The sequence below is a fragment of the Brienomyrus brachyistius genome, unplaced genomic scaffold, assembly GCF_023856365.1.
Source record: "Brienomyrus brachyistius isolate T26 unplaced genomic scaffold, BBRACH_0.4 scaffold85, whole genome shotgun sequence".
Classification (NCBI taxonomy): domain Eukaryota; kingdom Metazoa; phylum Chordata; class Actinopteri; order Osteoglossiformes; family Mormyridae; genus Brienomyrus; species Brienomyrus brachyistius.
Window position 1 is genome coordinate 525,902 of NW_026042360.1, and position 138,607 is coordinate 664,508.

At 48.4% G+C, this 138,607-nt stretch overlaps 9 protein-coding genes across 14 annotated transcripts; 4 read left to right on the plus strand and 5 right to left on the minus strand.

The window, feature by feature from the left end:
- Window positions 1–6,873: 6,873 nt before the first annotated feature.
- On the minus strand, window positions 6,874–13,487 carry abhd15a (abhydrolase domain containing 15a). The gene is made up of 3 exons (XM_049003705.1): window positions 12,220–13,487; window positions 8,880–9,232; window positions 6,874–8,084 (listed from the first exon to the last, which is right to left on the minus strand). Exons 1-3 carry the CDS (start codon window positions 12,757–12,759, stop codon window positions 7,520–7,522), a joined length of 1,458 nt encoding a protein of 485 aa, XP_048859662.1. The 5' UTR covers window positions 12,760–13,487; the 3' UTR covers window positions 6,874–7,519.
- An 11,887-nt stretch (window positions 13,488–25,374) lies between these two features.
- On the minus strand, window positions 25,375–30,087 carry exo5 (exonuclease 5). Its single transcript, XM_049003620.1, has 6 exons — window positions 29,850–30,087; window positions 29,448–29,523; window positions 29,019–29,269; window positions 27,211–27,315; window positions 26,924–27,096; window positions 25,375–26,846 (listed from the first exon to the last, which is right to left on the minus strand). Exons 1-6 carry the CDS (start codon window positions 29,944–29,946, stop codon window positions 26,379–26,381), a joined length of 1,170 nt encoding a protein of 389 aa, XP_048859577.1. The 5' UTR covers window positions 29,947–30,087; the 3' UTR covers window positions 25,375–26,378.
- A 1,998-nt stretch (window positions 30,088–32,085) lies between these two features.
- On the minus strand, window positions 32,086–34,897 carry rflnb (refilin B). 2 transcript variants are annotated; one of them, XM_049003623.1, is made up of 4 exons: window positions 34,765–34,897; window positions 33,684–33,892; window positions 33,489–33,580; window positions 32,086–33,304 (listed from the first exon to the last, which is right to left on the minus strand). In XM_049003623.1, exons 2-4 carry the CDS (start codon window positions 33,873–33,875, stop codon window positions 32,965–32,967), a joined length of 624 nt encoding a protein of 207 aa, XP_048859580.1. In that variant the 5' UTR covers window positions 33,876–33,892; window positions 34,765–34,897; the 3' UTR covers window positions 32,086–32,964. The 2 variants fall into 2 exon arrangements, with proteins under 2 accessions (XP_048859580.1, XP_048859579.1); XM_049003622.1 differs by lacking the exon at window positions 34,765–34,897 and adding an exon at window positions 34,236–34,425.
- vps53 (VPS53 subunit of GARP complex) lies at window positions 34,447–49,939 on the minus strand. Its single transcript, XM_049003618.1, has 22 exons — window positions 48,369–49,939; window positions 47,704–47,784; window positions 47,284–47,333; window positions 47,133–47,199; window positions 44,002–44,088; window positions 43,597–43,712; window positions 43,384–43,503; window positions 42,338–42,416; window positions 42,079–42,222; window positions 41,849–41,991; window positions 41,619–41,760; window positions 41,324–41,419; window positions 40,945–41,039; window positions 40,140–40,382; window positions 39,881–40,031; window positions 39,512–39,594; window positions 39,324–39,402; window positions 39,014–39,162; window positions 38,713–38,782; window positions 38,478–38,615; window positions 36,088–36,192; window positions 34,447–35,938 (listed from the first exon to the last, which is right to left on the minus strand). Exons 1-22 carry the CDS (start codon window positions 48,459–48,461, stop codon window positions 35,768–35,770), a joined length of 2,502 nt encoding a protein of 833 aa, XP_048859575.1. The 5' UTR covers window positions 48,462–49,939; the 3' UTR covers window positions 34,447–35,767.
- Window positions 49,940–50,197: 258 nt separating this feature from the next.
- On the minus strand, window positions 50,198–57,550 carry aifm4 (apoptosis inducing factor mitochondria associated 4). The gene is made up of 19 exons (XM_049003619.1): window positions 57,390–57,550; window positions 55,442–55,529; window positions 54,986–55,095; window positions 54,674–54,783; window positions 54,508–54,552; window positions 54,297–54,378; window positions 54,070–54,182; window positions 53,715–53,801; window positions 53,413–53,504; window positions 53,031–53,161; window positions 52,797–52,912; window positions 52,541–52,612; window positions 52,254–52,317; window positions 51,742–51,818; window positions 51,413–51,530; window positions 51,235–51,333; window positions 51,025–51,100; window positions 50,812–50,916; window positions 50,198–50,518 (listed from the first exon to the last, which is right to left on the minus strand). The coding sequence occupies exons 1-19, from the start codon at window positions 57,406–57,408 to the stop codon at window positions 50,485–50,487; spliced, it is 1,638 nt and encodes a 545-aa protein (XP_048859576.1). The 5' UTR covers window positions 57,409–57,550; the 3' UTR covers window positions 50,198–50,484.
- A 1,977-nt stretch (window positions 57,551–59,527) lies between these two features.
- tlcd2 (TLC domain containing 2) lies at window positions 59,528–69,960 on the plus strand. Its single transcript, XM_049003611.1, has 4 exons — window positions 59,528–60,175; window positions 60,526–60,608; window positions 63,824–63,906; window positions 68,091–69,960. Exons 1-4 carry the CDS (start codon window positions 59,994–59,996, stop codon window positions 68,466–68,468), a joined length of 726 nt encoding a protein of 241 aa, XP_048859568.1. The 5' UTR covers window positions 59,528–59,993; the 3' UTR covers window positions 68,469–69,960.
- Window positions 69,961–70,463: 503 nt separating this feature from the next.
- On the plus strand, window positions 70,464–83,004 carry ccdc92ba (coiled-coil domain containing 92Ba). Of its 3 annotated transcripts, none has more exons than XM_049003608.1 (4): window positions 70,464–71,307; window positions 73,044–73,207; window positions 75,392–75,439; window positions 77,349–83,004. In XM_049003608.1, the coding sequence occupies exons 2-4, from the start codon at window positions 73,078–73,080 to the stop codon at window positions 77,975–77,977; spliced, it is 807 nt and encodes a 268-aa protein (XP_048859565.1). In that variant the 5' UTR covers window positions 70,464–71,307; window positions 73,044–73,077; the 3' UTR covers window positions 77,978–83,004. The 3 variants fall into 3 exon arrangements, with proteins under 3 accessions (XP_048859565.1, XP_048859567.1, XP_048859566.1); XM_049003610.1 differs by having other exon boundaries at window positions 70,464–70,967; XM_049003609.1 differs by having other exon boundaries at window positions 70,464–70,880.
- Window positions 83,005–83,461: 457 nt separating this feature from the next.
- On the plus strand, window positions 83,462–98,987 carry cluha (clustered mitochondria (cluA/CLU1) homolog a). Of its 2 annotated transcripts, none has more exons than XM_049003606.1 (26): window positions 83,462–83,818; window positions 88,831–89,024; window positions 89,130–89,301; window positions 89,380–89,523; window positions 89,665–89,792; window positions 89,929–90,083; window positions 91,862–91,987; window positions 92,281–92,428; window positions 92,503–92,595; window positions 93,105–93,799; window positions 94,255–94,463; window positions 95,202–95,303; window positions 95,535–95,635; window positions 95,715–95,867; window positions 95,944–96,006; window positions 96,121–96,365; window positions 96,548–96,632; window positions 96,802–96,955; window positions 97,141–97,280; window positions 97,379–97,459; window positions 97,558–97,683; window positions 97,875–97,996; window positions 98,092–98,185; window positions 98,356–98,490; window positions 98,573–98,646; window positions 98,782–98,987. In XM_049003606.1, exons 1-26 carry the CDS (start codon window positions 83,695–83,697, stop codon window positions 98,903–98,905), a joined length of 3,987 nt encoding a protein of 1,328 aa, XP_048859563.1. In that variant the 5' UTR covers window positions 83,462–83,694; the 3' UTR covers window positions 98,906–98,987. The 2 variants fall into 2 exon arrangements, with proteins under 2 accessions (XP_048859563.1, XP_048859564.1); XM_049003607.1 differs by lacking the exon at window positions 83,462–83,818 and adding an exon at window positions 84,113–84,766.
- A 4,126-nt stretch (window positions 98,988–103,113) lies between these two features.
- On the plus strand, window positions 103,114–127,668 carry pafah1b1a (platelet-activating factor acetylhydrolase 1b, regulatory subunit 1a). Of its 2 annotated transcripts, none has more exons than XM_049003624.1 (11): window positions 103,114–103,327; window positions 108,647–108,879; window positions 116,143–116,227; window positions 118,054–118,128; window positions 118,492–118,698; window positions 119,999–120,167; window positions 121,576–121,678; window positions 122,058–122,286; window positions 124,941–125,042; window positions 125,134–125,290; window positions 125,851–127,668. In XM_049003624.1, exons 2-11 carry the CDS (start codon window positions 108,848–108,850, stop codon window positions 125,922–125,924), a joined length of 1,233 nt encoding a protein of 410 aa, XP_048859581.1. In that variant the 5' UTR covers window positions 103,114–103,327; window positions 108,647–108,847; the 3' UTR covers window positions 125,925–127,668. The 2 variants fall into 2 exon arrangements, with proteins under 2 accessions (XP_048859581.1, XP_048859582.1); XM_049003625.1 differs by lacking the exon at window positions 103,114–103,327 and adding an exon at window positions 103,424–103,523.
- Window positions 127,669–138,607: the final 10,939 nt, after the last annotated feature.

Here is a 138,607-nt window from a genome sequence, read left to right on the forward strand (position 1 = left end):
TTAATTGAGCCTGTGACTACGGAAAGTTCCAGAAGCATTGTTCCACGCAGAGCTGCAGGCATCAGCATAGTAAGCTGGGCCCCAGCTATATATACATCACGTCCTGAACCGGAAGAGAGCTGCCTGTTCACAGAAGCTCATTTTGACCCTGTATCGTGTCGTGTCGTGTCTGTCTAGGGCGAAGGCACCAGAATTTTCTCTGTTCTGATACGCTTTAAAACACGCTGCCGGTTTCCAGAAGCAGGCCGGAGGCTAGACGAAATGCTGGCCTTGTTACTTTAAAAAAAAGCTGCCATCAGACCCACATTTCCTTAATCTCTGCACCTAGCAGAATAGATAAGCCGCCTGCACAGCCAGCCGCTGCACACTAGGGGGCGGTGCTGAGGCACTCGGGCACGTATCCGCTCTGACCTGCGAATGCGCTGCATACATCAGGGTTTTCCATCCATGGCTGTCTGTCATTTTCTGCCTTCCTATTTTTAAAGACAAACCAACCTTGTAGATGAGAAGTTCTTTTAGTGATATTTCTGTTTGATGACTGGCACGGTGCCTAAAATGCACGCAAAGCTCATCAGGAGAAAGTCGCACTAACAAACTCAGGAAATGAACGACGGACCATACAAGTTAATTAATCCCGTTCAGATATAGGTAAGAGTCTGTCAAAAACACTTATACCATGAGCTGTGAATCTGCAGGGCCCCAAGGGCCTCTCTCCCCCCACCGGGGGTGACCCACCATCACTGCCTGCTGCAGGGAGTTGCCGTCCCTGGCCCGACTTCCCCACAGTCATTCCAGAGCGCTTTCTCTGCACGCTGCTTAAACAAAACGGAGGGCCGGGGCCTGTTCTGGCCCAGGGAAGAGAGCCAGCTGCATTCCTGGCACGAATATTGACATCGCAGCTTTGCAAGGGTAGGGTGGGGTGCAGTGGGGGGGGGGGGCATAAGGCTCGACGTGTAAAGCAAGCATGGAAAATAGCCACAGACCAGAATGGGGGGGGGGGCTTCTGAGATGTTCGGATTCAAACTGAGACATTCCCAAGATGCTTTTCTTCTCCACATGACCTGCCGAGGTGGGGAGGGGGGGCGCCGTCACAGGGATGAGGGAGCCTATCAGGCCGAATCCCCTGCCCGCACACAGGCCCACCCCTGCAAAGATGGGGCCCTGAGTCACAGTCACACGAGGGGCCGCACACTCTGCAATCAATAACACATTACGAAACATCCCTCTTTGCTAGAAGGGGCCGGGTCATGTGATCCAGCCGCACACCTTGTCCCTGGAGTGACCGCCATGCCTGGGTCAGTGTCCGGTGGTGTCCGTCGGCGGGTTGACCGCCGTCTATCTGGGGAGGGGGTGTGCGTGAGTGTCTGTGGCATGTCCTGACGCATTGGGGGTAGGGCCAAAAGCATGATGATTCATCGGCAGCTGGCTCAGGAGCCCCCCTTGCCAGCACACTATCATTCACATTACACAGACGCCGGTCCCCCCCCCATCTCGGCAACGGCCGCCGTTCAGTGCCATGTGCCATCATAGACCTGCATCGGGGCGATAGCGACAAAGGCACGTCACCTTAGGTCTGTCTGACATGTTCATGGCTGATGCTCTTAGAGACTCATGTGGTCACAGGAGAATCAATGCGCGTGAAAAACAGCAGCCCTGAATGCCAAACTGACTCAGGATCAGTCAGCCCCATAGAATAACTTGCTCAATCTTTCTGGTAGGTTAAAAAAAGACATGGAAACGTGGCTCCCGGGCCTCCAGATTTTCAGCCTGCCTGCTAGAACTTTCAGTCACTTTCAGCATGAAACTTGTTACACTAGACAGAATGTGAGCCCTGCTTGTGTGTGTGCGTGTTTGAATGTGTGTGTGTGTGTGTGTGTGTGTGTGTGTGTGTGCGCATGTGTGGGCGTGCGTGTCTGTCTCGTGTTCCCATTTAAGAGCCAACCCGTTGCCTTACATAATGGATGAAAACACCTGAATGAACCAGTTGCTCTGCCCTAAGCGTGTATGGACTCCCGCGTAGCCATCTGTGACGTGAATACCCCCCCCCACCCCCACCCCCATTGTGCACTAAGACACACAGACAAGCAGCACCATTTTCATCCCAGATCAGCACACAGTCACTCCTACAGTGGAGATGTTGCACAACTGCAGTGAGATATGGACAGCACAGTTTGGCAGGATGGTGATTTGACAGCAGCCTCTGACAGAGGAGATGGATTGTGGATAGGCGTGGTCATATAACCAGTCTGGATCGGCTCCGTATTCACCCACCTACCCCCCCCCCCATGATTTGAGCCATGTTTGGAGGAATCGTTTATACGGGGACCCTGACATTATCTCCCAAGCTAGGCTAAAGACGCGTAAGACCGCAGACTGCAGCAGTGCATAAATCATCTGTTACTCACTCTAATCCCACCCATCACCCATCTGCCTCTATCTCCGAGCAAGGGAGTCGACCCGTAATCTTTCGCCTCTCCTTCAGCCTACAGCGCTGTTCCGGAGCACGGCGATCAGAGGCTTTCCCCAGGGGAACCTCGCCCGACGCGTTTGCGTTCGCTCCCCTTCTCAGGAATGCACCCCGGGCTACGGGAAGTCTTTCTGGGCAGGAACTGTCGAGCTCCACGCGGGGCGCTCTTTGCGCGTTCCCGACGCCCTTCTTCGTGTGCGAGCCCTTGCCGTGAGCTCTCGCCCTGCTGGTGCTCTGTGCTGAGCGCTGCTACGTCATGGCCGGTTTTCGCTTCTGGCCGGCAGGGCATTTGGCGGCATCGAGATAAATTTTTCAGACAGAACAACAATGGCTGTGAGATTAATGTTCTCGGCATTTCTTCTGTCTGAGGCTTTCCCTTTAATTCGGGACCTGCACGCACGCGATCCGCTGTGGAAACCTTATAGGAAATCTGACATACCATGCCTCGCCTAGACTTGTACCTCTTTGAACGGCTTCTCGAAATGCCACCAACACGTTTATGTCTCTAAACATATATAGCAGAAATAAACAAATTGTGCTGAAAGTTGCCTCTGTTATGTGATAGCTCATTGTTTATACGTAGACTACGTAGTGCGGAGCAGTGTCTGCTTCCTACACCGCATATCATGTACGTATACGAACATCGTAGCGCTCTTCTGCTGAGATTTCTCCTATATCATCTGCGTTTTCTTCGGTCTCACTGCCGGTGTTTGCCGATATTTTTAGGGCTGCGTTGCGCATTAAAGGAAACTGAATCGAGCTCCGGCCGGCTGTGTCCGCGCATCTAAATATAATCTTAGCTTGTAAGCGAGCCAAACAGAGAGGTAACTGCATCATTAGGTCTGTCACTTCAACATGATATATATACATACTGGCCCCATATGGGGGCGCCGCCAGTATCGCCACCTACTGACTATTGAAGGTGCGGAGGCAGTTTCCATGACAACGGATGCTTCCACGCTTCATCGGGTGGACAGGCCAGCAGATCGCCTGGCTGATTCATCAGGACTGAAGTGGGGCGATACGCCGATGCTTTTCAATAATCACTATGGCGTCAGTATTAGCTAATAAAGCCGCCTCTGTGCATCCAGCTGTGCTACGGGGTATATAGTACATGTCTACGCATGCATATCTACATATGACGAACAGGTTCGGAATAACCTGCTCACGTGCCTCGACTAATATCGTGTGTGTGACACCATGAGCAACAAAAAAACTTTAGAGAATATCCACCACAAGAGGACCCCAGATGTTGGCACTGAATTTACGCGTAATGGACTTAATTGAATTGGACTTTAAAATATTCACATATAGCAATGTTTGACATTTGAAAGACACCATCATGAAAATCAGCTTTTAAATTACGTGTCCAGGAAAGAGAAATAAAAGGACAAAAAACTGTCGCTTTGTGGGCGTTTCTCTGGGTGCCATAGATAGATGTAACCGCTACTCATTGATACAGCTGAATAACTACTGAATAAATGTATCAATTTTTGGGTGGGTTGAACTTTGTAGCATTAATTAATAGTGCAAAGTCTAATTATACGGCAGTAGAAAGCTATGCATAGTTGATATATAAAGGACACGTTTCTTTATTTAAATAAATTTTGTATTTTCCCCCATTATCCACTAGATGGCGCTCTACATCCACAAAGCAGAATTATTAAATAGATATGCCTACGCGCAATGCACGCCAAAGACATGAGGCCTGCTGTGGCAGAAGTTTATGCCATGGGTGTATCCTGGATGGGATGCCAGTCCATCACAAAGTCTCGCACACACTGAGCTATATGGAAATGCCAATTCACTTAACTGTATTTGGCCAGTGGTAGGCAACACACAGAGACGGGAGTGGCTACAGTGTTAGCCACTGAGCCACCCAGGTAACTTAATCAATAATTGAAGCTGAAGATATTGCTTGAAAATAATAATAAAAAAATAACTTCTTAATTGTTGAAATAGTTCATTTATATGTGGTTACTCATGCAGACACAAAACGATAACGGTAGCAAGGTAACAGGGAAAATGAAACTGACAGACGATCCCGGCACAGCGCCTCTGTCCTTTTCCATTATTTCCATTTCGGATTCATTCGGGTGTGAAAACGAGGCCAGCTGCCTACTGCACCGTATCCGGCGCACGGAAAGTCTTACGCTATTAATGGCAACAACCGCGAATATGAAAAAGACCTTTAGGACAGTAGCGAGTGTCGTAAGTGGAGTGCAGCCAAATACGTTCCTATTTTGCATAGCATTTTGTTTATTAGCTGGAAAATTAGCAGTTCCTGCTTTCATTTTGCGGCCCTGTCCCCATCTGCCACTTCGTCAGTGGGGAGCATGATCCCAGCTAACCCTATCATATTACTTGTGTTTTCCTTCTGGTCTTCAACTGGGGGGGGGGGGGCTTTCGAAAAGGGCAGCAGAAATTAAATCAGTGACACCCCCCCCCCCCCCGCCAACACAAACAGTTGACCGCAATCAATTGTATGGTAATTAACAGAAATGCATTAAAATCAAGCAAATTAGATCTAACGTGCATTAATGCTGACACTGATGAAAGACTAAAGTAATTATTTCTCTGCTTAAAGGCCACTCTAATGTTATTCAGCGGCCACTTAAGTCTCCATACAGTGTCGGGGTAAGACTGGACCAGACCCGACCACTCAGAGATGATAATCGGTCACACCGCGAACACATTCAATCCCATATTGCAGGTATTTTGCTACAGATGAAATTGCTGCAGTAATCATTACTGGATGTAACATATCAGATAGTGTACAGCTTCTAGGAGACCAGGGATCAAGTCTCAGTTTGGGCCAGAGCTCTACTGGTATCAGAAATACTGGCGGCTCTACAGGTGGGTGGATTCAGTTTGGTAGGTGATGGACCTGCATCCCTGCTCTGCCTTTCTGCTGACAGGAGACACACATGGCAACAGGGGCTGATGGCACTGGCAGGCGGGGAGGCGTCTCTGGCCGGCGGGGAGGCGTCTCTGGCCGGCGGGGAGGTCTCTCTGGCAGGCGGGGAGGCGTCTCTGGCCGGCGGGGAGGCGTCTCTGGCCGGCGGGGAGGCGTCTCTGGCCGGCGGGGAGGTCTCTCTGGCCGGCGGGGAGGTCTCTCTGGCAGGCGGGGAGGCCTCTCTGGCCGGCGGGGAGGCCTCTCTGGCAGGCGGGGAGGCGTCTCTGGCAGGCGGGGAGGCGTCTCTGGCCGGCGGGGAGGCGTCTCTGGCCGGCGGGGAGGTCTCTCTGGCAGGCGGGGAGGCGTCTCTGGCAGGCGGGGAGGCCTCTCTGGCCGGCGGGGAGGCCTCTCTGGCCGGCGGGGAGGCCTCTCTGGCCGGCGGGGAGGCCTCTCTGGCCAGCGGGGAGGTGTCTCTGGCAGGCGGGGAGGCGTCTCTGGCCGGCGGGGAGGTGTCTCTGATTGGTGGGGAGGCGTCTCTGGCCGGCGGGGAGGCGTCTTTGGCCGGCGGGGAGGCGTCTCTGGCCGGCGGGGAGGCGTCTCTGGTTGGCGGGGAGGCGTCTCTGGTTGGTGGGGAGGCGTCTCTGGCCGGCGGGGAGGCGTCTCTGGTTGGCGGGGAGGCCTCTCTGGCCGGCGGGGAGGCGTCTCTGGCCGGCGGGGAGGCGTCTCTGGCCGGCGGGGAGGCGTCTCTGGTTGGCGGGGAGGTCTCTCTGGTTGGCGGGGAGGCGTCTCTGGTTGGTGGGGAGGCGTCTCTGGCTGGCAGGGAGGCGTTTCTGGTGGCCTCTTGTTGGGTTAAAGGGTTCGGGTCATGTGGTGTGCGCCAGTTTGCGTTGGAACTCCATGGTGTCACATGTGACAATGCCGTTTTACCAGAAAATGGAAAAAAAGCAAAAAGCATCACGGTTCTGATTTTAACTACCTGTAATCATCGAATACCTTAGAGGTGGATGCTGTCTGCTTTCCTGCAGCTTATCCAACCTTTGCCAGTGATGTACTTGCGGCGCACTTTGATGGAGGCCGCGAGCCTCTTCCTGACGCACACCAACCTGCCCCTTCCTGGTGCCGCCTACGGGCGGAGAATGAGAGACGGCTCATCTTGCCTCAAACAGTTTGGCCGGAAAGAAGCGATATTAAGGGGGTCATCCAGCAGGGAAACGCTGCTGGGCTAAGAAAAATCCAGCAGCCTTCCTGCCATTCGGTTTGTAGTAACACCTCGGTAATGAGAAAAACAGTTTAAAACCCAAACCAAAGTTATACGTTGGGTAATCATTGGACAGATATAAGCAGCCGTAAAATGCATGCTGACTCAAGTATTTCCATACAGTAAATAACCTCAGCTGTTGGTTTTTTACAGTTTACTTTTCGGGAACCGAATGCTGACGAATCATTTCTCAGAGCTCATTCCCTTGGCTTTACCGCCGGCTGCACAAACTCAAATATACGCCGAGAGACATTTTCAAGCAGCGCCGTTTATTTATTATTAAGAAAACAGGAAAGGAACCATCTCCAAAACGGTACGAAGATTTTAAAAAGGCAAAGACGTATCACAGACGCGTTCCAAGCACATCCAGTGATTACAAAGGCGTACGAAGCGGAGGTTAGATGAGAACTTGTGCAAAGCCACAGTGCCGCTCCATCTCGGGGCAGGCAGTCGGGGCTGCATGCGGATTTCCAGCTGTGGGCCTCCACTGTGGCCCAGTTCGGGGTGAAGCTCAGTGCTGACTTCGTAGTGCCATCGAAAACACAAATAGCCAAGAAACATGAAAAACAGCAACGAGTGAACGCACAAGGTTGATAACGAAAGATATGGGGTGAGGAACACCCCCACCCCCCAGGGGATATGACACAAGGCATCCTGGGACATCTGCGGGCACGCACCATCGTCGATGTACACAGACTGGACGTCACGTTGAACGAGAGACTGAAGTACATCATTAACAAGGAAAAAAATCACAGTGCCGGGTACCCAGGTGAGAGGTGACAGCTAACTAACATCTGTGCTTTAAGCCCTTGAGCTGGGCAGTAACTCCACACCCAATATTACACTGACAGAAGGGGGGGTGCTCCATGCAATTCTCACATCATCCACTAGAGGGACATCACCTGGTGTAAGATCTCTGCCAGCTGAAGATGGACTGCATGTTGCGGGAGTAGGCGGACAGTCTCTTACAGGTGCTCCCACTGCGGTGGCGAAAACCCTTAGGCCCGCCTACGGCCGTGAGGCCCCGCCTCCGCACTGCCAGTTTGGCCCTCTCCTCAGCAGCGAAGAAGTCTGCAGTTCCCCGGAAAAACTCCAGCAGCGCGCGGTGGCCCCAGGGAGTGGCGCCCTCGTCGGGCGTGGAAAACCCACAGTGGCCGCCATGACCCGTTAGCAGGAGGAAGAAGTGGGGGTTGTTTGCGAAGAGCTCCAGGGGCAGTGTGATGCGGGTGTCACCTCGCACTGGATCATCCCGGCTGCACACGCACAGCACGGGCACTGCCACCTCGTCCACGTCACGCAGCGGGTCGTTCCGCTCCCAGTATGCCTCCCAGCTGTTCTCGTGCCCGGCTGCGCTGCCAGCCAACGCCCCCTGGTGGCAGAACAGCGCCTCCTCCAAGGCCCGCAAGGAGCAGCTGGAGAACAAGTTGTCAGTGTGCAGCAGCTCCCCCAGAGCCGTCCTGTACCTACGGCCAGAATGGACATCAACATCCATTACAGACTAATACAATAAAAGCACCTCAACTCGAACCCAGATCCCAAAGGTTACAGCACTCTATTCAGAGAGGACCACGTGCCGCTTTACCTTAAAGCCAGACCGCTGGTAGTCATGGAAACACTAGCTAGCTTTAAGCACTTAATAGAGTGTAATATTAAAGAATTAACCGTAAAGGTCTGGCCACACTAGCACAGAAAAATATTTGCGTCTTATTCACTTTCATTATAGCTGCGTGATCGGAAAAAATCAGATTCCTCATTTCCAGTAACGCCGATTTCGCGCCTAGTTCATCTTAATAGAACTTTGACCTGCGAATCTGCGTAGCTGAACCAATCAGCTGCAGTGTAGGTGAGGTCAATCTTTCAGCTTCACCGGCCTGAAATAACGTTTTGTCCAGAACCACGCCTACTTTTGCCCAACACTGTGATTTTTCCGCGCTAGCGTGACTATGTGGAAGCTAATTAGGTTCATACTGGACACTAGATCGGCTGATTGCTCTGCCCGTCAGGACAGCTCTGGTCAGAGTACTTAGATTAGAGGTCACTGACCACTTATTTATGGTTACAGAAACCAGCAATGACCAAGACAGTGGAATAGCTAACCAGACAGGGGGTGGTCTAAGTGGGGGAGGCCAGAAAATGAGGGGCACTACTGTTGTACCTTTTGGGTGATCATGCTTAAAGTAAGTTTTAGCTCCGTAGGTTCTCTGCATATAAGCAGCCATTTTTCACCGACTGACAACGTATTCCTGGGCGGCCCATACCTGCTGAGGCAGAACTTCTGGTAGAGCAGCATGGCCCAGTGGCAGAAACGGGATGAGCCGCTCTCGAACCAGGACTGGCAGCGGAAGACGGGTGAGAGGCAGGCAGCGGCCGTGATGTAGCAGGACGAGCCGCACTCGCCCAGGTAGGACAGCAGTAGGCCGGAGCCGGTGCTCTCGCTCACCGCGTAGATGCGGCCCGCCGGCTGGCGGTAGCGCACATATCGCACCGCTTCCCGCAGGTCTGCCGGGTCGCCAAACTGCTGCAGCTTCAGCGTGCTCAGCGGCGTCCCGTTGTGGCTGCGGCGGTTGAAGACGACCGGGAGGTAGCCGTGGTTCAGGCCCGCCTCGCAGAGCTGTGAGAGATGGAGTCGCCACTGAAAAACTCTGGACATAAAGCAGGCGGTGACATGACGGCGGAGGGAAGGTTAACAGCTTTAACTCAGTGAGCTCAACCCGTTCATCCATCTGTCCATCCACTGAGCAGGGAGCACATTCCAGGGAGATCAGGATCCAATTAGGATGGACATGACAAACACCCACCAATCCCCACTGTCACCGATGCACCCTGACCAATCAAACACTCCAAATTCTGTTCAGGCCGAGCTGACGGCCAACTGGCTTGTGTGATACCCAGACAGACTGAGACCCTCAAGGTCCAATGGCGGGACTAGCTCTTGTTGTGTATGTGTTAGCACAGCACTGCTCAGTTCTTCACCTCCTTCACATAAACACACCAGCCAAGAACGTAAATACAAAGATATGGTCTGTCAGGGAGGCCTGGGGGAGCAGGAGAGGGGAGCAGCCCCCCATCTATGATCTCACTGCCAGGAAGGTGTAGAGTTCTTTTCGTGACCTGCGACTGTAACGAGTGGGGGGCACCAGCATCATCCCGCCGTAGGATTCCACATGCGGCTGCTGGGTAGCAACGTGCTTCTGCAGGTGTGCAGCCAAATATCGGACCTCGGTGCAGCTTAAAGCAGGCGGGCCGGACCGCGGGGGCACCGAAGGCCACCCCACAAGCTCCACTGAGTGCGGTTGTCATTCAAAATGTAGGTCAGCCGTGAGGCGCTAAGGCTGCTTTGCGAGTTTGTGGTTAATGTGCACGGAAACCTTGCAGGAGCCGCACGATCGACGCCGGCTTCTCTCACTGCCTGCCCTCCATGCTCCGGGCTTCTTCTCACCAGGGGCTGTATCTGAAGAGCATTCACCTCTAGCAGAAAAAGGAGTAAAAGTGCATACACACCCCTCTGCACCCCCCCCCCCCAACAGCCACTCAGATCTCTCACTCGGGGACCACGGCTGACTCCAATCGGCCCCCCACCCACCAGACACTTTTACGATGTTTTTGTTCTGGCTAAACATCTTCCTCCAGGTTCAAAGGGACACGAATCCTCAGGATCAGAGGCATGGATGGCTAAGTCCCCCTCCCCTCCTGCAGAAGCTCCACCCACATCTCACAAATAGCCCGCCCCCCTCAGACAAAGAACAAACGAATGGATTCCTGGGTCCGAACTGCCCCACCTACCAGCTAAAAGCACCCGGAGACCTGGCATCATCTGTGCATAATGCACTCCAAGCTAATGAACCAGCAGGTAGCATGTCAGGGACATCTGTCCGACAGAGTCCTTGACGCAGTACTAACTGGACAAATTGGGCGTGCTAAATTACGGGCATCCGGAGTGGTTTGGACCTACTGTGTTAATTTACCAGACGTCACCCTCTGCAATGGAAAGGCGTGCAGTGGTGATGTTGGGCCCAGGAACTGATTTCAGGTAGACGGGATTTACTATAGAAAATTCAGTAAACATGCCTGTCCATCATCATGCATAGCTGTCATAAATCAAGGAACCACTGAGAAAATAATGACTTTCAGAATGCTGTTGCTCTCCTGCGATGTCTTTTTGTGCGTCTGTGTGAGATTAGCCAAATCTCCAGGAGAAACGTTAGAATTACAACATCTGGGAAGACCGGCAGAATTCTCCTAAAAAGGAAACGCAGGGCGAGCAGAAAGGGGAGCCGGCAACCTCAGTTTCTCTGGATAATTATAATACGTACAGAAAGGTGCCTCATAGCGACCAAAGCTAAAATATTATTATCCTCTTCGGCCCGACTACTGATTACATTACGAGGGCTGAATTGCAAAATGGGCGTATTGGTAATGTTATGTTGTGGATCATGAAAGATACAGCAGATACAGATCAGATACGAGGCACCGTCATAAGAGGACGGAGTTTAAAAAAAAAACAGACTGCGTCCCTCCATATCACAAAACAGGAGTCAACCTGCCAGTTCGTTACAATGGCCGCTATTTAGCCATAATCACGGGTGTGTTTTTAAGACCACGGTGATAAATCGTTTTTTTTTTTTTTTTTTGCTAAAAAGAGCGTGGTGGGAAAACCAGCGACAGACGATGCCTAAAAACATACTACTGCCTTCGGCTCCATTCGCCAGTTTCCCAAAAGAAAGGCAAGGAAACTGTGCGCCGGACCGTTTGCCATTGACGACTTTCTATGGCTTTTGCGCTATGGAGTGGGGGGGGGACTGAGAGATCTATTCGCCAAATGTCAATTATCAAAATAGCAAGAAACAAACTGTTCAGGCGGATTCAAAACAGACATCACAATGCTCCTATCACAATCGAGCTAAGTGTGAAAATACTTAATATGATAAGTTGCCCCAAACGTTAAAAAAATACCACGCGAAAGGGACTCAATTCCCGACCTTAAAATAACACCATATAAAGATCGTGTACTCGGCTACAAAATGAAGAACAATGGTCGGGTCTGTGTGTATCCTTTTGCTTAAGACTGATCGGCTCTCGATCAAAGCAACGGTGCATAACCCCCCAGTGACATCTCTCCAACTAAAGAGGTGTGAATGTAAGCCGTTCGAGGCTCCGCTTCCTCCCCACACCACCTGTTTCTTCACAACTCAAACCACCTCGTGCAAAATTTTATGCACCGCAATAATGAAGCTGATAACGGGCCTTCATTATCAGTTGTACAAGCCGGAACTTCAGGCATGAAACATGCCTACAAAAATCCCAGTTTCATCAAAATCACAAATAACTGGGATACGGCGTCCTACGCAAACCTTTCAGAGTAGAAGTTTTTAAACATTTGAAGCATTGATGGACGGTAAAAATCAGCAATTAGAGAAACAACTACACATACCCATTCAACATGAAAACTGGGATTTCTGTAAGCAAATAACGCCAGTTACATACATGAAGTTTAACAGCAAGTAAGTAATAAGTAGACGCTCACATTAGCAGGACTCATAATAAGGACAAGCTACAATCTGGGAAGAAATTTAGGAGGTAGTTTCCAATCCCGATTACCTTTAAAACACTCCTGGTAATTTTCCCAAAGGAGTTTGGTATAATCAGTAAAACTGGGCTATTGGAATTACTGGATGTCCTCCTCCGCTTGTGGTGCGCGGTGCCAGCGACAGCCCAGTCCAGGGAAACCAAGCCGTCGTCGCTCATCTGGAGGTGGTCACGGACGAAGCGGATCGCGCAGCCACCCGGCCAGCAGGCAGCGAAGACCGTCTGCAAGAGCGGACTGGCGCGCCAGCTCCAAGCCGGGACAGCAGGGAAGGCGCAGAAGGTCGCGCAGTGCTTGAGGAGATGGTTGGCAAGCGCTGAAGGTTTGCAGATCAGGGAGACGGTCTCCTTTTCGTTCCGCGTCGCCACGGTGGAGGTAGTGCGATCGGGGGCGCACCTGCCCGGACCATTCTCCTGCAGCTGGCGCCGTGAAATGCTCCTTTGCAGACGGCACATCAACGCAAAGAACCGGCTGCCCGAGCCGAGGTACCGTGACGCCGACCAGAGGGAGGCCAACAGCACCAAGATGCAAAGAGCACCAAACCATCCCAGCATTGCACGGTCGGCAGCGGTGTTTTAAGACTCCGCACCACGTACGCTTAAAAAAGTTCCGTAGAATACAAAAAAAAAACCTCGCAAAATGTTTAAATGTGCACCACGAAGTTCAGAGCGGATTGTACCATGTTCCTGCTACACACGAAGCCAAGAATATGACAGTTTTCATAAATGAAAGGCAAATGCATAAATCCTTCACCAAAAAAAGCTCCACCGACACAGGGTTTTCTCTATGTGCCCCTAAGCACCGCTTTAAAAAGTCGTCACCATCGCTTGCAAATGATGCACGGATCGGGAAGTCGTCAGCTTTGCCCGGAGCGCTTTTAAAAGAGAGCGGTCCCCGTCTGCTCAAGCTGGGCGTGAGTCGCGCGTCAGGGGCTGACAGCACGCGCTCTCCGCTCTCATGCATGCGGAAAGCTGTCAAGGCGGCGTGTTTGTAGGCACTAAGGCAGATACAGAGACTGCAAGCTGTACACTTAATACATTTGGGGGCTTCTGGTGTTGCTGGTTAACCTTCAGCAACCCTTACGACCAGTGTTCGGGATAAACTGCAGCGCTAAACCATTAAATAAATAGGTAATATACTCCGTTATTTCTAACAAGAGTCCTACGTGAATGCTGACAGGACTCAACTGCAGTATTTAAGACCAGACAGCCTCGGTTCTGAAGGCTTCCGAACCAGCTGCGGATCATTTTTATTGCGCCCAGTTTACGCATATGCACACGTATACTGAAAACGTGACCGGGTTTCACTCTACACGACCAAATTTAGTTAGTTCCTAGAAATAGTGGTGTTTAACTTGTTTTTAAAAATAGCCGTTTATATCCCGGTACAATACGATTGCTGATAGGTATCCCCCTATGTAAATTGTCAACTACCAAATTATATACGTTCCCCTGTCTTGTACATCATCAGAAATATAAATATTTAAATTTAAAAAAAATGTAGAGACGCATCGTGTATAACATAAAATTGGAGTATACAATATTCTGAAAAGAATGAAGAAATCAGTTCATTCTTCTGCAGAAAACGGAACACAATTATTAAGCTTGTGAGAAGAAATAAAGCAGATGTTACACGTTGTCTTCTGCATGAACTCCAATGCAGACCGTCCTGTCTTTGATAGAACGACGTACAATACAAGGAGTACTGCACGTCGTCAGTATTTCATACAGCGAAATATATATAGGGAGCAGCCGAGATGTGTAATTGCGCAGCATATCCAGAGGACCGGTCCCCACTCAATCACACATAATGGGTCTCTTCTAAAACCAGGACGGTCCGTACATTATTCCTGGCTATAAAAGCTGGGAGGAGAAAAGTGTAATAAAATAATCACAGCCGCCCATGATAAAGGCGGATAAAATGCGCCAAAAGGTAATATAACTGAAAACAGGAGACAGCAGTCAGCTCATTTATGGGTTCTTGTTAAAAAATAAGCTGCCCTTTAATAACTTTCAGTGAGTAACAGACTATATAAATGGGTATGGGGCCGGGTTAAAAAAACCAATACTAACGATTTTAGAGCCCCCCTCTCTGCACGTGACGCCTGACAGGATGGTCTCTGTCTAAGGAACGTCAAAGAACTCCAGCAGGTTCAGAAACTCTCACCTATTCCTAACCTGGGAGTGGCTAAGAGGTCGAGAGGAGGGGGGGGGGGGGGTTAGTCAGTTAGGCTTGTATTTACATTTAAAAAAAGAAAGCAGTCATGTAAAGCTTACAGGCCACTAACCACCCTACTAACTAACTGTATCAGAAGGTGAAGTTCGAACAAGGGTGTGGCTTTGCTTTCAACGCTGCTAGGGACAAAATAATCGCTGAATCCCCCACCCCCCTTGAACACACTCCGTACTCCCATGGTATTTGTATGGACATGTGCCCCCACCCATACCCAAATCTACGGCCTTGAATCTGAGCCCCGAACATTGCCCTCTGCTCGACCACATCCTGGTTTGTAAGGTATTCTTGGATTTAAAAAAAACATGGTTAATACAAAAAACAGTCATGAATAAAAAATCGGTGCTGAAAAGCCCCCCCAGCCATGAGGTGGTTTTTCAGTGGGCTGGGGTGAGCTCATTAAGAGACCCCGTCATCGATATGTGCTTCTCAATCAGCGCCGTGGAAGGGGGGGGGGGTGTCAGGTATGCTATTTCTGGAAACCAGGGACAGGCACCCTATGGTTAGACAGGCAGACAGGGAGGGGAGAGAGGTAGAGGGGAAGGTTTGGAAATGAAAGTTAGCTGAGGGGAGCACTGATGACCTCAGTTCCAGCTATGAAAACAGCTGAGAATGGCAGATACAATGTGCTGTAAGCTGTTTGTGATGCCCTGGGGGGGGGGGGGGGGTACTTAGAGTGACACGGAGCCGGAATCTCCAGCTAGTGGGGGGCTGAAATCAAGTGACCCAGAAGCTGTGTCTGAATATGGGCCCCCCATGTATGAATGGAGGCCCCTCTGGCTCCTTTCCTATCGGCCCCAGGAGGACTGTCACAGTGTGGGTCATCACATGATATTCACTGTGGTGACAGACGTCTGTTTGCACCAAGCCGATATATTGTAGCGGACAACCTAGTATAGTCCCTCATACTGAGTGTGTAGTACGTTGCCCCAGAGTGTTTATTATAAACTCTCTGTGTCAGAGTGCATAGCGCCATCTCCCAGACTGTGCATTGTAAACTCTCTGTGTCAGAGTGCGTAACGCCATCTCCCAGACTGTGCATTGTAAACTCTCTGTGTCAGAGTGCATAGCGCCATCTCCCAGACTGTGCATTGTAAACTCTCTGTGTCAGAGTGCGTAACGCCATCTCCCAGACTGTGCATTGTAAACTCTCTGTGTCAGAGTGCATAGCGCCATCTCCCAGACTGTGCATTGTAAACTCTCTGTGTCAGAGTGCGTAACGCCATCTCCCAGACTGTGCATTGTAAACTCTCTGTGTCAGAGTGCATAGCGCCGTCTCCCAGACTGTGCAGTATAAACTCTCTGTGTCAGACTGTGCATTGTAAACTCTATGTGTCAAAGTGTGCATTGTAGCCTCTTTTAAGCAGGTGTTTTGAGAGTCGCACACCTCCAGTTTCACTATGACCAGATAAAACCAGCGTGGTTCTGCTACAGCACAAGATGTACACTGTCAGATATCACCCTTCATAGTGCTCTGCTGATGTTACCTGGCTCTGGGTTTGACTGCATTACCAGGTGAGAAAAGCCTGTTGCTGTTGCCTGTCGGGGCACCGCATGCTCTGCTCACGGCCAGCAGGGTCCCCTGGTACAGCAGCTCGACGCCTTTGCCCCACCTGCTGTGCACTGCCATGCGGAAGGACCAGCCATCTGTGGCTTTTAGCAGACGGGCTGCTGCAGGCGGGGGGCAGACAGAATGACATGTCTCTCAAGCGGCCCGGGCAGGAGTGAGATCATGAGCTCCATCTGCAGGGACAAGCCATTTTGTAAATCTGGCCGAGGTTTTGGGTCTGGATTGAGTCATTCTGAACCCTCAAACCACCCCGACAGGCAGATGCAGCCACCGTATCTCCTGCTGTCGCTTTGGCAACACTGCAATGCAACGACGCACCACGGCGGCTCACAGTGAGCCCTTGCTGCGCAACGACAGCGGAAGCAGAAAAGCACAGCGACGGGTCTAACTGTGGGAAACCAAAACAAGGCACGTTGGCTTCGAGCCAATCAGAGTGGGTTTCCATCCGCCTACTGGCATGAGAGCTGGGATGCGTGTGCTTTGTGTACAATAAAAAAACAAACGTCACAGGGCATCTGGTCCGTCACCCCAGGACCCAGATCCAGCTGTGGTCACGTCATGGGCTCTGCGATGCCAGACAGGTCCAGGGCGAAATGAGAAATTTTATCGGGACCTCGGTCCCTGTCCGCTGACAGATGAATTAATCTCTGCGGAAGCGGAGAGCAGATTTCTCCAGAGCTGTTTACAGCAAGTGGGAACGTGCGCAGAACCTATGGAACGTGGTTTCATGGTTTGGGAGGTGCCTGCAGGGAGGCACGCACACTGGCAGGAGCGAAGGTCACTTATGAACAGGGCCGAAGGACAACAGAGACAGCCGGGAGCCTCCTCTGATGGGCATTGTGCATAAAGAATCGCAGGAAACAGCCGGAAGCTAAACAGAGAGACGCCTGACGCTGCTCTGATGAGCCCAGTGCTCTCTCCGGGTCGGGGGGCGTGACGTGGCCATGTCGCCGGGCCTCGCTCACCCTGGCGGGCCCTGAAGTGGAAAGACCACATCCTGTAGTGCTTAGTTCCTGTCCCTTTTCACACTTCCCTTCGAGCTCCGATACTGACACGCTCTGATCACGGAGCGACCGAGACGGCCAAGCGGGTTCCTGCCATTTTTGTCTCTGTGATGACTGGCTATTTTAATCTGTGTCAAAAACAGTCAGCCGGTCGAATTGGCAGCAAAGCCTTATTGTATCGTCATAAAAGTCCCCGAGTTACTGACGCATGAAGTGATGTCACCTGTTTATATGCACTGCAGCATGGCACAAATATAGGCCTTTGCAGAATCTACACCTGCGTAAATCCAGTAAAAGATTAGGTCTAAGTGCAATATACAAAACAAACATGGTTCAGTAATGTTAAGGGTTAGGGTTAGTGCTAAGGAAACTGCGTCACAGCTGAACACTGGGGGGGAGGGTCAGTGATTCGTTTGGGGGACAGATGCTGAGGTCTTCCTCCTACAACAGATGAATCCTTTCTTGAAGGCTGTAAGGGACAGGTCAATAAAGGTCACAGGCAGCATGAGCTATGCCTGCCTCATGAACGATACGCGACATCCCATAATATGGCAGCTACATACAGCGCTCATAGAAAGTCTTGGGATGCTTGCTTAATTCAGTAAATAATAATGGTTTTATAATAAAAATCATTACTTCATTCATTTCACAAAAATATATATCACATTCGAAATGACCAGTAGTTTTAAGCAAAACTTCAAGTGGGTAAAAGAGTGAAAAGAAAGTTTTAGTCCAAACTAGTTTTGTGTTTAATATCTCTTTGGGCGCCAGCGACTACAATCGCAATTAATAGCAAAATGGCAAGAACAGAACTGAATGAGTCAGTCAAAAAAATCATGACACTTAATAAAGCAAAAATGTCTGAAGGAAAGACATGTAGATATGCTAAAAGACGCTTGTCGATGGCCTTTGGTAATGAAACCAAAAATGTACAGAATCAAGCAAGCATACTATGACTTTCTGTGAGCACTGCATCCAGTGCATATGGCAGATGGGACTGAGCGCCACGCAGTGTGGGGGGGGGCGTCAACCACAAGGCCGTTCCTCATAAGGTGACCTCCGCTGCTCTGCGTTTCCTTAATCTGGTGTTAACCTCAGCATGAGGGAGAATCAATCAATCTTATGTCCACATTAAGGATTATTAATAAAAATATAATTACATTCACTATCATTCATCGCGCAAATCCATTTAAGGGTCCCTGTAACATACTTGAGGGAGACAGGGCTGATGTATTCGGACGAGACCGGGCCAGAGCCCTGGATCCTGCATCTGCTCCCAGCCCCAGAGGGATGCTGGGGGTTACGGTTAGGGGGGGTAGTACTGAAGCGAGGGGAAACCAAGCCCATCGGCCCATTCAGCTCAAGTCGTCTGTCATCAGTCTACGTCTGACGGAGGCCTGTGAGCATTCGCTGGAAAGTTCCTTCAAAGGTGTCATGGCCGAGTTTAGCGTCAACATGAAGAAGGGTGACGATGTAAGACATTAAAATACGATAAATTAAATGGATCAGGAAAATATGTGGTAAACCAGTGGCAATGTGACAGAGAAAATGATGCTGACAAATATAAAATACTAAATTAACGGCTGATCATGTGGGCTGGTGTGCATGTCGACAGAAAATGAAGACGAAGTACTTTCTCAACAAAAGGAATTGTATACAAAACAACAATCTAAACAACAGAACCGCTTAACAAACAGTGACATCATCAGCAGGAACGGATTACGGACCGGGCCAGCGGGGCCGCTGCTCAGGGGCCCTTGGGGTGCAGGGGGCCCGTGGGGCCCCTAGCCCAAAACAATTTGCAACGCTTATCAACAATGTATTTTCGTTTGTCTATTTTAGAGGGCCTACATTCTTTGATCCTCTGCCTACAAGGGCCCCTGACCCTATAGGGAGGGCGTTTGGCTGCCAAGGGCCCTTGAATTGTGGTGGTTGTGGTGGTGGTGTTGGTGGAGGGGGGGGGGGCCCTCACGAATGTTTTGCCCAGGGGTCCACACAACCCATAATCCGTCCCTGATCATCAGCGAACTCAGCGGAAACCAGCGATTACACCAAAACGGAGACCAGTCCTCACTGTCCCATCAATCTCAACCTGACTAGGACTTCGTCTTGGGGGGACTGCATCGACTCGCTTCCATCAAAGACATGGACTTCCAGATGCGTGGTTAACAGCAGCCACGCAGAAATGGGGGGTGGGGGGCGGACGGACATTCGATAGGAGGCAGCTGTAACTGACGATTTCACGCTTCCACCATGGTGGTGCTGAAGCAAGGCATCAATCCAGTGCTCATTGTGTGGAGGGGGGGGCACACTGTATTTTTTTCCCCTCATTGAAGTAAACAAAGTGGAACTTCGTGTTGACCATGGAGCAGAGGCGTCCCAGCACGTCCTGTGCTGTTCTTAGCTTTCATTAATTAGGAGCCACTGGTGCCCCTGCCAGGCATTAAGTGCAGATTAAATGACCAAGCGTGGCCATACAGATACAGCAGCAGAGATTCCCAAAGAAGAGGAAAGGCCCCGGCAGAGCACAGCTGATTAGCAGTAAGTGGGCCTGATCTCGGCGGACTATTTGACGTGCGCTCATCGGGAAGGGGGAGGGGCGGTGTCCATGGAAACCAGGATCCATATTAATCTCATCAAGCTTTTGCAAATTTATTTTTCTTTCTGTGCGAATTCAGTCCAACAGGACAGGACTCACCTGTCCAATCTTTGAGTCACTGGGAGACATGAGTGATGAACTGAAATGGCCCCGATTTTCCATCCCTGTCACTCTGTCGTTTATCACGGACTCTTTAGTTTCGGTCACATGTTTTTGTTCTCTATTGAGTCTCTGAGATAATATGGCAAAAAAGGAATATTCTTAGGAAACAATGATAGGCTGCAAATCATCAGCCATTGTGTTTGAGCTCTGAGCTTTGTGCAACTTTTTCAGGCACTGTTGATGCATTTATGGTCAGGGAGGGAGCCCTATCAAACAAAGGCTTCAGATTTCCAGCACGAAATCTCGCCGTTTGTCAGGCGCCACAAGGACCCACTTTTGCAAAGTCCCAGAGAGAATCTGTCCACTAAGGAGTGTATTTACACCACATCTGTGCCATCAACGTGACAGACAGGACCAATTACTGACTTCCCAGGAACGGCTTCTGGTCATAGGGTATGGTCGGATCGTGGGCCGTGTTGTTTGATCAGGGGAAGACGCTGTCGGTCAGGACTGCAGCACGGATGAGAAATTGCACCTGCTGTTATCGTGGGCTTGTTATCACTGGGGGCTTCGTGGCCGAGAAACAGCCAAGAGCTCCTCCTCACCAGCAACCTGACAGCATGGGAGGGGGGACTCGTCGGTAAGCAAGTGTAGGCACTCACTCCACGGGGATAGATGGATGAAGCGCAGAGTCAGAAAATGTCTGTGTGGGGCGGCGGGGGGAGGGGTTTGTTGACAGCAGAGAATCGGATGAAACTGATGCCCCTTATGTGAGTTTCCAGGAGAACTTCCCGTGTTGTTTACGCACATCCAGTACCAGGACAGTCGTCAGTGCCGATGTTTACCATGTGTTCTACTGAAATCCAACCCAGCCCAATCAATCTCTCTCTCTCTCTCTCTCTCTCTCTCTCTCACACACACACACACACACACTGCAGGAGTGCCGTGCTGGAGGTGTATCCAGGCAGCGAGGCCTCATTAGTCCGCCCTTAGGTGACAGACCACTGCTGCAGACACCAGCAGACCCACCCCGACAAAGGACCAGCTTAGAAGGTGCTGCAGTGTCTTTCCATTTTCACAGCTCAATAGAAATCTCACAAGCCCAGGTCACAGCGGGAAACACTGATGGGCAGCACCGACGACATTCCACTTTTCTTCTTCCTGATCCCAGAGTCCATCACTATCAAAAGTATCGGGACATTGACTACTACCCATCTCTCACTATGTTCTCAAAGACCAGAGACCAGCATAACCAGGCCAGCAAGGGCCCCAAGCACTCGGATTACGGAAGTGTGAGGGAGATAAAGATTGCCCTTTTTAGGGGATTAGATGCAGAGGAGGAGATGTGACCCTCCCCCTCCCCCCAGCATCAGGAACATCCTGTATAAATGTACTCCCTGCCTCTCTGCACACAGGCAGACGAATTTCACACGTGGATGAGAGCCAGTGAGTGCCCCCCCCGAGGCCCAATCTGACCGGTGGCTAAACTCCCACAATGACTGAGCACGCAGAGATGTTCGGGTCCGTGTGAACAAACACGCTTTCAGTAACTGGACGCGTGTGGTTCTGCTCTTCTAGGGCGCAATGTTGAAGATTAAAAACGCAGCGTTTGACCTTCTGCCGTTTCATCCATCAGAACATAGTGGACAGAAAACAAGGGGCATTCTGGGCTAGCTGTCCTGTTTTGTTTGACCCTGAGGCCTGGGCTTTTGGCCAGGGGCTAGAGGCTATGGTTAAGGAGACCACAGTGCTGTCATGTGATCTGACAGACGTTGGCCTCCGGAGGCCAGAAGCTCAGCAGCCATGTGTCTATGAGCGCATAGCTCCTTCAAAAAATACATCATTCTTCCATGGCGCAGGTTTTCAAATCTCTGGGGGTATTCGTGTCCCCCACCACATCTACTCCCCAACCCTGGAAGTTTGCCACAGTCAACAGCACTTCCTGGGAGACTCCGCCCTGCCCTGTTCCGAAGAGGCTCCTTCTCCCTCTCAGAGTCTTCGCTATGGATGTGCAACCGCAAACAGAAAGGCTACATGACATCTCACGACTGAGTATTTAAGTGTGGCGTAAATGAACTACGAGATTATGAAGTTAGTTATCGGGTAGCTCCTGTGCTGGGTATCAGCTCAGAACCCTGAGGTTACAGGTCTTTCGACTCCACAGGAGGTGACTCTGCCATGGCGTCCCCCTCCCTCTCATGGGCTTTGCTTCTGCCACCATAGTTAAAATTTTCCATCTACTCATCTGACTGCGAGGGATTCAAACCTCAGAGGACTTTGTACTCACTAATTTGAACCATCCGATCAACAAACTGGTTTCATTCACAGGGCACAGCGCTAATGCTGTCGTGCTAACAACACAGTCTCACTCACAGTGCTAACGCTAACTACCAAATAATGCTTTTTCACTCACAGTGCAAATGCTTTAACATCAGCAATGCTAGTTTTTAAAATAAAAAGTTGTTTTAAAAGCCTTCATCTATATTAGAACAATTGTTCAGTCACCATTTTGTTCTTTGAAGGTAAATTTCCTAACTGACCGCAAACCTTACCTACCTCTGCTATAAATGACTTAAAAGTGACCTTTAAGCAGCAGGTGAATCTCACGCATAATAGACAGCAATACCTGATAAAAACTAGCTTCGGTGTGTCGTAAGTTAACATATCAGCTGAGTTTAAAAGGGAATATATGAAAGAATTCCAATAACATGCACGTCACCGTTCCACATAGGTTATTGTACCATGAAGAGAATGTTTATGGAGGCTGCCTCCACTTCCTCGACATGCGCATTATAGTGACCGTTTGAATTTGCACTATAGAATAACAGATTCGGAACCTACATGGAGGAGTCCTCACCACGCATCACTACATGCGATACACAACATTTTGAAAAGTGAAGCACATTGGAATACGTGCAGTAAATTTTGCAACGGTTAACTAAGACTCTTGTCTTATGGAGCTCCGGTGTGGCAGCTGAGTAGCAGAACTAAGACCCTTGTAGGCCCACTGTCTGCCACCAAACCCCAGCTTCTCTGCACATTCTATCCACACAGGGATGATTTGCCGGCTTTGTTGTTTAAATACAGCCAAATGGAAGATCATGGCGGGCGACCGTACCTCCCATCGGCACTGGGAGGCTGGCTCTGTACTCATCCATCTTTGTCAGCTCTGTGACGCAGCACACCATGCCAAGCCCGGAGCGTGACGACGATGTCGTCGTCTAGGCCAGCGGGATATGCGGCGACCTCCACCACCTAACGCACAGCACGGTCGCAGCCGAGCAAACAGCACAGAATGCCAAGATTCTGGCCTGAGGATGGGTAATGGGCTGCAGTGCATGCTGGGAAACGACGGGAAGCAGGCCGGACGCTGCCCACCGCCTGCCGCATGGACGCGTTGGAGAGCACAGACTGCCCGGCGCCCCGCGCCAAAAATAGAAAATCGATGCGCCCCCTGCTTTCTTCTGGGATGTGGCAGAACCAGAGTGCAGGGATTGGGCGGGGGTCGCCTCCCCCCACCAATGAGACACGTGTTCTACTCCCCCCCAGCGAGGATTCCCCGAGCTGCACAGTACGGGTGTAAACATCTCTGCACTGCAGCTGGGTAATGATGCAGCACCCAGCTCTCAGGAAACAAAAACCCCGACTGAACACGACTTGCGAGAGCAGAGAAGACACAGCAGGCATGGATCTGCGTCTAAGCACACACACCCCAACAGAGGAAGCCCTCAAAGGGGCCTTTGAACGCTCAGCTCTTCCGCCTCTCATCCTCCCTTCTCCCACAGGACACCATTGTGAAACAGGAGTGCTCCGAGTTCAGCGCTCTAATGGGAGCCCCCACCCAAAGGGGCCCAGCAGGCTGCAGACCCCGGGCTGCAGCTTCTCCATGCGCATGCAGGCTGCCAGCAGCCAAGCACCAATTCATTACTGGCTCACGTTGTCAATGGCGCAGAAATTAAAGTTTCCCGGGCCTCTGTGGAAAAAGAAAGCATAGAAAGTGTGACCTATTTCCTCCTGCGCTTTGGCTGACCCCAGCCAGGCCTCTGTGCAGCTGTGAGCTGGAGAGGGCCGGGCCGCCTGCTGCAGGCCCGGCTCACCTTATGCCTGACTGAGAGGCTTCCCTGGCTGCGTCCCGATTGGCTGGGCCTCAGCGCAAGCAGGCTAACGAAACTGGAGACAGGGAGCTGGCCGTCCCTTTATGGGGGGGGGGGAGAAACAATGAGAGCTTAGAGATGGACTCACACATGAAGGTTGCTGGCTCAGGTCCCAGAGAGGGACTTGGCTGCTGGACCTTCGAATAAGGCAATTAAGCAGAATAAAAGGAAAACTTCTGGCAGCACAAATGGGTCAAACATCCAAAAACTTGCTAACGCTACTTGCCTCATGCAGAAAGACCCCGTGATGCTGAAAGAATCTTTAATGTCATTGTATATGTACAAAGAGACTCGAAAGAGCCTGTGTAATAGGGAACCTGGTGTCTCTCTCACCATCGGCATCACTGTAGTACGAGACACTGTGTGTGTGACGACCTTTCAAAAGCAAAATACTTTCATCCGTAACATAATGAGGTCACTTTTGATCACAGGGTTACACAACATTGTCACAGGTTTTGGACTCCAGTGCTGTAAATGAGATGTCTGTCTTTTCTAAATGGCTTCCGGCATTCAGGGAAGACAGCAAAGGGAGCCGCAGCTCTTGGCTGAACGAACAAGCAGTGTATGCGACCGAATGGCTCTGGGGGGGGGGGTTCTCCCCTGATGGGGGGGGGGGGGGTAGCTGTATGGGGCTCGGCCGACCAGGAAATGAGGGTGTTTAAAGCACGTTGAACTTCCTTAGTGTCCAGTGCAGTGTGGTGGGGAGGTTATGGGGTCAGGTGATGGGCCCATCGATAAGGGAACCCAGAACCCTCAAATGGCCAACCACGCTCCGTCTCTGCTTCCGGATGCAGCAGGATCCAGTTCCAACAGGTAAGGGCATCCAAGGAAGTAAAAAAGAGGAATCTAGATTTTGCATAAAAAGTATATATATATTCCAGAAGGACAGAGTTACCATAAAATATACCATAAAGGACAACAGAGATGGATTTAGCTTCAGCAACCCGGCTCCCGTTACCATGCTCTTCCTGAACGGGCCTCTGAGGCTCCCTGGCTCGGTATTCATCGCGACAGAGACTGATGGGCACCTAGGGCAGGAAGGAACTTCTGGAAAACCACGGGGGAAGTTGGTGTCAGGCGGAATATTTAGAGAGAAAAACAGAACTGAGGCATCCAGTGAAATTCAGTTGTTGCTGTGCCCGGGGGACAAATCAAAGCTGATGTTATTAAACCAGTTCCAGGATAACAGTGCCGCAGGAGACGCGGTCAGTCTTGTTTTGACTGCCATACTCGTGAGATACGAAATGTTCTGTGTCACACACTAGGGGTGTCCTGGCAGATCCAGGATGATTTCGCATAAACACTGCGTACGCCGTAGCGACTAAGTGCCGGACTCATTAACAGCTGAAATTCTCAGGAAGAGATTTTAAAAAGCTGGGCTGTTTCAAATGGAAATGTCGCTGGTTTCCTTGTGCATTCTACATTGATGGTGAACAGGAATATCTTTAAAAACAAAAGGGCAAAGCACACTGCAGATTAAAAGCAAAGAAAAAACTACAGAGAGGGGCTACTTGACATTATAGCAATTATTTGGCAGGAAAGGGGTTAAACGTTACAGCACAATACCCCCTTATGGAAATCCAACTGCTAACTATTAGTCAACTGCTTAAAGCTGCAGCCCCCTCTGCTGGCTACATAATCACATTACATTGGTGCACATTTTGGCAGACATTTTTTGTAACAAAGTGAACTTTAAATTTGCTTAAATCCTTGAATGTGTCACTGTATTAATACATGGTTCACACAAAAGTTGATATTTAAAAAAAAAAAATAAACCATAACATTTAAAACAAATGTATCAAAAAAAAGTTACATATATCTCAAACAAAAAAAAAAACATTTCAATATTACAAGCTGTACCAGTCAGATTCAAATCTGCTGCTGGCACTGTGGACTCCTCTCTGCTCATGTCACACAGGTCATGCATGTAACATTTATAAAGTGTTATAAAGTATTATAAAATACATATATAAAAATGCCGCCTATAACCCTGACCAGGATTAGTGGTTAGAAGACGTGTATTAAGAGGTGTATTAATGAATCCTAAGTAAGTACACCCAGCACACTAGATGCCAGGCTCAGCACTGACCTGCAGATCTGCATCACATAAAATCCATCCATTTTCCAAACCGCTTATCCTACTGGGTCACGGGGGTCCAGAGCCTATCCCGGAAGCAATGGGCACGAGGCAGGGAACAACCCAGGACAGGGGGCCAGCCCATCACAGGGCAGACTTATACACCAGTCACTCACACCTACAGGCAATTTAGTAACTCTAATTAGCCTCAGCATGTTTTTGGACGGTGGGGGGAAAACGGAGTACCCGGAGGAAACCCCACGACGACATGGGGAGAACATGCAAGCTCCACACACATGTAACCCAGGCGGAGACTCGAACCCGGATCCCAGAGGTGTGAGGCAACAGTGCTAACTACTGCACCACCATGCCGCCCCTCACATAAAATCATATCAGAGAAAAGTAAAGGAGTGTGAGGGTGGGTCCCTGGACGCCTCACTTGGGCTTCTTGTCTGTGTGCGGCGTTACAGAACCTTGTAGTTGCTCTCTTCTCCACTCGCAGTGTTTCTCGTACGCGCACATCCCGCACCTCCACGACTCCTCAATGTCCACTCCCCTCGGCTCCCGCCGGCCGGTCCAATACGACAGGAGATTGCGGATCTCCGCCCTCAGCAGGTCCTCGTCGAATGGGACGTCCTGACACCCCAAGGCCTGGCCGGAGTCCTGATGCCGGTACTCCAGGCGTAGAACGTCGATCCTCGGCAGCTCGCAGTAGCGGAGGTTGAGCAGGAGTATGTCGAGGAGGTCTCCCAAAGTGGCCAGCTGGAAGCCCAACTTCCCTGCGTGCTCCAGCACCGCAGCCCCCAGCGGCTGCTCCAGACGCAGCCGGAGGTGCTCCACGAAGACGTCCCTGGTCAGAAAGCCGCGGACCAGGCCGTCGAACAGGAGCTTGTAGAGGCCCACCTGCATCGCAAAACCCAGCTGTGACTGCCACACACGTACGGTGCTCCCAGCCTGGAAACGAGAGGGCGTCAGCCTACCTGCAGCCGGTGGCCCTTGGCCTGGGCCTCCCCGGGAAGCGAGCTGTGCCTCCGGGTCTTCAGCTCATTCAGCACCAGCTCTCCCTTGTCACTGTAGCGCAGTTCATCAATGACACCCACCATGAAGACCCCCTCCAGCACACCGAACACGGGTAGCTCACGCACGAGACCCCCTGCGGAGCCCAGTGGGGGAGGGCAGATGGTACGAGTCAGGTTGAGGCCCGGAATGGACTCTCAGTGCCACCTGGGTCATGTGGACGTTCCATCTCCTCGTCTCGGAATCCTACCTGCCTGCAGGACCGGAATCATGCCCAGCAGATTAAGGAGATTGATGGCCTGTCGATCCTCCCTGGTCACGGCCCGAACAGGGACCACTTCATGGACCTCCAACTCTGGGGGGGGGTGAGGGGAAGCAATGAGTGTGGAAAGAGAAAGGATGTTGCATCATATACTCTACAGTTTAGCCACAGAAGACAGGCACAAACTGATTCAGTGATGAGTTTTGCCTCGTTTCACGCTGCTTTGTAAAGGTCTCCTGTAAACAGCCATACAAGATTAAAGCATATTATTGTAGTATTTACTCTCCCACAGTTACTACATGGCTGTCAATCCCACAGTGCAGCATACATGAGCTTCTCCCGTTTGTCCAACAGCATGAGGAAACTGGCAGTTCTGTGGCTCATCAGGTTCCTGCAGCCACCAGACAGCCAGAGTTTCCTCCTTTGTCTAACCGGGTAAGAAAGCACTTCTGCTGTGGACACTAGCAAGTGAGACATGAATGAATGACTGCATTTGTTGTCACTGCACAAGGTACAGAAACACAGAACAAACAAGAATAAAGAGGAAGGACACACACTACAGAAGAAATATATAAAACAAACAGAACTTAGAGTGTAAAGAATAAACAAATAAAACAGGTGTTTAAAATCATTGATGTATTAGATATTCTCCTTGTGAATCAATAATATGAAAATACTGCACGTTTCGGCAGTTGGAGTGATGATCTTATTAAATGCTCAAAGTATTAGACCTGAATCGATTAACTGTCTATTTGTATTTAAGTGAAGGAAGAAGGCAGCGGGATATTAACAGACGGATGCAGCGTCGGCAGTAATGCAAACATTGTGCTGTTCTGTTGTGCTAAAGAGGGAGCTGAGCTGAGCTGCAAGGAAAAACATTCAAATTTATCAGGAAATCAAACATCCCGACCCTCACCTACGGTCATGAGCTTTGGACAGTGACCGAATGAATGAGATCAGATACAAGTGGCGGAAATGAGCTTCCTCTGCAGGGAGCCTGGGCTCAGGTGAGGAGCTCGGACTTTCAGGAGGGACTCAAAGTGCAACCGCTGCTCATCCGAGTCGAAAGGAGCCAGCCAAGGTGGTTTGGGTATCTAGGATCCCTCCTGGGGAGTTATATCGGGTATGTCCTAGGAGGAGCCCCTGGGGCAGACCCAGGACACGCTGGGGAGATTCTCTCTCGGCTGGCCTGGGAAAGCCTTGCTATTTCTCCGGAGAAGCTGGAGGCAGCGGCTAGGGAGAGGGAGGTCTGGGGATCGCTGCTTAGACTACTGTCCCCGTGACCCAACCCCGGATCAGTGGCAGATAATGGATGGATCGATGGATGGATCTATTTGTATTCATGAATTCCGTTTCATTTGCTTTCGATACGAGTTTCATGTAGGTTGCAGTATCTTCCCCCACTAACAACTGCAGAGTGTTGGCACAGGGGTCAACAACTGATAAGAGAGACATAGGGTAGTGCTTATCACACACACACACACACACACACACACACACACACACACACACACACACACACACACACACACACACACACACACACACACACACACACACACACACACACACACACACACACACACACACACACACACACACACACACACACACACACACCACAGCTGCTTCTTGCTGGTATTCTCCTTCCAGGGATTGATGTGTGATGTGATCATCACGTGAGGGAACGACACCTGACATCCCAACCACCACCCACCCCCCCCAGGAAGCACCTGTTTTACTGAATGCTGTAAACAACGTTGCTATCAGACTTGCAGTACATTACAGTAGCCTACCTCTGGCTAGGTGAACACTCGCCCCAGCCTTCACCTCCGCACGCTCCACTTCTCTTTTCGCAACAAGGGGCAGCTCCAGAGCATAGACCGCTTGCATCTCACACCATGTCTGCTTGCACAGCATCGTCACATTCAAGGACCGGCGGTAGAAGCGCTCCATGGGAGAGGCTGGATCCCGCTTCCTCTTCGGAGTCTGACATGATCGGTTTTCTTTCGCCGTAGCTGGTACCGCAAGACCTGTCCCCATGGCTCTGCAGCGATCAGAATGATACAAACTGTGAACGCTACCGGCTTTAATGTGTGGCAGTTTCACTCTAGAACAATAAATAATTAAAAAAAAAAAAAAACATAAGAATGAAGGCAAACATTAACTTTATATGACAGAGACCGAAGAACACTTGTATAAAACACTTACTGTAAGAAACCTACCTCTCACTGGCAACATGCCGCTGCTCAGAGACTTCACCATCACGCGAGTCTGGGCCGGGAAGGACCGATTTAGGCTCTGAAATATGTATATATAAAAAAAACATTATATATATATATATATATATATATATATATATATATATATATATATATATATATATACACACATACACATATATATATACACATACACATACACACAGCTATTCTCACGCACGAATGTAACGTGAATAGAGTGACGAATTACATGAGATGGTGAGTACTCTAGTTAGTCCAGGTTGGTATTACACTGCTGATTGCCCGCTTTTGATCTGTGTTACCACGCTTTTAGATTCTGCACACCCCCAATGTTGAAGTTTAGCTTCGAATTAAGAAATCCGCACTCTCCCAAGCACAGCTTACCTGTGAGTAGGTGCTCTGACTGAACGTCCAGCAGTTCCGCGTCACTTATATTACCCCACACAAGATCATCCGTCCCCTGTGATGCGTGCGGATTCATCTTAATTTAGCGTTCTCTTTAATGTAGTCGTGTTAATGCACGAGATCAATTTAATTGCGTATGTAGGCGGTAAGGTTGTATGTCAGTATAATACATGCTATCGAGCTGCGTTCCCTTAACAGGATGTTATGCCCGAACATGTACTTTTAAGACACGCCCACCTGAGGAACCGGAAAACGAATGAACCAATCAGGAGGGAAGTGCGTGCGGTTTCCATGGAGAGGCGTCTCGTTGGCACGCGAAAGTACTTCTGCGGAGGCAGAGGAGTTACGGCTCAATATACTGGTAATTACACATTGACTAGTTCTCTTTGGTTAACAAGTACATATACAGCACAATAAACCGCATATTATGCCCAGATATGATAACGTGGGAATATGTTCCGTTAAAGATACTTCAGTCTTCATTACTGGTATACAAAGTTGGTTTCAATGACTGAAACGACCTAAAGACGCCTTATTTTAACTAAACAATTTAACTAAAAGTGCAGAAACGTGGGCGAGCTCTGAAACCTCACTTTGTGAAGTAGCTATCGTCAATGTATTCGGCTGCCCAATAAGACAAGCCGGGAAATACCAGGCACACGCAGTTGCATTTCAGCGACGAACCTGCATTCTGAAATGAATTCCCTCGGAGACGACAGCGGATCTGCGGCGGGCAAGAATTTCCATGGGTATCTGCTGACTGGGAGCAAAGAAAATAAAAAAAAGAATAAAAAAGGCAAAATGAAAGGAAAAGGGCTTGCTAAGGAAGCGGGAAAGGGTTTTATTTACAGCACACCGTCGAACTCAGATGATACAGGTTTGTATTATACTGTTTGTTTACATTTACGTTTGTTTACGATTTCCCCCCACACATTCTTGTACTTAATTCAATTGCTTGTGAATTAGTAGTTACTGGATAAAGTTTAAGAAAGTGGCGTTATGATGGGATTGAATCATTAGGTGGAAAACATCGATGTAAGCAGTTCCTATTTTGTAAAGAGGGTAGCCTGCAACCAAGATACACAATGAGATCATAGCGGTAACAAAACGAACCTCGGTTTCCCTCTGCAATGCACTAGATAAACAACGGACAGAACAGATGACGCTGCCGTCGGAGAAGCATAGGAACGCTCAAGCCAAGGTTAAAGGTCAGACCAGACGTCAAGCATCGAAGGGACGCAAAAAAACCAAGAAACGAGCAGTGGTGCTTGTGGAACCTGATGCCATTCAAGTTCGCCCTGAAGACGCCGAGTCAGACTTAAGCAGTCAGATTCAGAACAGCCTCCGTTGGGAAGGTGTCCTGGAAGACCCGGTGGCTGAGCAGGAGAGGATAGAGACTTATAAAGCTAATCGCAGGAAACGATACCTGGCCGCGCAGCGCGCATGCATGCACGAAACCGCTGGAAATGCAAGGAGCGACCTCGGACCCATTTGAAAAAGAGCAATTAATGATTAGGTACATTTAGGGTGACCAGATAATCCATGCCAGGAAGAACACTTTGAGCTAAGACTGACTTTGTAAACTACCATTTCAAATAGAAGGACCTGGATTTCACTTAAGGCACGAGTTCTTGCTGTGTGCTGATTGGTCAGTCTCCAGTCCCATGTGCCACTAATGTTAATGTGAAACAGCTGGATGGGTCTTTCAATCAGGGAAGTAATCCAGTAAAAGCACAAAAAGATCTGAACTATTTAGCCACGCACGGGAGTTTTTGTTTTAGTTTGTAAAACCTGAAGTAACTCGAAGTGCCCTCTCTGACATGGACTATCTGGTCACCCTAGTACATTATCACCATCACGTGGTCTACTAGTACCTGTTTCTTGCACTGGATTGTGGGAGATTACCTGTTTACATGTTACTGGAGTGATGTGTATCAATTCAAATTATTTAGGAAAATTCATAGTGTGGAAAGGTTTTTAAACTTATAAAACTAAGCGTATTAAAATTACAAAGTTCGGTGAGAATGGCATGACTGGGTGTTTAACTCCTCAGAGGGGGCACTCTGCCACATATAGTAAAGCGTACTTCCTGGGAAGTTTGTAAAAAAAAAATTTACGACTAAGATTTAAATTCTTAAACTACACCATCTCCTTAAGATAATAAAAGACGGTGTACAAATATTGCAAATTCCCTTAGTTTCTGAAACATCGCAAATATTTGGTAATGTTTTTATTTGTGGACATTGTTTAAAACAATTACAAAAACGACAAAGAAAAGTTGTATTACACACTAAAGACGCTAAACAGAATTACGATAAGTTATAATTATGTATCAGATAATTTGATTTATAGAACAATTTATGCTCCCTAACCCACAGTGGTTCCTAAAAGGGAGGGGAAAAAAAACTAACGTTAAACATGGAGTTTGCGGTAAACGCTTCACCTTTCATATCTTTCTATGTGAAGTGCATAAATGCAGTTCAGCATTTACAATGCAAAAGAGACACGACTTTATAAACAGCAGAAAATGACCTTGTGCAGATATATAGTAAAATCTCATTTGGCTTCAAAACCGAGTGTGCATAATTATTTACATTTAAGCACGTGACACTTCACCCAGTAATTCAGACGCCCAACCTCATTTGGCGATTTTACAAACGTGTTATACTCTGTGACAATATCCGGCTTGTCGATTACAAAATAAAACTACCCGAAACAATTCATAAAAACGAACAAAACTCTGAAAGCAATTTAAAAACAGACAGATAACGCCAACATCGATGGTCGATCCCGCCAGGTTACCCCTCTAGGAGAGTCTGTCTTCAACTTTGTAGACCTGACGAAATCTGGGGAGAGATCATATAGTGACGTGCAATGAAAAGGACATATACAACGCTGTTAAGTTGAACAGATGTTGCCACACCAACGCCTCCCTCCTGAAATTCACGTCGTGATTCTGAAAGGTCCAAGTCAAAAGTTCTGGTGGTGCAAAGTTACCAAACCAGCAAGTTTTCAAAACAAGTGCAGTTCTCCCACCGCGTGAGGTCTCCATGCCAGCAGTCAGGCCACCTCATCACTTAGCCAGAGTCCCCGGTCACAGCGGTGTGCTTCTTCCGTCCATTCGGACGAGCCTGCTGTCAGTTGACTCCAGCTCCACGCTGGACAAGAAGCGCTTGGCCAACCGCCGCTCGTCGTAGTGCAGCTCAGTCGTGAAAATCGTTTGAGCGTGTTTGGGGTACACGATGGTGGTGCTTCTGTAGCGATGCGCTCGTTGGCGGGGCTGGAGCTCCAGCAGCGTCTTGTAGCGCCGCCAGGTGCTGTGGGGCAGCGCCAGGACCGTCTGACTGCACCACTCCAAGCCCAAACCCGTGGGCTGCAGGCGCACATCGTGGATGAAATGTCGATCGGAGTCGTAACGCACCGAGGAGGTGTATCTGCAGACAAAGACTGAGCGTTACACCTTCATCTAAGTTACCAGCTAGAACTACTTAAGGATTCTTGGTGTGTGTGTGTGTGTGTGTGTATATTATATATATAAGTTACTCAAACACCTTAAAGCCGCTTCGGGGCAGGGAATGCATACATGTTGGCTGCAAATGCAAATCTGTGGCAAATTACCTAATTTCTTTCGGTGGCAAAGGAACAAGCTCAATCCCCTCTCCGTAGGACAAAGGAAGCAGTTGTGTGGCCGGTTCCTGAATGCCTGGAGCCTGGAAGTTTGACGAAGAAATATAAACAGGCGGTATAACTCAAGAAAACCACCAGATCTTAAATTTTACCCGACGTTTCAAAAACGTGAACGATCTTACGCACCACTTGCTCCGCTCTGCTTTCATCTTCGGAAACTGGGCTCTCAAAGCGCCTCGCCGTACTAAGCGCCTGCAGCCAGGCGCTGGGGCTCGGGGGCAGCCCGGAGTCCGGGCTGTCAAGCGTCTTCTCCGCCTTGTAGCTCATTCCCAGGGGATCGTCAGCGGACACATTCTGCAAGGCTAGCCTTCCCACCATTGTTTTTGAAAAACTGCCTTGAATTTAAATAAACCCGTTAAGGTTCATCCAAGCACTACAGTTCACTTAAAACGAAGAACGCGTATAATCGAAAGCTTCACGTAGTCAGTATGCAAGCAACAAAAAAATAAGCCAGATCCTTCCATATGCAGCAAAACTGCCAGCTTTCGATTCTATATTCGCTATTTATGCGCCCACTGAAGAAAGCAACCCTTTAACTTAATTTAATACGTACTTAAAAAAAACATATAGTCAAGTAAACTTCGATCACTCCACATTCTCTCTGTAATGCATCCAAATTTCGCACTGGTGTCTCGGTTTGCAGTGAATCCTCTACGGTTCTCAGTCAGTGCAGCTTACCCGCTTGTGCGGACTCTCCCCTTTCAAAGGCGGTCATTGTTTTACAAGCAAATGTGGGCAGGGAAACGCCTTTTAAAATGTCCCTCCTACCGCTGATCGGCGTGCCAAACTCAGAGAAAGAAAACGCTCACTCTCGCCATGGGAATCCTCCATACACGCAAAGTTATGCACACTGATTACACTAAATAGTTTTTACATTATACACCGAAAATATCATCCTTTGGAATTTTTATTAGTGTCTTGTAATGTACAGCAAGCACATGTGAGCTACACTGCTGTCGTCAAAGGAATTTTCATTTTACAAACGAAAGGCAGGAATGTATGCAGCAACAATCATGAACTACTATTATTGATCATTCATTGGAACCCACACGTTTTAGGGCAAATTAATAACTGCAAAGGGATTTTAAGCATCCTCCTCCAGGCAGGGGTCCTAAATTCCTTGCTGGGGGGGGGGGGGGGGGGGGCAAAATCCAGCACGATTTGCAGATCTCCCTGTTCAAATACACATATGAAACCTGGCAATTACCTGATTATGATGCGTTTCAGCAAGGAAATCGGCAAACCATGTTGAATTCTGGCTCTCCCGGACCGAACTGGGGAACTCTGCCTTACGGTATTGAGTATGACACAAGAATGAAAGCCACCTCATGTGCTCCTCGCTACAGTGTGGTCTGAGAGGTCTCTCTCTGCCGGGCAGGGATGCAAAATAGAGTGGGGGCGTTCCAATACACTTCTGGAAATCCCAGTAAAGAGTGCACACATTTCTGCTTTAGGCCTTGAATGGTTTCCCAGCTTTCTACTGGGTTCAGAGGAATCGACACAGACATGCGTGGCTTTTTGTTACTTTCCTCATAGTCCAGGAAGCCTTTTCAATTAACTGTGCTGCAGTGAAACAGACGCCATTGCCGACAGGGTATAGATTACATCGGCGTAAGGGTCATACACACGCACCCGTTAAGTAACTCCTGATTGGCACCAGGTCGGTCCCGCTTTCCAACTTTGCGAGCAATCAAGAACACTAGAGGAAAAGAGGAATAAAGAGCCACAGTATGAGGAAAAGAACCCCCCCCCCCCCCCCCAGGTGAACAAACAGCGGTAAAGGTACGGGACACGCACAGCTTCCAGCAGAAAGGCCTGGTGGCTCACTGGGGACTCACTGGAAGCTCATGGCGATCCTGCGCTATCTGCCCCCTTCAAAGCATAAATGAGTCCCCAGTATCCACTGATTTCAAGAGTGAAAATACCGAGTTAAGGAAGATCAAAGTTCACAGGAGATGGGAAAAAAACAGCCCAGCTTCTATAATTCAGTCTGGATAAAGGAAATCGGACATGTGTATGCACTCCAGGAACACTAAAGGAATCTCATCTTTACAGGAATTTTAGCGCAGAAAAGTACAACTACAATAAATAAAAATGGTGTAATTTAAAAGGCATTTCTCAGTGTCAATCAACCCCCCAAAAAACATAAAACAGGACACCTATATGCTCAGCCGTGTTTGGAAAGCCAGGGGAGGGGGCATATCCCCACTTCACAGTCTCTTCTTAATTAGTTTCTCCAGTTTCCGAATACGGGAGGACTCTTGTTCAGGAGTCGGGGCGCTGAAAGACAGAGTCGGCCCGCTGTCGCCCCCTGATGGTGGGGTTGGTAGCCTCTGTCTGAAGAGGTCCAGCATGCTGCTCTGTTCACTGCGCTTCAGGGCCTGGGGGAGAAGGACGGGGAACAGGGAAAATGCGTTAGGGGGAGAGGGAGGCTAAGAGGAAGCGATCTGCAGGCCGGTTCTTTAGAAACCAAAGGGGCAGCCGTCATCACCCCCCCCCCCCCCCGAGACCGGTGGTCCCCCAAGCTTGCCTTCATGTCCAGAATCTTCTGGAAGGTCTCTGGGTTACCGTCAGCGAGGAGCTTGATGTAGTTGTCCACAAACACCACGGGCGGCTCATGGGGGGCCATGACCACCTGGAAGGGGGGAGGAGGGGGCCTCACATTAGCTTTCGGCATCTCCATCCGTTACTCCGACTCTCAGCGGCAGCGCGGAATTGCCCTCGATTTAAAAGCAGGCAGCATGCCAGCAGCCACACTGCAGACAAAGAGCAGCACTCGCGGGTTACGTTAGGAGTGTTTTTACACACCAGTCACTCCGCACTCCAGCGAGAGTGAATGAGCGTCACTGCTAATTCTTTTTCGGTATAATGAGAGTCAACTGGCATCAGTTTTTTTTTTTTTATTTTTATTTATTTTTGAAGTGCCTCATGTCTGCAGCAGCCAGTCTTGCTGTGTCTGTAGGTCTGCGGGACTGTGGAAACTGAGATGTTTCTGTTACCAATCCGAGGAACACATGGCGGGCAGACGCTGGCTGAATGCGATGGCGCGTCCCCCACCGTCCCGTCGGCCTGTTCTCCCCACAACACCGCCTGAAGGGGGCGGGGTCATGGCGCTCTACAGAACTCCCCAGCCCCCACTGGCCAAATCCCAATCAAAATGGGTGGTTTACCTAGCAACCAGCAACCGTCTTGGATACCGGCCAGAGGAGAGTCTGCGGGGGCCTTCTTGTGGTTAACTCATAAAAAAAAAAAAAAAAAAAAAAACAGGCAAAAAAAAAGTGGGAAAAAGGGCCCAGCCTGGGGGGGGGAGCATTACAAACCCTGCAGAGTGCAGGGATTCATGGGAAATAGGAAATGGCCAAGTCTCCCCACGGAGATCGCTCAGGTCTCAGGTCACACGGGCGATCGTTAAAGGTCGCGCCGCAAGACGATGGCTTATCTGGAGCCTTTTACGCTCAGGGTGACCCTGCTCACAAAAGCCGAAGGCTACTCTGCTCAACACTCACGTTTTGTGAAGATATTAGAGCGGGGAGGTGTTGAGTGGCATCTACTCCATGAGGCAGACACTTCCTCGGATGAGCACCTCCATAGCTATTGATGATAAGCTCTCATTGATATGAACCTGCTTCTTTGGTCACCGAACGCCATCAAGGCTTCAAAGAGTCTGTGCATGTCACCCTCATGGTCAAGGCACTTCCTCCAGCGAGTCCCTTTCAGCTCCCTTGATATCCTTTGTCCTGTGGCTCAGGCTACGCTGTGCCCCGCAGCTAGAGTGCAAGACCTGGGCCCAGCGGGGACTGGCACTCTCTGAGAGACCTGGTGACTGTCCCTCACTGTCTAACTGTTTAAGTGTAACATTCCCCACTCCGGGTCTGAATGCCGATGTGCCATGTTAGTGGGCAGACCGAAGCAGCCTCAGATCTCACTGAAAATGGCTGCTCTCCAGCTCAGACACTATTATGCTTCGTGATTTGGATGAAATGAAATTCTGAAAATAAGCCATTAGGAAGTATTTTCTCTCCAGGACAAAGATAACGATCCAATCGCCCTCGTTATCACCAGGCAACATTAACTCTCATCTCCTCGGAATGGCTCGGCCAGCCCTGGAAGGTGGGTCGACCCGCATTCCGATGCCGGGGCGGAAATTGCTGCTGTCTTTTGGGAACGCTGGCCGGGCTCGCCAGGCACGACGTTGTGTGATTAGGGGCAATCCCAGTCTGACCATTAGGGATGTCAAGGCAGAATGCCAAGTAGTTAGCAGAAATAACAGGAAAGGGCTCTGGGGGGCTGACTGGTGCATGGGGAGAGGGGTGCGGGGCTGGAGATATGGGTCGGGGATTAAGGAGGTGGGGGTAGAAAGAAGGCTCCGGCAGAATCAGAGGTTATGTTTACATGCTGGTGTAAGTCAGCCCTGGCTGTGTGTGCATGTGCGCTAAGGTGCGTAGGGTCTATGTGCAAGTGTGTGGTTAACGCTCACCCTGCAGTGTCCCCCCTCCCCACCACATACACCCGCACATGCACACGCGCACACAAATTAAACTGGGGTGACGGGCTGGCTGGACTCCCCCTGAATGGGGTATGAGCGTGCCAGTCTTTATGGAAACGTTAGGACACAACGCACTGCTGGGCCACCCAAGGGTAATTTTAGTGTTAGGCTGTTAGCGGTTAGCGTGGCGCTAAGAAGCAGACCTCCAGAACCAGGGCCTGGGTTCTGCTGCCAGTAGGGAAAGGCTGCCATATAACAAGCGTATAGAGCCCGAGAAGGATGCGATGTTATAACGTAAAGATAATCGTCAAATAACTCTGAAATTCAGAGCGATAAAGTCTTCATCCAGCACTGCCTTGAAGCTGTTATTCTCCCCGCTGGTGCTCCTTGCGCTTCCCTGACCATCTCGTTTATGGCGTCTGATGCATGCTCACCTTGAGGATCATCTCCGCCCGCGTCATACCCTTCACCACTATCTTGGTGTAGCTGGCGGGGGCCTTGCGGAGCACCTGGCACCCGATTGACGGCAGGTCCAGCAAGACGGTCTTCAGCGAGTGCGTGTCCAGCAGCAGCTGTTTGAAGGAGTGCACACACATTCAGAGCTGGGACGAGCCCCCCCCCCCCCAAGCAGGATCCTCACTAACATTACAAGGAGCCCGTCCAGCTCACCTGCTCAGCTCCAACCATACTAACAGGTTTACACCTGAACAGGTGGTTGATGAACTTCGGGATGAATGAGCTGTTGGGGCAGAGGACAGGCACATTTTTACTGATGTCCACCATGGCAGATGGGCAGAGGTAGGAGGGCACAGAGGCAGACAGAGGTAGGAGGGCACAGAGGCAGACAGAGGTAGGAGGGCACAGAGGCAGACAGAGGTAGGAGGGCACAGAGGCAGACAGAGGTAGGTGGGCACAGAGGCAGACAGAGGTAGGTGGGCACAGAGGCAGACAGAGGTAGGTGGGCACTCACTTGATGAACTTGATGCAGAACTGGGTGAAGTACTTGCGGGTTGAGGCTAGGTTGTCACGGATGATGGGGACGTTCTGCTTGATGTGCATGATGATGGAGGTGACATAGGGACTCTGGTCTCCAACGTGCTCCACACTCTGCCAGGGCATCTGGGATGGGGAGGGAGAGTAAAGAACGGTCACCATTGGTGGCAACAGACAAACCAGCAGCAAGACGTCCTTCATTGAACCATTTATTTCTATGGCAACAGAGCAGTTGATCTCCAAATAGACCTGGGACTGGAAGTGCCGGATCTGGGCAAAGTCCATACCTTACTCATGGCGGTGAGGGCCGGGTCACAAGCTGCATCCAGGTCCTGGACCAGCAGCTGGATGCTGTTGGAGATCACGCTGTCAGATGTGGACAACAGAGGGACAAGGTTAGCGAGCACTAACACAGTGACTAGCAGGAGTCATGTCAGAGGTGGGTCATGTGTGTATGTATGGGGGGGTTCCTTACGTGCTGAAGGTGTCCATCTCACCCGTCAGGTTGATTCTCTCAGCTAGAGACTTCTCTACCTTCTCCTTCAGCTTCTCCTCCAGCTGGGGACACATAATGTTGGGATCCACTTAGAACCTGGTCACGATTAGAACCCATCAGCTCCTCACCACTTTAGACAAACTTTTAGGAGGAGATTAAAGTTCTGTTGGTATGGAGACCTGGTGACACCGATCTCCCTCTCCCCCCCGATGTCCCCTGACTAGCCCTACCTCCAGCACCAAGGTCACATGATCACTGGGTCCCAGTTTGTCCAGAAGTGATCCTCCCTCACCAGTGTGTAATACAGTAACTGAGAAATCCTGACTTGCCCGCAGGCTGGCTCCTGACCTGTTGGGTGGTGGCCAGGCAGTACTCTGCAGTACTCAGGATGCTGCAGACCAAGCACAGCTCGTCCACCGTGAACTTGGCCACCTCTGAGCCCTCCTTCTCTTTCAGAAGGCTGCTGATGGTGAGTCCACCACCTGAACTGCTGCTGTTCCTGGGTGAAGGGAGAAAGGGCGAGATGACATCTCCAACCGCATCACGCACTTTTGGAATATTGTTGCCAGCTTGGCCACGGGGGGGGGGGAGGGGGGGGCGCTCTCACTTGGGCAGGTTCCCAGACAGGATCTTCCAGGCGTACTCGCGCAGGTACTTCTGGAAGATGGTGGTGAGGGCAATCATGGGCTCGCCAGTGCTCAGCTGTGAGCACTGCACCATGCACTTCTTGTAGTACACGAAGAGGTCGGCACAGCTGGGCAGCACGGCGCCCCCTTCCTCCGAGCCCGGCTTGGGCGGGCCCTGGGCACGGAAGTCCGCCACGAAGCGGTCGATCAGCTCGCCCAGGTTCCTGCGGTGGCCAGGCGGAGACAGTGCGGGCATCACCTACACCGTCCTTCTCACAGCAAGGAATCGTGAGGGAAACATCAGGCGCTGAGGAATAACTTCAGGGGTGCTTACATGGGAATGTAGAAGGTGATTATCTGGAGGAGCAGGCAGCAGCGGCGGGGGGGGGGGGGGGGGCTGACGACTAGCTAGGGGCATTAAATGTATTTTTCCACAAGCTAAACAGCTTCTGTTTCCGCTCGTGACTTAGAGACGTAAAACAAAGCGGAACAAACAAGTCAGGGGTGGGCAGAGGGGAATGAAGACCCCTCAACGCCCACCCCCCCCCAGCCAGTCTGCTTTGGTACTGCTCAGCAAGTCTGCTGCTGCTGTGGTCAGACCGCTAATAGGAAACATTTCTGGGTCGTCTGAAAGCTGGAGGGGGGTGGAAATGTTGGCGGGAGAGCTACGGAAAATGGGGCTGGGGGTCGGGATGGATCACCGTGCCCCGAACCCCCAGAATGGCTCCCCAAGGCCATTACGCCGAGCGCCGGCCGGCCTGGACCCGAACCCCGGGTGAGACTCACTTATCCTGCGACTCGATGTACACATACAGGTGGGGCTCAAAGCACTTGGACACGATGCCGTGAAACGGGTTCTCTGGGGCCTTTGGCTTTCTGGGCTGGAGGAGAGAGGAAAACGGTGGTCACCCGACGGCCGGGAAGGACTCCGGGAAAACCTGCTTCCCACGCTCACGCCGGGGGCCATCAACACAGCTGCTAAAAGCACAGGTGGAGGCCCCGGGTGCAGCCGACAACTGAGCGCTTCGCTCAACAGCGCTACCTAGTGTACACACAATGCAACTTTCTGGAAAAGCTGGAGACGAGTAACCCCACTAACAGTGATTCCATCCACACCACATGCCTGGAGACTATGGTGATGTGCTGAATACGGACAGGGCCTCACCTTGTCCAGCTCCTCCTCCTTTTCCGACACAGACTCGTCCCCAGGCTCGTCTTCCAGGAAGGGGTTGGTTGCGTCGAGGGGAGATTCCACCTTTTTCTGTAAAATACTGAGACTGTAGCTACTACACCCCTGTCAGCTTTGTAACTACTCTCAGTATTGGCTGGTTACTCATCTAACTGCCTTAATGAGTCACATCGAGGTGCTTGAAGGCCATTCTGTGTGATGTCATCGCTCATTCAGGCCGTGTCCTTTACCTGAAACGCTTCTGTCATTGCCGGAGGCACCGGGAGCTTACCGGCACGCCGTCGTTCAGAGTGCAGCCTGAGAAACGCTTGATGAGCAACCCCTCGAAATTGGTGGTCCGCTGGATGGCGAAGAGAAGTAGCTTCACCTCGATCTCCCTGGCGCGGGCTCGCATCAGCTTGGCCAGCTCCGCCCTGGACAAAGGAGAGGCACAGGGGAGCGCTTGGTGGGCGTGGCACTCTCAAGCCATGTGATGTGGGCGGGGCTGTGGGCGGGGCATACCTGGTGACATGGCAGAACTCCACAGCGATCCGCTCCGTCATGCACCACTCTGCCGGGAACATGCGGCTGTACTTCTCCTCATAATCCACCAGTTGCCGTTTAATCCAGGCATACCTCCGGTCTATTTTGTCCAACCAGGCCACCTACAGCAAACAGGGGGGCCAAGCTGATCCACTATGATGGTCTAATTTCTCGTGTCTACCTCCCACTCCAGTGACAACTATACTCACATCTTGGTTCTCCTGGAACAGCACCAAGTACTCCGAGAGGTGCTGGCGGATGAACTTCTTGATGATCTCCTGCTTGATCCGGGGCTCCAAGACGTTGGCCACCAGGCAGGCATCCCTCAAGACGTTGCTGGGACCCCCAGGTTTCTGAAACGTCACGAAAGCCGTGGTTCCCCATCGGGATTTGGGGCCATTACCGGAAAAGAAAGTAGGAATGTTCTCGTAAGGTCATGCAGCTTCTTATGAGTCGTCGTTTCCTCACCTTTGACCCCTGAGAGGGAAAAGACTCCTCGAAGTCGGCCAATATCTGAGTGCCCAGCTCACTCTGTACCGCCTTCACCCTGCAGGGGGGGCAAACACAGAAACCATGGAAAACTCTGATTGGCCGGCAAAAAGTACCTGCCTCGGGACGCGGGTTCAGCCAGAAACAGGCGCGACTTCATTCCATCCCCAGAACAAGACGACCCATCCAGAGTAAACAAGAGTCCCGAAGAAAAGAGGGGCTTCCATAAAACGCCAAAGCGACGTCTTACACCCCTCCACGCCCCTTCCCAGGGCAGACAGACACAGCCCATACTTGCCTGGCTGTCCCAGCCCACGGCCTGGAAGGTCTCCTCCTCACCTCCAACTCAACGCTAAATATTTACCCAGGGTGGGCTGTTCAGGTCGGGGCGTGAATCTGGCCACTAGGCCCAGCAACACACGGACTCCGCCACATGCTTCTCGAGGGCCGAGAGGCCCTACCTCACCGCTAACCCACCTTCAGGAGTCCGCTCCCGCTCCGAGGGAAGTGGCACCCGCAGTATGTGCGTGGGGGGGGGGGGGGGTGTGTGCGACCATGTGTGTCACATCTGCAGCAGCAGGTTATGGAACAATCAAAGGAGCACGCTCAGTGCACACACAAACACACATTTCTTTACTTTGGAACCAAGAACTTTTTGTCCTTCCTACACAAATAAACGCATCGTCGTGTGAGTGAGCTCAGTGGCAGGACGTCTGTGTGCCTGTCCGCCCCTTCGAGGTGCTCCGGCCCCCTGGGACCCGTGGAGAATACCCCCCACCCCCACCCCCCGAGGCCCACGCCCTCATGAGCAGCACACCCTCCCATAAACAGGATGTGAATCCACTGCACACCCTCTTTCAGTTTGTAAGGGGAACAATAAACGGCGTAAGAAAAAAAAAGAACAAGAGCAAACATCGGCCAAACCTGAGAAGCGGGACCCGGGCCGGCGTTGGCCTGTGAGGTCCGGCTCCCCGCAGGCCAACATCGCTTTGCACGGGCTGGTCAGCCGGCACGGTCTGCCTCACCTCTCGGAGAGCTGGCGGATCTGCGGGATGCCCATGTACTTCTGGAAGTGCTCCAGCACGTTGACCACGCCCTGCAGCAGGTTAGCTACCTCTCCGTACTGCCGCCTGCGTGTCATGGCCCTGTGGAGACCGGCCCAGTTCATAGGGATGTTGTCGACATCACAAAGCCACAAAAACACAAGCAGCCAGCCCTCCCGTGAGTACAGCACTCACTCCAGCGAGTCCACTCCCCCCGCCAGCATGTGCAGGTGGTTCAGGGTGGTGATGGAGGTGGTGAGGTGGCGCTTGGCGTGGTCCAGCTGCTTAATGTCTCGCGTTATCTCCTTCACCTGGGGGGGGGGGGGGTACGGATTACTCCTCAAACAGGCCAGCCGCTGCCATAATGCGGCTAAAGCTTGTGACCGAAATGCTATTAGCTGGAGTCTTTCCGGGATCATTCCGCTGTTGTACCCTTAACCCAAGCATGCCTGTACTAATGGACAAAATTAGAGGTTGTTTTGAGTTAAAGGGAAAAAATTACCCAGATAAGAGAAAAATCAGCGTTTCCTCCCTCTGTGTCTGGGGGATGGGGGGGGTTGGTATCAGGACTGGGTGTCCACGGGGAGGGGGTAAACTAACCATTTGTTCCGACTTCTCTGCCTTGTCCTTGATGTCTTTGATTTTGCTGAAGAGCTGCTGGATTGCTATCTGAGCCTCCTCCAGAGCCTGCAGAGGGAAACACGGTGTTCAGGGGCCCAAAAGGTCCTGCTGCTGGGGCCAAACCAGGGCCCCCTGCCTCCCTCCAGCACTCAGCCAAGCGAGTGTCACCGCCAGGGATGCGGCAGACGGGAGTAAACACACCATCTGCACTCCTTCTGTCAGAATCCACAGAAAATTACACCCAGAATAAAAACCTGCTGCTCTCTGCTTAAACGCAGGGAGCCTTTATTTACAGAGACGGAGCTGAGTTACTGCTGCCTGCCTGGCGCGGGCTCCCGGGCCGGGATGGGATAGGAGGACGAGGACGCGTGGCAGGCCGGCGAGGAATCCCTCTCCCTCCCAAAGAGGCCGTATTTTTAGAATGCAGGCTTCAGCGGTTTTGCCGGGGAGACGGAAAATCGACGGAGCGAAGACAGGACAGAAAAAAAGATAGAGCGCACTGCCCGAACCCACATTCCAAGCCGGACGGTCCAGGAACAGCTGCGGGAGGGACGCTCTGCCGAACCACCTGGGGGGGGTCAGCACGGGGCAGCGGGGTGACGGCAGGGTAGGAAAGCCCGCTCCGAAATCCGGGCGGGGCGGCGGTCACCACGGCAGCCAGCACCCGACACACGCCGCCCCCCCCCCCCCCCCCCCCCCAGACAGATGGAATGCTAACAGCTGGGCCCAGCTGCCCGCGGAATTTACCGCTTTGAAAGGAAAAGAGGGGTGGGGGTTGATGGGGTCATGTTTTTAAATCCCTCTCAGGATACGCTGCTGAAACCTGGTTCAGCTATGCCAGAGGTCCACCATCAAGTCCAGGGAGCCACAAGCCTGCATGCTGGGCAACCCTGACCCCCCCCCAGGTTGGCAGGGTGTGTCTGACTGGGGGGGGGGTTAGATGACAGACCTAGTAATGGGGGGGGGGTGTTCTGTATGATCGACTCCCATCCAGCTCTCTCTTCCTGAACCACACAACACCCCCACAAAATCCCACTGGTCTCTCCAGGGACAGGGTGGGGCCCCTTCCTTCAGCCCAAACACACAGCTGCGGGGGGGGGGGGGTCTATTTAGAGAATGGGGGGGAGGGGTCACATCCTCTCCGGTGCTGCAAGAGACGAAGGGAGGGTATGTCCTGAGCAGCTTGGGGTTAGTATGAGATCAAACCCATTAAGACCATGTTCAGGTATCAGCCAGCATCTGACAGGAGCTTCATTAAAACAACCTGCACTAAAACTCTAAAAGCTAACAGCGTAAAAAAGCCAACGCCGACGTTAATACAGAGAACTGAACTGACATCTCCACAAGGGGGCGCTCAATTTCCTTGCCTACAACTGCCTGCAGGAGAGAATGCATCCACCCCCCCCCCCCACTGTGGTGTGGAAAAGCAGATCAATTTCAAAGACAGCGAGGGATGAAGAAAAAGACAGAAACCCAACAAGCAGCTAAAACATTTCCTGCATTTAGATGAAACACTGATGTTTTAGTCCTCTGGGATGCTTTCCTAAGAAGCAGCTTATTCGGACGTCCAGGTCTCCATTTGGTCCCGAGCAGCCGGGAAGGATCGCAGCAAATGTTACCCCTCATTTAGCATCAGGCTTTTCCGTCCAATCAGCTGCTGAGCCTGCTTCACTACACATCCCTACAATGAGGCCGACACCAAAATAAACACCTCTTGCTGAAGCGCGCTTCCTGTAGTCTGCCCTGGTCGCCCTATTTGGGATGACACTCATCTTCCTTGACCCTATTTACAGCAGTTCAGCACACGGCTACTTAGCGCAGGGTGAGCAGAGGTGCTGAAAACACTTCCAGAATCCACCCCAAGTCATGGCAGCAGCTGTCCTGTCGACACCCTGTCTGCTGCCCCCTCCCAAGCACTGCAAGGACTGACTGCTGAGCACTGGAAGCCCTTCCAGCAACACGCTCCAGCATCCTCTCCCACTGCTCCAGAGGAAACCTGAACTGAGAACGAGAAGGTCAGCGAAGGGAGTCCCAGGAGAGGCCCGGCTAACCACAGCACGGCAGCCACCCTCAGTTACTCCAGGGAAATACCCCATGATAAGGGGCCCAGGACCAAAAAAAAAATTAACCTAGATGAAAACATCGGGCTTCGAAACAGACCGAGATGCAAAACGCACACGAGCGCACAGACTCCGACAACACCCATGTCCCAGGAGCCCAGCCTCCCCCCCCCACCTGCTGAGAAACACAGCCCAGACTAAACAGAGGGCTGTGTCCTGTGACACATGCTGTCACCTGTGCTCCTCTGCATACAACCACGGAACCAGGAGCCACAGGCTGCGGATCACAGTTTGCTGTGGAAGCCCTTGGTGTTCCGTCTCAGGAGCCACTTGCGTACTACTGTGGAAGCCCCTCACGTTCCACTCCTCGCATTCTGCCCCTGGCATTCCTCTGCAGAAGCCCCTCGGGAGCCCCTCGCATTCTGCCTTGGAAGCCCCTCGCATTCCACCCCTCACGTTCTGCTGTGAAAGGCCCTCGCATTCTGTCCCTCGAGTTCTCCCGCAGGAGACCCTCGCGATCTGGCGGGCAAGACAGGAACCTGAGCTGCCTGGCACTAGTAGAATCTCCAGTTTCACCGAACCGCGCTGCCACGGTGGAGAGTAGATCTGTGTTCAATCAATGGTTCCAGAATATTCCAGAAAGTAGCGGCACAGCAGGCCCGTCTAAAACCACAACTCGAAATGGAATTATGGCATGACAGGGGGGAATAATCCCTGTTTTTTTCCCGAAGGACAGGATTTAATCGTCTGGGCAAGTCTGACTCATTCGGCCCTTTTTCCACGACGATAGGGGGAACGTGGAGAACGGAGAACCGCGCTGGTCGTGAGGTCTCCAGACGGCTTGATGCTGGAGCTTGCCAGGAAAACCCAGGAACTTGGGCAAGTGAATACCCCTGTCAAGCCACAACAAGACCTGCAAACAGGTAACAGCAAGACCAAAAAAGGCAAACATGCAATGCATGTCACAAACCAGTAGGGCGGCGACTTATTAGAAGCCCAGAAAGGGTTTGTAATGGAGTGAAAGCAGAGGAAAGGGGATGGACCACTCACCTGCCTGCCATCCTGTCCCACGTTTGTTTGACCCCTCACCACAGTCCGGATGTTGTCATCCAGGCGCCTGAGACACAGCTCATTACCTCACTATCTCATCATCATCATCATGGGCTATTGTCTACACAGACACTCGATTCAAAACACTCACCGAATTTTCAAACGAATCTTGTTCACCACGTCATCAATGTTGGCTAGAGACTGACCAAAAAAAAAATCGACAAATATTTGATTAGTCTACATTTAAGTTTGTATTTAGTTCACAATCAAAGTGCAAGATAAGGCACCACGTGTGTCGTATGAAGTAAAATACCTCCCTCTAGTGGACATAGTGAATTAAACGTTAAAATATACATACATACACCCAGCAAAGAGGCGTAGAGTCTCAAAAATATTATATCTAAAAGTTTAAAGTAAACAGTATATCATTTAGTACATTCCACCCAAAACAAAAAAAAAAAAGAAACCGACAGCAAAGATGCGAATACACTAAATTAGTGACTTCCTGGCAATTTTATTTCTTTAAAAATACTCAATTTTGCTTAACATTTCCTCGGTGCAGATAGCCTACCTGCTCTGTGGGGAAAAGGGTGTTGATATATTCCACAGCATTGAAATCTGCTCTGTCCAATGGATCCTGACTAGGGAAAACCTACGAAATAAAGCGTCACTTATAGCTACATTCATAGACATTCACATCCTGATTCTGAGTACTGTGAACCCTCCAGATTGCCCCCGACCACAATCAAAACACACTTCAGACTGGGACGTCAATAAAGTGTAAAACCCGGATCGACGTTTAGCAACGGAACAAGAAAACGACCACGATGACAGTGCAGCAAGTGCAGAACCGAAGAAACACTGCATTCATGCCACAGCGGAACACCCGCCGTGGGACACCTTGCGTGGATCAGAATGCATCCAAAGTGCAAGAGTACGAGGATCATAAGAGATTGACAGTGAGTGCTGGGGAATTCTACGAACGTCATTCCATCGCATACACAAAACACATTTTACAAGACAAGATTACATTAATTCTACAGCTTCAATAATGTACACGGATGTATACTCGCTTACGTCCACAGCCCGAAACGAGGCGCCCGAAATGAATATTTACCTGTCAGGCAGAAGCCATGCCTGAACACCTGCTTTACGCTAGCAAACCAGAAAAACACAATCACACGCCCATCGGAAATCGCCCGGATACATGCTTACGACCACGACATAGGCAAATACCTGTTCGATAGCCTGCTGCACTTCGGGCGTAAGATGCAGAATTGCATCCAAATCATCTGCAAATTCCAGCTCTTCATCCTCCATCATTGACATTCTACACGGCAACTACAGCTACAATCGACATCGGACAGGACGAGGAGAATCTCGTGATAAACTTCCGAAAACAAGGGATTCTGGGATATGGGAGGACCATCACGTGCGACGTGACGTCACCGGCACTTGTTTTAAGGTCGTTACGGTAGTCATGTCTATGATATTTTGTTCAAGATGTTTATCAACTAACATGTTAACCCATCTATGAAAGTGATTTTTTAAAATAAATATTTTCCATTAAATGTATTCCGCATTGTGGTTTATGTCAAAACATGAGTGCCTTTGGCACATTTCTCAAATGACAATTAACATTCGCAATTTACAAAGACTGCATTCCCTACACCAATAAAGTTACTTGTGTACAGCAAAACAAAGGTTCTCACTGGTTCCTAAATATTTCAGTACATTTATGCAGGTGGTCATATACGGTTCATTTGGCGTAATTATCAGTCAAGTCTTGTTGATCAAAATTGATTACGCAGTTTCTCAGTGATTTTTTTTTTACATCCAAAACAATGTATTTAAATGATTATCTCGTAGACCACCACATACAAGGCTTTCAGAATAATTCAAGAATATATTCCATAAATTGCAGTGATATGACATTGTTGTATTTTTGGTTCCCAGTTAATGATTATGTTGTCATTTCTTGCCCGTTTTGTGTGTCTTGATCTTAAGAAGCGCATATAAATGATCCGCTGGTGACCAGTGAGAAAGTGGGAAATGGCTGCCAATCAGAATTCTGGCGATCGCGAGCAGATACTTACACTGACATTCTGACAATGTCAAATCATTTTGCTTTGATGAGGGTATTTTGCTTTGGTTTTATTATGAATTTTGTAGTCACTGTAATTTTCACAATTTGTTTTCCTCCGAAGCAAGCATAGCCGAACTCAGAAATTTATCATGAGATAAAAGACTGTAGGAGACCCGATTTTGGTCATTACTCAGTTTTGGTGATATATGAAGTTAATGTTTTGCCTTTGTGCACCAATATAAGTAGAGGTGTTGTGATTAAACTTGGTTAGATGATCGTCTATGAGTGAGTCCAAGAGCAAAGACAGGAATGGTTATGATGCAGAGCCCATGCAAAAGCCATGGTGATAAACATTAGTTTTCGTGCATGTTGTTAGCACACCCCCGTTTTGTGTGTGTGGAGTCTGCATGTCCACTCTGTGTGCGTGTGGCTTTTCAGCAGATCCTTCCACTGTCCAAAACCATGGAACTTAAGTAAACTGGAGTGCCTGAACTGTCTGTGTGTGACTGAATGTACACCCTGGGATGGTTAGTTGATTCCTGCTTTGCACCATATGCAATGTATATATCATTTTATATGTAAATTTTTACTTGAAGCACCATCAAATTAATTGGTAGATCACCAGATTATGGATATAACTGAAAGAGACAGCTGTGCACTGTAGATGTGAGTGTGTTAAGCATGTTTGATGAAATGGGACGAAGACACTGAGGAAAAACTGTACACATCTCACATTAGTATGAAAACGGGACGAGAAAGTATATCACAGCAACGACAACTGAAAAGCCAGTGCACTGTTAGGTGGGTCAGTACACATTCGTTTCAGGTTGAAAGTGTGTCTTAAAAAACTGCAATGTATTGAATTGATTTTATATTTATTTTTCTTTGATAGTTTATTACACTCTTTCACTTGTATGATATTGGGTACTTTGCGATCTTTGCTAAATTCAGTAAATGACAGAAGTAAAGAGGAAGTATACTTTAAAGTCCATGTATAATATACCAGATGTATTACAGTTTTTTAATACACAGCTTGGAAAGTGATGCTTAAATGTGCATGAATTATCTGCAATGATAATGAATAATTTGCAAATATATTGGAGACAATGAATGAAAACAAAGGACTGCCTTCACCTTGGGAGAAAGAAAAAAACAGAAGTAACAGTTTTAGGTCTTTTTAAGTAATATAGTTACGTGATCTGATATGAGCAAGACACCCAACAGCCATCAGCAGGGACTCCATGGGGAGTCACAGCATGGGGGGAGTCACAGCGGCTTCAGCCAGCTCAAGTCTTCAGATCTTTAAAGAAAAATCAAAATGCATTAGTATATGACGCAGACGTTCCTGGTTTATCAGCATGTTACATCACAAAACCGGATCTGATTTACGCTATGTGAATGAGAACATTCAGTGGTTTTACAAAGAGAGTAGAAAAGCAATTTTCCTAAAGGTTTTTTGGCTGTAGGTCTTCATATTTAGTACATCGTAGTTATCTGAGGAGCACTGAGGAGCACCTGGAGATGCCGGCTCCTGTTGCACACGGAGAGCCTGAAAATCACAAAGGTGTTAAGCTAAGCAGACGGCACACTCACGTGGCTTGTGCCCTGGTGGTCCTCTTCCCCGCCTGCATCCTTTCAGCCAATTGGGAGATGGCAGGGTCAAAGTTCAAGCTGGCTGCAGCCACCACATCATCGGCCCTATTAAAGAACATTGAGGAATGAGGGGGGATGGGGTTAATGATGTTAAACATGGACATCGTAATGGCTTTAAATTGTGACTTCAAAACGTTTCACACTGAAGTTTACTTTATATAAAATGCAAGAAACTTCAGTTCCTCCACATTCCCCTTCAGGACAACTTCGGTATGTCCTTCGCCATGGCCTATGAAAATAACTATTATTATGAAACTCATTACACCGTTCTGGACGTTTGTCATAAGATGCATGATCTCATAGGTACCATTGCAGTTGCAAATAAATTCACTAGCTGAACACGGCAGCCATTGAATAATTTACCGACGTATCGGATGCTCCTCTTTGACAAGACCGTCCAGAAGAAAGGAACAGAGCTCATCTCCAGGGGCCGGTCCAGCATGTTGAAGGCAGCCACCCTTCCTGAAGAAGAAGAGGACCTCAGCCTCTATGTCCACCATGGTGAGGTGAGCATAGCAGGACCAGACTGGACAACACTCACCCTGAGCCTGTGCCAACTGCCAGTGTCCAAGGCTGACTCGCTGGGCGTCCTGGCCCGGCAAGGGAAAGGCAGTGACGTCCCCAGCACCGAAGATATCTGGGATGTTGGTCTTCATGAACTGCATGAAGAAACAGTGATACCATCATACAGCGTTTCTGCAGGTGGCATTTGTGATGCAGAAAATGAACCATGAGGAGTTTCATGCTCTCTCTCCTGACGGGATTGGTCGAGTCTGTGTAGCGTTACAGCGGAGAGGAACACGCCCCCACCAGCCGACAGCGATCACACACAGACCGACTGCACTCCCGCGGCCCGAGAGTCACCGTTACCCTGTCTACAATCACTGCTCCCTTGGAGTCCATCTCCACTGAGCTGCCCTCCAGAAATTCAGCGTTGGGGATGACACCTTCAAAACAATAAAAACAGAAAAATATCTAACATGTACACCTCAGTTACAGCGCTGAGCAAATTCCACAGTACAGGCTGTCGTCGACTTACGACCGCGATCGGTTCTGACTGGATGGTTGTAAGTCGGCACTTCATTTTAAATACAAAAATCATATGTATAGTATACTCTATAATAAAATGATGTCATCTTGAAATTGTTGGGCGTTTTTCAATTTTTTCATCATCATTTTCTTAGTTTCATTGCTGTTGGGGCAGAAGCTGTTATACACTCATGCTACCAGACGCAGTGCAGTCGTGGTCACATATTTACAGTCTCAAAACGGTCGTAAAGTCCATCAGTCCGAAATCGCGTAGAGTGTAAGTCGACAGCCACTGTAGGTATGAAGCACGTTATATGGATTCTGCTGGGAAGCAGAGAAAGGCCCTTACATACCTATGCCCACGACCACGATGCTGGCCGGCAGGACCACACCACTCTTCAGCACGACCTCACTGACCTACAGAAATGGCAGTTTGGGACCCAAAGCTGTGACTTTAGTTTACATTTTTTTCTCAGCTACATTTTTATCTAGAGCAACTTACCATCTTTACCCATTCATACAGCTGAATATGCTATTGAAATAATCCAGGTAAAGGACCTACAACAGTGTGACAAAAAATTCGGGACTAAAAAATATAAACTAAAGTAGTTGTAACTGAAACTCATTGGGGTTGATTCACCGTTCCGTTCTGTCCTCTGAGCTCGGTCACACGGTCATTCATGTAGAACCTCACGTTCTTCTCTGCCAGCATCTGCAACACGTGGACAGAAACACGGTCTTTGGCAGGATTATTTCCTAAAAATACGTACAACAACATGAGATGAAAGACTGCCAGGGCAAGAGTTCAAACCCAAGACTGCGCATTTATAAGGACTGTGGCCGGAAGTTTTAAAAAAGAAGGTATTGCTGTGGAAACGGCGAAGGTCGCAGCTGACCTGCATGGTGACCTTCCCAACCTCAGGCCCGAGTGTCCTTTCATACGGGAGCCTGCTGCTGCCGATCAGCGTCACGCTGGCAGCCACGTCCGCCAGGCAGGATGCCACCTCCATGCCTGGAAAGAAGATTTACAGATACTGCGCTGACACAAAAGGCGTTGGGAGATCTGGAAGGATGGCTGAACCTTCACAGGAAAGCAACGGGCTTAAGACAGACTCAGATTCGGGGGGCACCTATGAAGGAGGCACCAACAATGACAGCATGGCGGTTGACGCTGGCATGGTGGATCTCTCTGGCATCGTTTGGATTCCGTAGCATTCTGACATTCTGCAAGTCAGCACCCGGGCAGTTCAGGAGTCTGGGCCTAGGCATGCGGCATTTGGGAATGGGGGGGGGGGGGGTGTCGAGTTCAGCCAGTCAGTTTCCTAACCGAAAGCACATTTCAGCAACCTGCATGCATGCCTATAATTTTTCTCAAGTGAAAGTGTGTGCAGCATCTAAATTCTTAAATTAGGTAGAAAGCCAAAATTTTGGGACTTCCTTAAAAGATGTGCTCCCAAAAACACAACAACAGTACGTTAGAGTGACGATAAGTCTCTAAACACCCACACTGACCTGCAGCCTGTGGCGATTAGCAACTGGTCATAGCGATGAACAGATCCGTCATCCAAAGTCACCGTCTTTGCTGCTGAATCAACAGACTTGACCTGAAAAGAACAGACATTTCAGCCCACTTCACTTCCTCTGATTGGCCGTAGACAAAGTAATCCCCGTTAACATTGGGTAATAAATCAACACCAGTCAGGCGGTTGCCAAATATTTTTCGAGCATGAATTACAAAGGAGATACGGTTTCCTCTCATCTTATCAGCTATTCTCATAAATACTACAGACTATTTCGCTCTAGCACCTGCCTACCTCCTTTTTCAGCCAGACTTCGATGCCATACTGGTGGAGAAACTCCACTTGTCGGAGGATGATAGTGGCGTCTTCCACATTCATGACCTGGTTTTAGGGACGTGGAAGAGGAAAATATGACTCCAATTCACCTTCAAGACACCTGAAATAATGCCGGTGAAAAACTCCCCATAAAAAAGGCCTGTTATCTCAAACTTGGAATAAAGTGGCTCGAATTACACCAGCTGTGCTCTTTTATGGCCTAACGTACGGTTTGTGATTGGGTACCTATAATTACATGCGTTTGGCATCTTTCTGATTGCACCAACTGAGAATGACTGACATACAGGCTGCAGTTCTGTTTCCCATACTGCACCTTGCTCAACTTGGTCCTGTCATACGGTGGCAGGTCGTCCTTGGTAACCATGACAATTCGGCCCCCATATTTCTCCTGTCGAAGAGTCTCAGCACAAATCAAAGCAGCAGGTCCTATAATAACAAAAAAACTAAATATCAGTATTCAGTCTTTGTAACGTCTAGGACAGAGGCCTGTACTACACAGCAAAGCCTGCCGCTTTCCTGAGCCGTGTTGCCCCTCCTCACCTCCTCCTATCAGCAGCACTGTGTGGGTGACTCCTGGGTCTTGGGAGTGCATCTCCTTAACCCTTTTAGTCTGCTTCAGAGCCTATGGGGGAACAGTAGTGAGGTGTTTGATGCAGATGGACACATACAGGAATATACACAGGTATGTACAAATTTATGTTCATAAGTTAAAGCTTCAAGGAGAAAAACATGACTAAGCATAGAAACTGACCTTGACCTTTGCTGACACAAACACTTGATTGTTCTCAACAGTCACCTACAAAAACAAAAAAATGCATTACTAGTAAAGATGTACTGTATTCACGTGATCCTGGGTTCAAATAAAGGTTCTATCCCTCCGTTCTTGCAAAGATGACAGGCAGACTTCAAAGAGATACCTTGTGAAGAGGTAAACAGTCCAGGCCAGGATACTCCTCTATATCTCCGGTCAGGACATCAAAGCACGCTCCGTGCCAGGGGCATCGCAGCCGGCCCCCAGACAGCACCCCTATCGCCAAAGACAGCTCAAGACCAGTCCTACTCCACAGCAAAAGCTCAGGGAGAGAAACCTGCTTCAGATGCAGGTTCGGATATGGAACAATGACCTTCCTTTCGTGGCGCAGCCTCTGACATCTACCTGATGCGCACGCAGACGGCTGACAGTGGGATTGTGGGTGTCATGCTTCCTAGCGTGAGAGACACGCGCTCACCTGTGCTGAGAGGAGCTCCGTAGTGCGTACAGCGGCTCCCCAGAGCGCTGAGTACCCCTCCGCTACGCACCAACAGGACTGTCTGACCGCACACCTGCACCTCCATCACCCTGTTGAAATAGATGAACGGGGCGACTTTGCTTCAGCCTGAGCAGAGCCAGAGTACGAATAACACGGATTATCATTATGCTCAGATTTGAGGCAATATCTGCTCATTTGGTTTTCCAGGTATAAAAATGTGCAGTCTGAACATTTTTGCAATACCCTTGTATTGTTCCAGCAGCCAGTGATGTAACGTGAAGGACACCTGTCTGCAAAGGGCCGTAACTGTTTATGTAGCAGGAATTACACCAGTATAATATCCAGGTGTTCCACTGATAGGAGCTCTAATCTGGTGGGGTCAAATATGAATTAAATGTAAAGAAGAAAGCCGGCGGCTGACGACGTGAATCTTACTGTCCCTCCTGTATGTCAGACTCACTGCACACCTCCACTGTCACCACTTCCTCATCCGGAACTCCCACTGGCTCCGCAATGCCCATGTCTACACAGGAAAATCCGGTTTATTGCAGTTGAATCGGGGTTGTCATCTTTCACGCATCTGACTTTCAGACTCTCGCACTCATGCAAGAAATGTGACAGCAAATCTATGTTATTCCATTATAAACCTAAAATTAGCTACTTCAAAAGCGTTGGGGTAGTTTGCAATCCTACAGACTATTTACAAGGTAATAAAAGTCTTACATACATGTAAATGTGTGTGCAGAGGCTACCCTGAAATATGAGCGGCGAACCGTCTGATTCTTGCATGTCTTTATCCATTGTGTAAAATGCCCCCTGAGTATGTGTGCCTCACAGTTGTTGCCTGTGGTAGTGCTTTTAAGGGCTTAATAAAAGGGTGCTTTTTTCCCCTTTAAAGCAAGCCTCCTTGCTTCCTGCTGTCGCCGCAATGTCGCGGTCGGGTATCAGAGGTGGGATGCCAGTACCGGCCCCACTAGCAGCACTGGAGTGGACTCCCTGCACTCTGCATCTGGCAACTCATTCTAGCTTGGCGGACCAGAATCCAGCAGCGAATCGGCAGCAATGGAGAAGCAGCGGGTATCCTCCAGTGAGGACAAGAAGTTGGTACAGCGGAGAAAAATGGCACTGGACACCCTACTGCCACGAAGGCCACTACAGAACCACCAACAGACAAACAGGGATGATGGAGTGGGGGAGGCGACGCCCCGTCGGTCCAAAAAGCCCCAGACCTGTGTAACACGTCCTCAAGTTGCTTCAGTCATCTTCTCGGCTCTCTGTCTGAGACATTGTCGGCGACCTGGGAAGGCAGGAGCTCGTGAAGGCTCTGCCTGCTCGCCAGCCAGAGAAGGCTCTCAGCTCGCCTGTTGCGAGGAGGCGCGCCACACGGTTCAGGCTCGGCTCGCTCAGAAGTGCCACAGAGTCAGCAGGACCAGTGGTGGCCGCGTGAAGAACTGGCCAGCTGGTAGTGTGAGCGTCACCGGCAGAAGCTTCAGGCCGAGGCAGAGGAGGCGGCATCACTCAGCTGCAAAGAGGCATGTCGCATTTTGGAGGCCCAGCTGGCCCAGGACCATAGCAAGCTGGCAAGGCAATGGGAGCGGGTGCAGCAGCGGCTGCAGGAGTGCCTGAAGCAGCTGGCAAAGCGGGAGTGGCTGCAGAGTTGTGGGGCAGCAGAGGAAATAGCCTGGTGGTCAGCAACTGGTCCCCACCAAGAAGTGGAAGAAGAAGGGCTGAAGCCCAGGGCACCACCAAAGCCTGCCGGCTGCCCAATGCCTGGTAGCGGGTTGGTCCTGCCAGCGGTTCCTGGCTGCTCAGAACATCCTCTGTCTTCAGAGAGGGAGCACTGGCGGCTGCCTCAAGTCCTTGGTGACTTGTTGGAGGATATGGCGGAGGACTGTGGTGTTCGCTGGGATGGTCAACCTCTGAGTGATGGGCAATGTAGCACCAGCAAGATAACTCTGCATAATGGAGCCCAATAAATGTGCTGCGCATGCTAGCAAATGTCTATAAATAGCCCTTGTTTGTGTTATTGATAATACTTTTTGTGTTCCTGATTGTCATGTGTGCCTTTGCTTGTGTCTTGTGTGAACCCTGTCCGATCCTCATGTGTCTTCAGCCATTGTATAAATTACCCACCATATGTGTGCCTTACAGTCCAGCGTCAGACCTCCTTGTATTTCCCGGCATGAATTGTATGGCGCTGCCTTAGTTCTTTTAAGGGCTCAATAAAAAGCCTTGCGTTTCACGTGCGCTGCGATACCTCGGTCTGCCAGACATTACAGTATTTTTAAAAGGTGTCGCGTGACTATAATTGTTTAATTATGTATTGCCGCTCACCAAATCAACTCAGTAACGGACTTCTGAGCACAACGTATTATCTACTTACGTGTTTGTTTTGCAGTCATCCCAGCTTTAACAAGTGCACGAATGGATTCTGTCGTAGTTTTTCTGAAAAAAACGACACTAAACGCTTTTAACGAAGAAGCCCGTTCTGCTCTGGATCTGTCCCCAGACTGCCGGTAGCTGAAAATACAGGAAGACGATCACATGGGAACTGGTCCCCCCAGTTACCGCTACTACGTAATGTTCTTCATTGTTTAACATTCATACAAAAAAAAAAAAAAAAAACATTCATACAACACTACTATTATTATATACACATATATTTTAATATATGTAGACCATTCGATTACATAACTAGAAATTCATAAAGGCATTCATTCTCAATATATATATATATATATATATATATATATATATATATATATATATATATATATATATATATATATATACACACACACATATTCACGTAAGGGATATATATATATATATATATATATATATATATATATATATATATAGGCTGAGTATTACGGTTGTAACAGTTAACGGATTTGTCTTGTAGTTAGGTGTTAACGCTTTAGGTTGGTATACACAATAAAACGAATCAATAGGGCTACATTTATTGACACGAGCGGAATCCAAGTTCACTAGGGGATGTTTAATGTGGAAAACATTCTAATTCTGGCTGTGAGCTGCTTCCCGCTATTGCTGGTTGCAGTACTAATCGGCTGTTTGGGAACATTTTGGTTTCCCAGTGAAGTACACCAGTAGGCCTACTGGAGAGAGAGAGAGTAATTGGTAAGGCCAAGACTATCTGTGGGCTCCTTTATGCCGAATTGCTAATTACAGGGCTCTCAAGTTTCACGCATTGACCGTGAGAAACACCCATTTCAGTCAGTTCACATGCTTTCTCTCGCTGAGACGTAACGCCCCCCTAGGTGTCCCGGTATAGGGAATTAAAACGCCAGGCGCGGCCATACAGAGTGGAGCTTTCCGCCGAGTTGAAAGCTGTCCCGAATTGTCGAGTTAATAGCTACTTTGTTAATAGCTAATAGCCAAACAGAATATATCATTTATTGTCTCATAGTAAAATTCAAAATCAGTTTCATGTGATCCCGCTTCAAGTACGTTATTACACGGATGAGCCTAAAGATGGAGCGCAGGCAAGGTGGGAGTGGCAGAGCAAGATCCGATGAATGCGATAGGGAGGCGTGACACACAGGCTGCGTCCCTAACAGACGTAATCTCACTCCAAACTGCTGTTGAAACTTGAGAGCCCTGCAATTACAAAACTTTTAGCGTCATATAATCATGCAGATTGACCGCTTGGTGGCACTTTTCCCCTAGATGATACCCGAACTGGTTACTCTCAGACTAACCGAATCAAGGTTAGCGATGCTGCTAAGAGAAGTCATTCCTAAATCAGCCTCATTTAACCGATGTCTCATTTACTAATCAAAGCAGTTTTACAAATGTAGAGAATTAGACCATATTTCCAAATCCAATTGCGTCATTTTTATTCTTTACATTCTTTTTATATTACATTTTATATGCGATTTGAACGTTCAACGTTAAAATATTTCCTAATTTATATTCTCATATATTCTTTATATTCGGTTTATTTTCTTTATATTCTGTTCATTTTATATTGTAGTAATCTATTTTAATATATTTTTCCGTATCTTATGTCCTTCGTCTATGTACAATTCTCTTATTCTGTCATTTTTTGCAACCAACAAGGATAGTCTCCCAATTTTGTTGTACCTTGTGCAATGACAATAAAAAAAAAAACATTCACTGACATGTTCGCAATTGCCAAATCTTTACTTGACATGTGCCATGTTCAGTTTCACTCGATTACTAAATTCGGTGCAAAACGGTACAAAACAGTGCAAGACTGGACGACATTAGTGTAACAACTATGGGAATCAATATCCATGAAAGGTGGGAAATATGTGTTGATAGATAGATAGATAGATAGATAGATAGATAGATAGATAGATAGATAGATAGATAGATAGATAGATAGATAGATAGATAGATAGATAGATAGATAGATAGAAAGAAATAGCAGAACTACGATTCCCACAGTTCGCGTGAAATGTCAATATGGGCGGGGTATTCACCGTGAAAAAAATCTCACCGCCTCGAAAACCAAAAACTGCGCCCCTCCCGTAGCGGGGCGGTGATTTTGGTGGTTGCAGGAAAGACTAGCTGAAAGTTACACAATCCACGAGTAGCTTTTATAATACTCAGCTGCATGTCTCACAAGCGCAGCATCTCAGCAGCAGCGCACGTGTCTGTGTTAGTCGCGTTCGCAAAATTTATTTTTTGGGAGGGAGGGGGTTACAGACAACTTAATTTTCTGCAGGTCCCAAGTAAGAACACATCATTCGATTTTTACATCTAACGCTTTTCCGTTTAGACCAAAAACATAATACGTTTCATTGCAGTTAACAAACAGCTAATTCTCTGTGGACTGTAACCGTACTCCTACTACCGATCAGAAGCAACATTAAACATTATTAAGTACGAAATGCCGTTTTTAACTAGATAAAACTTCAAAAGAGGGCAAAGTTTGAAGAGCGGGAATTTGAGCCTTACAAGTAGCAGGAGGAACCCCGAGGAGTGAGAACCCGGGGACATGGAGCCGAGTTCAGTCATCATTCCCACCATAGGGGTGTCCGCTTTTCTCTTCAAGCTCATAAACAGCAGCCTGGACAGACTCCCCGCTCCAGGATCTGCCTGCAGGAATACGTGGAAATGGAGAAACATAACAACATCTTTCGTCCACAGCCTTCTAACAGGGGTATGGGCTATTCTTTGGTGAGTATAATACTACTCTGTACCAATTACGTTATAGATTTACTTGATTTGTTTGTGGTTCCCTTACACAGTAATATGTGTAAGGGAAAAAACACTGGATTAAAGTTCATATACAGTACGTTGCAGGTTTTATTTTTAAACAATCTGTGGCCTGGATAAAATAGCGTTTAGTGTTTAATTCGCCGGTATACAGTATTGCATTAATAGGTCAAAGCCGGCGTTTTTTAATAGCCTAATACTGACAATGCATTGTTACACGGTTAGGTATGTTTCAATTTTAACCCGATTTTTTTCAGATTGACATACTGCCAGACCTGTTTTTCACTCATCTGTATATATTTTTTGTGTAGTTTCTACTTGCACCCTGAAATGGCGGAAGACCTGATAGATACTCATTCGGGCTTCTCGCGCGCCTTGGTGTGCGTATCAATCGGTAAGTCTCCGACTTTAGGACAGTAAATTGGTGCGGAATATTTTAAAGGTCTTTCGATTCCTTGCAAATGTCTATCCATCCATAAATCCATCCATCCACGTGTCTCCTTCAGGGTCGCGATAAGACCGTTACTTGGTCAGTTTCCTCACCTGTCTGTCTGAACTCTGTCAGCATAAATCTGTACTGATGCAACGATAATTTGTTCTGGTTATTTGAACAGTTAACATTATATGGTATCTTTGCGAATATTTCTTAACATATTATGTACCATTATTTTGTATTTAACTTTTGTACTTATTGTGTATTAATGCATCTTTGGGGTTGTCATAAAAGTAATTTCGTTGTGTTGCATAATGATAATAAATCACGGAGAAGGCTGGGTGCTCTCTGAGTAATTAGGAAGCCATTAACTGACAATAAGTGTACTGCACACCACAAATATCAGTCAAATATGAGCAAAAAATTATAAAAATTGTGTGTGCGGGGGGGGGGGGGTTAGTATAGTTGATAACTACATTAAGCCTATGTTACTGTGCAACCGAATTTGTTCAGACACGTAAAGCGCTAACAGAAGCTTTTACAAAACACACCCAGGCCCGCCAACTCTGGGAACCACTGGGGAACTTGTTGGAGGGGTTGTGCGTCATGGGGACCGGGTTGATAACCACACTACTCCCGTTAAATGGTTGCATCGCGCCAAATATAATGAGCTTCTTATGCGGCAGGACCTACTGAATTCCAGAGGTTTCTGGCATTCCTGACTGAATCCTGCTCCACGCTGTCCAAGCTGTCAGCTGGAGCCCATGCATGAATGGACAGCTTTATGGTCTCGTCCCAGGCACGGGATCGAACCCCGCAGGTCATGTGACCCCTCAAGAACGACGTCGCCATTCTAAACGGGCTATTTCCCCCTCTCCCTTGGTGTTAACACCAGTAAATTCATCTGCACTCCGAATAAGAGTTTCCATTTTCAGAGATTTTCGTATTTTATTATTACGTAAATTATTCTTCAAAATATCAAAAAGACTAACGTATCAACCACAGACACTACATGGGCAAAGCTATTGGGGCACCTGGCCATTACACCTACAGGAGCTTTTATGACATCTCATCCTAAATCCATAGGCATCAATATGGAGTTGGTCCCCCCAATAAGAGCTGCCACTCTCCTGGGGAGGTTTTCCACAAGATTTTGGAGTGTATCTGTGGGAGTTTTTGCCCATTCATCCAGAAGAGCATTTGGGAGGTTGATGTTGGACATGAAGGCCTGGCTCACAATCTCCATGCTAGTTCATCCCAAAGGTGTTCAATGTGGTTGAGGTCAGGGCTCTGTGGGCCAGTCAAGTTCTTCCACACCAAACTCACTTAATAATGTCTTTATGGATCTTGCTTTGTGCACTGGGGCACAGTCATGCTGGAGCAGAGGGACCTTCCCCAAACTGTTCTCTCAGAATTATCCAAATTGTCTTCAAATGCTGAAACATCAAGCGATCCCTTCATTGGAACTATGTGGCCAAGCCCAACCCCTGAAAAACAACCACATACCATCATCCCTCCTCCACCAAACTTTTTACAGTTGAAACAATGCAGTCAGGCAGGTAAAGTTCTCCTGGCATCTGCCAAACCTGACTCATTCATCAAACTGTCAGACGGAGAAACATGATTCATCATTCCACAGAACACCTTTCCAGAGTCCAGTGGCGGCGTACTTTACACAACTCTATCTGACGCTTGGCATTGTGTTTGGTGATGCGAGGCTTGCATGCAGTTGCTTGGCCATGGAAACCCATTCCATGAAGGTCCCAGTACCGATTCTGCGCTGAGGTTAATGCCAGAGGAAGTTTGGAACTCTGCAGCTAGTGTGTGCCTCACCACTCAGTGACCCGGCTCTCTTGCTGAACGTGGTCTGCAGTTTCTCTTGCTCCTAACTGCTTCCGCTATGCAATAAACCACTTACTGCACTCACTGTTTAATATCTAGCAGGGAAGACGTGTCATAAACTGACTTATTGCAAAGGTGGCACCCTATTACAGCACTACGCTCGAATTCACTGAGCTCTTCAGAATGACACATTCTTTCTGAAATGTTTGTAAACCTGACTGCATGGCTTGGGGCTTGATTTTATACACCGGTGGCAATGGGTCTGAATGAAACACCGGAATTCACTGATTAAGAGGCGTGTCCCAGTACTTTTCCTCATGTAATGTTCATACAAATAACTGATGGAACGATCAGCGCAGCGCTTTAACTGCCTGAAAGAAAGTGCAATTTCTTTAGTGCTGCGAATAACAGCGCATTCCTTGGATCTTTCTACTTAACCGAGAGATGGAAGCTGTCTGAAGAGAACCTTCCGCATCCTCGCACATCGAGCCCCACACCAGCCTTTCTTTTAGTAGATGATGGTTTCAGGCCATGGACCTCTGGGTCACGGGCCTCTCGCACTTCCGCTGCACAAAGCCAAACTCGAGTGCTTTTTTCCTCCGGAACATTTGAATCACTGCTCGGTTTCACCAATAGTGCTTCTACGCAGGGGAGCAGAGAGAAATGTTTTGGTTTTTGTTCGGTGTTTTCAGTCAGTATTGGAGTGTTTGAGAGGGAGGACGTGGCAAAGATGAAGAGGGGCTGCAAGGGCCCCGTCAGGATTGTGCGACCTGTAGCATAAGGATATTCTGTTTTTTTTTTTTTTTTTAATTCAAGTCTTAATTGACTAAATGCAACGTTCGTCTAGATACTGCTTCTTCTAGCATTTCAAAGCTCCTGAAAAACTGACTAAATAATTTCATTGTACCTTAATATCGTGACCAGACTGAGTACAGAACTCAGGTAGTCGGTTACCGATCAAATCACAGTCGAACTCCATGTGGCCTAAATTTAATTGAATAAGTTCCAGGCGTAGAGGGACTCTGCAAGGATTATACAAGGCTCAATCTGATTGGCCGGTTGTGGAAGCACCATGCAGATCATGGGGGTAAGCGGTCGTTGGTAATCGTAGTGTGTTTCTGCATGTCACACTTTTTTGTCCTGAAGCCCCTTCATGTGACTGGAGCAGTTGGTTCCTTTCCTTTGCAGGAACGTGTCTCCTTGGATACCGTCACCCTACAAAAGCTATATAAATAGCCTTGTGTAAATGACATCTTGGTAACCATTGGTGGTGTCGCCATGGTACCCAGGACCAGAGTACAGTGATGTCTTGTCTTGTCTTCCCATCTCCTCAGGTTACTTCATCCATGACCTTTTAGACATGATCTTCAACCAGAAGATCAGCAAGTCCTGGGAGCTCGTTTTCCATCACCTGGTGGTAGGTTCCTGCAGCTGCTGCCTTGCTGGACTTGGTCGCGACTGACCCACGGTGGCAAATGCACTAGATAAAGAGAGAGTTGGCCCAAGGGGTTGCTGGGGCAGGACCCACTGAAGGTGTTTCTGAGGTGTCCCCGTCCCCATGGAGACTACAGTGTTCATCTACTCTGCTCTTCTCATCATGCTTTGAAACACCAAAGCCTGCTTGGCTGCTTCAGGCTGCTCTTTGGGAAAATCCAGGCCACTGTTTGAGTTTTAGTGTTGGGTCTCCTGTAGAAAATTCGGTGACAATGTGAGAGGCTGAAATTTCCTCCTCCTTATAGATTTCCAAATATTTCTACATAAATGTCCTTTGGTGACAGACAAGGACATTCTTGGATTTTGCCTTATTGATGAGTCTTGTTTCTGCCTATGGAATCGAAGTATTCATGCATGCTTTAAGTGTAGATAAATGGGGCTGTTGGGGGAGGGGGGCGTAATCTATGATAAATTCCCTGGAAAGACCATGATTCCATGGTTTTTATCCACTTACTTTGTAGTTCTGTGAGGCCGAAGAGGCGTCTCCTCTAGCAATAAGTTATAGTGGCAGGAAGCTGTCCAGTGATGCTGGATCCCTGTTCGCCCCCAAACCCCCAAGACGTGCTTTGAGAAGCAGGACGTTCTGCTCTATGTAGCAAACGTTGGGGAACATGCTCCGTCTTGTTAATCAGGTTCTCTGAGAGTTGGATTACTGCAGGCTGTTAAGATATAAATTCTACTACTTGTTTTGTATTGTTCTGTGTTATTTTTAACGGTTGGTTTGGAGAGATGGATCTTCTGGCAAAACAGTTCTCTTCTTTGTGTGCTGGGTGGACGAGTTGGCATTAACTTGTGGAAATATTGAGGGTGCTGGGGGGGGGGGGCATGGGGGAGGGGCGGAGATGTGAAGGTCTCTGCTCAGCCAGTAGTTTTACGAGAGCGTCTGCGAAATGTTTCATAAAAGTGCCCGTTTTTCAGATTAGCCTGTGGTACCCAGATAGTCCACGTTCTCATTGTAATCCACACATCTGCATGCCTGATTTCAGTGGTGAAGTAACCTGACTCGGGCGTGGGTTTGGTGCAGAGCTGCTGAAACGTCTGCAGAGACAGAGAGGGTATGATGACAATTTTATTACATTTGTCTCTTAATTTTACCTTCTGTTCCCTGAGCCTTGGTACCAAATGCGTTAAATGACGCAGAGTGTGCATGTCTTTTGAACAATACATACATTTCATAAAAGTCCATCTGTGGTGTGGATTATACTGTCTTAGTCCTGCACAGATATGACCCCATCCTCCTGGGGGGGGGGGTTTCTTTGCCCCACCCCCAAGCACTTCTCCATTGTGACTGAGGGGCCCATTTTCCTTTGCTGGCCCCCAGCCAGCAAACTGCTGCATGCACGGCTGCGTGGAATGTGCTTCCCACTTAATGTGGCGGTGATGACCCAGCCGGGACCCGCAGGTCTGCATGCACATACCCACCACTTCTCAGTTTCCTTTTATCTTCTCACTGTTAGTTGTTATATTGCTGTCCATCCATCCATCCATGCAGCTCAGGGAAGCCTGATGTGGCTGCAGGATTAGAGGGGAAAAAAAGCATTTTCTGAGTGCTGTAGGGTCTCCTGCAATGTGGCGGCAGAGTGAGGCTATTCCCTGCTGGCAGGGGTGAGGGTCAGGGGCCATTTACCTTCCACATGCTCCAGCCGCCTGAGAACTGTCAGCGTATGTCAGGACAAGCAGGAGTGTAGCAGGTCTGGGACTGAGGCTGTATTGCAGGAGTATTTCATGTCCATTGCTTTACTTAAAAGTGCTGCCTGTGGGCACTGAAGTTTTAAATATCTTACTGCACTGAGGCAAGTCAGGTGAAGGGTCTCGCTCGTCAGTCAGAGTTTGACGTCAACATAATGAGTATTAGTCATTTTTAGTGCCGCTGAATCACTGGGAAATGTTTTAAACCTCGCTTTCTTATGTACTGTAAGGTTTTTACATCTGCCTGGCGGTCATTGTGATGTCTGATCAGAGAAGCTGCTTTCCTATGCTTTTGTGTTTATGTTCTGTAGCCATTGTTCAGAGTAGTAGTTCATAGCTTTCCAGCAAATAATATCTCAAGGCATGAGATGCTTTGTGCTTTTCGGGGCGAGGCTACATAAACCTGTTTGTCACATGCTACCATGTGCTGCCCTAGTGCATTGTCATGTGACTGTGAAGCCAGACTGGATTGGCCCAATGGGGATCATCTGATTGTGCTCTCATTTACCGTATCACTTGAACTATTTACTTTGTTCCTTTTTTGTGTTTGTACCTGTTATGTATGTTTGGACTTCGACCCGGCTCCCCTGTTAAAGACATACGTGTCCCTGTTTCAGTGGGGTGGCCGATGAGTGTATCAGTGCCCTGTATTCGTAGTATTTCCCAGTTACTTATGCAGTAAGCATGAGCAGAGTTTTGGGGTTGGCCACTGAGCACCTTCCTCATCTAACCGGTTATGCAGCCTTTGGGCCCCCGCCTCCGTCATGCATGCCTTGAGCAGAGAAGGCGGTGGAATGCACCCCTTCGCATACTTTTACCCCTAAGACAAGTTTGATTATCGGAAGCATCCTGAAGGAAAACAGTCTTGAGCTTTCAAGGTTTCTCTCTCTCTCTCTTCCACACACACACGTGCGCACGCTCACGCTCCATGCCATAAGGTCCTGCATGTGTAGAGTGAGCAGGATGGTGCCGCACACATACTGCCATCCTGAGCCGTCTGTCAAACCCCCCATTGCACACTGCAGTGTGCCAACCGCTGTACAGCGCCCTCTCGTGGTTCTCCTTGTCCTTAATTCCAGCTTAAGTAGTGTGATTTGACACGTCACCCTCCTTGCTCGTGTCCTCTGCCTGGCCAACATGTGAACAGTGTGGTCACTGACCCACCAGCCGGTTCCGTGAAATCCGTGAAATCGCATTCTCCTCCACAGTCGTTCACTCTTTATTTATTTATTTTTTACTGATTACATGTCAGCAAAGACTAAGGATGTTTCCTTTCTCTTAAATGGTGATCAAGTCATTAAATGTTTTTATGAGTACAGATTCGTAACTTGGACATTGTGCAGCAGCTGTAGTGGCTGACAGATTCGCAGAATGACAGGAATCGGACTTCACAGGCTTCTGTGAAAGACCCTGATTGGCTCTGTGACAAACAACCCTGACGTCATGAAAATATCGTTAATGACCTGCGTCTTGGTCTAGGTGAACTGTCATAGCGGGGCTGTGGATCAAACAGAGGTTTGTTTGAGTGTGTGTTGGATGGGGGGGTTTATTGGATTGCGGGGATGAGATGACCTAGACTGCTGCTCGTGATTTAATTTATCTGACAATGCGTCTTAAAAAGCATCTTTTCATTGTGCAGTGATTCATCTTTAAGTTAATCTAAGTGCTTGAACTCAGATTCCCTCACATTGTATTTTCTGGGACGCCGGAACAGCTTCATCACTCTCTGACCTGCCAGAGATTTGTACCATAAACAACATGAAAACTCTCCCGTAAAATATCCGACATGCTGCATCCAGAACTGAAAAGCCCTGGGGTAAATGTCTGGTGTGACCAGAGAAGCGTTTTAATATTTAACTCATTCACTTGTGTTGCCTTTTAAGCGGCTGCCGTTAAAATGTTTTCGAGAAATATAAGCCCGAGATTTAAGGCAAATATGTTTACTTTAAAGTTAAAGGTTTATATCTGCTGCCACCTAGTGGATGCTTTTCATACGTACAACTGTCCACCAGATGTACGAAATCACACAGTGTGTTAGAATCCTCGTCAGATCTTATTTTTTTTTTTTTTTTTTTGTCTGAGCCATCCAGCAAGGACGATGATGATGATGACATTTCTAGTTCCAGCTTCCTGTTTAGTGACTTAGAAACCCTGGTCAACCGTATGCCTGCAGTCGTGGGATTATCCTGCACCTTTAGTCTTGCGTCTGCAGGCCGTGCCCTTCCTTAGATAGAGTCCCGTAAGCAGTTTGAGTCGATGGGGAGCCTTTCTGTCGGGGGTCCTGGTCGGTTATCCTGAATCCCGCTTCCCTTTGACATTCTGCTGTTTTTTAGTGAGTAATGTAAAAAATGCGCAGAAACGGAGGAGCTGATTCTGTTGCTTTCTCCGCCCCGCCCCGCCGGCGTGCTCTTCTTCCAGGTCATCACCTGCTTCGGGATTTCTGCTCTCAGCTTCCGCTACGTGGGCTTTGCGGTGGTGGCCCTGCTGGTGGAGATCAACTCCATCTTCCTGCACCTGCGGCAGATGCTGCGCATGGCCGACCTGGCCAAGAGCACCGTGTACCGGCTGAACAGCATGGTGAACCTGGGCACTTACGTGGTGTTCCGCATCAGCACGCTAGCCTGGATGACGCGATGGCTGGTGCTGAACCGCAGCCTCATCCCGCTGCTCATTTACACGGTGGGCAGTGTGGGCATGGCCATTATGACTGTAATGAACATCGTCCTGTTTTACCGACTACTGCGCAGTGACTTCCTGATAAGCGGCCGTGAAGCAAGGAGGGAGAAGGAGATGTAGGAGAAGCAGCCCCGTCCACATCTCAGCCTCAGCCCCGACCTCCTGTCTCATGTCAGTCTTTTCAAAGTCCCAGGGCGTCCATTAACGATTTGTCTCCGCTATTAGGATAATTCTACTAGCATTCGTACACTAATTAGTTTTCCTTCTAAAAACGACGACATGAGCACATGTTCAAATATTTGCGCATTAGAACCATTCAGCATGATTGGAGGTGAATAATTTCCCGTCTCCAAAAAAAAATGGAAGTCAGTTATGTCGAAGTGACGCTACTTTCTTAGCATGCGGATAAATGGGCATCTTCAGTCCTTGTATACCTACATGAAAATGTATTTTATACGTTTCAAGGAGATTTAAAATCAAGACTGTATTACGTGAATTAATAAAGGCCGTGGTCATCAGCATAGAAGTTTAAAGGTAAAAATGAACTTTCATAGAGTGTATTTTTAATACCAGCACTAACAGAGGTTGCAGTGAATCCTCTTATAAATATTTGTGCTACCTCAGAGACGTGTTGTACGTTTTTTTTTTTTTTTAATTATTACTCGTGTTTTTGTTTATACCTATAAAAATTAAGCACAATGTTCACTGGTGTGTCTCCACCCAGTGGCATCGCATACGGACCTCAAATCAGCAAACGCCGCGTGTGGGGTGGTTGGTCTGTCCGAAACAGGAAAGACTGGCCCTCGGCCGGCAGCAGAACTGCAGCCCCGGAAAGCTGTACGTGCGGATGCAGGCGCCGCGCACATCTGCTGTTTACGTTACCGGCTGCACAAAGGGCTACACATCCCAGTAACCACTAATGATTAGCCAGACAATGCACCGTTCAGCCGACTCCTTCGAGACCTGCCACGGAGAGAAAGTTGTATCATGTTTGAATCGATTCACAGCTTTTCTTGCAAAAAAAAAAAAAGATCCTTAAGGACTTCCGCTGGCAGTAAAAATCAACTATTTACGCCGTTTAGTTGTGTTAGTGTTTGGCTGAGTGAAGCTACTCGTCTCGTGCTGTGACAGGACTCACAAGGATCCATAAACGTTACAAATGAAAGCAGCCCGTATCTTTATTTACCCTTAGTTGTAATTACCTTTTTGGTCACAGGGTGGTGCACTGGCATAGTGAAAAATGTCTCAGCAGTATTACTGTTTTGTGAAGAAATAATTTAGACTGCTGTGGTCTATTTAAACCCCTTTGCATTTGTACATGTTTTTGTCTATTTATCTTTATGAAGTTTTTCTATTTTTATGTAATAGATTAATTTTAAACTAGAATATACATTTGACACATTTGATCCTGATATAAAAAGTAATTATTTCGTCTTCATGTGTTTTCAAGTGACTTAAGATTTCGTGTTGAATATTGTTTAAATTGCGTATAAGATTCTGGTTTTCATCTCAATTTCGTTTTAATACTAAATAATTTACTAAATTTATGGTGTATGTGTCTTTGTAATGTGAGAGTTTTTGTTTTTACATAATAAAATAATGACGAATGAAATGCTGCCCGCTGCTCATTTAATGCTTGGTTCTGTTGTATTTAATAAATCATTTGGTGCACCCCACTTTGGACAATTTTGCGAAACGGTTTCTTTAAATAATTTCGAAAATTCTACTTCAATATCCCAATGAAAGTACGTGATGAAAGATGAAGATGAAATAAATATGCCGTAAAATTACACGGACAGGCTTATAATTTCAGCGCACCGTCCTGCTTTAGGCGTAGTCGGACGACATAGCTTGTCTATACCAGAAGTTGCCACCGATAATAAATACACGGAAAATGTGGATTACGAATACAAATGTTTCAGCTGTTTCAGCTTTGGTTAATTTCGAAAACAGCAGTGTTTATGTCACGTTGTATTCTGTTTGCTGTAGTAAGCAGTGCCAACACATTTCCTTCGGGATCCTTGGTGTGGCAATAAAGATGTTATTCTATTCTATTTGCCAGGACTGACGTTTGACGTCGCTGCATCTTCTCTTAGAAATGAGGGTGACCTCTAATTTCGAGTCGTCTTGTCTTTGTGTTAATTTTAGCAGATCTGCTTTCCAAAAGAAGCAAATGCCACAAAATCACACGGCTGGATAATTACACCCGCATATACAGGCGGCACAAATATTATATGCCTATTAAAACGCTCGGTCGATGATGTAATACAGCGTTTCATTTAATCACGCATAAGTTATTTAAAATTGCTCAATTTTAGAAGTGACAGCCATTCATTTATTGAGAGGAGTTGCGTGCGCCATCCGGGCCGCAGGAATTGATCCGGCGAGGCGGCTGATGCAGGCGCGATCGAATAAGGAGACGAGGCGCTTCTGCCAATCGGCTTCACTGCTGCGCCGCGATCATCTGGCGTGTTCCGGTCACGATGCCTTGTTTTCATCGGCCAACTATATCCTTCATTTGCTAACGTAAAGGTGAATGATGCTGCTTGACGGATATGCCTGATTTCTCTCGCTAAGGGCGAGGGAGCGTCTGTATTTACCAGATGGCGACGTTTCGAGGTGATGTTTTAGCGCACGACGCAGAAAGAAATGCGTGCCGACTTGGAAAATACGCTCCGTAACCTCCGCGGATCTTGTGCATCATGTCATATCTATACAGATATGCCTTAGATTTTAATGTATACCCATTTTGCAGCGAATTTCCACTTTTGTACATTAATCTCTTCAACTGGCCATTATCTGTATTTTTCGTCTTAATAAAGAGCTTCCATGCAATTGCTTGGAAGGTTGGGAATTTGAGCGGAAGATTTGTAAAATTAATTGAAACGTTCTCGCGTTGGGATCGAAGGACTTTTCCCTAATATTTTGGAATTTTACTGCCCATCCTCTGATTTTCAAGGTAAGTCCGAAGGGGGAAATAAATCTTACGTGTGCGAAATGTATTTTTAGTACATCAATATCCTATTGGGATGCGCGGGGTTGAATTTGGACTGGGGTTCAGTCTGTGTTTTTAAAATGACGTGTTCGCTGCGCATCTAAGATAAGTCCAGTTCAACTCGTTACCGCAGATGCCGTGGCGTTTATTTAGTTACGGAAAAGCTGCGCCGAAGGGAATAAAAGCCGCATTTATTCTGGTTTGGGCCCTTTTGTAGCGTTATGATTCTGTCTCATCTGCTAAGACGGAAGATTCACTTATTAGAATTAAGCAGCAGGTGCAAAGTTAGTTTTTATTTCCGTGGTCGTATAAACGGGGTAACTGCAGTATAAACCGAACTGTTTGCCCGGCCCTGCAAAATGTAACCGCACAGGATCAATAACCACAAGGCGCCCAAACCAAATACGCCTTGCTGTTCTATTCACTGTAATTATTACTATTATTATCAAAATGGCTACTTGTATCACTATATAAGTACTATATAATCTTTTCTGGAAGAAGGTAACGGCGTGAAGGCGAAGCGTGCCGCCTAACGCCAAACCCTGCTGCACATGGCCGTCGGGCGCCTCTCGGGGGTGTCGGTATGGGCGCGCTGGCTGTGTGTTCAGGTTAACGTAGTTCATTCCGGAGCCGTACATGCTTGTTCACACCTCATGTTATCTGACTAAATTTAACTACCCCGTCGTTGCCCCAACCTGCTGGACCCCATGGGATGAAACTCCGGGAGGGGGCACGTTTGTGTTGATTTTTTTATTCTAGTTGGATTACGGGAACTGGGGGGGGGGGGGGGGGGGGGGGTTATACGACGTTTGTATGCTTGTACATCAGTTAAATTTTTTTTTTTATTGTTTTGCACATCTACTATGCTAAAAAAGAGATACTTTAATAAAACTGTCTAACGCAGTGGCACGTACAGAATACTCCCAAACATGATTCCCAAACGCAGGAAGCCCTCGTTTCCAAATCTGATCATGAGGACAACCCCCATCCCCCCCAATCAAAGGATTTCCCAGTGGAGTAGGGGTGTGGGTGGGGCCTGTGTGTCCTCCTTTGCGATGGACGTGTTGAATTGATTGGAGGAAATAAGTGCCTGTCGGAACTGAGAGCTACTAATGTCTTCGGCTCCTCGGGACGGTACGGCGAATCCATTGCCGTCGTCCATGTTTCCACTTTGCCAACGTTTGCCGTTGGCTCGGGAATCCCTGAGATGCATCGTAGCTCTTCTCGCCAGGTCACGTAGCTGCCGCGTGGTTCTCCAATGCAGCTGTTTCCCTGTTTTTTTTTTTTTGCACAGGAACACAGAGGTTCAGTGGCCAGCTGTGGTGTCTGTGCTCTGCTCGGGGGGTTCAATGTTCTCCCCTTGTTATGGGGGTTTCCTCTCCAGTATGTCACATGTTTGCTCTTATTATAAAAATGAAAATCTCTAACTTAGCTGTACTGAATAGCGTGAATACATCCTGTGGTGCCGTGGTAACCCACCTGGATTGCATCCCTGTCTTATAGCCTGTAATTCCTGAGAGGCTCCCATGTGGGAGGGATGCTACAAGCAGGACCCCCAGGCTGATCACGTAACCCATGTCTAGCATAGAATATTATGGATACCCTGAATATTTGCAGAAATAACATTGGGCAGAGTGGCGCAGTTGCGCGGCTGGGCTAGACACTCGCTGACTCCTCACATTTTCCTCTTTGATGCGCAGACACGGACTGGGTGGGTGTGGCCGTGGGATCGCCATGGATACAGGCTCCCTGGCACGTCAGGTGGAGAGCGTGGAGCGCAGCGTGGCATTCCTGCGGCGGGAGCAGCTACTCCTGCTGCATGGCCTTCACATAGAGATCCTGTCCTTGCAGAAGCGCTGCACAGGTGAGTGTCACATAATCTGTCATGTGACGCCAGCATGCCCCCCCCCCCCCCCCCCCGCCGCCCACATTTCTGATGATTAGTTCTCCTAAAGGGGGCTGTTGAGTGTTTGTGCTGACAGCGATGCCACAGAGACCTTTAGAACATGTATGTTAGCGGAATCCAGACATGTAAACAGACATGGGAATTCTTAGGACAGGTGCTTGGATGGACTGAGCCAAGGCATGCTGCAGAGCGAGGCACCACCAGGTGGAATTAAACACCACAGACTGATCAGAGGTCTGGAGACCCCCATTGCACGCTAATGGAGCCTCCATGGTGCAGCGTAAAACACGACACCCAGCGCATCGCAGGCAAGGGACGGTGCCTCTTCCTCCACGAAGATGGATTCTCCCTGCCTGCCTCTCTCCTTTCTTCGCTCTCCTATGAGGTCACTGCTCCTCTCTCCAGCAGCTCAAAGCTGTGATTGGGAAGGTGGTGCAACACGTACCGGTCTCGCGGCATGCGTATCTGTGAAGACGGAGTGTGAAAGCACCTCGCGGGTCACGCTGATACGGGGGAAGCGAGAGGATGTTAGGCACGGTGTGTAGTGAACGCATTTCAGTGCATCCGGATGGAACAGTCTGGTAGCGCTTGTCTAATTCAGCATCAGATGTCCGTCACTAAACGATATTGAAGTCTCTGCATATTGTTCCTCAGCGGAAGGACTGCTGACTGTGAAGTGCAGGGAGTTAATGACATTAGTGAGTCCGAGAGCAGCGCCCCACTGCGGCACAGCTGGGCTCTGATAGGAGACGATGCCAAGTACTTCTCCCCAGCTCCTGCTGACCTTGTTTGCAAATGAAACGGCGTCACCCAGAGGCATAATACTCTGAACGATCAAATTATAAAAATAAACTGAGTTTGACGAATGCAATGCGCTAATTAATGAAGATGTAGCGATAACACGCCCAGTTTGCCTTTGATCAGAAAGGCCCTTTATTGAGTCTTCTGAGAATGAGGCTGGTGAAGTGGGATTATTATTATTATTATTACACATTTATAAAATCATAAAAATTTTGATGACCGGATTCCTGCAAAATCCACCCAGCATCAATAACTTCCTGGTAGTTAAGGAATCTTGTTCTCTCTCTTGGGAAATTCAGTAAGCATCGTCTCATCCGACTGTCTCTGTCTGCTCCGTGTGGTTGTGCTGAGCTGGCTGGGATGGAGGGGGGTGAATCATTACCCCTCCCCCCCCCTTGGGCTTGGAGTGAAAAAAAATTATCTACACCCTACAGTATGCGAAACATCTGGAGAACATCCATTAAAGCAGCTCGCAAAATAAATCCGGGATGCTTCTGGTCAGCTTGTGCCTCTGAATGTTTAGATGTTTGCCTGTGGATGGTATCGATCCCATTAGGCTTCAAACCTCGACCTTAGTGATGGCAGAAACTGACAGTGCTGGTGTAGGCGAGTGAAAACAAAAAACAACTGTCGGAAAATGACAAGTGCGCTAACTCCGTAAAAGTAAAACAGACGTAAGATTAAACTGTTAAAGATTTAGACGGTAAAACGAAACCTGCAATGGTGCAGAAAGATTAATAGTATGAGTCATAGATGGATCATGACATATTCAGGCACGTCGCGTGACACATGACAACATCGAGGTCTGGTGAGGACCTGCTCACCATCTTGGCTGTTACCCTGCAGCAGAAGGTTTTTACTTCACCACAAGGTAGACATATAAGACGTCCTACTGAAAATGAAAATCTGGTCACCATTTCAGACGGGTCTGCACCTATCCTTGGATTTGCCAGGTTTTACATCCAGTGAAAATGACTTTCACTTAAGTAAAATAGAAGACGTGCATATGCAGGTTAAAGTGATACAGAAACCACAGAAGGAATAGATTCGAGGCCAAATGCAATGTGAGAGTCCGAAGGACGACGGAAGACGGACACTGAGAGACTGGCTGGTGGATAGTTCAGGTCCAGGAAGTAAGTAAAGTCCAGACCAAGATTTTGTTTCAACCAACCAGTTGAGTTTAAAGAATCACAGACGAAGCCTAATCAAGTGGTTGGTTGAATCAAAATCTTTCAGCAGCCAGATTTTGGTGAGGATGAGGGCAATCATGGGGTAAAGAGTTAAGGCACCGAGCTTTTCATGGCCACACAGTGAACACTCTCATCTGACTTTATTCTGCAGAGCTGACCCGGGAGCTGAACGTGAAGCCCCCAGGAAGGACCCAAGCAGGTGGGGCACGTGGACTCTTCCTCCTGCTCTCTCGGCATATTCTCCTCCTCTTCCTCCTGCTCTCTCGGCATATTCTCCTCTCCTCTCTCCTGGGGTCCCACAGTTTCACCTGTAGCAGATCTGCACCCACCACCTCCACCCAAAACCTCTATCTGGACTTCATTTACCCAGAATACCTTTCTCTCATTTCTCTTCTCTCCTCACCTGCTTGGTTATCTGTCGGTTTTTCCACTTTTAGCTGATCATGCTGTGGTTAGAATGTAAGAAACTGGATCTGAGGAGAAGGAAAGAGACCCCAGGCATTTCATTCAGACTAGTGCTGCATAATGTCACATTGCGATTATATGGCGTCTGCATAATAATCAGCAGGGCTTTCGATGACGGGTGTAAACGTTTGGGCGTGTCCTTATGTTTTAATAAATTCGGTGAGCGGAGCGCACTGCATGCGACTGGTTTGGTATATTACCATGGAAGCGATAAGCGGGATGGACAGCTCGGCAACCACGACATCTTTTAAAACGGGAGATGTTGTGGTTAAACAAGGTAAAAAAAGGCGTTGGTGGTACTTTACAGTTTAAAGTTTGACACGTTTTTCAGCATAAGGATACGATGAATTTATCCAGATTACTAATATTTTAGACGCAGTGCTAATCTGGTTATCAAATAGTGGCCGGAAGTAAGCGTCTATTGTACCGAAAAGCTGGCATGTGTCCCGTGTCATCTGCAGCCTGGTGATTGTTGTGCAGGTACCATATAATTGCCAGGTGTTACTGTGCAGCCCTAATTCTGAACTTCAGCATCATCTTCGAAACTCAAGTGCAACACAGCTGTTGAGTCTTTAGGGTTATTAGGAACTATGTAGATGGGGTCATCCATCCGTCCATCAATCCATCCATAATAACCACTTACTGCCAGAAAGTGACGCCCTGAATAGGGTGCCAGTCCATCACGGCCCAATTGAATGAGCGGCAGTGACACAGCTTGGTACCGCAGCTCAGCGGTAATGAGGTAGCACTGCCCCACATGAGCAGAGTGCCGGCTGGGGCAGGGGGTGAGGCCTGTGTTTGAAAGGCTGACCATGTGACCTCAGCGGCTCAGGTAACCCACCCTCCCCATCCGTCCACTGCTATGTTGACTATCGATTCACCACACCCTCCCCCCCCGGATTCACTGTGGGGGTATGGGTCCTGGGTGAGTAAGTGGGGGGCCGTTACATGCCAGAGATGAAGGGGCGGGGGATGGGCTGCTACAGATAGGCTTGACATCATCTGAGAGAGAGGGATAGGCAAGCAGGGAGGTCAAATTACACAGCAGTTTCTATTTTAGCTGCATGACCTCATCAGGGGGAAGGTGGGCGACAGACCGGCTGAGACTGGGCATGGGGGGGGGGGCGAGCTGGTCCAGGAGGAGCCGGAGTAATGGCCCCCCTGAGAGAGGGAGGCAGGAGCACTCAGTGCTATATCGCTTTCAGACTGCAGCCACTGGGAGCTGTTTGCTCGGGGGGCAGGGGGGGGTGAATCTCAGCAGATTGCTGATCATAATCCTGGACTGGCGACACCAGAATGGAGTCAGGAAACCAGAGGTTACATATTGGTGAAATTCCAATCCTGCAGAGCTCCCCAGGCCCTAAGGTGAATGGTGGCCCTAAGGCGCATGGCAGATGGCACGCCCTGTTAGCGGTGCCCCGTGGATTTGGCGATCAAGCACTGGGTCCTTCATGGAGGCGGAGCTTTTTAACTGATCTCCATATGCTTCCTGTCTGCTGCCTCCCTCTGAGACTGGGCAGGCAGCCTGTCTGTCACCTTACTGGGGATACGCGCTCATTTCCTTGCTTCTTTTGTCGTGTACGTGTGAAATATCCAGACAGGCCTTTCCCTCAGTTGACTTCGCTTTCACGTGTGTCCCTCAGAGATCCAGGAGGAGGAGGAGCAGCTGGAGGCCCGGTGTCGGGAGGTGGAGGGCCGGCTCGGCGAGCAGCAGCGCACTCTGGATGACCTGTGCACAGAGTTGAGCCACAAGGGGGCGCTGGTGGGTGCGCTGCGGGCCAGCCTGAAGGAGAAGGAGCGCAGCTTCCTGGAGGAGCTGAAGCGCCGCAGCCACCGGAGCACGGCGCTTGGGGTGGAGCTGCAGAAGCAGACGGAGGTGGCGGCCTACTTGTCCTTCCAGCTGCACGCCGCCCGGCAGAGTCTGCACCAGCAGCAGCTGAAGTTACACCCGCGGGCGGCTGAACGGCCTCCCCCAGCTTCTCCATCTCCCTCCACCAGCACCAGGCCCAAACGACGCCACAGGCTGCCCGCACAAGTGCGGGCAGAGCGGGCACGGGAGTGCGTGCCCCGCGAGAGGGTGACGGGCCCGGCGGAGCCCACGGCCATGCCGGATCCCGCGCTCTTCCTCCACCCCCGCCGCCACAGGTCACGCCAGGGACACAGACAGCGCAGGGAGAAGCAGGGGGGCGAGCAGCCGGAGGACCTGGAGGATCAGGTGACCCGCCCCTCGACCACGGCGTCCTCCACTGCTACAGAAACGGAGGCCGAGTAGCTGTACCGTGACTGTGCCCGTCCCCGTCACGCCCTCACCGCCGTCACGCCCTCACCGCCGTCATCGCCGTCGGGGCCATCATCACCATCGCATCTGTGAATCTGTCGCGGTTAGCTTCCCTAAGCTTGTCACTCAAACGTCAAAACGTGGGATGGAAAAAGAGCATGACCAACAGGAGTTTCACTGCCTTTGCTTCGATTCAGCTTCGATTTTCATTATGTTTTAATAGCTAAATGTATGGCCCTGCCCTCAGGCGCCCTTTTGCTTTCTGATAACCTTTTATGTTTGGGTTCTTTGGACAGCTCCTAATTTTCCTGAGAAATGATGGAAGTCCCACATCTCTTGATGATGGTACTTGCTGCCTGTGGGCCAGGGGCTGTGTGTGTATCCTGTTAGGCAGGTAAGAGGATGCAAAAATCCTGATTACCTGGGTGTACTGTAGCTGCAGTTAATTATGGGAGCTCGTCATAAGATTGAAAATGCAGAACAGTAATCTGTTATAACTGAACTTAACTTCACCATAAAGTTGTAGTAGTAATCATTTTTATTGGGGAGGGAATTTCACACAAAAAAACCCTATAACTGGTTTAGCTAGCTAGTGGGATAGCTATAGATATGGTACATGAGGGGCCCAGATCCATCCATCCATCTATCCATCTTCAGTAAATGCTCACCACCTTTAGATTAAGGCCAACCCTGAGCCTAACCCCGAAAGCACAGGGCACGTGGCAGGGTGCACCCTAGATGGGATGCCAGTCCATTGCAGAACATGGGTCCGGCTGAGCTTCGGTTACACAGGGGACGCCACGTCTGCTTACAGAACTCACACTCGGTTCGTTTGTGAAAAGCTGATGTCTTCACTGCAGCAGCCAGCACTGCAGAGCCATTCTCCCACGTGAATGTGTCTGTATCCTGCCTGGCACAATGATTGGCAACTGATTCAAGATGCCACCCAGTGGACACATCTGGTGTAGCAGCTGCACCCCAGTAGATTATAGGGCTGCTAGTTTTCAAACTGCGGGGTACTTTAGGTGTTTGTTAAGAGGTTTTGCTGTAGAATTTCAGAACTTGTATCATTAATGGGTGAATTAATGTAGTTTGACATATTAAGTCTAATCAATATTATAGGTAAGCTTTTTTAAAACTATTTAAAGCATTGTATCATAGATAATAGTAAGGACTCTTATATGCAGTGCATATTTTATTTAATTAAATGAAAGTAATTTTTACGGGATGTATAATTTGGGAAATCCAAGGATAGGTGCAGACCTGTCTGAAATGGTGACCACACTTTCATTTTCAGTAGGACGTCTTGTATGTCCATCTTGTGGTGAAGCAAAAACCTTCTGCTGCAGGGTAACAGCCGAGATGGTGAGCAAGGCCTCACCAGACCTCGACGTTAAGGTGTCACGCGACGTGCCTGAATATGTCATGATCCATCATTCCCGACTTTTTAATATTATTGTGTAACACTTTCTGCGCCATTGCAAGTTTCAGCTGATAAACATGAAATGACTCTTGATGTTTCTGGAACCTTCCGCTGCGTGTCGCCGCCCCACCAAACTTTACGTAAGGTCGTCGAGTTGTACCTCCGGCATCCCGCTTTGGTTGTCACCGCTCCGAACGAAAAGGAAGGACAGCGGAAGGAAGGGAAGGTCCGACCGATGCTCCCGGCCCAGTGCGTGCCGTACCAGACACGCTGGATGGTACTTGTGGTTTCAGAGGACCTGCTTTGCTGTATCTAACCCTTTCTTAAATTTCCGTTACGCTGCTCTGTTCGGCAGCAGTGGAGTGCTGCTTGCGAGGAAATCCTCCTGTCCTATACTCCACGCTGCATGTTCCCCAAACTGGCCCATGTCTCATTCAACCTCAGAATGCCAGACCTCTGAGTTCTCTAGCGGACTTGTCACCGCGGTGTAACACAATGGATGAAAGGCAGCATCGTCGTCACACTCCCGAAGTCCCCTTGCCCATTGTCATGTTGTTGGCCCCCCCTATCCATTGCACAGATCACAGTTAAACTATGTTTTTAAAAGTCAAAGGCAGCAACGGCTTTCAAGCGATGAGCTACCGAAGAGGTTCAGCCCCTGCTTCCCGACGACGGAGGAACATTTGAGATTATGTCGTTTTATACACAGTTCCCAGTAGGATGGAAAAAGTGCACTTTTATGTAATGAATTACCAGGGGATGTTCAGTCGTTATGCATATATTAAGGCTTTTAACTACAGTGTGGTGATTTCAGTTGTTATCATTTGCCGGCTGTTAGGAAACAGAGCTGCACAGCTGTTGACGATCGGCTCACCGCCTTAGTACGGGAAGGGTTACACTGTAGGCTGTGCCTGTAGATCCAAATCTGATTGATTAGCCTGCATGACAAACCCACGTATTCTGACCAAAGCTGTGGAAACTTCAAACATATTTGTGGTTAAGCGCAAACTGCATACAGTTACTGTATGAGCAAGAAGGAAAACATTACTGAATACAGCTGCAAGTAGCAATAATGGGGCCAGGGACCCTAGCAGGGCAAAAATGCCATGGAAGGGAATTTAGAAAGAGGAAATAGAAGAACATAGAAACATATGAACATAGAACATACTGTACATCATAAGCTAACACACCGAATGAAACATTCAAGAAAAACTGCAACAGATCAGGAAAAAGTATTGGAATGGAATCAGTGAGTAAAAAGATATGTTTTTAAAATTCTGCTTAAAAAAGGGAGATGGAGGATAGGTCCTGGAAGCATTATGGGAGCCAGTTCCAAAGTTTAGGAGCTAAAATGCTGAAGGTCCTGCCACCCATAGAAGATGAGCGCAGGCGAGGCGCCACTAGGAGACCAGCACCTGCAGACCTGAGGGAGGGGGCAGGTGTATAAGGAATAAGGAGCTCTGAGATACTGGGGAGCAAGACCATTTGTGACCTTAAAAGTCATCAGAAAGAGTTTATACAGAGAGCTACAGGTTGCCAATGAAGTTCACGGGGGGTGAAGTTATTCTACTGATAGTGAGAACTCTAGCAGTTGTGTTCGGAGCTCGAAGGTCTGCAATAAACCAGTAAAGGCAATGGGAGGAGGGGGCAGACCTGAGCTTAGTGGGAGTGTAGACAACAGGAGCGTGACACATAACCTGGGTATATTTAGAGAGAATCTCTGTAGGACAGGATAGATCAGTAACACTGGAGAGCGAAGCTTGCAGAGAAGCAGAAATGAGCTACAAATGGGAGACAGGTGTAAATAACTGAGCTACTAAATTGGAAATCATTAGGATCATAGGGATGGCCAGTGACATCTGCTGGTGAAATGGTAACATGATGGGACTGGCAGAGACCAATCCCAACAATTACCAAACATAACCAGCACGTTTATAAGGTTCACCCATCAAAATGTATTAGGAAAATGTGTTTTTGCTTATTGCAGTGCCCCCAACAGCCGATAGACATGAAATTTGGTGCACATCTTTACGAGGTGGCCTTGAGTCGAAATACCAAGATTGGTTTTAAAACATCAAAACACTGCTTAGATATGGTCACACATACGGATACACGGGTTTGCCGCCAAATTCGTTTGAACTGTTATTAGCCAAAACGCATTTTTGCTTATTGCAGCGCCCCCTAATGGTCAAATGACACATTATTTGTTTTGCTTCGTCAGAATAGAGCCCCATACTCCCAAACTTGGTTTTGATATATTAAATTGTTGCTGAGATAAGCCCTCACTACCTCTTTGGTGGCTCTCCAATCAATATTTTTTTCTTATCATCATGATTTGATCAACTTTTGGTCAGAACCCTCTGTAGATGCTTACCAAATTTGGTAGTAAGACAATCAATGCATTAATTTTGGAATATTCAAGATGGTGTAAAATCGAATATGGCAGATTTTAACACCGATGGGTGCATTCGAATCTGGATGACCTAAGGATTCAGGGGGGAAACGATCTCAAAGCTACGACAAACGGTTCAAAAGTTATAAAGAAAAGAAGTACCTTGAAATCTGACCTGATGGTGGCGCTATAGGGATGGATGGATTGACTCCAAATTTGGTGAATGAATAAATTAGACTGTCCAAAATGTGCCAAATTAAAAAAAAATCTACTAATCGATTGTATGGGCTGGCATGGACTCCCATGGCAGAAAGTATAATAATAGTGAAAAGTTCTAAGGAATACAATTGGTGGCTCCCACCGACGGTGCTTTGCCCATAATTGTATTATTACTATAGATGTTTCACCTCTTCTGTATTCTGTCCAGTTAGAGCCACGCTATGTCTAACAATCGCCATCATTTTCCTGGTCCATTGTTCTGTGACGCTACTGAAAGTGTTCGCGGTTCCATTAGATTGTATTCCAGGACCTAAACTTAATTTTTGTACTAAATTTACTTAACTAAAAATGGATGTCGTACACTTCATGAAAACGACTAATTAGGAGCGATGACATCAAAAATCATGACTATTATTTTCAGTGATTAAAAGCACGCTTTCACACAACAGTTTCAATATTAAGTAAGCATCGTTAAAACTCATTGTGTGATTATCATTAAATTTGATAGCTCTTGGTTTAGTAAATGTAATGTTAGGTGTACGGAGTACCAAATGTTTCACATTATCTTGTAAATTTTGTTATTTCTATAAATATCAAGAAACAAATTTAAAAACAAACATTTTTATTCTACGTAACACCGCCATTTCTGTCATAAAAATGCACACTTTAATTTAATGGTGAACAAATGTTTTAATCTTAAAAAGAGGCTGAACCAAACGCAACATCACTGCGTATCTAAAGGACTAACTGTGGACACGGTGTTTCATTTCTTTATGCCTTTTCTAGCAATAACACATAGCATCTCTTCTTGCATACGAGGTATGTTGAAAACAGCTTCAAGTTGCGACCTCTGGAAACTCACAAGCAGCGGTGCATCTTTGGCTGAGATTCCTCTAATTTCTGTCTTAACCGCACATACTGTGGTTGCTTAACAGAGAGCTTACAGCTGTATACTTATTTTAATAAAACTGAGTTGACTAAAGCTTCTCCAACGAGTGGTGTTCATTCCTTACATCCTAGGGTATTCACAGAATAGATTCAGTTGGCGTGGCGGAAAGGCTTTCAAAGTTCATTCATTAAAGTCTTGGATGAGTTGGATGTGTATGCATGTGCGGTGTACGAAATTTTCTAACAGCACACTTTACAACATTTAACTGTCTTTATGCACGGATGGATCGATTGGACAAGCACAAATAAATGAAATAAACGGATCTATGGCAATGCTAGCAATTAGTAGTTTGTTCGTATAATTATTCAGCCGACTTTGCCATTCGATATTTGATTACATTTTTAATAATTACAGTTGATGCACTGAATAATGTCGAAAATAATGAGCAAAGAAATGCGCGATGTTTTTGCATAGTAGTGCAGAAATTGGTGAAACGAAATGGAGAAAAACGCGTTTTCTGAAAATGACACTATAGGTTTTCCGTACTAAGACGTTTTGGGGGTGGTAGACGCCAAAGGCAAAGGGGTCAAGAGGAGGATAAACCACGTGTGACTGTTAAGTCCAGGTCTGTCCTTCCTGGGAAGTTGTTTTTGTAAGATCGTACCCTCTTCATGTAGCTAGCAAGCCGGCGCAAGAAGGCGACTCCGTAAAATCACGTTACTGCACAGAGCGACTTACCTGGGTCTGAAGCACCGTAGCTCCATAGCTAACCTCCGACTGAGAGAATCATGGTCAGTAAGACGGAAGACATCCCGGCGACTGTGCCCAGCACTAAAAAGATGAATTTGCCAGATGAAGGAGATAGTCCAGACAGCAGAGAAAGCGAGAAAGAATCTCCTAAGGATCCCTGTGGTACGTGTCGGTTTCATGTATTATGTCGCCCATTCTAGCCCATTGTCAATGTATGACTTTTATTAATGGTTTTTATTCCCAGTGTATTTCTGAGGTTGACAGCTCCAGCTAATGTTGAGGTCAGTTTATTAGCCGCAAATGTAATTTAATTACTGTCAGAGCAATAATCAGCAAAACCCCATCACGTATTTATGATGCTTACTGTTATATGTTTTTACGTCGGTCGACTGGGATCTTAACTCGCGTCGATTAACCTTCCCATTGACCAGTATAAATGAAGGAAGAAGGAACTGCTATGACACGCAAGCTTAGAAATTGAGCGAACTGTAATTATGTAAATGCTTTATATATATGATCTTGCACGGTTGCTAGGTAGTCTAGATTCATTTGCAGGTAATGGTGACTGTTAGATGTTAGAAAAGAATTCTGGACATTACATATTTAGCCTTGAAATTCTTATAAAATGTGAGCGTTAGCAGTATTAAGTGCTTCTGAAGACCGAAAGGCTTCCAATAAAATGAGATCCGAAATAACCAGCTATGAGCACCGGAGTCAGATCACTAGCTAGCAAGAAGTTGCACATGTGTAGCAGGGGTAAGCATGAATGAACTGAAGGTCACCTTCAGTGGAAGCGAACAATTGAAGTCAGAATAGGAGGGTTCGCAACTGTATATGCTTCAAAGAACATATGGTGTACTTCAATAATCTAACCGATAATAATCAGAGTGTGGTTAAAACGTTATTGATTAGATGCGAAACAGTTCTGTGTGACGGCTGAGCGAGTTCACCCAGTCACGCTGAACTTTTCTTCTGGACTCCCACTCGTATTTTTAACGGATGAGATCGTCCGTTCCGCGACCCGGAAGAGGAAATCGCGCCTCGGTTAAAGTCATGGTGCATGTATGCCGAGAAGGTTACACTAAACATACAGAAGGAGTCCTCAGGCGGGTAAGTGTCATTTAAAATGAAGATGCATACCCCGCATCGTGTGCTTAAGCTGGCAACGTCACATATAAGCGGCATTGATCTCTCTCTGTTGTAAATTTAAACGGTTTAGTTCAACTTTTTAACTTTGCGGTTTAAACGAGTTTAGTTTTATAAATTTGGGGGCCCATGAGTAAAGATGCAATTGTACTTCATGCAGAACAAATACTACCCCCTCCCTCTAGCGGAGAACGTGCTTTCTTCACGTTTTTTCATTCCTCTGACATTAGCCCCACTTTCGTGACAGACTTGACAGGGAGGTTGATTGCTTTGGTGCTTTAAGCTCATTATATTATATTTTTCTGGACTTTAGAACATTTAACATGGGGCTTCCGCTAAATGTGTTACTGAATGTCACCCCTTTACTTGGCACCGGTCATTTGAAGTGCCCTTTAGAGCTGTCAGCTTGGCAGCGATTTTTAATCTATTACTGCACTTTCCAGGTATATCTTTAAAATCACCGTTGTTGTACGTTATTGTACTGTTCTGTTTATGTTAAATAGCCGCGCTAAAGTCAGGTGGATCTTAAAATATGTAACAACACAAACTGTATTTAAAGACACACCTGCAGTGTTACTATTTTTAAGACTCTGACAAAATAAATTTGTCGCCATTTACAGGATTTTCGGTAAGCTGTAGAATTCCAGACTCTTGTGTGTCTTGTCCTGCAACATTCTATATGTACCGTTGTGGGGTTTTTTGCCCAGTGGTGGCTGACCATGCGACAGAAAGTGCAGTGTTTTTTTTTTTCTTTTTTTCTTTTTTGTGTAACTCCCCTGAATCTCTTTCAGCGGTCACAGCGGGTTGTTTTTCCTAATGGATGAAAAGAAGCTTAAATTGTACTGGGTGGTGTTTTTATGTAAATGAGCCGGAACTTCAATGTTGTAATGTGCATCTCCTTTGGTGCGCGTTTATGCAGCGCGCATCGTTTCTGCTTAGCTCTGCGCTCCTCTTCTGCTTTTTAAGTGTCTTTATGCAGTGGTGCACTTCTCACTATGACGTTGCTCCAACTGTTGAGCAAAATGGATTTCGATCATGGGAGCCACGTTGACCATTAACTTCAATGCTATCGTCTGCCCTCCGGCATCTGGATGGTTGTGTGCTGTGGGGATTTCTTCCCTGCTCTTTTAGGGGATTGTTGAGGAATTAATCTGCCGTCTAAGCAAACAAAGGAATGCAGTCCATGATTTGCCTTGGAGGGGATTTCACAACATGCTCCAAACTGTGAAATTGAATCCCCAGAATGTAGGCCAGTCCTCAGTCCACTTGTTTTTTTTGTTTGTAGTTTCTGTCATCGCTTACTAAATTGCGTTTTACATGGGAAACACTTCTTTTTCAACTCTTCTTATTTTTAAATGAATTATACAAATAAATTAACTTGACTTAACTAGAGGCAAGGCTTTTAAATGTGTTGCCGAATTGCCCTTGTCTTGCTTTGGCTTACTGAATGAGTTACACAGCTCAGCTGAACTGGTTGTTGGACATTAACTAAGCACTTCTGGTCTCTCCACTTCTATTTTGTTACTTGGTGCCCCTTCAGTGTGGTAAGTTGTACATTGGCTCTCCATTGTCAGGGATTTTGTAGAAGATTACAAATGTGTTGGAATATCATGGTGATTTATAAATCTGAGCCCATGCTCGTTTTGAGCCTTCCTCTGAGTCTTTTTAAGACCAACATTTATCACTCAAGGATGACCAGAGATATCTTTGTTGGTATGGATCAGAATTGAGATTCTTGTTGGGTTTTTGCAGGAAGTCTTAAAGGTGCTGTGGTATTTTGTGCCTGTGCTCCACTGTTTAAGTTATATGCTTCAGCATCGTTTGTCCTGGTAAATTATCCAGGGGCAAAGGGGGAAGGAGGAAGAGGACCTTTACAGTGTTTTTCTCAAACGTTCCCAGTCTTGTTCCCAGAGTCTGTTGCTGCTCTCTTCTGGGAAATGACGACTTTTTGGTGCCAGATTTGTTTAGGAGCTGCTGCTTTGGTTTGTGGTCTTTGTAGAAAAGAATGCACCTGATTTTTCATAGATGTAGGCTATGGGTAGGGCGGTCGAGGGGCGTGGGGGCTGCTTGATGTCTAAGGGGGGCACCTTGTCGAAGGTGAAGGCAGGGACTCTTGAAGGATGGTGCTGTTGTCTGATGGGGGCTTGGCAGCATGTAGTCTCCCCCGCTGCAAGGTCTGCCCCGTCTCTCTGCTATATTTAACCATGGGCCTCCTGTTTTGCAACACCTCCAGCCTTGCCTCACTTTGATCTGTGGTAGGAACTTTGTCCTCATGCGTCTGTTTTGTGCAGAGCTCTGCTTCATGGGATATTCCCCCCTGTTTGTGGTCTCCTTTCTTTGTTTGTTTAACTGTGTTTCTTTAGTGTCCTTCACAAAGAGACTCGTTTGTTTATCTTTATCAGTCCAGCGGCCCAAACGGAAGCCTGTTCGTGCCATCGGCCTGCTGCGCTGAGTGGGGTCCCCCACTGGTTATTTATGACTGGGGACTCAGGGTGGTGGTGGGGGGGCATTGGTGCCTTCAATATCAGTTGAATTAGGCCACAGTGGTGATGTAAGCTTGTAATATGATGGTGGCAGGGGGGCTGGGGGAAGTCGAGGACACCGTGAGAGATTATCTCTTTAAAATAGTTAGAATTGTTTGACGGTATCCAGGTGCAAAATGCACCCCGTAATCTCATGATACATTAACATTGTACTGGTTTGTCGAATTCATTACTTTTAAATAATGGTATTTTTTTTATTAAATCTTCCATCATATGGAGTAATACTGGACAGCGGGAGGACTTCCTGTATCGGTGTTGGTTACATGCCTAACTCAGCTCTGCAGTCAGGCCCCATGTGGGACTTCATCTACCCACCTTCCTGTTACAAGCTGATTCACATAAGCATCATGCAATCTGCCAGGCGGCCTCACTGGTTTGGGCTTAAGATGGCGATTTGCGGCTCTGGGCCTTGAGCTCCGCATGGCGTAAGGGACACTCTGCTGCCTCTTAATTTGTTCGTTACAGGCACTTCATCTGAACGGCCTCGAACCTGCAGGTATCCGGCTTTCAGAGTCGAAGTTTGATCTTTTTTTAATTTTTTTTTTTGAGAATGAGATTCTGGTCTGTAATCCCAGCCGCCCCCCCCACCCCCCAGGCCTGGCAGCTGTTTGTCTCTCTTCTGACCCTCACACTCCTGTGCCTTTGGCCATAAACAAGGACAGGCTGCCAGTTGTCTGGGGGGGCAAACAGCCATTGGCTGCAAACTCGCACTAAATAACCCTGAAATTCCATTTCTGCTCCCCATGTAGTTTTGTGTGCTGGGGTTGGGTGGGGGGGGGGGTGTCCTCCCATATTTTTTCCCCAACTTGTCAAACCAAGGCCACATGCACGTGTGTGGACCCGGGCTTGCTTTGCCCTCCCCCAGCCAGTGATATCAAACTGCTGGAGATCAGGTGGAGAGCTTCCACTGCAGCAGAGGAATCTCACAGTGGCAGACCAGGCTCACTGCATGGGGATGCAGCCCCGAATAAGCATCTGTCCCTGCTGATAGCTGGTTGCCTGCCCGCTGATAAGACCCTCACCCTACTGGGGGGCCGAGGCCTGAGGGTGGAGCACAGTATGCAGGGCTCTGTGACCACTCTCGTCTACCAGCACTGCAGCAGCAGTGTTAAGGACTGAGGACAGAGACGGGTGTGCCTGACTGAGGGTGGTGACAGTTGACCATTTGAATAACAGTCACACTATTTACAGTGTGTCCCTCCACTTCCTAAAGCCCAAAGCACAGATGGGGGCAGGAATGATGGGATGGAGATTTCCCCGCCAGCCCCCCACCTTTGCTTATTTAACCCACATGCTCTGCTGTGAGGGTTGACTGAGTTACGATGGAGGCCATTTTCCACTCAGATGAGGCAGAGGTGAAGGACATGGCCCATTGCTGAGCGACTGGGATGACGGCGACTCTGGGAGGGCGATGCCTGGGGTAGTGTCGTAGGGGAAGGCCATGTGTCAGTCATTTTTCAGTCCCCCTGCATTTCACCTTTACAGGGCATAGTGCAGGCAAGGCTATGACGAATGGAGAAGTGGCCCACAATCCTTCTGAGCAGGTTGAGTCCAAACAGGATGGAGGTGGGGACATGGAGCCAGGCGAGGACCCCAATGAACAGGAAGTCATTGTGATTCAAGACACAGGATTCACTGTCAAGATCCAGGCTCCTGGGACGGAGCCCTTTGACCTCCAGGTACCACCTGTTTGCTCTTCTGTGACTGCCTGTGAAAGCGCCATGAAGACTCTGTGGAAATATTCAGAGTCAATGTCCATGACTCTTCGTTCCCCTCGCCCCCAGGTGTCACCTCAGGAGATGGTGCAGGAGATCCATCAGGTGTTGATGGACCGTGAGGACACCTGCCACCGCACCTGCTTCTCCCTGCAGCTGGATGGCAATGTGCTGGACAACTTTGCTGAGCTGAAGTCCATCGAGGGCCTCCAGGAAGGCTCTGTGCTGAAAGTAGTGGAAGGTGAGATATCAGGGCAAGGTGACGGCAGCTAGTGTGGGCTGTTCTTGAAGTGCTGACTCGCCCGCTACCCCTTGCCAGAACCATACACTGTGCGCGAGGCCCGAATCCACGTGCGGCATATCCGGGACCTGCTGAAGAGCCTCGATCCCTCAGATGCCTACAATGGGGTGGACTGCAACTCCCTCTCCTTCCTGAGTGTCTTCACTGATGGGGACCTGGGGGGTGAGTGTCTGGGGTGGGGGTGGGGTGGTTCTCTCCTTCCTGAGTATCTTCACTGATGGGGCCCTGGTGGGGTCTCTCCTCATTTTGAAGTGCCACTGACAGTTTGACTTGGTGTGATGTTTTACCCCTTATGGTGCACAGAGAGTGAGAAACGCAAGAAGAAAGGCAGCGAATTGGAGCAGATTGACTGCACCCCCCCAGAGCACATCCTCCCTGGCAGTAAAGACAGGCCACTGGTGCCCCTGCAGCCACAGAACAAGGACTGGAAGGTGCTGGAAGTGCCATAATAACTACATGTTGGGATTTCAGTGATAAATGTACAGAGTAAATGCAAGAGTGAATTAGCCTGGCTGGGTAGTGGGGGCGTGGGTTTTTAACAGGCCTGCTCTCTTGGCGCCCGGGCAGCCCCTGCAGTGCCTGAAGGTCCTGACAATGAGCGGCTGGAACCCCCCACCAGGCAACAGGAAGATGCATGGTGACCTCATGTACCTGTACGTGGTGACGGTGGAGGAGAAGCACGCCAGCATCACCGCCTCCACTCGAGGATTCTACCTCAACCAGTGAGTGTCACCCTGAAGCCGTCTTCCAGTCCACGAGGCACTGTCACACTGAAGATCAGAAACCTGGTTCTGAGTTCCTGGGCTGACTGGACCAGGAACTTCTGCAGCTCATGATCACTTCCATGTGTCCTCTATGCTAATGAAGCGTCGGAGGTGCTAAAAGTCCGTCGGTCAGTTTCATATGAAACTACACAGCAACCTCAAAACAGTGAAGGATGAACAAGTCATTTTGTTAGTTCGGCACCATCTCCCCAATAACTGTCTGAAAATATGGGTTATTTCAAAACGGGACATTACATTTATACAGCTCATAACATTTTAATAAATCTGGCCAGCAAATCGATTTTGTTTTCCACAGAATAAAAAAAGATGCTAAAGTATTGTGCTAATCAGCACCGATACCAGCCATTAGACAGAAATATGTTACTGGTATCAATCAAAACTTCCATAACTAAGCACCACTATATAATATGAAAGGAATACCAGGGCATGGAAGAAAAGACCGTTGCCAAATTTCTGATGCAATTAAAATTTTTTCCTTTGTAGACATATGGAGACAAACCAAAATAATGTATTCCTTAATGCGTTTAATGTGATGGAATTCTTTTTGCATCTCAATCTGCTTCATTTTGCGCCCGTACTTGCAGCGCGTTTCCCCACACTATTGCGTAACTTCCAAGTTTGTGCCGGTGCTTGTGGTCAACCAGTCAGCAGTGTTCCTCACTATAAGCGCCCACCCAGTATTTCCTGGTTGACTGAGAAAATATCGGAATGCAAAATATGGACCAAGGATTCTTCTCAGGAACTACAATCGGACCGAGTTCCTGCAGTGGGGACGCGACTGAATTTCCTGGTTCTTAATTGTGGGCCTCACCACTAATTAGCGAAGCTAACATTTCTGTTAGCGGATCGGCGTTCCCACTAACTTCGAAAACATTAGCGGACCAATTAGATTATTATTTTTTTTTGTGTCGGATATACTGAAGACATCCATGGCCAGGAAACTCCCCAGATCTTAATCCCATTGAGAAGCTGTGGTCAATCCTTAAGTGGGTGGACAAGCAGAAGCCCACAAATACCAGCTAGGAGCTTTAATAAGGCAAGTCAGGATTTGGCCCAGAAGCTGATGTCCGGCATGACAGAGCAAATCGCGAAAGTCAACACTGTAAATTTTGACTCTTTGCATACTTTTGATTTGTTTGCCAATATAAGCCTTTGAAACATATGAAATGTTTAATTGTTCTTCAGTATATCATAGAAACACACAAAAAAATCTAAAAATGCTGAAACGGCAAAGTTTGCAAGAAACAAAAATTTGTGTCGCTGCCAAAACCTTTGGCCATGACTGTAGAAAGAAAATTTCAAAGTAGATTTATTCTGGAGACAAAATCCAACGATGCCCAATTGGTTAAGTCCGAACTACCCCCAGGTAATCACACTCTAGTCTATGGGACTTCGGTGTAAATTTAACACTCTTTTTTAAGTTTTTAAGTTGTTCAGAGCCAAACATTGAACAGAAGCAAAATTCATATTAGCGGTTAGCACTAGTTAGCGGTTGTCATTTTGCTATTTCTTTATTGTGGTTTATCGGTTAAGCGTTAACAAATTAAACTTTGGAGTAAGCAGATTAGCAGTTACCAAAGGTACCTTTTCAGTCACTTCTAGATCCTCACAAAAGTTCTTGCGGTGGGAAGGAACTAATTTGTTCATGTAAAAGATCAGCACAGCAGTGATTTTTATTAACAAAGCATCGTATCCCTGACCTCCACCGACTGCAGGTCCTCCACCTACACCTTCAGCCCTAAGCCTGCCAACCCGAGCTTTCTGAGCCACTCACTGGTGGAGCTTCTTAGCCAGATCAGCCCGACCTTCAAGAGAAACTTCACCGCCCTGCAGAAGAAAAGGCAAGTGTCTCTTGGGGCCTGAAAAACAGGGCCGGTCTCGTTCTTCTTGGCTGTCAGCAGTCGTTGCCAAAAAAGCCAGATAGGAGTCATGGGTTATCAAGGTTATTTTTGATGGAATCGAATTTCTGTGATGATAAAAAAAATCTCTTGCCCTGTACCTGTCGGCCTGTTAAGTCATTACTTCAACAGGCCTGAAGGTTCCTTAAGTACAGTTTTGAACACATTGAAAATAGCTTGTCAGACAACTTTTTCTGGGTGTGTGACCGTGGCATTCCTTCCGGTTCCTGCCTAAGGGTCCAGAGACACCCCTTTGAGAGAATAGCCACCCCCTTCCAGGTGTACAGCTGGACCGCGCCACAGGTGGACCACGCCATGGACTGCGTGAGGGCGGAGGACGCCTATACCTCCCGCCTGGGCTACGAGGAACATATACCTGGACAGGTACGCCGATGCAGGGGCTGTGAGGGCCTTACAGTCTGCCCGTTTGCGGGAACTAACGGTCACCTCTCTGGCAGACGCGTGACTGGAACGAGGAGCTGCAGACCACCCGAGAGCTTCCCCGTAAGAACCTGCCTGAGCGACTCCTCAGGGAACGGGCCATCTTCAAGGTGAGACCCCTGGCCGTTCGACTCCCTCCCCAGCGTTTCGGTTTAATGTGCTGTGAGTACAGATGTGCCTCATTGTAAAGTCATACTGACTTTACGATGGTGTGATAACGATGCGCGTTCAGTAGTCAGCCTTGAATTTTATCTGTCCCCGGATTAGCAGTATGCGGTTCAGTGCTGATGCCGGCTGATGGCAACATCCACTCAGTCTCTGTAGTGATTGTGAGCATAAACATGTCATGCAGTGATTTAACAACGTATCAGACAGTGATTTTCTTACCTGTGCTCAACCAAATAAACTTGTTTTCATTTACTTTTCAGTTATTTGTTAGTCATTTTTTACTTATTCATTGACAGTACTTATTTACTTATTTTTCCATATACTATAATTTGAGTTATCTTTTCCACGTCATTGTGTGGTCACTGGAATGTAAGCCGGCTGTAAGTGGAGGAGCACCTCCCCCTCAGATGGGCGGGGCTTATCAACGCTAACTGCTATCCGCTAATTGCAGGTGCACAGTGACTTTGCTGCAGCAGCCACACGCGGGGCGATGGCGGTGATCGACGGCAACGTGATGGCTATCAATCCCGGTGAGGAGACCCGCATGCAAATGTTCATCTGGAACAACATATTCTTCAGCCTGGGCTTTGATGTGAGGGACCACTACCGGGAGCTGGGCGGGGACAGCGCCGCGCACGCCGCGCCCACCAACGACCTGAACGGCGTGCGGGCCTACAGCGCCGTGGACGTGGAGGGCCTGTACACGCTCGGCACGGTGGTGGTGGATTACCGCGGCTACCGGGTCACTGCCCAATCCATCATCCCCGGCATCCTGGAGCGCGAGCAGGACCAGAGTGTGATCTACGGCTCTGTCGACTTCGGCAAGACCGTCGTCTCTCATCCCAAGTACCTGGAGCTTCTGGAAAAGACCAGCCGGCCTCTGAAGGTGCAGCAGCACGCCGTGCTCAACGAGAAGGGTGCGGCCGCCGAGCTCTGCTCCTCTGTCGAGTGCAAGGGCATCATCGGCAATGACGGGCGGCACTACATCCTGGACCTGCTACGCACCTTCCCTCCTGACCTCAACTTCCTGCCCGTGGAGGGCGAGGAGCTGCCCGCCGAGAGCAGGCGACTGGGATTCCCCCGGCACCACCGGCATCGGCTGGCCTGCTTGCGGCAGGAACTCATCGAGGCCTTCGTGGAACACAGGTGGGGGCCGTCTTGGCCAAGTGACCCTATTAACTTCCGTAGGCCACTGTCTGTCATCAGAAGGCCCGTTACTCCCAGCTCCATAGGCACTGCTTCGGGTGGCTGCCCTTCACTCCCACCTTATTCTCAGCTACATGTGTGTCTGTGTCCATAGTGAGCAAGACGGGGTAGGCAAAAGGGAATTTCCCCTTGGGGATCGATAGTGCCATTATTTATTAATATTAATTATTATTATTGCATACGGTCTGCTGGAACTTTTATATGCTTAAATACAACAGCTGTGGATCTCATATCAGTGGAGTTTCAGCAGTAGCATGAAGGCCAGATCAGCTAGTAATTAACATGACAGTGCCACCTTGTGGCGAAGCAGAGGTGCTGCTTGTTTAAAAGCTGCTTCCCCGAGAGCAGCAGAGAGGTGGCACTGTTAGAAATGGCCTCGGCTTGGTGCGTTCCAGGTACCTCCTCTTCATGAAGATGGCCGCGCTGCAGCTCATGCAGCAGAAGGCCAGCAAAGAGGGCGGGACACTGGCAGCGGTGCCCGAGGTCCCTCTGGGGGAAGCTGGTGCTTCCGGGACACCCCTGCCGGACTCGTCCCAGGTCGCTGCCGTCAACGGATCTGCCGGGCCGGCAGTGGAGAACGGGGAGTGCCAGAGTCCGCTGGAGGGTAAGAAGCCACAGGAGAATGTTCCGGGCTGATTGAGTTGCCTGTGGAGTGACAGGTGCAGCAGGTGATCGATGTGGGTGGAGAGCCTTCAGGAACACCCTCTCCTCCTCCGATTGGCTGTGTAGGAACATGGGGTAATCCCCACCTTGCCTGTTTACTGGGGAGCTTATTTCATTGCCTTTGTCCCCCCCCCCCACCGCACACTGTGACCCTGTACCTATCCTGCCCTCCTCCGGGAAGGCGTGGGTACAGCCTGCATGTCAGCTGTCTTATTCTCCATCCTTCACTGCATGCCCCCCCTCCACTTCCTGTTAGTCCTATGTGGATTGCATATCCGCCCCATTCCCCTTGAGATTTAACCTTTGACCTGTGTCTGCTGCTTGTTGGATGATAGGAAATGAGAGTAAATCAGTTTTTAATGCGGTTTTGCCATGCCAGTGTGCTGCATGCAGCCCTGTGACCGGGGCACATGGGGGTATCACAAGCCCCGCTCATTCCGCACGCCTGTGATTTATACAGAAGTTGTTTTTCCCTGCTTCCTTGGCACGAGTTCAGCTCTTAATGTGTGAAAAATGGCTCCGGTGGAGGTGTGTTATTGATCCTTCCCGTTGTCAAGGACACCGTCGGCTGTGTGGTAGCGCTCGGCTGTCGATACCATAAATTGTTGTTTGGTGTGTACGTCTTTGTTGGTGATGATGAAGCCCCCCCTCCCCTTCTAACTGCCCTCTTTTGCTGCAGATCCTAAGAGCCGTGAAGTGGTGCTCAATGCCTGCAAAGCCGTGGGCTCCGTCAGCAGCACCTCGTTTGACATCCGCTTCAACCCAGACATATTCTCCCCGGGTACGCCTGCCAGCCTGCCTCGGTGTCGTAGGAGAGCTCTTCTGCTCACGCTCATGGTCCACGGGACCCTTCAGACCCCGAGTTTGCGGAGTGTCACTGCTAGGCCCCTGAGCATGACCCTTAAGCCCCAGTTGCTCCAGCAACTGACCGATGCTTATTTCTCAAAAGATCACTTTTGATAAAAGCATCTGATCGATAGACAAATAAATAATGTAATGTGTGCTGTGACAGGGGTCCGTTTCCCTGACGACAGTGCGGAAGACATAAGGAAACAGAAGCAGTTGTTGAAGGATGCTTCTGCCTTCATGGTGTCCTGTCAGATCGACTCCCTGGTAAGTGGACTTTCCCGGCCTGTTGCCCACATGTCAATGATGCTGGTGACATCTGACCCCTCTCGTGCCTCTCCTTCAGGTAAAAGACTGCTTGGACCATACTGCCCTGCCCATGGACGGTGCCACGCTCACAGAGGCCCTGCACCAGCGGGGCATTAATGTCCGCTACCTGGGCACTGTGCTGGAGGTGGTGGGCAAGGCCATTGCCAAGGGCCAGCTGGACCACATCTATGTGAGTGACGCCTCGTGTGGAATCTGAATGGCAGCCATGATGCTAAATAAACCTGTGTTTATGTCGCCCCCCCCAGAGGATTGGAATTACAGAACTGATCACCAGGTGTGCAAAGCACGTCTTTAAAACATACCTGCAGGTGAGAAACGGTTCCCCCATCTCCTGTTACGCCGCGAACCTCGTGTTGGCCAGACGTTACCGGCAGCGACGGGCCGTTTTGCTGACGGCTGCCGTCCGGCTCTTCCCTCCCCAGGGCGTGGAGCTGTCTGCCCTCTCCGCGGCCGTCAGCCACTTCCTTAACTGCTTCCTGAGCTCCTTCCCCGAGGCTGTGGCTCACCTTCCGGCGGACGAGCTGGTGTCGCGCCGAAAGAACCGCAGGCGCCGAAACCGGGTCCCGGGTGGCGGCGATAACACAGCGTGGGCGAGCCTGACGCCCGGCGAGCTGTGGAAGAACATCGTGTCGGAAGCCAAGACGTACTACCACTTCGACCTGCAGTGGTGAGGCCTGCCCCCTAGCCTGGCACAGTCCGGTCCGGTCCGGTTCAGCTTGCTGGAAAAAAAGCTTTTCCTGAAGGAAAGATTGTGTACTAAGTTAAATCCGGCGTCGGGTGACAATTGGACAAGCAGATGGAGGCTGTGTCATTCCTGCTGTAGCAGATGTATGACATGTGTCTCTGCAGCGAGAGTGTGGACCAGGCTGTGGAGGAGTACAAGCTGCAGAAGATAACCCTGCTGAGGGAGATTTCCATCAAAACGGGCATCCAGGTTGGCTTCAGTCTCCTCGCGCCGGGCACTCAGCCCAGACGACAGGCTCCGACGCGCCTATCTCGCTGATCCAAAGCACTTGAGCGGTGACTCGTTACGGTTCAATCAGTATGGGTGCAGTTTTGTTGCTCTCTCGTCCAGTATCGAGTTACCCCTCCTGTTCCGTCAGGTCCTGATGAAGGAGTACAACTTCGATAGTCGCCACAAGCCGGCCTTCATGGAGGAGGACATCCTGAACATCTTCCCCGTCGTCAAGCATGTCAACCCCAAAGCTTCTGATGCCTTCCACTTCTTCCAGAGCGGTCAGGCTAAGGTGCAGCAGGGTGAGCAGGGCCCACTAAGCTGACTGCTGGATGTAATTAAGCTCTAAATGTACCCGTCTCCCACGCCTATTACATGAGAGTGCATACTAGATCCCATTGACAGCTAGACCATGACCTTTGACCTACGACCCTTGTATTACGGGTAGACGGGACTAGAGTCGCTAAGCCGCCGGTTACCCCTCCAGGGTTCCTGAAGGAGGGCTGTGAGCTGATCAACGAAGCTCTGAACCTCTTCAACAACGTCTACGGAGCCATGCACGTGGAGATATGTGCCTGCCTGCGTCTCCTGGCGCGCCTCAACTACATCATGGGCGACCACCCTGAGGTATGGCACCCCGGCTGACCCCCCCCCTCTGCTCAGGAGCCGTGTCAGATGTCTGCCTGTCGTATTCCACCTTAAAGATCTTAATTGTACATCCACAGGCTCTCAGTAACCAGCAGAAGGCTGTTCTGATGAGTGAACGGGTGCTGGGTATTGAGCACCCTAACAGCATACAGGAATACGTAAGTGCCCCCGACGCGGCTTTCCGTGCCCCCCCCCCCCGCCGACGCCCCCCTGCGGCCTGTAACTGAAGCCGTCCCTCTGGGCCTCTCGTCCTCAGATGCACCTGGCCCTGTACTGCTTCGCCAACGGGCAGCTGTCCACCGCCCTGAGACTGCTGTACCGTGCCCGCTACCTAATGCTGCTGGTGTGTGGGGAAGACCACCCAGAGATGGCGCTGTTGGACGTAAGTGATTCCAGGTGTAGCACCTCTGTGCTTTTGGTTTTACCTTAAGTCATAGAGGGAGTGACAAATAGGTAAACCGAGTGTGATGCTTGGTAACCAGCTAGTCAAGTTGGCGACGGGCTCTTGTTTGAACCATGTCACCCATGAACGTGGTTTCCTTGCTTACACTGCCTCCTTGTGGTTGTTTGCAGAGCAACATCGGCCTGGTCTTGCATGGTGTCATGGAATATGATCTGTCCCTCCGGTTTTTGGAGAATGCCCTTCTGATAAATACCAAATACCATGGGCCCCGGTCCCTGAAAGTGGCCCTCAGGTATGGATGATAAATCGCTGCCTGCCATGCGCCCCCTCCCCATACACACAGCCAAAGGTGCCCCTGGCTTGACTGTCCCCTTGTGTGCCTCGCAGCCATCACCTGGTGGCACGTGTCTATGAGAGCAAGGCGGAGTTCCGCTCGGCGCTGCAGCACGAGAAAGAGGGCTACACCATTTACAAGAACCAGGTGAGCGACGGTGCTGCCCTCTGCTGGAGGGAGGTGTAAAGCGTTTACTTCACGCGAGAAATGCCATGATTAGCAGCGTTATCGCGGCAAATTAGGGATGACGACTGCAACTGATCTTTGGTTTCTGCAATGTGCTGGTGCTCAGCATTAACCCTACGACCTGCTTCCAGGTGGGTGAGGCCCATGAGAAGACGAAGGAGAGCTCGGAGTACCTGAAAACCCTAACGCAGCAGGCGGTGGCGCTGCAGAGGACTATGAATGAGATCTACAAAAACGGCTCCAGTGCCAGTATCATGCCCCTCAAAGTCAGTGCCTTCAGGCCCCCGCTGCAGATGGCGGTTCCTCTGTTTCTTTGGGGCTTCTAATAATTTTTTATTTCCCTTGTAGTTCACAGCCCCAACCATGGCCAGTGTCCTGGAGCAGCTTAACGTCATCAACGGCATCATTTTCATTCCTCTCAGGTGAGGCTGCGGAAAATCGTACCAGTCCCGAGTGTTAGTTTCCCGTTTTCTAATTGGAGGGGCTTTAATCATAGGGCTGAATATTCGCTGCGAGTCCCAACCTGCCAGTCATTGTAGCCTCATTTCCACCTGCAGCCAGAAAGACCTGGAGAATCTGAAGGCTGAAGTGCAGCGTCGGCAGCAGCTGCAGGAGTCGGGCAGGAGCGAGGAGCAGCCAGACGGGCCTCTGGAGATGCAGGACAAGCTGGCAGTCGATTAACACAGTGCCCCATTTTGTCCGAGGCCTTTTTCCATCCATTGGAACTTGTGGACCTGAGAATCAACCTGTCAAGAAGGGTGGGGTGGGGTGTGGGTGTGGGTGTGGGTGTGGGTGGGGGGGGGTGTACAGGCACTTATTAAGCTTCATATTTTGCATAGAACTGATTTGGTTTAATTTGTAGGACCTGACGTGTATGTTGGGGGATGTAAAGAAGTTTACCAAGTATACAATTGGGGGAAACTGATGAAAGTACTTTAGGAGCCAAATGAATGGTGTGTGTGAAGCCTGGGGGGGGGTGTGTGGCAACAATGATGAGAAATGGAGCCGTAGCTCATATCCAGTGTCCCAACCCCACCCTGAGCCCCGGACCCCTGCGGTCAGCAGGCCGCCTGCGTCTTCTGCCTCTGCACGCAAACAAACACGCGTGTACACAAGGTTTCCAAAACTCAGGTGATTTCTACTGTGCACTAGATGAGGTGGAATGGCTTCAGCACATAGCAGTGGCCTTCAGCGGGCCATGTGGCAGCCTTTCAGGCTGTGCGGCGCACAGCGCAGGCGGCCGGCCCTGACGCACTGTGACACGCCGCAGACCCCGGCTGCTCCGCGCCTTGAGGTAGGGTTAGGCACACGTAGGCAAATTTGTGAATCCATCATCAAACAAGCCTAAAGATTGTAAACCAGTATCTGTATACCTGCATCATTAGAAAATGGGATATTTCTTTTTAAAAACAAATTGGAGGGAAGCCATTTATGACAGTTATTTATCCATGATTTGAACAATGTCTTTTATATATGAATACCTATATATGTACATGGGATATGTATACGTCTATGTGTGTGTTAAGAACTTAAAAAAATGCAGAAGGAAAAGGCTTACATGTCCACTGTAGATTTAAATATACATATATATTAGCTGCTTTCAATCTTCCTTGTTTGTATGTCGAAGTGAGGACACAGAGCTGTCAGGAGGAAGGTTTGCTGCTTAATTAAATGATTTTGTAAGGCAAACTTAAGTCTTCCCCGTATTTCGCGATTCTTCAGGTTCCCATTGCAGGCTTTCGCAATGTGTACCCGCCGACTTGACACTGATTTGTAAAATGGGTTTGTAACGTAAATGTTTTGCCTTATGTAGCAAAAACCTTGTATGTTTGGAAATGGTCACCCACGTTGCGTATAGGCCTATTGTCTGTCCACTGCTCACACACAAGCAGTCAGTCACCGCTGAATCCCCCTCACTTTTAAAAAGCACTACTTTGCCCAAAGTCACATAAGCCCTCCTTCAATTAAATGTACCAAAAAGCGTGAATGAAGTGTTTGACACTTAGCGCCAAAATGCATTTTGTTCTTGTACAAGTGTGTGCCTGTGGTGGTGTATCTGTGTGTGCGCGTGCACGTTTCCAATCACGCTGTGCAAATGTCGGGTGCGACACAAGTAACTAGAATAGATGCGTGAGGTTGCGGGGGGTTTTATACGAGCCTAATTTTGATAATATCCAGACTTAAATGGTGAAAAAGGTAATACAGCTACAACGATAACAGTCCTTGTAAAATAACGTCTGTTCCTTGATCGAGGAGACCAAGATGACGAATAAAGAAACTTTGTGCCTGTTTGTGCTTTTAAAAACAATTGGACGTATTTACGTTTTCAACTTCACTTTAAGGCTAAGAGTAAAACGCTGTTTAATTTTACGCAGTTTCTTTTCGTACCTGTATTTGCTTACCGTATGTCTTTTTCTTTCTGCCTCTTACTAGCAGGTCTCCTGCAGTACCATTAATGGTCGTTAGACCGCGTTGTAGCCGTTTCTAAGGTGAACGTGAATGCATAGCTACCTAAACGTGTTGGCGTGCGTCGGTGTCACCGTGTCGTGTATTCGGACCGGTGAGGATTAGATGGAATGGCTCAGCCAGGCGTTAAACTGTAGTGACACCTGAAGTTAAAAAAAGAAATGATTAGTTATTAATCAAAGAATTGATTTAATTGTTTAACTAAACCCTTGAGCTAAAAATGTCTATGATAGAATTGCTTGGCTTGAGGAGTTGAATAAAGATGCTTATACTGTAGAATATACGGATGTAAGCCTGAGAGATTTCCCTTCATTATAATTCAGATTTGAGTGTATAGCAATATATTTAATTATACGGTTTGACAAATGACTGCATGAAAAACAATTTGCTGTCAACGTTGTTTAGATGTGTTTAGTATTGTACTGCTTTATTTGGTGCTAGGGTGTAAACTGCGCAATAACAAAATCGTAGTGTATTTTGTACCCATAAAACCAGATCACAAAGCATCTTTATGTGGTTTAAATTTTATTAGGGTAAACATTTTTAAATTGAAGAGTAATTGTCAATGTGTATCTAATAATTGTATATACAAAGCAAACAGTATTAAAATATAATTTTAACAAGTGAGGCGCAACATCATGTAAGTACGCTAATTTTCTTTGAAAGCTGGAAATTTGGTTGTGGAATGTTCGAGTGTATGCAGAATGCCGTCATTTTGAAAATGAATATCTGGCGACGTTTTGTTCTACCTTGTCATGTAAATTGATTTGCTGGGAGGGTGGCGGCGATCTTTTGGGGACTTTATGAATTGAATATATTTCTGACGTGTATACAGGATCTCTCTTCATGAAGGAAATATCCACAAAAATACCTCTGCTTGTCATTTGGTGTTATCGGGTATATCCGGTCAGTGTTAGTTTGTTAACCATCAACGCAAGAGGTCTCTTATCCATGTTTGTCAGCTCCCCCCCCCCCAACCCCACTGTCATGTTTGTCACACTCCAACACATGCAGATATCCCATTTTTATTCTGAAATAGGTGACCACCTCCTCCCCCAACCTCTCTCCCCCGCCCTCTCACAGGACTGGGAAGATAAATGTCGAATTTCTTTGCAGCCTCAGCGTGATTGTACAGTTGCTGTTGCTGATACTATTTCCACAACAACCTGAACTACACAGTGTGCAGCTGCCCCCTGTCGGTATTTCCCCCCCTACAGGAAAGGACAGCTATTTGCGTGGGGGCACTTTGACACTTCGACAATGCCTCCGTGATCCTTGTTGGCTGCTGACAAACGCACAAGTGAAATCTTTACCCCATCAGATATCTGACGTGTTTTTTTTACAGTGTCCCTAATGCTTTTGTTTCCCTGTGATTATGTAGCCAGTGTGTTGCTTTCTCAAATAACACCTTATATATATTAAATATATATATAATTTTTTTTTTTTTTTTTTTTGGGGGGGGGGGGGGGGACCTGACAACGTTTTTGTATTAAACAAATTAGCAAAGCAACACTGGTTTGGATTTTTTAAATGTTAAATCTTTCATAAGAAAAAAAAATGCTTTTAAGCCGCACTAAAGATAATTTTACTGGTTAAATATGTTGATGTAAACACCAATTTCGATTTTATTTAAGCTTCGTGTGTTATGTGATCTTACACTTTTATAATCATTTGTCTACGCTGATGCACATACACCCGGACTTATAAAGTGCTGTCTATTTTACCAGTTATGATATCCTGCATTTTACGTTTCTGAAATGTAAATTTCCTATTTAACCAAATTATTTACAAAACACTTAATGCAAACACCGATGAATAAGGTGTTTATCTTTAAGAGTACCACAGAATTAAAACTTTTAATCAAAATAAGTGTGATAAGCAAATTAAACAAATTTACTTTGCATTCTGCACACGAATTATAACCACAGATTAACCCCTAAAACCACTTCAGATTTATGTGTCATCATATTTTTCTTGATGCAGATAGTGTATATATTATGACAAATGATGCCTTGGTCAAAATCGATTTAAATTCAAACCCATCAAAGAAAATGCAAACATTTTCAAATAATATTCTGCACCACAAATATACTACTAAACTGAATTACTGTGTTTTTATGCGACATCAGTCTTGTATATAAATGTCGCATGAAGAGCTCTTAGAAAATGATGGATTTTGTTTTGCCATTGTGCTAACCCACGTAGGTGAAGTGTGGTGTAAACGTCATGCCGAGCTGCAACTCATCCGGGAAAAAATAGCTGTAAACACCGGTCATCTTTGGGGTACAAATTCGGGAAAATGCGTACATTAAAAAATACATCATTTCACCACGTCCAACGTAGCGCGGGCATGCGTGCGGCCGTTTGTTCGCGCAGGAGATTTTAAAAAAACAATTTCGTGGTTAAGCGGTGCAGTGTGCGCGCGTGGCTGTCAGTCTGGTCCGCGCGTCTCCAGTGCGCATGCCCGCCGTGTGAAGGCGAATGCGGTACAGAAGATCAGTGCGGGGGGAGAAGCTGAGGCGCTTAGCCGAGAGCTGGAGTCTCAGTCTATAGGACGAAAAGGAGAAACTAGGCTGCTCTTCGCTGTATGTCACTGTCGGATTCAGCGGAGGAGACGGCGGGCCACTTCGTAGTGCGGTAAGGCTCACTCCGGACTGCTTGGCGGTGGCGGGTTTTTGCCGTTTGGGGACGCGAAGCAGCGAGGCTGGCGGAGTGGCTATAAAATTTTGCGCCTCCGCTCGCTGTCTCAAAATGGCGGACAGGCCGTTGGAGCCGCGACCTGCCGCTAGCTGTTAGCTTGTTTGCTAGTTGTTTTGGAAACGCTGGGAGGAAGGTAAGCGGGACCGGTCCGCGCTTTCTTCAGGTTGACGGCAGTTGCCAGCACGGCTGAATATCTCTGCTACTTTTTAACCATCGAGTTCATTTCATTAAGCCGCTGGCTATTTATCGTAGGCTAGCCGGCGACACGGACAGGTAGCGTTAGAGGTACGCCGACCTTAGCCGTGTGCAGTGATGCGGTCGCCCGCGGCGCGATTAGCCTGCAAGTCTCCGTCACCAGCCTGAGATTTAGCCCACTGACGCTGCCGGCGTAGGCGGGCGTCGTCCTCCCGGGGTGCGGACCGGAATGTAGGTCAGTGTTGCTAAAGCCGCGGGTGAACCGAAGCCGCCGGTTGGGCTGTCATTCGCAGAGGCTGGGCGTTGCGCAAAGGGGCGTCGTATTAGTTTTCCTCCAGATCCGAAGTTAAAGCCTTTCCAGCATAAAATGAGTTTGTCGGGCCGCTTGGGCGTCTAATGGCGGCTTTGGGCTGACCGAAGTGTAGTGGGGGGTCTTTCTGCTGTCAGTGCACCGTTTTAATAGTTTGGGTTTGTGTGTAGTGTTTTTTACCTTAAGGTCGTACATATTGCGGCTTGGGAATATTACAGTCCAAGCAGCCGAAGGAGCGCGTTGCAGCTGACAGGTTAGCCGGATAACAGGCTAACGGAGCCCGTGGCCACCGTGGCGAAGCCCCGGCTTTCCGTTAGCCGGCTCCGCACCTGTAGCCAAGAATCGGGTGTGGTATTTCTGGCTTGAAATTCAGCCTCGGGGTGGGCTTTTATGGGCGCTCCTCCATAAGCGCGCAGCAAAACGACCGGTTGACGATGACTTTCAAATCGGATTGAGCTAGCTGTCGTTAGCGTTACTCCCGACCTTGAAATGTTCTCTTAAAACGACGAGGTGGAGCATCCTATTGGTGAAATTACGGTGCAGTTAGGTATAAAGCGTATGTCATAATCGGCAAATACTCACGCTTGCAGTTTATATAAATGACGATGGAATGCTTTAAGGGTGGAGTCTTTCAGAACACGTTAGCCTTTTTAATAAAACATTGTGGTGTCACTGGATGTTTTAATGTGTTCAAATCTATGCTTGATACATATCACCCAGTTAAATTTAATCTGATCCGGATGCGTAGCCCTTGACGTTTAGAATTTTCTTTTCGTCCGAATATTATTCCGACTTTATTCGCAGGACGTGGAAATGTAATACCGTTTTTGTGGCGTAAGCAGAGGCGTTTGTTTTGGAAAGAGGTTAGGGTAGGGACAGCCTGTTTACCGTTCCACAGCTGATACCTGATACACAGCCTTTTGTTAACGTCCTTAGTTTTGATCTGTATCGATAACCAGTGTATTCGCCTACGGTTTTACTGATCACCCTTTGCCATTTTTACAGTAATAAGGGTGGAGCCAGTCAGCAGGGTGCACTGGAAGGGAGGGAGGGGTCTGCTGATAGTCCGTTTTCTTCGGTTGTTTATTGAATCTGAATTTCATCGGAACCAATCGGTTGTGGTGCGTTAAGGTGTCCTAAGGTATGAAGCCACCAAAAATCTCCCATACAGTGCTGTCCATGGTACCCATTTCGGCTTTATACATGTTCTGCCGCCCGGTATAATATTCTCCTCTACTGTGACTTTGCAAGACGTAAATGCGAGGCAGCTAATGCTACCGAAAGGTATTTAAAACATTATGACACGTGATAATTACGTATATTCCTGTGGGATTGCAGATTTTATGTCAGCGTTGTGCCATATTTACATTGAAGTAATAACGGCCAACCAGTTAACCTTTTATGCATGAATACCTTCTACAAAGCTGGTTTATTTGAAAGGGACGTTAAAGTGTGTACTGGCCCAGATAGTCTATTTTTCAATTTTCTTAATCCTCATTTGAGGAAGCTTGCCATCCGTTTTTTTCTGAAGTAAATAGAGCTGGTTTAATCTTCTAGGAGTCGTCATTGTCAAAAGAACCTTACCATTTGATCAGAAACTCATTTCAGTTGTATGTTTAATGCATTTTTTACCAGTTTATTTGAAGGTGATTGGCTTCTTTGCATTTCCAGAGCCATGTTTTGGTCCTATCTACTGTGATAGTCTTCATGTGTCAAGTTGTCTTCATGTGGCATGAAGTTTTTAATGATTCTGAATGATTGTTTTTTTTGTTTATCATAAGGTATTATGTACCATGTTTTCTAATCTCAGTAGTTAGTATTGTCGATATTTTGTAGGCAGTGATCTTAAGAAGCTTGGTAGCAGCATGGATCTGTTTCTACCCTCACAGCACACTGGAGCTGCTGGGTGTTTTTACATTTTCCTGCCTGATGTGGCTGAACATGATGTTTGCCACTGTCTCTGTAGTGGTCGACACTGTTTGGCATTCAGGCACAGTAACCTCGGATGCCAGCAGTGTTGGCATGGTGGCATCTGTCCTTGAGATTTCAACCCTTCAAATGACACTGGGATGTGAATTTAGATGAAACCCAGTGTTGGAAATTGTTTCCTTTCTTCCTTTTTGTGTTTTTTTTGTAAAGCCTGCCGAGCTTGGAATGTTTCTACTGGTGTAGAGCCTGATCATCGCCACCTTTTCTGTTAGAAATCCACGAGTGTGCCGAATACCTTTCATTACAGTTCAGTAAGGTGTGTATATGGAGTTGTTGGACAGAGTACTTTAAAATCAGACAAAAGCTGTACTGCCGAATGAGATCTGCACTCAGCAGAACCATTCACTGTAATAAGGCCTGGGAGGATAAAATTTGCTTGTTAATAATACCTGGCAATGATCCTATTGTTTCACAGATACATTGCAGTCCAGTCGTAGAGCATCTCAGAACTCACTGCATTTTCATAAAGACAGTGTGACAAGGGAAATTAGCTTGTTGCCTTACTACCTTTTTCCAATTATCATAAAGGATAATGTTTTCTTTTGTCTTAATTGTGCCACTTGAAATATGCGAATATGGTTGTAAAGTGTTGAAGAAGAAAGAGAACATTTTTTCATGTTTTAGTGTAGCCTCTTTTCAGTACCCAAATGTGTTTTGTGGTGCTAATTTGCACATCAAAAATGTATTTTGTAGTTTACATCTTTTTTTCCATACACTACTCCACAAAGGTCTATTATTCTACTCATATACATGTAAGTGTGTTCTGTTTCCCCCCTGCCTGCTAGCCATTTCTGCATTTTTTCGGTTAAATTCAGGGAGAGAATTATACTATAGAGGATAAAGTACTGAAACACCCAAGCTGGAAGCATTTGCACAAGGTGTCATACATTAATTATGAAATTCTATATGGGTATGCATGCTTTACTGGCTTTGTATAGAAGTGAAATTTCAGCACCTTTGGCTCTTATCGAGTGCTTCTAGATAGTCCATTTCTAATCATGTCTGCGTCTGACAGGTTTTCTTCCAGTATTTGGAGCTGACATGTTTTCAGCTGCACTGGATAATCACTGCTGGACTCGTTCTCCTGGGCTTTGTGGTTTGCCAGCAGACGGTTGCTAAGTTGTTTCTCCCCACCCGTTTCTGGAGCAGTGCTGCCATCAGGGATCTGTGTATTGTGGGTTACCAGGCGGAGTGTGGTGATAGTAAAATGCCAGATTGCAGAATGTGGCCGGTAGGAGCCTGTGTGCTTTGAGGTAATCGCAGAAGCCAAGGTCGCATGTATATTACATTTTAATAAGATCATTTTCCCTAATTGAACTTTGATTTGGGACTCACAGCAGTTCATACCACCTCACGTGTAAGTGCTCTTGTATTCTGTGTTTGGCCAGTCGTTATTCTTTGTGTTGTCTTTGCAGTTATATCCCAGCAACAGCTGCTGCAATTGATCATCCGTCAAGATAACAAAAGGTGTGACCAGAGTGGGAAATGTGTGTACTCTGAAGTGTGCAAGAATAGTGGTGCAAGAATTCTGGTTTTTATGCCATTCGTGGGTGTGTTGATATTGGGGCATTTGTAACCACTGTCCTTAAGCCCTTAGGACTGTTAGCTGGGGCTGTCTTTTTCCATATGGTGGACTTCGGCAAATCCTGAGGGCGGTACAGTCTTGGGGGAGTTTGATTTGAATGAAATTTTCATAATGCACTATGCTCTTAGCATTCCGACCTCAATGTTCCTGGAATTCAAAGAACAGTCAGATGGGATTTTTTTCCATCCAGATGTTACTGCTTTTTCAGTCCCATTTAATCAAAAATAGGAAATAAAACGTGTTTATAATCAGGAGTGTTGGTAGGTGCATTGGCAGCAGTTCTGCTTTCTGCCTTCTGTTGGGTGTAGTCTTGTGTTCTTGTCACGAGCTGGTTTACTGATGTCAGTGTTCAAAGGTCAGGTGATGAAGTGAGACCCTTATCTGCATGTAATGTCATTTTGAACAAAAGCATCAAGTCCATTCTCAGTAAGGAGCTACTTCACCTGCTCTTCATTTTGTAGCAGAGTATTCCTGCATTATGAGGATTGTGTCTTAGGAACATCTCCTGATCTTTTGTCTTTGTGTATCCAGAACTGTGCTTTTTCCCTTGTGGGAGGTGGCTGCGTTTTTGCCTAGTAAGTGCTCCTGGGAGGTCTTGAATCCCTGTCACAGTCACAGTGTCTTTGAGCCCCTGCTGTGCCCTTCGCTTTCCTCTATGATGCCTGCAGCTTTGTTTGCTGTTGATTGTTCTTCTCACTCCACAATGACAATCAGAGCAATGGTCACCTGCAGCTGTCATCAGACTGTTGTTTCTACTATTCTGTAGAAGCCCAGTCTAACTTGTATTGTCCTTGTCCCCCTTCCTCAAATTTGATCTCTTTGTGTTTTTGGTAGTAATTAAGAATGTTGCTCCATAATAAAATGCAACATAAAATTATATTTTTCTACTCTGTGGTCAGGTTTTAATTTATATGTATTTTATATACGGTATTCTCCTTAATACAGAGGATGAGCCTATGGTCTCAGTCATGAGTTAAATGTAAACCAATTACATCACAGCCCTGATGCCTGATGAAAACTGACAGGAAATACAGTAGTTGTTGGGGTTCTGATTAAAGGTTTTTTGAGCACAGGAAGTAGCGTTTAGCCCACATGCGGTTCTGTTGTGCCCATGTGTTCAGTCTCTTTCTCTGTCTCTCTCTCTCTCTCTTCCCATTCCCCCCACCCCTTCCACTAGATGAAGTGAAAGTGTATGTTATTGGATGTTCGCAAGCCACCTGCAAGTCTTGTTCCCGGAGTTTGCGTACGTGCGTGGAGAGCCCCCAAGTGGAGGACCACCCTCCCCCCTGTAAGCCGGAGCTCAGCGTTGGACCTGTGACCTCCTCATAGGGCAGAAAGTGCATCGGCACCCCAGCCTTGCCCCAACCTCACAGCCGCCATGGTGCTGTCACAAAGACAACGAGACGAGCTGTGAGTGGCCTTGTCATGCCTTGTCCCTTCTCCCGCACACACCCCTTTCCTTGTCACGTCTGTCTTGAAGTAAGTTTGGTCTTTTTTACATGACCTCCTTGCCAGAGTGGAATGAATCCTTTTATTAATATGATCATTTCGCTGGTGCTAATTTTGTGTCATTTTAATTAAAATACTTGGTGCTTTATCAGTATTCTTTTAATCTTAAAGAGGTATTTAAGTCCCCAGTTGTCATTTCTGTCATCCTGCAGAACCCCAGCTAGATCTACCTTAAGATAAATTTAAATGAGTTTTGTGTCTTAAAGGGAGTATAAAATGGTAAAGCCATTTGTCACTTATCTGTCTTGGGGTTTTTATTATGACAGTTAATAGGAAATCACCTCTGTTAATTGTTGCTTAGTCATTTTTATAGAGCTAATCTGAAGAATGGGTTCAAATGAAAAGAATGATTAACTGAGTGTAGAGCTGCTTTTTTTTAAAGGAAACACTTTGCAGTTGGTTGGTTTACGGAGAGTGATTCAAATTTAGGGTAGATGAATGAGGGGATTTTTCCTTTATAAATAGTGTTTTACATGACGGCCTATTAGTTTCTGGATTCATTAAATTAGGATCTTCAGCATCACCATTTTCACCTGCAAACTAAAATTCTGTTTAATTATACCATCAAATCAAAGTTAGAGGCTACAAGATATTGCCTAAATGTTTTCCAGTATTGATTCTGGCTCGGCCTTGTCCTTGTGTGACTAAGACTGAAAGAACACAAATGTCTGCAGGTAGCCTCGTAAATAGATTCTGTAAGATCACAGCATCCAAGGGTCAGTTATTAGACATAACCTAGCTGTCTATCAGCCTAGAAATTATTAGCTAAAGGATGGCTGACAGGACAGATTTTGAGTTGGCGGAGTCCTCCCTGTAATGCCAAGCTGTAATCATTGAGATTGGTAAAGAGAGCCTACGGTGCTTTACACAAAGTAATTAACCCTTGATTCATCTAGATTAGAGCTTTAATCATGCCCATGTCAAACACATTGTGGGGTGCTGTTTGAGGATAGATTTGCCAGTGGTTTGATTACATCTGTAACCCTTCAGGCTAAAGATCAGATGTGACACAGGCCAAATGTGTTTAACATTTAATTAGTTTTAGTATGCCTTTGCATCAACATTTGCTTTGTGTGCCCAGGAGAAGTACAGTACATGGTTAGATGAGGGAATTGTTTTTTCTTTGATTTGGGTGAGTTTAATGAATAGCTAGCCCAGAGAACCTTGGCAGCTGCAAGGTAGTCTTCTGCCATCAGTCTATGTCTTAACATGCAAGGTAAAAAAAAAAAGAAGTTATTTAACATGTATGTTTTATTAAGCGACTTTACTATCTCTGGTAAAGTTGTACTTCAGAGATTTCCATCTGTTTTCACTTCGTTAATGGGAAAGGATGGTTTCCCCCAATTGTCACTTACATGGCTTGTCAGGGCTGACATTTAAACAAAGCAACACTTTGCAGGTGACTGTTGCATGAGTGACTTGTGTAGCAGAGACTGTCATGAAATTTAACATCTGTTGCAATTATAAAATTAGAAAACACTGCTGATGTCCTGGGCCTTTGGCAAATACTGGCTAGTGTAAATCCTGGCCTGAGCAGCCATCTTGAGTTGTGACTTTTAAAACAATGGATGAAGGAAAATGGTGACGTTGACCAGCTGACTGCTCAGCTCAATGCTTCTTTCTTTGCCTCTTAACAAGCAGAATACAAATGCTTTCATTCAGTGGTTTGGTCTTGTTCTGGGAGTGTGTTTGTAGATGTCATGCTCTTTGCTTTGCCTGCTATTCTGTGCGGAAGCTTGAATCTGAAATGGACCTGCCCAGTCTTCTGGAGCGACAGCTCCAGGTCATGAGTGTGTTGACATTTGTATCATGTAACTGGCGTGAAAACGGAAGAATACAAACAGCCATGGCAAATTGTAGATGGTGAGATTCGGGAACTTCTGTCAGTCGTGCTGTAAACAAAACAGCGATCTCCACGGCGTACTTTTTTTGTCATCGTGCCCCGCCTCCTGCATGCTCTACCCAAGCACCGCCCCCTCCTCTAAACCAACCAGATTATTTCTAGTAGGTGTAAATGCGTCTGACATGGACAGTCTCCCAGTTGTGTACCATCTGTGAAAGAGCATCCAAGCACCAAGTATGAAAAATGTACAGACGTGGCTCTTTAGACAACGTCCGGAGTCAGTGTGTGAAAACAGCTTAAATGTCCTCTAATGTGTTTGGGGTGCCGCCATTCAAATTTTTAGGGCAGACTGGAGGACAACATCAGTTTCCCTGAACTCTTTTATCCATAGATCATATAAAAGTGAATGGATTTTTATGTGTTTAGGGGGTCCATCTGAAAGCATGGAGAGACTACAGTATACCATTCCGGCCTGTGCTTTACTGCACTGGTCGCAGGGGATTCTGCATGACACGCAGGATATGAACTTACAGAAGCTGCCTACCGGAGATGAAGATAAAGTTAGAGGAAATGCCTTTGTTGGGGACCAACGACCGTAGATTTTTTTTTAACCTGTTAGTTTCCTGCATTTCTGTGTTTTTTTTCTGGGATTGCTTCCCAACAAGGTGTGTCTGTGTCAGGCATGCAGGTTTTAGTGTTTTCATACACTTGGGTCTTTGGGTATAGGCAGGGTTTTGCGGTCTGGCGCCTCTGTGCATCTGTCAGTCTGGAGACTTTGGTTAATGTGCAGTGTTTGCATGTACGCAATGTGGAGGTGAATATGCTAATACTCCTGTCAGGTTAGACTGTAGAGGCCCATTTCTAGTTTACTGGGCAAGGAGTACCAGGCTGGGCTGGCAGTGGGGTGCCCTCCACCATGGCAAAGTTAATCACGGCCTGTCAAACCAATGGCGCGATGAGCCTTCTGTTCTTATTCAAACTGGTTTCAAAGCCGGTTCTGTCAGCCTGGAGAGACAGCAGCCTAGCTGGGTGTATGTGGGCCTTTTGCACTTGGCAAATGCCTTCACAGCCAAATGTTCAATCAGATTCATTGCCCTCTCTGTTCTTATGCAAATGTTTTTGTACTATTTTGCTGCTGAACAGTAGAAAAGAAAAGCATCTGTGTTCAGGTCACATTCCTACTCTTTCGGTCTCCTATCTTGTTTCGAATGACTGTAAAAGACTCACAGGTAATGTGTCACTGTGTAGCTGATGTGTAAGAACCAAACTGGACCCTGAAAAGCCCAGTAACTTGTGTGTCGGTGGCTTGGGGCTGCCTGGTCAGCACGGCCTTTGAAAGACGCACCGGATCTCATTAACGCCGCTGTCTATAGCTCCATGCGGTGACAGCTGGCAGTGCTGTCACATGCTGAGAAAACACACGGGACCTGGGCCGTGTGCCTGGGAGGCGCACTCCCATCCGCATCATTTGGCCCCTGTGGTTGTCACGGTAACCAGCCCGCTTGTGGACCATGAGAATAGGCTGGCTCTCTAGCCAGTGGATGACGGAGCTTAGATGCTCTTAAGAAGATGGGTGGTTTCTCCTGCTGTCTATAGTAAGGCTCCTGCCACCCTGCAAAATGTCCTCACTAATCTGTTTCCAACAGAAAATCAGTTTTACTTGCACCCCCCCCCCCATCAACGTCTTATGATGTTAAGTCACACTTCACATTAAAGAGCCCATCTTTTGTAAAATGGATAAGTCCTCTTGGGTTAATGCCTGCATAATATGCTCTCAGAGACAGCTCTGGAAATGGCTGAAATGGATGTAAAACCCCTGTATAGAGTTTTCTTTCTCCTTATTTGCACAGCAGCCTTTTAAGGAGGGACTGTAGATTAATCGGTGCTAATGCTGGTACACAGATGTGGGTGTCAGCAGTGTAGCAAAGAAAAGGTTAGAACATGACAGGTCTCTCTTTTCCAAGCTGGTGCAAATGCCTCTATATTCTGGTAGTTCAATGTGTACTGGTGTAGTTCTCTTTTGCACCAAGTATGGGTTTGGAGAGAAAGCAGCATTTTAGGGAAGTTTCTAACGGGAACTTGTGGCTAATATGCTGTTCTGGCAGATATTTTTGGAAGGTAATGGAGTGGTGTTTGCATTTCCCAGATGAGCTGGATCCTCCCTCTGCACATCTGCAGATTTGGGCCCTTCCAGGAATCCCTTTATGAGAGGCTGACTTTGTCCTGAACACGTGCTCATGCACTGTGATCTCAAATTGTCCCACATGCACTGTGAAGAATCTTCACTCTGCTTTTGTGAGCCCCTTGTGCTATGGAAAGACTGTCTAAATGACAAGATAGATGCTGGGAATCAATAAAGACAGGAGTAATAATTTTGTTACTTAAGACCCTCCTGCGCTTGACTTCCCATTATAGTCTATGATATGCAGGGTTTTTAGGGGATTTAAAAAAAAATATAGTTTCCTTCCCAGCCTTGCTGCTTTTAAAGCAAATGCTTAGCATCCTTTAAATTTCTTGGCAGGAGATAACATTCTCCTCCAGCCATGCCTCTCGTCAGGTGCACTTCGCCAGCAGAAATGGCTTTCATGGAACTTTGGCAAGTAAGCCATTCTTCCTGGTTCGGCTTTTCCCCCTCCCTGCAGGTCGTTGCATTCACAACCAGGAGAACAGACCCCATTAAATGATGTCATGGTCTGAATATATTGAGAGATGCTGCTTTTGGAGCGTTTGTTCCTTTTAGGGGATTGAGCTAAATATGCAGCCTTGAAATGGCTGTGAAGCAGAGAAGCGTAGAGTGAGAGTTGGCGCAGAATAAGAGCTGGGGAATTTTAAAGTCACCCCGCTGTTAATGATTGTTGAGATGGCAATGAAACGTGTAATTTTGGAAGCAGCCCTTCTTGGGGTTGTGGAGTCGCGGCTGGCCGCTTTGTGTTGGGCAGCATCGAGCTGATAACTCTCTGTGTGCTGTGCTGTGGTACAACCAGGGCCGGGAGCACTAGCGCACGCTCCGTGGGGAGAGATGAGGTAATGCTGCGTCTCCGGACACCCACTGGCGGCGTCGCCCCCTCGTCTGTGCAGCGCCTGGAAAGACCACGTGGCCACAGTCTGACCTGCTCTCACTCCTGTGCCCAGTTCCTCTAGCCTTCAGGTTGACCGTGAGCTGTGTGATTGAGTCAGTAAGGGCCGGCTGCAGGTGTCTGTCTATTTCACTGATTTAATATTTCAATAATTGAACTGCCATTTTCATACTGAATTCCATAATAAGATTCCAAAATAAGATGTGTGTGGTTCTAGACTACAGGAGTTGATATAAATATCATACCTCCTTTTGGATTATTCTGAATAACTAAAGCTCTATCAGGGTTCAGGGTGAAGTACCTCACTCAGTGCTGTTGATAACATACTAATTGCTTTGTGGAATAAATAGAATGATAGAGAGGGTGACTTATCTGGTTCCTGATTGGGGGTTGGTCTAATTCTTAGGGGCACTTGCATTTTGATTGGCTGCCTCCTGATCGAAAGGCTGTTGATGATAACTATGATGGCGGCTGGGCTTCTGAGAGCTTTGTCCGTATGTTTCTTGGTACACCTCCATCCTGGCTACAGCTTGCTCCTTGTAATGTCTGCCCACTCGTTTGTTCAGATTTTTTTCCCCCTTCTTCCCTGGGCTAACTGTGTGTTGGTCTCCATGGAAACCAGAAATATAGCCGCACATGTACAATGTATCTGTGGGTCATTTAATTTTTTCCTTTATTCTGCTATATGCTGTGTCTCCCCATCCAGCTGTGGTACCTCAGCCAGGTTTTTTAACTGCGGTAATTCAGGGTTTTCGCCTTTTTGGCAGACGATATAACACATGGCTTGAGGTGCTTTTGTTTGCCCTCCTCCAGCACTCGGACTTCCCTTTCACATGGTGGTAATCTGTCTCAGTATCTGGCAACCTGGTAACGCAGTTGGAGTCTGAGTGTGGTAGCAGATTGGGGGGGGGGGTGTGTGTGTCTCGGCCTGCCCAGCTCCACAGCTTTGTTTGCATGTGGAGTGCGGCCAGTAGCACTGGGGGTGGGTCTCCAACCCTGATGTCCAGGACGGCCACGCTAAAAGACACTGAAACGAAATGGCTCCATTAGGACTTAAAATAGGCTTTAGATACTGTGAAATGTGAATCTTCCTCTCTCATCCTTCAGTTTGTGCCAGAAGGGTGAAGAGAGAATCAAGCCACACTGGATGCTCTGATACATGGATTTTTTTTAAAGTTCAGTCTGCCTCTGTGTCCTTAAGCTCTTCATGTGTTGTTGTCTCCCTGTAGGAAGCAGTGCTTCTTCTGTTTTGCTCTCACGTGTTTGCCTTTTATATTTGTTCCTTCTCCAAATCTGTGTTCTGTCCTGTTTACTTGGTTTAGGTTCATAGATAAGCATTGTGCTTCAAAATAGCCCTCCGATTGGAGGGGGGCCTTCCCACAGTGTTCAGCATGTCACATGGGCGATGACCTTCAGCTAACCTTGGCCATAATCAGATTCAGTTCACTTTCTTTGTCAGTGTGGCGATATGGTGTTGGTTTGCGGGCGAGTGGTCAAGTGGGCCAGGTTGGTGTTTCGGGATGGCTGTGTAGGCAGTCTTGGCTAGTAGCACAACTGGGTGGTAGGAGATCTCACACCCCCAACCTTGAAGTCTAGTTAGCTAAACAAACAAAAAACCGTTAAATAAATGAGTCAGTTGATGATGCTTTTAAAATAGTACCCTAATGATCACAGTGAGTGAGATTGCCCTCTGCGTCTTCCAGCCAATCTTGTGTGACACTGTAATGTGCCGTTTCCGTCTTAAGAGGCTGTAGTAATGAATGATTGGTCCTGCAGGTCCCCTCTGGTCACAGTCGCAGGATGACATGGGGCTCTTTCCTTCTACGCACTTTGTGCTTATTCTGTATTAAGCACAGACCTTCTACTTCCAGACTACCCTCCTACTTCCTCCAAACAGTAGACCTCCTACTTCCAGACTCTATCTTTGGATTTTCAGTTTCGTTTTTTTAAATGATTTTTTGGGTTTCCTGTTTATCCTGCCTTCAGGATATGCTTTTCTTTTTTAATTTCATGAAGGTGGCTTGACAGAATTGGGTGCTTGACTGTTGCCAAAATGCAGTGCAACTTCATGTTATTCTGCAGACTTGTTCCTGTGAGAAGAGTGACTGCCTGAACGTGTCACATCCGTCTTTGTCCTTGAGTTTGGTTTTGTTCTCCTTTCATATAGTCGGTTAATTCCTGACTAATGACTTTTACTTTACTAGACAGTATCAAGGGGACTAATTTAACTCTTTTGTTTTCCAGAAATCGAGCAATAGCCGATTATCTTCGTTCCAATGGATATGAGGAAGCGTATTCGGTGTTCAAGAAGGAGGCCGAGTTAGACATGGTAAGTCTGGCCCGCCTCAGACAGCTTCACACAATGCACTCTAATTGGACGTTCCTCGTTGATTGACGTGGACGGCGTGAACGTGACAGGATGAATGTGCCCTTGGTGGTGTTGATGAAGAGCGCTAATTCCGACGACACGGGCGACAGTGTGGCCGCGAGCTTTGTTTTGACAGATCTGAGAGGCGAAGCTGAATGGAGGCGTGCTGCTCCGCTCCTGCAGAGGGAGCTGGCCTCAGACAAAGGGCCCCCTTTAAGTCGCAGGCCTGGCTGCACTTCTCCGTGTTTCCTTGCTGCTCCTCTTTGTCTGCAGGCATGTTTCAGGCATTGGTTTCCTCCCTGGTGGAAACACACTGAATAATAGATGGAGCAGGCGTGCGTCATGCGAAGGTGTGCTTCTGTGCGAGCCTTTCACGCTATTTTTAAATTGTTCTTCATGCATTTACTCAAATGGATTTCCGTCGCGTTAGTATCTCTCTACACGCTAAATGTGCGTCTTTGCAAAGTCTGCATTTCCAGCCGGGATGCTCGGCCCGCTGTAGGTGGTTCTGAAGGCCTGGAGGCAGGAGCGGAGCGTCGCTGGGGTGATGGTCAGTCACGGCATGTTGGTTAGAGGCTGTAAGTGCCTATGTGTGGCACACATTAGGAGCATAGCCTAGCAGATGGCAGAAGGATGCAGCCTCTGTCGTCTCTCCTCAACAGCCCCCCCCCCCCCCCCCCCAGCCACACCGTGATCCCAGTCACAGCTGCACTGCCGCTTTGTGATGGGATCGCACATGCAGCTCTGTCTTCCATGTGCCTGCTTGGAGTTCCCTCAGCTTTGGCTTCGCACTGCTGGGACAGCTAGCTGTGTGATGTGACGTCTAAACCCCCCTCCCCTGCCGGCCCGTGGCCTTGTGAGCAGAAGCTGTCTGCCTGTGGCCTGCCTGTCAGCCTCGCTCATGTTTCCTCACTCGTATAAATAAATAAATGAGTAGAACAGCCTGGTTTGGGAGGGTGGATCTGATGGGTGAGGCAGCGTGTGGCTGTCGCTGATTAGCACATTAAAGGCTGAGCACAGGTGCTGTACACAGCTGCAGGTGCCCCGCCGCTGTAACCCGAATTGACCCCTGGGGGGCAGCGCACTGCCCCTGCCGCTCTGTCTGCTGGAGCCTGACCCGTTCCCCTGGAAACTGACTCAAGTGGATGCTAATTGTTCCATATTAAACCGAATAGCTGCTTTTTCAGTTTAAACTGTCAAGCATTTATGGTGTCCCCTACTGCGAATAAGTGCTTCACTTTCACTGACTTAGACTGAAACACCTGATTTAAACCATGGTCACGAACTGTGTGAGGCTCATTCCAGGGTTCACCTTCGCATGGCAAGTCACACGTGTTCTGTGTGTGTGTGCGTGTGTGTGTGCGTGTGTGTGTGCGTGTGTGTGTGCGTGTGTGTGTGTGTGTGTGTGTGCGTGTGCGTGTGCGTGCGTGCGTGCGTGCGTGCGTGGTTGGGTGGGTGCTACCAAACCACTGCTGTCCGAGCGTGTCAGACACCTTGATGGTAATGTTTTTTTCCCAGTCTACTGTTCTTATAATTGTAATCATTGTAAGCTCTCCTTGAATGCAGGAGATTAACCCATGTGAAAGGATTAAACCCTGAGTTATGGCTGCCCCCCTGCTGTCCTGTGTATGGCCTGCTATCTTGCTGGAGGCTGGACTTCCCAAGCTAACTTATTGGAAGGATTCAGGACATTGTCCCTTTGTTTTTGCAGGAGAGAGGAAATTCTGCTGTTTAAAATGACAGCTTCGAGTTCTCATTGTTCATATTCATCTTTCTGGGTCTGGCAGAACGAAGAACTGGATAAGAAGTATGCCGGCCTTTTGGAAAAGAAATGGACTTCAGTCATCAGATTGCAAAAGAAGGTTTGTACATTCTGTCCCGACAGTGTGTGGCCATCATCTGGCGTCGGTGGTTAGACCTGACCAAAGTCTTTTTGCGTCAGTGTGATTCCCTCCGTGGTGAATAGTAAAAGCACATGCCGTTTTACAAATGTGTTCTGCTCAGCTCTGCCCCCTCCAGGGCCGTCACAGCTGCCCAGAGCACGGCATGAAATAATTAGCAGTGGTCAAAGCAGTATTAACAATGCGTTGGTTCTCCTATAATTAAGGAGACAAAATTAGCACTGATTACGCCTCATGTATGCTTTCGTTAATATCAGCCGGTGGTGTGTATATATATGTCTGTCGACGTCACTTGGTTAATGGTCCCTGCTGTCTGTCACACAGGTAATGGAACTGGAATCTAAGCTAAATGAAGCCAAGGAGGAAATCACCTTAGGTGGTCCCATCGGCCAGAAGAGAGACCCCAAAGAATGGATCCCGCGGCCCCCTGAGAAGTACGCCCTGAGCGGTCACAGAAGTCCTGTGACCCGCGTCATCTTCCACCCCGTCTTCAGCGTCATGGTCTCCGCCTCGGAGGACGCCACAATAAAGGTGAGTCCACGTGCCTGATCTTGACGCTTGAGTGGTCTTTAACTGGAAACAGGGACCTTTCTCCATCTGGGGCCTGGCTCCCCTTCACCCTCTGGATGTTTCATCGGCCCCTGCCTCCTGCACCGCAGCCTTGCACCGCAGGGACACGCTCCGCCGCAATCGATCAAAACATACTCCCGACTCCTTCATCTACCTGCTCCCCCCTCTCCTCGTTTTTGCCTATTTTTATAAGCAGCCCCGCACTGGCAGAGAGGCGTCCCAGTTTGGAATAAACATTTTCCTGGATGATTTATTCATAGAAGCAAAAAAAAAAATGGGGGGGGCGGCGTTTTGCTTCCAGCCTGCTTTTGGCTGTGGTCCCGCTGGAGGACCCACTGGCTTTACCGTGAATCCATCTTCCGCTCGAGTGCCAACAGCCAAAGTAGCCAACCCGGGGCAGACGGGGGAGGGGCGGGTTAAAGCCCCTCCTCGGTGTCCCACTTTCCGGCGCCGCCAGTCTTGTTTGCGTTCCCAGCACTCCTGTCGGGCCGGGCCGCAGGTGCTTGGCCGGGGCGTGTGTGTGCATGAATACGCACCTTGGTGGTTAACGCGAGCCTCCGTGCATCTGACAGTAATATTCCTTGCAGTGCAGCTCACTCTGCTGCTGACCCTCCCTTCCCAGTCACCTTGAACAGTCCACCTTGCCTTTGTTCTGATCAGCAGATGTCGTCCTCGGCGCATTGCAGGGTGGTTCTTCAGCAGGCGAGGCGGTCGCGGCCTCTAGATTCCCATTTCTGTGGACAGCAGATACTCTGTGCTGGTGCTCCGGAGCCTCGCCAACCTGCCTGAAAATGAATAATCATTTTTTTTTTTTTGTCTTTTTTCCCGCCCTTCTCCAGGCCTGTGCTGTGAGCAGTGCTTTAATCCAGTCTCCGACACATCATCAGCTTCATAATGTCGTTATTTCCAGGCTCAGTGTACTATGGGAAATGACCCACTTCTGGGTTTCTCCCGTGGGGTGTCGTGTTTCAGGACTCCTTTAACAGTCTGACAGGTGTCTGATGCACGTTCGCCGCCCTGATCTATTTTGCCATGGTAACATTTGCACAGAGAGGCTTCCGATTCATGCCCATCTGCCTTGTCTGCTAGTCTGAACCTGCCTTCCGCAAGCTGTGCCTGCACTCTGCTTGACTGGCTGTCCATGACAGCAGCAGACTGGCCCTGGGGGGGGGGTGCGCAAATTGAGAGGGGGGGGGGGGGGGGGGACAAATGCGGGCTTGAGACTGAACGCTGGGCTGTCCTGCTCCTCCCTCCCCGTCAGGTGTGGGACTACGAGACGGGGGACTTCGAGCGGACGCTGAAGGGCCACACGGACTCCGTGCAGGACATCTCCTTCGACCAGACCGGCAAGCTACTGGCATCCTGCTCCGCTGACATGACCATCAAGCTCTGGGACTTTCAGGGCTTCGAGTGCATCCGGACCATGCATGGTGAGAGGGTGGAGCCTACAGATATGGGTGTTGTCAGTGGGCGGGGTGCAGTACTCAAGGTGTACGAGGTAGCAGGTGCTGCTCATTAACACGTTAGGCATGGCGCAAATCCAGGGAGAGCTGACAGTCTGCTTTCCGATTCACGCCGAGCGCGTTTGCTCTCTCCACGTGACACGTGAGCTTGGTCGTTTGGGGACAGCTTCTGCAGGCTGGCCCCTCCTCTCGCCCCAGGCTGCTGGAATCTGTTCTATTAGAAGAGAAATTATTAGCTGGCTTTATCATTCACGTTGGCTCTGAGGAAGATTGCGACGCCTGTGGTTATTTGGGAGATGGCTGTGTGCTCCCGTGTGAAGCCTATCGAGCCTCCGCCAGTGGCTCCGTAAAATTCTAATTGCTTCGCGAATTGCCGCAGCATATCTAATAACGCCGCTCGTGGCTGTGAGGATGCAGCGGCGTCAAAGGGAGGGGTTTACGTTGGAGCTGTCTGGGTCGTGAGGCTGTGCCAGCCTGCATTTGTATTGGGCTGTTAACGGGCGGTGAGAGGCATGGGGGACTGCCTGTCTGTGAAGCTGCCATCGCAGTGGCCATTGCAGTGGCAAACACTTCTGCTAGTTAGAAACAGACTGTGGAAGCCTTAATGCAGCAAATCTGGATTTTTCAAAAAAAAAACATTTAATCCATTCTGACATTTGTTATGCCCCATTGAATAAAATGGTGTGTATTCACTGAGCAGAGGGGGCGTGAAGACCGGCAAAATTAGCATGGGGGATTATTTTGCGCCTTCCGTGTGTTCCCCTCTTCCCGGAGAGTCTGGCCTGCGCGCCGTAGTCCTCCTGGAATCGCCGCACACTCCCTGCGCAGATTGGCTGCTTTGGCAGGGGATTATGAGATTTGGATGGCAGTTTAATCATCCCTCCCTGAGACGCGATAACATTCTGTGGGCCTCAGCTCATCTTAAAGCCTGCTTTTTACCGCCTGTTTACCGTTCTATCAGACCTTCAGCCGCTTAAAAATGGCAGCCTGTGTAATTAGCTTTTTTTCCCTCTTAGAACAAAGAGGTCCATGACAAATAGGGGGGGTTCTATTTATTTAATTGCCTAATTTATTTAAATCACTTTTGTGGTCTTAATCATTTATCAAGTGGCTCTCTAGTTAAAAGGCGCGTGATCTTAGAACCTCCAATCTGGCATTCTGTTCCCTTCCCTCCCGGTGATGGGTCGTTTTCCATCCTTGTCACATGCTGCCACCTGTCAGCGCAATAATTTAGTGACGATTCATATGTTCTCCTTCACTGCAGATCCTGGTTTGTAAATAAGTTTTCTATTGTAATATTTCTTTGCCACAGGGAGGTCACATGGTCTGCAGCGTCCTGTTTGTACATTTATCCCTTTGTGCTTCTGTTTTTTAGGACACGACCACAATGTTTCTTCAGTAGCCATCATGCCTAATGGGGACCACATAGTGTCTGCTTCAAGGGACAAAACCATGAAGATGTGGGAGGTTGCGACTGGGTAAGCAGGACAGCCCTCCGGGCCGCCTGGCTGTGTGTCAGTGCCGCGTGAGCAGCAGTGCGTCGTCACACCCAGCTTTACCCAGCCGTGTGCTCGCTGTTCCCCAGCCCCCACCCCGGTCCCTGGGGTCTTAGCACTTATTTTCTGCTCCAGTTCCCAGTGAACTCCGGCCTCTAGAGAGAGTAAACAAGCCTCTCCTTCAGAGCTTTGTCCTGGGGATTAGTGGCGGTACCCTGTTTTATGAATAGAGTAACATGGAGGGAGGGAGATTTTAGGGGTTTATTTTTAAACCCATTTGCTTTGGCCTGTTGTCCAGTGGATTGACAGATCAGCCCCCCTCCCTGAAGAGCATCTCCCCCCCACCCCGCCTCTTCTCCAGGTACTGCGTGAAGACTTTCACGGGCCACAGAGAGTGGGTGCGCATGGTGCGACCCAACCAAGACGGCTCGCTGATCGCCAGCAGCTCCAATGACCAGACGGTGCGCGTGTGGGTGACCGCCACCAAGGAGTGCAAGGCGGAGTTGAGGGAGCACGAGCACGTGGTGGAGTGCATCTCCTGGGCCCCCGAGAGTGCTCACCCCACCATCTTGGATGCCACGGGGTCAGAGGTCAGAGATAGTGCAGGGCGCCGTGACCCTCGTCTCTTGGCTGATTTAGCTTTCAGCTGAAATCATGCTTGTATGGTCGAGTAGTTGAATGTGTGCTGCTTTTGGATGGTGAGGTGTTGGTGGCTGTATCTATAGCCAGTGTGCCAAAAAACCCATAACCTTAATTCATAATCGGGGCTTATTAGGTGTCATCGGTTATTTAGTTCTCAGGCCGTGCTGAGGAGCGGCCTTTTCCGCTCAGTCAGAGCAGAACATTAATCTAATCAAACGGAGCTCGGTGTTCTTCCCAGCGAGTGGCTCGCGGCCCCGCTTGGAACCACGTCACCTTTCAGTGACCAACACGCCCTTTTCGTCGAGGTGACAGTCACTGGTTTGCCGCTTTTACGGGCTCTGTTTTAGATGTTTAGAACAACAACAACAACAACAAATTTATTTTTATATAGCGCATTATCACATTACATTGTCTCAAAGCGCTTTACAGTATCCTCACCCAAAGCCCCCAGTGAGTAAGCCATAGGCGACAGTGGCAAGGAAAAACTCCCTAGAAGGAAGAAACCTTGAGAGGGACCAGACTCAAAGGGGAAGCCCATCCTCCAGGGGCCGGCAGGGATAGTCAAATAGAGAGAGGAGAGCAAGGAAGATAAGCCAATGCCGAAGCCGAGTCTTCTTCCAATTGCCAGGCAACCAGAGGTAAGGCAGCGGGTCATACATGGAAGATCAGAACGGCGAGCTGGATGCAGGGACGTCACTGGTGGTGGTCGGGTGTGCTGGATATCTTGATAGATTGAGGTCTCCAGGCATCACCCCCAGGAGGAGTAGGGGAAATAAAATGTACAATTAGGCATAGTAGAGGAGGCTATTGGCAGTGCTAAAAGCTAGGTGAGTACAATATGAAGTGCAATCTGCAAGCTCCGGCAGATATGGCTATGGCAGCATCAGTAGGAGGGAGAGGCAAGTGGGAATGCCGGCATGGGGAGTCCCTGAAATGTCAGCACTCCAGTTCCACAAGAGATTGCAAAGCTAGAGTGACAGCACTGACAATCCAGTTCATCCAAAGCCAATGGCACCGATCCCCACCCAGCTCTACACCTCACACTACAGGTCTGCCTGGGAGTGAAGAGTTAGCTAGGGCTAGAACTAGTGTCCCTATACGCTAAACTAAACAGGTGTGTTTTTAGTCTGGACTTGAATATTGAGAGTGAACCTGAAACCCGCACATCCGGTGGAAGACCATTCCACAGCAGAGGAGCTTTGTAGGAGAAAGCTCTGCAGCCTGCCGAATCATTTCGTCCATCTTGATGTCTGGCTAGTTGATCTGTTAATTCTGTCAGGGGGTCATTTATCAGAAGGTAGAGTGTACATTATAGACAAAGGATTGAGATTATACAGTCAAGAAGGGAAGTTGGCTGTTCGGTGACTCTTCAGTCTTTGTTGTGACTTTGGTGAGAGTGAGGTGCTCGCGGCAGCAGGAGGGGATTCTCTCATCCTGTCCCTGGTGTCCTTTTAACTTCACAAGCTTGTAACCTCTCTGAAATATTTCACTCACTTTTGACAGATGTATGCTGCTGTGTGCCATCAGCATAACAGTGCTTATGGCAGCCATACTGGCTGATAGTGCCCCTTCAGGGCCTGCATGTGTAAGTATACAGCTCTGCAAAACACTCTTCCGACTAGTAGTTTCCACCATGTGCTGACATCAGATCTAAACCAGGAAAGCGTTTGTCTGCTGAGACTGTGGCTTCTTGGTCTAACATATGACTGAACACCCACCATCATGCCACGCCTTCTGGAGGGTGGATGTGTCTTTGTGTGATTCCTGATAAAAATGTGTGGATCCACAATAGATAATGTTTGGGCATTCACTCTGCCCTTGGTCTTGGGCACAGTATGGTACCTGGTAGATAATTGTGTGTATCGCAGGCCGCTCGTATGGTTCGGATAGGTGGAGGCTGTCAGTAATGAGTATGTATACAAACTCTCGCTGTAGAGGACTGGCTGCATCCTGTAGACGTTCACTTGCAGTTTATCGAGTTTGGTCCCTAGCTTTTGATCATTCGCTGTGGGATTCCCCTTTACAGCATCAGATTTACTGAAGAAATAAGGTTATCCTGCACATTACATCGGGGGAGTATGTTGACCTCGCTGTAGATGGCAAGCCAAACCATAAAGGACTGTCTTTCAAGCTGAGATGAAATGGGTCGAATGCTGCCGAGTGCCATTTACCCATCCAGCTGATTGAGATTAGATGGCTGTTAATCATCCTTGTAAGAGACTCTTTCAAGCCGGTCGTTTGTATGGAGCCCCTTTGGGTCTGCAGCTGTCTGTTTGAAGTCTGAGTTTCAGACATGACAGCAGTGTGATGAGTGGAGCCTTTATCGAAATGTGTATCTAACAGCCTCTTCATCAGGTGAATAAGCCTGTGTGTGTGTGTGTGTGTGTGTGTGTGTGTGTGTGTGTGTGGGAGATTCCCCATTTCTCGCACTCTCTCTGAAATGTTTAAACACAAACAGCAGAAGGGAAGATGTCAGGCTGCCGTTGTGGATCAAATCCCTCTCTGGGATGTGATGCTGCATCAGGCCTTATTTACTAGGTGTGGCACAGTTGGGTCAGGCACCTTCCTGCATGCTCTCACGTCACTTGTATCCCTCCCCCAGACTAAGAAGAGCGGGAAGCCCGGCCCCTTCCTGCTATCAGGCTCCAGGGACAAAACCATCAAGATGTGGGACATCAGCACTGGCATGTGCCTTATGACGCTGGTGAGTGGTCAACCTGGGAGCGGGGGGTGGGGTGTCTGCCTGGGCGGAGCTCGCCATTCTGTGTGTGACCCGGCTGCCCCCTGCGTCTCAGGTCGGCCATGATAACTGGGTGCGCGGCGTGATATTCCACCCCGGCGGGAAGTTTATCGTGAGCTGTGCCGACGACAAGACCCTGCGCATCTGGGACTACAAGAACAAACGCTGCATGAAGACCCTGTCTGCCCACGAGCACTTCGTTACCTCTCTGGGTGAGCGCGGGACGGAGGGCCGATGCTGAAGTGTGTGTGTGTGTGTGTGTGTGTCAGAGCAGACTGGCGCCCCCTCTGGCTCAGTCTGGCCCAGCGGTCTCTGGAGGGGCGCTGGTGCTGAGAGCCGCTTTCTGGCAGCGCTGAGGTTCACCCAGTTCATGCTGTGTCCCGCGGCGACTTGCACTTCTTTGGGGGGCTCTGGCCCTTCCCAGATCCCAGCATGCGCTGGATGTGGGGCTTTTTTTCCAGGATCAAGGCTAAGGATCTCTCCAGGGTCGATGCTCTGTCAATCTGAAGCTCTTTACTGCTGCGTGTTTTATAATATGTAGTGAGTACCTGCCCCCAGTCACAATAAATGGAGGCTAAGAGCAACATGTGTTCTGTAAGGCACTTTCAAGTTGCTTATAAATAGCCGTTTTCAAGTTCACAGGAGGAGGGTTTTGGTTATGCTTCCCTTAACTGACAGATGAACACAGTTCATTGTTCTCCAGCTCACTTTTGCCTCATCATGCGGTTTGTGATCCAGTTCTGTCTAATTTTTTGTTCTCTCTCTCCCTCAGATTTCCACAAGACGGGTCCCTATGTGGTGACGGGGAGCGTAGATCAAACAGTAAAAGTGTGGGAATGTCGCTGATGTTCTCACCTGCAGGACCTCCACGCCCCGCCCCTTCCGCCATTTCCTCTGGATGCACTCAGTTACCATGGTTACTATCCATCGAGCTCTGTTTAAATAACTATTGTCCTTTTATGTAAATTATTCTGGATGTAGATTGAGCTATTAAATGTTACACAAAAAAGTATTGCATGGTGAATCCAAAATTGTATACTGTAAATTTCCATAACATTGTTTAGAAGTACCACAGGTTTAACACAGGCTAGAGCTTCAGCTAGCCTGACCAACTGAAGGTTGGTGTCATCTGGGTGAAAAGTAGGCCACTAAATCCATAATTTAATGACGGTGTCCTTCTCGTCAGATTTATTTTGTCTTTTTTTTTTATTTAGGTTTTTCTTTTCTTTTTTTTTTCCTTCCACTGTCGTCGTCTGTTGGTGCCTCGCTTGGTGACCTTTTCGAGGAGGAATTCAAAGCGAGAACTTTAATTCCTTGGTGCAGATTTCAATGTCTGTGAGGCTCGTTGTTGGAATACTCTGTGTGACATCACTTCTGAAGTGTGCTGACCATTCTCTTGTGAAAGTCGACGATGTATTAATGGGCGCCACTGAGAACCTGTTTCAGAACTGTTGTCATGAAAGCGCGGGGGAACACACATTGGGCTCTTGTCATGCCAAGTCAGGCTGGGATAATACACTCCTGCTTTCCAAGAATTGGACCTGGAACTGTAATCTCCAGTGGCTCCATTAGCTAGCTGCTAGAGCAGGCACCATTTGGGTGAAATCGCCGTCCTCCAGTAAGCTTCAAAGTTTCTTTAATGAAATTCACTAAATTCAGAGCAGTTGCACTCGCACGCTGTGTTCACTGACACCGAGTCCCTCTCAAGCACTGGGCAGATTGGAACCTACAGCACTTATGAATCTGTTTTTTTTTTCTCCTTTTCCTTATTCGGTTGGATGGCTTGCTTTTTTCTCTGCGGTTCATCTCTTCTGTGCTGGTTTGATTCGCAGAGATCAGGTGCCCTATTGGTTCAGCGCCGTCTGGCAGCTGGGCCCTGGACAGAGGCAGGAGTAGCCATGTCGTGTTTGGCTAGCTATTGTCACATGTGCTGTTGGACTGTGCCCACAAATGTATATCATGACAAGCGTCCAATGTGTGCACCCACAGCGGTTGCCTGTGTAAGGGGATGTGCAAAGATCTGTGCTGGAAGAATATGGAAAAAGGGTAAAATCACATTGGAGAAAAAGTGGTTTTGTAAAAAAAAAAAAAAAATTAAAAATGTACGTGGCACTTATCCTTAATGATAAGGGGCGAATCTTGACCAACAGGTTTTTAAAATGGATTTAGCACCAAAATGGAGTAGGTGACTTCTGACGGTCTTAGCCGGGGCTTATGGCCCCAGCAGCCATGCCTGCCTGGGGGAGGGCTTACTCAGGTGCGCAGAGGTGAGGGCTCTCCCCCAGTGTACACAAACGGGCCCGTAACTCCTGTATTGAGCTGATCTAGTTTGACTAATGGATATTAGAAAGATTGGTTTAAATAAACTGTTGTTACTGGCATATTCACTGCTCTAAAATTCCTTGTCACTGAACTGACAGGAAAAGATTCCAATCAACTTGCACATCCCTGCTCTTGTTAAATCTTTGGTCGTGCCTGGCCGAGGATTTAAGCAATCGGAAATGAAGCGCATACGCCGATACCATTTTAATTAGCCTTTTTCCTTAAAATGCAATTATATAATAAAGAATTCCACTGCTTAACCAACCTATTACCTTGCGCTTTTGCTGACTTTTTCCTGTGGTTTGTACTGAATGTACCTGCTACTAAGAATCCGATGGTGGCTAGTATGAGAACTGTAATTGTCAACGTTTTGTACCGCTGCGTGATCCAATCCTGGGCCTTGAACTTTCAGATGAGGGTGTGGTGGGCGGGGCCAAACGTAAGGGGCAGGCTCATTGTCTGATGGGCGGAGCCTCCCTCATTCATCTGCCATCTGCAATTTAATGCACACCGTTCTTCTGCTGCAAAATATTTAACGGCTTGTATTGAAATGTGTGTCCTCTTGGTGTGCGCTTCTAGTCTTGAGACGACCGAAAATGGCCCCGCACCAAGGCACCCTCCCTGATCGGTCGGCCGGCATGCAAACTGCAGACAGCTCAGCATGGTGGTAGAGATCGATCTCTGTTGCTGTGCAGTGGAGGACATGCGTCCTTTGAGAACTGACTCCTCCACTTCCTTTGCCGTTGGGATTGTGGCAGACCGGATGATTCATTGGGCTAACCCCCCTCCCCCCAGCAGACACCGGTCCCCGTATGTAGCCAGTGGCCGCTCCACATGGTGTCGGTCAGACCTGCCCTTAATTCTTGCCCAGTTTGTTTCCTTCTTCTCAGTCCCTCTGAACGAATGCGACCGGATTTGGATCCATTTTTTTCCTGGGATCTGCACCAACCGTTTCTGGTGCCCACGGTTTTCTAGGACGAAAAAAAAAAAAAAAAAATCAAACCAAATGGTTTTATGTCTTGATGTTAAAATCCTCTGTAAATTACGGAATTAAGCCAAAAATGGACTAATATAGGAAATGGTTCCGCTGTATTGCCTCAAGTTTTTTCGTCTCCGTCCTAAGCAGTGGTGTCCGCTTTGTCGCTCGGCGGAGTCCGGCGTCTCTTATCCCCCAACCCAGGTTTCCGTGGGGGAAATTTCAGAAATTCACATGCACGTCGCTACAACTACGTCAGGGTTAGTAGGAGAGAAAATGGGACTATTCTCAATTGCCTGTACGGACATGAGAGGGAGAGAATGCTTGGGAGAATGCAGTTTTATTCCCCTTCTTGTCTTCTCCCATCGCATTTCTTGCGGAACACTTGAAGCACTGTTACGAGTCTGGAGAGAATCGCTCTTGCTATTGGCTGGTCCCAAGCAATCCCTGCGTTAGCCTTGCCGGAGGACAGGCTGTTTCAACGCGGTCAGATGGATGGACGGATGCACCTTGGCCTGTCCCCTGTCCCCAGGTCGTTCATCCAGCCACTAGTCCATCCGTCTCATTCACCTGCACTTGTGAATAGATTGAGGGCTTCGGATTTTTGCTTTTATGGTGTCACTTGGTCACATACAGCAGATTGTTAACAATATATCTGGATGTCATTGTTTGCGACATAATTAAAAAAAAAAAAAAAAAAAAACGAGATACGTTGTGCTCTTATTGGTGTTCGTTTGTGTGATCTCTAAGTGGTATTCAAATTTATTCGTAATGCGACATTAATTTTAATTTTCACATTCCCCTTCTTGACATGGGAATGGAATGCAGTTTTAAACTAATACATTAATATATTAAATTTGTTTTTAATTTATGCATATTATCATTATTTGCATAAGCTGCCATTCTTGAAAGAATTCCTAGTTAGTGTCATTTTAATTATCATCATGAACCTTACTGTGTTTGCCTTGTGGGCCATCAGTGGAGGTTTTAGTCGTGCAGGGTGGACCTCGCAAGGTGGATTTTATATTTATTTATATTTATATACATTTATATATATAGTTGCCTTTATAAATTGATCATCTGGGATCCTTGGGTCAGTCTCCTGAAATGACATTTACTCTCTTTTCGGCTCCCATCTCCGATATGGAATTATTCTTTGTATGTATTCTGGCTGCAATTTTTTTCTGAATTTATTTCCCTGAAAAAGGCAATATTACCCATTGTGGCTGGAAATTATTTATTTCTTTATTTATTTTGCAATGATAAACAAAAAACCTGTTCTAGGTTACAGCAGATGAGACTGCTGATAATCATGTTAGCATTATGTGCATGTTAGCAATCATGTTAGCAGAAGCATTATGTGCTTCTGGCTATAATGATGCACCTCTCCATTATTCACGGCTTTTATTAGATGCATAATGTGGTAATGCAGCTTATCCTCTTTACAGGAGGTACTTGTACACTGTATGTATACATGCATGTATACAGAGTGCTGCAAAAAGGGGAGTTGTGGCCAGTACCAGCCCTAGCCCATGTGCGCCCCAGGCGAGCATCAGTGCTAGTGCCCCCGCCTGAGGCAAAGTGGGATTGGGTGGCGAGTCGGAGCCCCCTCATTAGTTGGCACTCTAGGCGGCTGCCTATGATTGACCGACATTGTTTGTGGCTTAATGACTTTTCTTACGTTATGTATCTGCGGTTTTGCAGAAGAGCACAGTCTCCCGTTTTAACTTGTTTCTGACCAATGAACGCTTAGGCAACATCGTCTTGTTTTCTCTCTAAATTTCGTTTATCCATCTTCCCACATAATGTGTAGTGTGGCAAGGAACCTTAATACTGCCGCAGGTGAGAAGTCGGATGATTGCGCTGTGAGCTACGGCATGCATTGTTAGCTTCCCAAGGAGTCCGCGTAGGTGGGATCCGGCTGGGGCGGACGTCTCGTTACTGGCCCTTGGCTGGTGGGGGCTGTCCAGGATTCCCCTGATAACCATCACCTGTGGCTGTTGCTGCATGCGTTTAGCATGGAGGAGTCAGTAGATGTAGCCCAGAGAGACCCCGCGGATGCCGTTATCTCATTGACTTTTAGTCATATTCATTAAATTAATTAATTTCCAGTTATTTATTTATTCACTCATTCGTTTGAAGAAACATGCAACCCCCAGGGCCTTGTTGAGGTTTCAACTGTGATTCGGGGGCTCGCATCTTGCTGGGACGATCAATGATCAACTGGGCAGTACCACTCTGCAGCTGGTGGGAGTCAGATGGGGGGCTGTGCAGTCGCATAGTCATGCCGAAGACAAGGGTCAGCGTCCAACTCTCCATAGCTCAGGTCCAGGAGAAACCAGCGGAGCTGCACTTTGTCGCGTATTTTATTTATTTTTAAATCCAGCGGCTTGTAAAAGTAAAAGGTAGCCATTCGCCCTCTGGTTTTATTTCATCATTTATCAGGTGCCTTTTCTCTGTGAGAGTGAAGCTCACAAATTTTACACATTCATTTATACGCCTCAGTGGTTTTGTTGGGTCAGCTGGAAGGTGAACCTGCCTGATGATCTGCTGGCTGGATCTTACAGGCTGCTGTAGCGGTTGTGGATTAGAGGTCAGGACATGGACTCCACGAGGGCGGCGGACGTGTGGTGCAACAGCTGCCATCATTCTGATCGGGAAAATAAAAATGCGGGTTATTCCAAGTTGGGAGTGTTACCATGGAAGCGACCTCTGAGGTAATAAGCCAGGTAATTTTGGATTATTAAAATGCTTCTCTCCAGCGTTATATCCTGTAATGGCCCCTCCAGACCAGACGGCTTGGCGTTTTCGCTTCCTCCCCATTCGTGGTATAATGTCTTCCTCGCTGTTTCCAGGTTGCTTCCCTCCCTCCCGCCATTGACACCCCCACCAGGAGCGCGTGTACCATTTCTCGTCGAGAGCAGGCAGCCTCATTAATCGCAGAGCACATGAGAGAGGCCCAGAAGGCAAGCCTGCCCCCCCCCCCCTTACCTCCACCACAGTGCGTATGGGGCCCTCATGATGGCATGGCTGCAGGCTGGGTGAATGGCAATTCCCGAGACTCGAAAACCCTGCGGGAGTTGGGCGGGGCCCAGCACTGACCCACACTCCTCAGGATGGGGGGGTTGGCTGGGATCTTAACACAGGGCTCATGTACAAAAGGCACAAGCGCTCAGATGCATTTAAAAATAAACACGCAGCTACAAATGTGATAGAAATACACAAAGATATTCATGTAAAGTATATACACACCTGCAAAGAGAGCGATGGACGCAGATTAGATTATATGCGTATATTTGATGCTTTTATGCAAAGTACCGAGGTGTGTGTGTGTGTGGGTGGGTGGGGAGTCAGGTATACATTATTTGTGGGGACTAAATGTCCCTACAATGTGATAAAAATCTATTATTTTGACATTGTGGGGACCATTTTGTCGGTCCTCAAAAGGGGAAGGCCATTTTCATAAAAATCTGACTGCAATCAAAGCTAAAAAATGTCAGAAGGCATTTTGGTTGGGTATTTATGATTAAGGAATGATTAGGAAGGGGTTAGGGTATCACTGTTGGGATTTGAGTTTCCAAAAAGAAATGAATGGTTTCCACAAAGATTTAAGTACAGGTGTGTATGTATGTATGTGTGTGTGTATGTGTGTAATATATATATATATATATATTACACACATACACACACACATGCGTAAATTATGTATGTAAATAACCTAAACACATAAAAACAATAACCAATCTCACTTGCACCGAAACACAGAGACACTGTCTCGCTTGCATCCAAATATATGTACATACCAAGTGAAATGAAAGCAGCGCTAAGCCAATGCACGCAGACGCACGTGCAGACATTTGCTCGCGTGCTCATTTCTGGGCACGGGGGCCCGTCTCTCAGTCTGGTGAGTAAATCGCTAGAGAGCCGGTTCGCCGTGGTAGGGATGCGCTCCAATTATTCATTTAGCCAGTGGAAAGCCAGCCTGGGAATCCTCTCTGTCCCGCGCCGCTGCTTCTCGCCTTTGTCTCAACGTGGACGCCGGGGGCAGGGAGCTGTGTAGTTTGGGGGAGGTGGGGTTGGGAGGGGCTTTTCAGGCTGGTTTGATTTGGTAATTGTCACCCGGGGATATGAGACACTTCACCCTACTCTCCGCAGCGCGCCTTACGCAGCGCGCCTTACGCAGCGCACCTTACGCAGCGCACCTTACGCAGTGCACAGGCTCCATTTTCTCTGGGGTTCCTCCATAGACGCCAGATGGGTCCGATTCCTGCCCCCCTCCCCCAGTCCTCTCCATCTAAACTGAAACAGAAGGTGAATTCTTTTATAGGCGTCCAGCTCTGTTTGTTCCTAGACTGCCAAAGAAAAGATGCAGACCGTGACACTGGTGCCCTTGGAATGGACCAGTCTGTGCGGGCTGCCGGCTCCCTCATATTCCTCATGGGCGATCCATCGATGGCTCCATCTTGTCCGCGCGTGACTGCGGCGGCGTTCCCACTGCGGCGGCGTTCCCACTGCGGCGGCGTTCCCACTGCGGCGGCGTTCCCACTGCGGCGGCGTTCCCACTCGCGCCTCCATTGAGCTGGTGGACGTTTCATGCGTCTGGATCTGCGGTTTACTTTGTTCAGGAAGCATGTAACACAATAATCTTCTAGAAGAGTATATAGCCTTAATATACTCCGGTAACCAAGCATTGTAGGGCAGAATCTGGGGCTGGGGAATATGCCGCTCCTCCCTGTCTCCTGACACGATTTTCTCTCTTTTTTTGTTTTTGCCTGTACTCGCACCCGAGGCCATCTGGTGTGTGCCCCCCCCCCCGCTCCCATCCCTCCTCACCGTGTTTCTGACTCTGAACACCTGCTGCCCACAATGTTCAGTTTTTCTCCACCGAACTCAACAAGTTGGCACGGCGACCAGCACTCATCTGGAACCGGCTGGCGGGGCTTGGATCGGAAAGCCTGCGTTTCTGTGATTGGTGACAGGTGACCTGCTTTTAAACACTGTGCCTCAGTGCTCAGCTGCGTTTGAAGCTGACGGCCGTGTCTTTGTGCTAATGCCTCGCGTGTCCCTTCAGAGGGTGGTGTCACACCGCTGTCACTGCGTTCTGCTTCGGCTTCGCGATGACAGGCCGCAGCTGGGGTCCTGCAGGACGTGGCTCGGTGACCCACTGGGGCTACATGACTGTAGCCTGAGTGGTCCTGCCAAGCTGTCTGCATGTGCCGGTGAGGGTCTGTCTATCCGGGCATCGGTGAGTCCTGGGGTATATCTAGGGAGGCAGCTGCCAGTCCATTGGCGGGTGGCCTGAGAATCTTCTGATAAGGGACGCGTTTCCACGTGCCCCCCTCCCTCCAGCACACATGCGATTCTGCCAGACGAAGCCGGTGCTGTCTTGTCAGAAAGGAGCAAATTGCATGGTGCTCGCGCCAATGAGCTCAGACTTGCCTCATCTTTCCGGAAGAGTTGGCACGTGCACATTTTTGGGGGCGGGGGTGCACGTGTTACAGGGAGCTGTTTAATCGGATTGATATCCGCAGCAGGTGTGGGTCAAAGCCCGCAATTACCATCCGGCGTGGAGACGGACAGCCCCGCCCACTCACCAGCACCCTGGCTCCGCACAGCTGGTGCTGCCATAGCGACGGCGTCCTGATTCTGGGTCTCTCTAATCGAATCACGGCCAGCGCTTTGCCTTCCAGAATGGCAGGCGTGTGTGGATCAGCCGCCTTGCGGCCCGGTTACATTACGATTGCATTCAGTTACTCAGGTGTTGTTGTCTTTGTTTCAGCCTGATGTTATGGACCGATTCAGATGAAATCTCACTCTAGAGTCTTACAGAACTCTTGTGATTTAAGCCTGCAGAAGAGAATGACGAAATATAAACAAAGAATCCAACCACCACTGTGTTTTGTGTTCACAGTAGGGTTCACAGTGATACGATAAAGTCCAGTCCAGTGCTTCTTAACTCCGTCCCCAGACAGTCCATGATTTTGCTCCCCCCCCCAGCTCCCTCCATGGACTGTAGACAGGATTGAGAAACGCTGGCATAGAAGATGCCGGAATATGCGAGGAATTTGGGGTTGGCGGTTGTAAGTATCTCGTTAGGTATTTAGGGAATTAAGCTGATGGACATTCTGACAGAGACTGGGAATTTGTCGCCATGGTGAGAAGAGGCTCCCTCCTTCCCTCCCTCTCTTTTTCCACCGCCCCCCCCCCCCCCCCCCCCCCCCACCGTGTTGAGTCCCAGAGGAAGAACGAGACGGAAGATTCAGGCCACAGATGTCAAAAGCGGAAAAGATGGGATTAAGAAGCATGAACCGGAGAATCGGGGACCTCTGTTAGCTTCAGCCGGCACAGGGGGAGGCATTAAAAATTAAAGTTGTGTTGGGGGGCAGGGGGGGGCTTGCATGAGACATTAAATCTTTGCTTCCATATCTGCAAATGTGGAATCCATCTACAGCCCCCTTTAATAAATCCCACGTTAATCTCCACCCTAGTCGGCACTTGACTTTCTTTATTAGTAGAGGAAGTCATCCTGGATGAGAGCTAGGCGGGGGTGTGGGCAGGGGTTTCATTTTGATTGCGGGGGGGGGGGGGGTGCTGTCGGCCTGCCTCCAGATAAAACCTGCAAAGCACCTTTCTCAAGGAAAGTCTGTGTGCCATCGTAAGCGAGGGCTAACTGCAGACGAATGGCACTGTTTCTGTGTGCCATCGTGAGCGAGGGCTAACTGCAGACGAATGGCACTGTTTCTGTGTGCCATCGTGAGCGAGGGCTAACTGCAGACGAATGGCACTGTTTCTGTGTGCCATCGTGAGCGAGGGCTAACTGCAGACGAATGGCAATGTTTCTGTAATACACAGCCAGCTTTAGCAGATGACATCTGAGGTTTTGAAATAGTCTGCTAAGTATGATAGATATGAATATTACCACCGGTAACACTGACTGCCCCACCAGCCAGGGTGAGTTCAGCCTCCTGCCCCGGGATGGGCTCCAAGTCCCCCTACGACCCTGGCTCAAAGACCGATGACTGTTCCGTGTGCGGATCCGGGTGTGGTTCTGAGTGTGATTCCATGCCGGCCAGTACTCCCACAGCATCATGTGATCTGCCCTGAGCTCTTGTCTTGAATCCCTTACAAATGAACCGAATGAATGATCTAGTGTCACTTCCCTTGGATCTGCTAGTGACGTGCTAGTGTCTCCTCTCTCAAAGCTGGGGGCCAGGCGTGCCCCCTCCAGCCGCACGACCTGATGCTCAGCTCCGCACCGTCTCCGTTCTGCTCGCCCGTCATGGCCGACTGCTCCTCCGCACTCTCCCCCTTTCTCCCCCCATCCTATCTGATCCTTTGCCCTCTTCCTCCTCTTCTTTGCCTTTTTTCTGTCTCCCTCCCTCTTCAGATCAGTTCTTTCAGCTTTTATTTTGCTCCCCTCCCTCCCTCCCGCTGCTGCTGACGGCCCCCGTTCCCTCTGCCGTGTATCAGAAGCTGGCCTCGCCTTCCAGCTGGGTCTTACCTGGAGAGAGCTTCTACTGGGGGTTGGGGGTCGGTTCCTTGTAATTGCTTGCTCCCTGACTGTGATATCTGATCGGCAGAGATAACAAGCTTGACTGGCAGTGTTTTAGCCCTCCCACTTCACATCACTCACACTGTCAATCTGTCAGAACCCCCCCTCCCTCCGCTCTCTGCCCTTCATCATGCCTGTCACAGCTGCCTGCCCCCCCATTTCCCACAAAGACTTGGCTGATACCTGCTGTGGGTGACTGCCTACCCCAGCAACCGCATGCATGCAGGATCCCCACGGTGACAGAGCGACCCAGCCACGAAGCCCTCCGTCTCCCAAAAACCCCACCCTGCCCAGTGCAGATCAGAACCTGGCGATCCACCTCGACGTGCAACTACCGCAACTTGGGCCGCACGTCCTGATTGGTGGACGGTTGCCGTGGAGACAGCGCGCGGTGCTGCTCCAGGGTGTACTGCCACACTCTGCCTGGAATGAGTGCGCCGTTGCCTCAGCCTCCCAGAGACCAATCAGGGTCTAAAAATAGGGCAGGTCAGCGGCGCATCCCTCAGCACAGGGAACATCAGCTGTCCTTACCCAGAATTCACCTGCAAAATCGCTCTTCCTGCTGCTGTCATTTTGGACCCTGAGGCTCTGCAGGCTGAAAGCTTCTTATAATGCCAGTGATTTATTACTCCAGATAACTTAATTACCTTTATGTCCATTCATGCTGGGGTGGAGGCATCGTTAGCTGTAACCCAATAGTAATGACTTAACGTTTGGGTGTCAGTGAACAGAGGAACCAGACTGTTCAAACAAGACCTGAAAGGGGGCAGTGCCGCCCTCCAAAAGCCTACCGCATCTGTGGCCTGGCATTTAAGTGGAAACCTGACAGTATGATGTTTTGAGTTTATATGTTTTGAAGGTGGTTCTCCCAGTTGTCGTCTTGTTTTCTGTGAGGCTTCGCGCACCGATATCGCCCTCATTTATGGGCACGTGGCCATGAATCAATGAATGTAACTGATTGGGTTCTCGACAACCCATCAGATACCAATTAGCTCCTTATGTAAATGTGATTGGTTTGTCTTTATGAATGTCTCTGTGTGCTTTTGAAAGCACTACCTGCGGAAGGTATATTGCTAAAACGCTTCTGTGCTGGACCCAAGGTGGTGCTCTAATAAAATAATGGAAACCATCGGAGTCAGTACCCAATCTTTATTATTTTGATTGCTCTGCATTGTCTACAAGCCGATGACATCTATCATCTGAGTAGGCAGAGCGCAGCGTTTGCCTTTAATCTTCATCATAAACCCACCTCCCGCATTTGCTGAAAGACCAGAGGACAGGAAGGGACATCCTTCATTCTCCACCTTCTGGCCGTCGGTGGGCCCAGTGACGCTCAGACGCTCGGAAGGTGCCAGACACTAAAATTATCAATAAGCTCCTAATTGCATCCGCAGAGGAGTGAACGCGTTGAGATGCTCTAATTACACCCAGCTCTTCTTTGCTTGTTTTTTTTTTTTTTTTTTTTTTTTGGGGGGGGGGGGTGTATTGCTTCTTTTCATGCTAAATCGTGATTTCAGGCCTGTTAAAATTCATTAGATATATAGGGGTGGAATTAGAGGCACTGGAAATGAGGCTGGCGATTGCAATTAACGATGACGTGCAAATTGATGGGCTGTGCCACACGCCGGTGCTTTGTCATTAAGAGAGGCGTGTGATAAGCAGTAACGAGGTAAATCCTGAGATGCCCCCCTGTCACCCCAGGGAGAGGGGGGAAGGGGGTGTGGGAAAGGGCCAGCAGGACAGAAATGAGTTGATGACACTGAGAAGCCTCCTCAACCTTTGGTGGAGGGCTTCCTTATTCCCTTCTCTGGATCCCCCCACCAAATCGAAGAGCCTGGACTTGGCATTGAAGAGAAGTGGCATGCAGTACAGGCAGTGTAGGGGAGAAGCCGATCAGCAGCAGGGTGTGCAGGGGAGAAGCCGATCAGCGGCAGGGTGTGCAGGGGAGAGGCTGATCAGCGGCAGGGTGTGAAGGAGTAAGACTGACTGCTGGCAGGGTGTGTAGGAGTGAGGCTGACTGCTGGCAGGGTGTGTAGGAGTGAGGCTGACTGCTGGCAGGGTGTGTAGGAGTGAGGCTGACTGCTGGCAGGGTGTGTAGGAGTGAGGCTGACTGCTGGCAGGGTGTGTAGGAGTGAGGCTGACTGCTGGCAGGGTGTGTAGGAGTGAGGCTGACTGCTGGCAGGGCATGTAGGGGTGAGGCTGACTGCTGGCAGGGTGTGAAGGAGTAAGACTGACCACTGGCAGGGCATGTAGGGGTGAGACTGACCGCTGGTAGGGCGTGTAAAGGAGAGGCTGATCAGCGGCAGGGTGTGCAGGGGAGAGGCTGATCAGCGGCAGGGCATGTAGGATAGAGGATGACCGCCAGCAGGGCATGTAGGAGAGAGGCTCATCAGCGGCAGGGCATGGGTCTTGTGGGGAAATGGGATGGAGCTGATGGCCCATCTGGATAAAGTCTGAATTGGTGTCAGTGTTAGTCTCAGACCTGCAGACCTATTCAGGGGGTACAGGGACTTTATGAACAATTTATTTCTTTCAAGGACAGGAAGATCCAAAGGCTCGGTGCAGGTGTGACACAGGCGACCTAAGAAAACCAAAAAGAAGCATGTTGAACACAGGCCTATATTCCACAACATGTCCTCTGCAGGAATGTGAGCCGCAAACCCCTCTCTAACATTTATG

Excerpts from the sequence above, each read along its gene's own strand:
- vps53 (XM_049003618.1), bottom strand. The coding sequence starts at position 48,461 with ATGTCAATGATGGAGGATGAAGAGCTGGAATTTGCAGATGATTTGGAT. Across the intron at positions 41,761-41,848 it reads GAGTTCTGCCATGTCACCAG|GGCGGAGCTGGCCAAGCTGA; the intron begins GTATGCCCCGCC and ends TCCTTTGTCCAG. Across the intron at positions 38,616-38,712 it reads GTATGGTTGGAGCTGAGCAG|CTGCTGCTGGACACGCACTC; the intron begins GTGAGCTGGACG and ends TCCTTCAAACAG.
- cluha (XM_049003606.1), top strand. The coding sequence starts at position 83,695 with ATGGTCAGTAAGACGGAAGACATCCCGGCGACTGTGCCCAGCACTAAA. Across the intron at positions 89,302-89,379 it reads TGTGCTGAAAGTAGTGGAAG|AACCATACACTGTGCGCGAG; the intron begins GTGAGATATCAG and ends ACCCCTTGCCAG. Across the intron at positions 93,800-94,254 it reads GAGGCCTTCGTGGAACACAG|GTACCTCCTCTTCATGAAGA; the intron begins GTGGGGGCCGTC and ends GGTGCGTTCCAG.
- rflnb (XM_049003622.1), bottom strand. The coding sequence starts at position 34,272 with ATGACCGCCTTTGAAAGGGGAGAGTCCGCACAAGCGG. Across the intron at positions 33,893-34,235 it reads GGGAGAGTCCGCACAAGCGG|GCAGTTTTTCAAAAACAATG; the intron begins GTAAGCTGCACT and ends TTTAAATTCAAG. Across the intron at positions 33,305-33,488 it reads TTGCCACCGAAAGAAATTAG|ATACACCTCCTCGGTGCGTT; the intron begins GTAATTTGCCAC and ends CTTTGTCTGCAG.
- exo5 (XM_049003620.1), bottom strand. The coding sequence starts at position 29,946 with ATGAATCCGCACGCATCACAGGGGACGGATGATCTTGTGTGGGGTAAT. Across the intron at positions 29,524-29,849 it reads GTCAGAGCACCTACTCACAG|AGCCTAAATCGGTCCTTCCC; the intron begins GTAAGCTGTGCT and ends TACATATTTCAG. Across the intron at positions 29,270-29,447 it reads CGGCATGTTGCCAGTGAGAG|AGCCATGGGGACAGGTCTTG; the intron begins GTAGGTTTCTTA and ends TGATCGCTGCAG.
- ccdc92ba (XM_049003608.1), top strand. The coding sequence starts at position 73,078 with ATGGATACAGGCTCCCTGGCACGTCAGGTGGAGAGCGTGGAGCGCAGC. Across the intron at positions 73,208-75,391 it reads CTTGCAGAAGCGCTGCACAG|AGCTGACCCGGGAGCTGAAC; the intron begins GTGAGTGTCACA and ends TTTATTCTGCAG. Across the intron at positions 75,440-77,348 it reads CCCAGGAAGGACCCAAGCAG|AGATCCAGGAGGAGGAGGAG; the intron begins GTGGGGCACGTG and ends TGTGTCCCTCAG.
- tlcd2 (XM_049003611.1), top strand. The coding sequence starts at position 59,994 with ATGGAGCCGAGTTCAGTCATCATTCCCACCATAGGGGTGTCCGCTTTT. Across the intron at positions 60,609-63,823 it reads CTTGGTGTGCGTATCAATCG|GTTACTTCATCCATGACCTT; the intron begins GTAAGTCTCCGA and ends CCATCTCCTCAG. Across the intron at positions 63,907-68,090 it reads TCGTTTTCCATCACCTGGTG|GTCATCACCTGCTTCGGGAT; the intron begins GTAGGTTCCTGC and ends CTCTTCTTCCAG.
- aifm4 (XM_049003619.1), bottom strand. Across the intron at positions 53,802-54,069 it reads ACAGGACCAAGTTGAGCAAG|GTCATGAATGTGGAAGACGC; the intron begins GTGCAGTATGGG and ends CCCTAAAACCAG. Across the intron at positions 53,505-53,714 it reads AAGTCTGGCTGAAAAAGGAG|GTCAAGTCTGTTGATTCAGC; the intron begins GTAGGCAGGTGC and ends TGTTCTTTTCAG.
- pafah1b1a (XM_049003624.1), top strand. The coding sequence starts at position 108,848 with ATGGTGCTGTCACAAAGACAACGAGACGAGCT. Across the intron at positions 116,228-118,053 it reads AGGAGGCCGAGTTAGACATG|AACGAAGAACTGGATAAGAA; the intron begins GTAAGTCTGGCC and ends TGGGTCTGGCAG. Across the intron at positions 118,699-119,998 it reads CGGAGGACGCCACAATAAAG|GTGTGGGACTACGAGACGGG; the intron begins GTGAGTCCACGT and ends CCTCCCCGTCAG.
- abhd15a (XM_049003705.1), bottom strand. The coding sequence starts at position 12,759 with ATGCTGGGATGGTTTGGTGCTCTTTGCATCTTGGTGCTGTTGGCCTCC. Across the intron at positions 9,233-12,219 it reads TTACCAGGAGTGTTTTAAAG|CTCTGCGAGGCGGGCCTGAA; the intron begins GTAATCGGGATT and ends CATCTCTCACAG. Across the intron at positions 8,085-8,879 it reads CAGAAGTTCTGCCTCAGCAG|GTACAGGACGGCTCTGGGGG; the intron begins GTATGGGCCGCC and ends TTCTGGCCGTAG.